Consider the following 141,445-nt stretch of genomic DNA (forward strand, 5'->3'; position numbering starts at 1 on the left):
TAGTAATAGCCTGTCTCCTGGAATCTCCAGAAATCCATGCTCTTGAGACTGTGCTGGGAGACCCAGCAAACGTTCTGGCAATGTTAAATGTTGAATTATCTGATCGTACTGCAACCTGTCCAGGTATAGCCTGTAATCTAAACTGTAATCTCTGTAGAGTATCATTTTGAAACTTCAAACATATGGGGGATGTCACAGTGACTATCATTTATACACAGTCTATGACTCAACTCCCAAACCGGACACTGCTACTTACGCTAAAGTGAAAACCATACACACAATAATTCCACTGTGCACTGTGATGGGCAAAAAGCACACTGAAGTCTGAATGACAAGAGATACCAAGGAGCTGTGGTAAAATACTTTTATTTAGCAGTAATCCATATCTGAAATATAGCATCCAAGCAAAACGGCTCTGACATATACAGAACTCAACTCACCATTCTCTCAAGTCATATATGCCTTTATTTATGTAAATATGTCGATTTATTTGCTCTTCTGTGTGTTGGCATGTGTGCATGTAGACACATGTAGTGTCTTTTTTTTATTTTCATCAATTACATTATAATAAAACTTTTAAATACAGGTCATAATAATTCTCTCGCTCTCTCTTTTTTTAAATGTCTCTGGATATAAAAGCTGGTGTTCTGACCCTCATTAGTCCAGTGATGATGATAAGTCCTATTTCTCTTTATCTCTTTGCCCATAAAACTCTGTTCATTACATCATTTATAAATATGCTCCATGGTATCTGCTATACTGCCGCTCGTGCTGTGCCCCTTAGCCGCTATATATTCTTTTTATATCTCCTAATTGCTTCCTAACCGTGAGTCATATTGTGGACTGAACTTTTACTTTTATTTGACTTCAGCACTTTTTACTTCCCTGCACCGGTGTCAGACCTGTGAGTGTTGAAGAGGCATTTTAAGAGCAGTAACAACATGTGCCTCCCAGTCAAACCATTATTTTAGACTCCAGCAGAAACAGCTTAAATTGTAACCTTTGTAGCTCTTTCTCCACCCACAGTTGTACATTTGCATTTTAATCCACCCATTCATTTAACATTTGTCCATTTAAACAAATCTCTGCAGGTAATCTTTTTTTTGTTTTTTTTTGTTTTTTTTAAGATCGTTACTCAGTGCATTATAGTATAAAAATGTCTCCATCCTCTCGGTGTTCAGAGGAACCAGAAGCACTTCTTCCGGTTCTTCTTGGTGGTGGCAGGGGGTCGCACTGGTTGTGGGGAGTCCTGTTGGTGAGGTGTTGTGGGCTGGGGTGTGGGTGTCTGTGGCGAGCCTTCTGGAGGGTCGCCCACCTTCCACGTGCGTACAACCTGCCCTTCCTGCAGGCGAAAGTCATGCTCTACACTGGAGATAGAAAGGGAAACAGAGGCAGTTCAGAAAAGTGTCCGTAATTCACATTTAGACCTACAATAACTGACTTGATGGCCATGTGGGGGCAGCAGAAACAACCAGTGAACGCAACATATGACCTCTAAAGTTGGCTGCACGACCTTGATGGCAGTTATTTGGAAACAATACATTAAGCTGAAACTCACTTGCTGAGGTTTCATAAAGCAGAGGGGAGCTTGCCCCGCCCCCCCCATGGGCTCGACCAAATGTGTTGTGCTAAATTACACAACTGGTACTTAAACCTGCTTTAAACAGCGTGATTTACCGGAAAGGACGCGTACGACAAAGCATCAAACTGAAGCAAGAAGGAGATAATGAGACCCACATCTACAACTTCCTCGCAGACAATAATGAATCTGTTGACAAAGTGAATCAAGCGCTAAAATGCTGAGGATGGCAGAAATGTCGCAGCACCAGCACTGATCCCCAGGACTGCAGTTGACACGCGCTCCAAAGGAAAAGTCAGCAAAGGTGCATTGTCAGTCACATTCAGGTCACATGACCGCGCAGCTCAGGGGCTTGACCGCGAGAATGAGACGTGAACTCTGATGCACCTCTGCAGAACTGTAAAGGTAAAGGTAAGCAATAATAAATGAATGCATGCGCAATAAAGGAATAAGGACAATATTTGCTTACTGAATTACTTTTGTCAGCAGTTACATGTTGGGTAAGCATTTCCCCAATGAACTGATTCTTTCCCCCCTCTCTCTTCTCTTCTCTTTTCTTTTTTTCCCCCCCATTTTACTTTGCTGCTATTCTTGCTTATTATGCAGTGGCCTAGTTAGATGGTGTTTCTCATCACAGCACAGATGCTGGAAATAAAGAGGACTCCCTCATACATGTGGATACGATGAGAGAAGTGCTGCAGAGGAAGTGAGGAGCACTGAGCTCAGCAGCAGCAGCAGAGGCAGGAACAGCACCAGCAAGGCCAGGAGTTTCCAGGCACGAACAAAGAGGGCTATTGCATTCATATCCATCTGGCTTTGTAACTCCCACTACCGCAGTCACTCAGCCACTCCACTCTGGATGGCCCACTGGTATTCTAATGCACAGACACAAAAAAAGAAAACAAAAAAAAGCCCCAAAATACAAATGAAACATCAAACTCCAGACAGGAGCACAGCGCAGGTAACGGGTGGGAGTGTGTAAAAAGAGCAGTGAAGAGGATTTCTTCCCTCGTCGATATTTACAGCAGGTAAAAAAAAAAAGTCACTTCAACTAAAGCCCTCTGCGACAGTTGGGACTGCTTCACAGCTGGAAACAAACCTCCAGAGCTGTGTAAAATGAGCCACTAGTCAGTAGAAAAGTACGAGATGGAGACTATGTCTCTATCTGTCTCTGCCAGTTTTTATTGCCCTAAAATGAACAGAGTAAATAAAACGTCTCCCTGTTTGTACCAACATACAGCTCGGCTCCCCTATAGAGCTCCCCAGTGGCTCTTGTCTTGCTTCTGCTGTGTTCCTTTCTTGTTTAAATGAATAGCCTCGGTCCACGGTTCTGCGTGATCAAGGCGCATCGTAGGGAACTGTCCACCCTCAACCTTAATTACTGTATCTGCACACTGAGCCCACAAACTGTGGCAGGCAGGAAGCTGTGAACCTAACAGCTCTTTCTCCGTGCTCCTCTTCTGTCCTCCGCTCACGTCTTTGCAAATTTTTAGCTGGAGGCTGCGCCCCGCCACACCTCCAGCCCGTGGGCAATTAGGTGCGTTTTACACACCGTACGATGATGGCCACGCTTTTGAAGCAGAGCGGCAGACTGTGAGCAGAGCTGAGGGTGTTCTTATAGTTGTGGAACTGTAAGCGATAATGTGCGTGCGCAGCCACACTTGAATTTAAAGTGTCAGGAATGATGGCGATGATCAGATCTGATCAGCTTTATGGTGGTAATCACCCACATCTGAGCTCGCCACAATCTCTGGACATTTACAAAAAGATGAGAGAAGAAGCAGATTTACATATGGATGCAGTGATTTTACAGGGCATATAAAATTAGTACATAGCACTGGTCGGTATAATTGTATTACATAGATACACAAAAAACGTGTTATTCAGTAATGAATAAAGGAAAGTCTTCTTTAATATACATATACGTGAGTTAAGTAAAGAACGGTTTCATGTTTTTGTTCTTTGGGCTCTGTTCTCTAGCACATTCCTTCTGAAATACAATAATACAGCATCATAAGTGCCGTGTTTCAGCTTTAATTTGTGAAGGTTCACATCAGACAGTCTTTGTTCCAGGCTCTTTCTTTCTTTTTTCCAGCCTGACCTTTTTGTTGACCAGAGGTGTCCATGTCTGTTGTGAAACCTCGTAGGCTGTCTTCTTTTGATCATTTCCAGATAATGCGTGACTCACTGTGCAGTCATAAAGGGCTTGTGCTAATGATTCTCTGTTTTTGCTTTTTGCAAATTTGTTTTTTTTATGTTTTAAAGTCTCAATTTTATTTTTATTTGCATGGCCAGTTGAGTACTTCTTATACAATAACAATCATAGTCTTGCCTCTAACTTTGTCTCCAAACAACCTGAGCTGTCCCTCTGATGTACTCATTTCTAATTTTGTCCCTCTTGGTCATTCCCAACAAAAAATCTCCAAACCATATATCATAGCAGCTCTCACTATGTGAGATCTACAGTTTTGGTTATTCTTTTATCACTTTGGCGGTGTGTTTGAAATCATTATCATACTGAAAATTGAAGATGTTGCTAATCAGACACTTGCACAATGCATCACGGATCAAAAACCATATTGCATTGATAATTCCATACATTTTGACAAGATCCCCAATGCAACTAGCTGAAGTGGAAGCCCAAACCATGACACAGCCTCCACCGTGTTTTGCAGATAGCAATAGAAACTCATTGCTATACCTTTCTCTACATGTTGACTGGATTAAAAAAAGATCAAATTCTGATTCATAACTCTGAGACCCATTGACACTTCTTTTCAGCCCAGTTCTTGTGTAATTTGGCATGCCTCAGCCTTTCCCCTTCCTTAAGAATGGCTTCCTGAAAGCCACATTACTGCTGAGACCATTTCTGCTGAGGCTTCAGCAGAAGGATCAACTGAAGGGCCCGATGCATCTCTTCAGGTCAGGTCTTTGCTGGATTTTTTTCTGATTTCTTAAAGACATGGCTTCTTTTGCCGTCCACTTGAGGGCAAAGTTTAAGGACAAACTGAACCTTATGCGACGTTTTTGGATGATAGCTATATCATATCATGTACATATATATATATACACACACACACACATATATATATATATATATATATATATATATATATATATATATATATATATATATATATATATGTGTGAGTGTGAGAGGTTATTTGTCTCTATGTCTTAGCCCTGCGACAGACTGATAACCTAGAGGTGTACCCAACCACTCAACTTTTGGCAGCTGGGATAGGCTCCTGCACTCATGGAGACCCTTAAACTGGATATGGAGTTAAGTCATTGTCTAAGGAGCATCTAAAGAAAGAAAAGCTTCTGAAGTTCTTTAAGTTTCCTTGAAGACTTTTCACCTCTCATCCAAGAAGCTTCTTCAGTTCCAAGAGCAATGAATGTAATGACATTTATTAGTGACTGAAACAACAGACATCCGAGTTTCTGTGTCAACATCAAAACCCGTCGAAAGTCTACTGAGATCACGTAAAAAATATGATATTTCACATTGTTAAAGTGTAAGTATGCCGTTCATTCCCACTGAGTGACCTTACTTTGCACATGCTGGTCCAATCCTAACAGATTTATTGTAGAAACTGCCTTTTATAATCATTCAGTTTGGGAGACAGTGACCTTGCCAAAGAGCACTACCACAGCGCATCTCTACAGGGGATTGAATCAGCATATTTGTAGTTACAGAATTCAAGGTTGTTTCCATCAACTACTTGAAAAATTAACAGCAAATTAAGTAGAATGATTGAAATGCTCTTAACAATTTTATTAACACTATCAGACTATCAGTCGGATGAAATTCCAGTTGGAAAAGAAGACGATGCTTGGCTGCGTGTTTGACACTTTCTGTAAATGAGTGTGTTACGGAGTCAGGTTGAATATGATTAAAAAAACTGACAAGGTAAAAATAATATTTTATAACCACAATTTAAAAAAAAAAAATAGGCATAGAGATTGGACACTACTTCATCTCTTTTTCATCCTTCCATCTATAAAACATTCATTCAAGTGCACCAGCAGGAGATCATCATTCCTTCTCTATCTCTCCTCTGTGGTTTTGCTGAGTAGTGGTGGAGAGACATTGGGCAGAAATATAGCAGCGTAAAGGCAATCAACTCGAAATATCTTTGCAATTTTCGCTCCTATGTCCTGAATATCCCTCAAGAAAAAAGAAAGAAAAAGCCCCGAACATTTCCTTACGACAGGGTTTGATGAACAGGCAGTCTCTGTGTGAGAGCCAAGTGTTGAGCCACCACACCCACAGATGCAAAACAAAAGATAAACGTATATGCACACACACATATACACTCTTACAAAACCTTGATACGCACAGATAATCTGTAATATTAGTACTCAGGAGAACAGGCTGCACCATGAGGTAATATTGTTCTGAGATGGCCTCATCATCTGCTTTGCTGTCACAGAGTGTCCCAAACTGTGGTCGTTTACTTTTAAAGGCGCCTCTTTTCCTTTTGGATTAACATTCAGATTGAACTGACTTGGTAATGGGATATAAACAGACAGAGTGTTAGGAGTGTCCAAGGCAGTTGTTTGAATCTAGCATTTCATTCTCCCTTAAGGTGGTAATTTATCCAGCCTGGTGTGATTTGTTGAGCACGTCTATTTTAGTAAACCATTAACTATGATGAGGGATCTTGAATTCAATCTTTCCCAGACACTGACCCATGTACTGCTGCTTGTATATGTATATACTTTTACAATATTGTGTTTGACCCATGTTTCTGGTGTAACTACACCACATGTCTGTTTTGGTTTTTCTCTTGAAGCAGAGAGTAACGTAATGCTTATAATTAATATAGGAACTAGAGGTGTATTAAATGGGAATATTCAGCACTGAGCAATACTGTACAAGTCATTCAAGATCTTCGAGTCAAATGAACGACAAGCACGAGTATCTAGGATCATCACTTAGAAATACTGCATAGAAAGTGCAACTGAATTTTTTCAAGGCTGTAATAAGTAAGTAAGCAAATAAGTAATAATAACAATATGATGATGAATGAATGAATATTCTTTATTGTCATTGTCACAGGTACAATGAAATTGAAAGATGTCTCTGGTCAGTGCAACATCACAAAAGATAAATACTTAAAAACTATAATTAAATACTTAAAAACTATAATGATAGGATATAAAAGATAGAAATACATATAAAATACAGTATTCTCATACCGTAGATACACCCAAGCAATCCAGGCCTAAGGCCCCATACAGACACTCAACATACGACCTAGTTGATATATCACTCAAACAATCAATCACTCAATCAATTTGTTAACGCATCCAACAAAACATGTCTGAAAGCCTTCCAACATCAAGGGCACAAATGACAACAGGGGCAATGTAAGTCATCTACTTTTAGTAGCATTGAGACATGATATTGCAATTGGGTAGAAACTGTGTTTGAGTCTGTTAGTCCTTGTGTATGTTGTTCTATACCGTTTACCTGAAGGCAGCAGTTCGAACATGGAGTGTCCAGGGTGTGAGGTGTCCTTTATGATGTTATGGGCTCTTTTGAGGCAGCGGGAACTGTGTAGGTCTTTCAGTTTGAGGAGAGGGCAGCCGATTGTCCTTTGGGCAGCGTTGATTACTCCCTGGAGTGCTTTCCTCTGAGCCACTGTGCAGCTAGCGTACCATATGCCTATGCAGTACGTTAGTATGCTTTCGATGGAGGCTCTGTAGAAAGACACCAGCAGTCTCTGTGTGATGTTGTTCTTCCTAAGCACTCTCAGAAAGTACAGTCTCTGTTGTGTCTTTTTCAGTAGCTCAGAGGTATTCACACTCCAGGATAGGTTTCCCTCTATGCTGACTCCCAAGAAGCGGAAGTCTGCCACCCTCTCCACACAGTCGTCGCTGATGATTAGTGGTTGGATTTCTGTCTTGTGTCTTCTGTAGTCAATTATGAGTTCTTTGGTCTTTTTCGTGTTTAGGAGAAGGTTGTTATCCTTGCACCATGAAGACAGCCGCTCCACCTCATCTCTGTAGGCAGACTCATCTCCCCCAGATATGAGCCCCACCACAGTAGTGTCATCTGCGAACTTTACAATGGCGTTGCTCTGGTGGGCGGGGGTGCAGTCGTGTATATAAAGCGAGTAGAGCAGTGGACTAAGCACGCAGCCCTGTGGCGACCCAGTGCTTAGATTTAGGGCTGGAGATGTGTAACGTCCCACTCTCACTCTCTGTCTGCGGTCGGTGAGGAAGCTATTGATCCACTTACAGGTGCTGTGAGGAAGCCCTAGGTCTTTTAGCTTGGCGTCCAGTTTGTATGGAAGAATGGTGTTAAATGCCGAGCTATAATCCACAAAGAGCATACGCACATAGCTTCCTTGCCTCTCCAGATGTGTTAATGCTACATTGAGTGCTGTTGCTATGGCGTCCTCTGTCGATCGGTTTGCTCTGTAGGCAAACTGGTGTGGGTCAAGGCTGCTGGGTAGGGCTGCTGTAATGTGGTAACGCACAAGTTTCTCAAAGCACTTCATCACCACCGGGGTTAGTGCCACTGGTCTATAGTCATTTAGGCTAGAGATATGAGATTTCTTGGGCAAGGGTATTATGGTGGAGGTCTTGAGGCAGGGTGGGACGTTTGACTGTTCAAGGGATTGGTTAAAAATCCTGGTGAAAATATAGGCAAGCTGGTCTGCGCAGTCTCTCAGCACACGTCCTGGTACGCCAGGTTTTTTAGCGGATGATCTAATGTTACTGGCGATGGGGCCGATGTCAGTGCCAAACACTAGATCCTAAGTTTTACTACAACTGAGATGGATGAAATCTGAATACAACCAATTAGCAATGGCAGAGAAGCATTAATTGAAGTAGGAAAGGCTGTTTCTGTTGTTGGGCTAAACAGAAAAAGCATAACGGTGTATCATCTGCATAGAAATAGTAGGCATAGAAAGAACAGGTGATACCTTTAAATCTATTTAATAGATGGCCCAAAGGTAACACATATAAACAAAAAAGAATTAAGCTCTGATGAGGACAGCAGATGAGGATGAAGGATGTGTCCCACAAGTATGATGAAAACTATTTGAGACCAGTCAGTAGGAAGTCAATAGTGAAGTTTACTTAAATAGTACTTTACAATATAAAATAAGATACAACAAATACAAGTGTAAAAATATGCCTAACAAGCTCTGATCAGCTGACCTTTCAGACCTCATGGTTACATACAGATGTAGCAGCTCACCAGTATAGGTGGGCATCTGACCAGTGATCACCAGCGTTCTAGGACTATAGAAGCTTCCATGCTCAAATGTCGTCTTGGTACTGGATTTCTTCCACTAACATATGACTGTAAGTTAACTGTGTGGTTTTTATCCTTTCCAGGATAAACCATGCCTCTGGCCCCTTAACAGGCAGGATGATCTACAGCCCAGTTGTGAGCAAGGCTGTGGCGATAACTCATGTTTAAAAACAAAAGCTTGATTAGTTATCATCACAGATGCTCATCACCTCCACGTATTTGGATTTTGAGTCAAATTTGCCAGAACGAAAACAGACATAAACAAATACAACATAACAGCATTATTTCTATTGTTTTCAAATTCTCTAGAGATATTACAGTGGAGTATTTTGACCATGATCATCGTGATGTGAAAATCTGATATCGCAATCTCTGCACATGCAGACAGACAAACACATAAACACCTGCCAAAATACTGCAAACCATTTCTCACCACAGCAGGTGTCTCCGTGACCACATGACCCCCTCGCCCCCTTCCCCCAACCACCACAGAGAGAGAGAGAGAGAGGGAGAGAAGCAGGTTTGTAAGCTGAAAACAATACACAACTACATGAACACAGCTGGTGATAGCACCAGGACTCTACAGTCACGCTATCCACAACGAAAGGCCGCACTATCTTTTGAACAACAGAAAATTTGAGTCAAATGCTATGAACAGCTTGCTATAATGATAACAATTTGTGGATTGTTTTTAAATGCTATTGTTTCTGTGAAGGCCCTTGTATTTTGAGTTTAGAAAGCTATTATAGAAAAAAACAAAGTAAATAAAGTTTATTAATCTGAAGTCTTATTTTTGAAATAGCTTTTTTTTTGTAGGGGGCGTTCAAGAGACATTAGGTTTACAGTGGTCCCTCGCTATAATGCGGTTCACGTTAAGCAGCCTCGCTGTTTCGCGGCTTTTTTTTGGTGCAATTTTGCATGCTTTTTTTTTTTTTTTTTAAACAGCGCATTGTGTTCTGCATTGTGATTGGCTGTAAACCATTGTCAATCACCTCGTGCCGTGTCTCCTGTACACTACAGAATGCATTCAGCTTGTCAAATTTATCTAAGTCTTCGATCGATAGCCGTGTGACTCTGAAGTGCTGTACTGTATGTTTGTAAGTTTTCTCCAACAATACCCATTTATATGGGTATACCCAACACCCATTTCCCCGACAAATGTCGATGAAACATTTTGCACGGCTGCCTTTGGTTTTATTCTATAATACTGGACTTATTTCTCTATGAAGGTTTGAACTTTTAGAGTTTAAACCATAGAGAAAAGTGTGAAAATGTCCAAGCCTGTTGGAGAAAAGTTTATAAAGTGTGTAGTGAGGGGTTTTACAGCCATAAAACATCTATAATAATTGTAAAAAAAATAAAGTTGGCCACTTAGCGGATTTCACTTATCGCGGGTTATTTTTAGAACCTAACTCCCGCAATGAACGAGGGACCACTGTACTTACATTTTTATTCATCTTGATGGGGTTTTAATTGTACTGAAATACCTTTGTTGTAAGTATTAATGAAATTATGCACCATGATGCGCATTTGTCATTTTGATTTTACACATTAATTAAGCAACAGCCAAAAGACAGACATGAGGCAGGATTCACATGGACATATTCCCAGCAAACATGGGTGAAACCCCAACATCATGTCCTTCGTCAAAACTGGACACAAAACAATAAAAAAACGGAACTATAGATGGACAAGTGTTGGGAAAATACAAGTTGTGTCAGACTGTCTCTCATAAAGTGAGAAAAATAGATCAGATTATTGCAAAATAAAGGAAGTAATGCATTAGTACTTTTTAACAACAAATCTGGTTGCTGACTGCTTGTGAAGGCGACGTCTTGGCTAGCTAGGTGTGTGTTTGTTCCTATAGAACAAGCTGATTATTCACCGCAATGATCAACTTCTTTGACATTTTGATGCTGAACTACAAAGGCAACCACATCGCTCTCTTAGGATATTTGTATAACATTGATTTGGTGGTGCTTCAGCTGAATTACTGATCTTCTCTTGACTTGTTCACAATAAAGCCTTACTTAAGGCACATGCCGCGGCTAACTCCTCTCCCATCCCAGAATTTCTGCAACTTCCATTCACCTCCCACCGCTGGCCACCCTTCAAACTGCTCAGCCATCGCTGGATCTGCCCTGTTGGACTTCAATTTTATCCGACCTCTCCGGTGTGCTCGCCGCTTCTGACCTGGATTGGGACCTCTGGGACTCGCGCTCAACGCAGGCACCTAAGTACGCTGAGACGCGCCTCTGTCGAGGACAAGGAGACTAAGAGCGGGATGGCATTGTTAAACACAAGATCATTGGTGAATAAAACCTCCCTCCTCCCTTTGCTTGCTTTCTTACAGATACTGTAAGTAATCTAGGTGTTTGCCTGGATAGTTCACTTTAGCTGCATAAACAGGTTTCCTCAGTGGTTAAATCTGGCTTCTTCCAATTGCGCCAAATTTCAAAGGTCAAACACTTAATACCGTACAACGATCTCGAAAAACTGATACACGCCTTTGTGACCTCCAGATTAGATTATTGTAACTCGCTCTACCCTGGACTCCAGCTCGCTCACCTCCACCGATTACAGCTCGTTCAGAATGCTGCGGCTCGTCTCCTAACCGGAACTAGAAAGTTTGACTCTATTACTCCAGTGCTCTCTGACTTACATTGGCTGCCTATTAAATTTCGTATTGATTTTAAAGTTCTGCTGCTTACTTTCAAATGCCTAAATAACCTTGCCCCTGACTATCTCATCGGCCTCCTCAGTCTCTATACCCCCAGCCGTTCTTTACGATCATCTGGTCAGTTACTTCTGGCCCAGCCCAGGCACCGTCGTGCCTTTGCCTCTGTAGCACCAAACCTCTGGAATAGTCTTCCTGCTACCATTCGTGCCTCTGACTCTATTCAATCCTTTAAAGCACGCTTGAAAACGTACCTATTCAACCTGGCTTTTCCGACTCGCTAATTCTCACCGCTCATTAATTGCTTTATCGCTACTCATTTCTCTGGATAATCATGATTTCTCCCTATCTCTACACTACTTATGCTTTTGTTTGTTCTCTGTTTCCTCTATTTTACCTTGTTTTAACGACTTACTGTTCAGTGTAATCATTTACCGTTATTCCTCACTGTGAAGCACTTTGGTGTACCCCCTGGTTTTAAACATGCTATATAAATAAAATTGTAATGTATTGTAGTGGTTATTAGTACTATCATTAGTATTATTGACCAGTTAGCCTACATTTGTAGACTAATTGCACTGTATTGTTCAAAACTGGCTGTGAGAAAAGCAGTACTATAGTTCCAAAAAGCTATCCTTACATTTATGCTTTATTTGTCTATAACTGGTACACACAATAATTTGAACCACGTATCTGCATTCACACCTTTCTCACAAGTGCAGCTAATTGAGTATGATGACATTAATATAAATTGAACATAGTACATATACAGACACTGGTTTGGTTTAGAGAGTGTCGCATTTCAATCCATAGCTCCTCTGAAGTCAGTCTCTGCATCTCAAGACATGTAATAGGGAAAATTTAAGAAATGTCTGGCATTTGAAAACAACATTTTCAAATAAGTATCTTGGGATGGAGCACTTTGAAACTAAATAAGAGCTTCAAATAATTAAGTAATGATCATGAGAAATTGTTTTACATCTAAAGATAATGAGACAATTAAGATGAGAGCTCAAGCATGACAAGCATGACTGCCAGGTTACAACCAAGTTTTGTTGTTGTCGTCAGATTCACTTTATTGACAGCTGGATGAAACATGTTTCCTCTGGAGGCCTGAACTGGGGTTGATCCCAGTGTAATCACAAAGCTATCCGAGGAGGTTTTGTATTGGACAGAAACACAGTGACACCAGTAAGTTACAGACCTTAATTTATCAAACTCAAAGAGGTCTGGAAGAAATCTAATTAAAAATCTGAAGATACAGCAGGCTTCACTAACAAGATAGCCGACTCGGGCAAGAACCAGCTGAGACGGATGCCTACAGCAGACTGAGACTGGCTCACTGAAAGGAGACTGTGTGACTGAACAAGAAATGAAAGACACTGGATACATGAATAATACCTCAGGGACACATCATCACAGATTTATGCTGTCCATGATAGGGTTTGACTCTATAATTATGCTAATCATAGGATGCTAAATGTCTAAACGCACGCCATCAGCACTGAGATCACTTTACAGCAAAAAACGTCTTTGCAAACGACAGAGCAATATGATGTATTGAAGCTATTTGTATTTGGATATGAATGTGACTTTTTTCAAGGTCGGCACATTTGGCTGCATAACTAAGTGCTGAAGTTCTTGGCAACAATTCAGAATAAACAAAGGCAAACCTGTTGTGGATGTTTTAACCTTGTGCAACTTTAACATAATTCTCTATCCTCTCTATAGCTTTTCTTTCACAACTCAAATAATGAATACCCAATATTTACATTTTTATAGCAATTACCCACACAGATTTGACTAATGTGACCTTATTAGAGACCGCTGGCACTTTCAAAAGTGCTTTGTTTTTCAAAAATCAACACACAGCTAATCCCAGTGAGAAAAAAGGACCCATCTCACCTTGTTTGTATTTCGCTTCATGTGCATGAATAAGTAACATAAACTGTTTTTTATTAAAAAGATGAGATAAAGTGTAAACATCTAAAATGTTTAAGTTGTTGGGTTTTTTTTAAAATCCACTGCATCTGCATGGTGTTTTAAATAAAGAGCAAGTCAGGTTAAGATTGATTGGTCAGGAAGCATAAGCTAGGGATGAAGAAATGAAAGCAGCTGCTGCCCAGGAGCTTACAGAGTTAGCCTCTATCAGCTTAAGACTTGACCCGCTACTGTAGTCTAAGTCTTAGTGCTTTGTTTACTCTGTAGAGTTCATTGTACCATGGGATGATGGTGTACAAAGTGTATAAATGAGACAAAGCTTTACATACACTAAACCATCAGCCAAGAGTGAGGCTGGCTGTCCTTTGCATTCATGGTCTGCTCTGTGGGAAAAGAGCTGCTTGCTGTGAATTCACATTCATTACTGAATTACTTTGGGAGGTCACTGTGCATGCATGCTGCTATCACCTAACTGCCTCTGTCATGAGCTGTTTTGAGCAACTCGATTATTAAATGTAGCATAACAGAGGAGGTGAACTGTAAACCAACACAGCCACCTTACAGGCAAAATGAAATGACACCAGAATTTGCTCTTTATAGAAAATGAAATTAAGTTACGCTAACTGATCCATCGTGCCTATAGATGTTATAACGTAGCCATCGCTATGTTACCCAATGGTTTGTGAAGGCCTGTTTTGAAAGTTTGAGATGAGTGTTTTCAACAACAACACTGCTGTTTTGAAACCAATTAATTATTGGCTAACAAAATTGAATTAATGTTTTATTCACTATGATGTGAAACTGATTGACCAAACTCATCAGGAAGGTCTTTACAGAGGTCAGGGCAGAAGATGTTTCCCCAGAGACAGCTGTCGTGCTCTGATAACTTTTACACATCCAGCTGATATATTCTTCAGAAACTCTTTGTTTACTCACTGAAAAACGAGTATTTGTAGCTGTGAATGCTCCTTACCATTTTCTAAAGACAAGAACAATGTCTGGTTCTGCTAAATCCACTACATATGTTGACCAGCTATAGTTGCCAAGCAAATTACATTTAAAATTACACTTTCCTATAGCTTCTATGGGCTAAGTCACTCATTTTTGGTCACACCGAGTTAGAATTAGGTCTATTTTATAAATCTTGGTCATGCCATGCTTCGTTGTATGTATCCGCACATTCATTGACTAATTACTTGTCTGTGACAATCAAACCCACCCCCATTTGTCTCATCTCAGTTCGTGAGATTACAAAGCTGCACTTCAGAAACCAATGAGTGATGTCACAGCAGCTATATCCATCTTTTATACTTTCTATTCTTCCATGGAAGTTGTGCTAGCAGCCCATTCAATTCATTTTAGTTCTGAGCAGGTATAATTATACTAAGCAATTTTCCTGAAAAGTCATGTTTACAAATGACCGTGATAACAACAGAGAGACAAAAATAATAAACGTATAAGACAGAAAACAAAAGTAATAAGTCATATAAGATGAGGGTAATTGTGGAGGGTTAGTTAAGTAATCTTATTGTTATAAGAGCAAGCAAGTCAAGCACTGCTTGCCCACTGAACTCTAAAAACACACAAAGTGAAAATAATCTCTTTCCTTTCATTTCACCCAGTGTCTTGTCCCAGTTTGCATCTGTCCTTTAAATTACTGGCATCTTATGGCTGCAGTTGGCTGTTGTCTTTAGAAGTTAGCTTGACTTTGAGTTATTGGAATCTATAGTTTCTGTCATTTTCATGGGCGTAACTCTGTCCCATTAACACAGACTTGTGTTTTGTGAGCTGAGAGACAAACGGCATTGCCTGTCATGCATATTGTGAATAAACCTCTGTTCTCTGTTCGTTTAATACACACAGACAGTTGACCAGCATATTAAACAAGCTACTTCTGGCTCTGCTTCTTTCACTGCTCTGAGATTAGTTATGATCTGTGTGTTATTATACACATGTGAAGATATGTGTGGAATGATAGTAAGCAAAAGTGAAGTAACCAAGCAAATTACTCTGTGATTGAGCATCTTAACAAGCAAGATTTGTCACGCTGATCACCTTGACCACAATGTGTGACGTAGCTGACTGTTATTAGTAGACTGTTATCATTAGATTCAAATGATGGAGAAAGGACACAGAGTTTGATAAAAAGTTGAACAGGTGCAGGGTTCATACATGTATGAGATATTACTCTATTCACCGAAAGTACCAAGTTTAACTGGCTGTTTTGCTACTGTGTCAACATACCAGTTACACTGCCACATTAAGTTTTCATTTATATTTTTAACCACGTGTAGATATTGACAGTCAGCAATGTCACATACACTATATGGACAAAAGCATTGGACCACATCTCTTAATCTTTGAACTCAGGTGTTTTCAGTCCCACTACCAAAATTATGCACCTAGCCATGCAGCTTCTTATGGCTAGGTGCTTGAGCAGTGTAAAAGTCACCATATGCCACTGAATATAAGGAAAGAAAGAATGAGTACAGCACTTTTCAAGTGTATTATACCTTAGAAGCTGGGAGAAACAAAAAAGCCATGAATTCCATCACAGACATCAGAATAAATGGATACTGGGAGTGGGGGGGCTTTAATGGTAAATCTTTCACATGTCTGCACTTTGCCTATACAGCACCATTTCTGGACAACTGAGCAGGAAAGTTGGATGGTGGATGTCATTTCAATTCAGCCGAGCTGTAATTCTGAGTATAAGCACAGCTTCAGTGTGTAATAGTGGTTAAACACAAAGCAATGTAGATTTGTGTTGATATGAGCTGAGTGCTGGTATTGAGAAAATTGGACCAAAATTTACTGCTCAGCCTCTCTGAGCTGTTGTGGGCCAAATTTAGTGCAGCATATGTGATGAGGCGTGCTTACCCAGTCTGTCCTAACACTCAAGCCAGGATTTTTCTTCAGCACCCGCCTACAATCAATACTTATCCAGAACTCAGCAAGGTTGCACATAAAAGAACTGCAAAGTTCTCTCGTTGCTCCAAAGGTTTGTCCATAATTTACTTAGACATTACCACAACCCAGCAACTGTACAGTAAGTCAGCTGAGGGGTAATTCAAAGGCATAACGTGATAGCTGGTTGCACACAGTGCCAGTTTGTCTTCAGCACCGCTGAGGTATTGAGTGATAGCTGCTGGAGCGGAAGGCTCTGATGGATGAATGGTGATTGAGGAGATCTGAAAGATAGAGGTGTGATGGCATGGTGGCAGCTTGCCACTTGTAAAAAAAAACAACCAACTAGCAGTTAAGATCAATCCATCTTTATATCTGTCATAGCCATTCATAAACATATACTATTTTAGTAGCTTGCTCTGCATAAAGGGGTGTGGTTTTGTTGCATCAACATTTCAAGGTAATGAAAGATTGCGGCTAAGATGAGCTGAAAGATTTGTGCACAGCTGCAGCTAATATGGATTATTAGCAATGATTACTTCCCTTTTAGACAAAGAGGATTTTTATTTCGGAAAAAACAGAAATCTCAGCCATGTTTGACGTGCATAATCCATTTGTTTTATGTCTTTTAAAAGATAAAAAAGTATCAGATATTAGATTTGATGAGTATTGTAAAGCATTCCTGTTGTAAATACACTGAATTAGTCCATTCATGATGAAGTCTGTGAAAAAGGTAGGATCCTTTTTTTTTTTCAGAAACAGACTAAACCCAACCAAAAACTCAGGGTGTGTGTTTTATGACCAATACGGTTATTTTAAGGTTGGATGCAATTCTGATAGATTGTGTCATTTAAGGTCAGGGTTATGATATACTGAAACAGGAAAATGAAGGGTTCATTGTTCATCAACATTGCAGCAGTGTGTTTCACAAATTAAACAACAATAGAAAGTGTGAAACCACTTAATACCACACTACTGCTGGGATGCTATTCTGCTACATGGCTGCAGACAGTGCTGTAAATATTAAAGGTGGAGCACAAGTTAATGAAAGCTAATATCCCGATATAAGACATCTATCGTCCCGATAACGATATAAATCACAAAAATTTAACATTTTCTGTAAATTCTGTGAGTCTCGGGCAGCTCGACTTGCATGAAGTGTTTCCAGCTGGGTGCCGTGTACCTGGAGTCCAGTGTTTTAACTGATGCATGAAACGATACATTTTTAGACATAAGTTTTAACGGCCACCGTTTTCTTTGTGAGTATTTATTACACAGCGTGCTGCGGGGAAAAGCCTGTTCTAACGTTTGAGTCTAAGGTTTATATTTAGGACCTGACGGCTCTTTTTTTGCTTCATCCATCCATCCATTCGCTTCCGCTTATCCTTTTCAGGGTCGCTGGAGCCTATCCCAGCTGTCATGGGGCGAGAGGCGGGGTACACCCTGGACAGGTCGCCAGTCTGTTGCAGGGCCAACACACGGGACAGACAACCATTCACACCTAGTGGCAATATGGATTATCCAATCAACCTATCCCCACAAGCTGCATGTCTTTGGACGGTGGGAGGAAGCCGGAGTACCCGGAGGGAACCCACACAAACACGGGGAGAACATGCAAACTCCACACAGAAAGACCCCGGCCTGATGGTGGAATTGAACTCAGGACCTTCTTGCTGTGCCACAGTGCTGATCCTCTTTTTTGCTTCTCATCCGTAAATACTCTGCATACTCTTTCACGTGATTCGGTTTATTTTGAAAAGTCTCAACAGGATCTTGAGCTTTATTGTGAAAGGTTTATGTGGAAAATAAACAAGCGGACACGGGATGGTTTTACCGTCCTTGTTGCTAATGACAACGCATAAAAACAGGCGCTTGTCCATCCGTAGTGTGGTTATATTAAATATAAGAGAAAGAGAGAACTTTAAGAAATTAATATAGCCACTACAGTGACCAATATTGCCGCAAACGGTTTATTTTGCGACACCACGAAACAAACGATAGCGTAAAATGAAACGATAGACATTTTTATATCGTCTTCCGATATATATCATTATATCGAACAGCCCTAACATCAATACCAACATATCTGTCCTTAACCAAGATTGGCTGTTGATATATGTATGTATAAACACCTTTACACATACATCTAAGCTGCTCTTATGATTTATACTGACCCATGACCAGAGATGGGCAGTAACGCGTTAGTAATCCGATTACTTTTTTCAAGTAACGAGTAAAGTAAGGGATTACTATTGCAGAAAAGGTAATTTGATTACTGTTACTTTCCCGTAAGCACCTGCGTTACTGCATGACTAAAACCGGGCTTTTTTTGCAAGAGTATCTCATGACAATGACATAAGTAAGTGCAACGTTTGTGGCAACAGCTGTGTGCAGATCAACAATGGATAATATATCGAATGCGGGAGAGCATATGATCGTGCAGCGTTTAAAGAGTGGAAGTACTTTGGGTTTGATTCTGTAAAAAGTGACAAAATCATTAGCGTCCGCTGCTCACTGCGTAGGAAGAAAACTTCTTTTTACAGCGAAAAAAACCCCCCTAAACTTCCAAACAAGCACCAACAATACGCTGCCACTGGAATGTGAAATTCACAGAGAAACTCCCAGATCCTTCCACTGACCGCTGCGACACACCTGCACCAGGGCAAACCTCCGCCTGCCTGCTATACAGGTGAAAATTGAGAAACAGGACTGCTGAGTCTTTGATTTTATTTATTTTCTGCTGTGTTTTACTTGCATCTATTTGGAAGAGTGAGTGTAAACACAAATACAGTGGGGCAAAAAAGTATTTAGTCAGCCACCGATTGTGCAAGTTCCCCCACTTAAAATGATGACAGAGGTCAGTAATTTGCACCAGAGGTACACTTCAACTGTGAGAGACAGAATGTGAAAAAAAAAATCCATGAATTCACATGGTAGGATTTGTAAAGAATTTATTCGTAAATCAGGGTGGAAAATAAGTATTTGGTCACCTCAATCAAGGAAAATCTCTGGCTCTCACAGACCTGTAACGTCTTCTGTAAGAAGCTTTTCTGTCCTCCACTCGTTACCTGTATGAATGGCACCTGTTTGAACTCATCATCTGTATAAAAGACACCTGTCCACAGCCTCAAACAGTCAGACTCCAAACTCCGCCATGGCCAAGACCAAAGAGCTTTCGAAGGACACCAGGAAAAGTATTGTAGACCTGCACCAGACTGGGAAGAGTGAATCTACAATAGGCAAGCAGCTTGGTGTGAAAAAAATCAACTGTGGGAGCAATCATCAGAAAATGGAAGACATACAAGACCACTGATAATCTCCCTCGATCTAGGGCTCCACGCAAGATCTCATCCCGTGGGGTCAAAATGATCATGAGAACGGTGCGCAAAGATCCCAGAACCACACGGGGGGACCTGGTGAATGACCTGCAGAGAGCTGGGACCAAAGTAACAAAGGTCACCATCAGTAACACACTACAACGGCAGGGAATCAAATCCCACAGTGCCAGACGTGTTCCGCTGCTGAAGCCAGTGCATGTCCAGGCCCGTCTGAAGTTTGCCAGAGAGCACATGGATGATACAGCAGAGGATTGGGAGAATGTCATGTGGTCAGATGAAACCAAAGTAGAACTTTTTGGTATAAACTCAACTCGTCGTGTTTGGAGGAAGAGGAATACTGAGTTGCATCCCAAGAACACCATACCTACTGTGAAGCATGGGGGTGGAAACATCATGCTATGGGGCTGTTTTTCTGCCAAGGGGACAGGACGACTGATCCGTGTTAAGGACAGAATGAATGGGGCCATGTATCGTGAGATTTGAGCCAAAACCTCCTTCCATCAGTGAGAACTTTGAAGATGAAACGAGGCTGGGTCTTCCAACATGACAATGATCCAAAACACACCGCCCGGGCAACAAAGGAGTGGCTCCGTAAGAAGCATTTGAAAGTCCTGGAGTGGCCTAGCCAGTCTCCAGACCTCAACCCCATAGAAAATCTGTTGCGGGAGTTGAAAGTCCGTGTTGCTCGGCGACAGCCCCAAAACATCACTGCTCTCGAGAAGATCTGCATGGAGGAATGGGCCAAAATACCAGCTACTGTGTGTGCAAACCTGGTAAAGACCTATAGTAAACGTTTGACCTCTGTTATTGCCAACAAAGGTTATGTTACAAAGTATTGAGTTGTATTTTTGTTATTGACCAAATACTTATTTTCCACCCTGATTTACGAATAAATTCTTTACAAATCCTACCATGTGGATTCATGGATTTTTTTTTTTTCACATTCTGTCTCTCACAGTTGAAGTGTACCTCTGGTGCAAATTACTGACCTCTGTCATCATTTTAGGTGGGGGAACTTGCACAATCGGTGGCTGACTAAATACTTTTTTGCCCCACTGTAACTATTTTATTTTATGTGCTGGAATGTGCAGAAAATAGGTTTAAATGTTAAACAAATTTCTTCCAGTCAGAGAATGGTGCATACAATTTAATGTTTGCTTGATGCTTAACGTTAAAAGATTAAAACTAATAAAACTAGTTTCAAAAAGTGACTTTTTTATTTGATTACATTTTATATGATGGATTATGCAGAAAAAATAGAATTGGCTAAAAGATCTATTGCTTTATTACCTATTCAGGTTGTAAATATTTTTTTAAAGTAACTAAGTAAGTAATTACTTTTGAAAATAAGTAATCAGTAAAGTAACAGGATTACTTTTTTGGGGAAGTAATCTGTAATTAGTTACTGATTACTTTTTTCAAGTAACTTGACCAACACTGCCCATGACTCACACTAACAAAAGTAAAGGTAACTACTGTGAGTAAAGGAAGAAGTGAGATGATTTAGGTATTGAGCCACAAAGGGCTCATGGAGACGGTTGAGGCAGATGGCTGGGTAAGCCAACACCGGATTTTATCATGGAACATAATGTTTTGTTTCCTGCTCCAAATACAAGATTTTTTTATACTGTTACTGTTATATAACTTTAGCATGTTTAACTTTGCAACCATGATGCTCAAGGTCATTTATTTATAAGAAAACCTTCACTTCTTTCTAAATCCAGTCTTCACTAGATAGTGAAGATTTGTGAAAAGCAACCTTAATGGGCATTCAGGTTGGAAGGCTTCAACCCCAACAACATGTTTAATAGACACGCTGGTCCACTGTGTCCCTTTCAGGCTTTTCCTCTCCAAAATGTGAAGTTGCAGAAGTTGCTTTAAGTTGCAGTAAGCTGCATTAATAGCAGAAGGACATTTTTTATTTCAAGTCAATCGATTCTAACGATGAAGGACCCTGGAATATACTTAATTTTTTTGCTCACTACCAACTTTGTGGCTTTAAATATATTATCTCCCTCTGCTGGTAATGCAGGGAGATTACCAGCAAGAGATTTACCCTGCTCGTATTGCACCAATTGCATGCACTAATGCAACTTCTGCATGCGTATCCATTTCATGTTTTAGAGAGGCAAAGTGTGAAATGGACCAGCGTGTCTATTACATGTTTTGCCGTGATACTGGGCTGAAGGATTGTTGCACTAACAGAATTGGCTGGTAGAATATGCCAGTTGATTTTACATGAAGTAAGGCTGATCAAAATGGTGAAGCTGTAGTGTTACTTTAATAAAAAATGGCTCTATAGCATTGTTTTTCATCTTGTCTTCCAGAGTTTAGTTTAGGAGACGTATAAACATATTTGTCTGTAATGAGAATGGAGATCACGATCTACTGATGTTTAATTTCTATCATGCCCCAGAGTTTATGTTGGAAGTGAAACACCAACCAAAGGGATATTCATACAAATTGCCAACTCAAAAACAACACTATAATGGGCCTATAAAACATTATACACTGACTTATTATCCTCAATCAAGCAGACAGTTACCACTTATATCACCCAAAATAAAGTGGTCCCCACGAATACTATTAGAGCAATGGAAAAAAGAATTCCAGAGTTGGCGTTTAGCATTTAATATCGCATCTATTGATCATCTCTGATAATGACAGAGGTACAGTGCCAAAGCAGGGAGAAGATTGAGAGTGGGTGCTAGTGGATGAGCTTTAGGGATCTAATTTAGCTGTGGGTGAGATTCTAGCCTGATTATTATTTATATGACACATCATCCACATTAGGCAGAGCTTCCCTGTTCCACATGCCACTCTTGATCTTCCTCTCTCCTCCCTGTTTCAAAGACATGGCACAATGGTGATGGGCACCATCTGGCACTCACTGTTGGCACAAGTTCGGTATGTGATTAGCAGCATGAACAAGGGTTTTCGCTCTCCTGTTTTTCTTGGTGTGTCTCTCACCCTTCTGTTTCACACCCAGGTTTATATTTGTCATTTCCACACACAAACAAACTCACGAGTGGATGGATACACATTTGTAAGGACATAAAACAATTTTATGGTTTCACATCTCCTCTGAATGGTCTGGGACAAACATGTTTTCAATGTATGCACTATGAACACGTCACATACCACGGTGCCTTTTCTGACCTAGCTGTAGTGCTGTCAGCAGTTCAAGATAAAAATTTAAAAAAAATAAGTATGTAGAGCCAATAATGCTCTTCATGTCTATTTTCTTGTTTTCTCACTGTGAAAATCTCGTGCTCCAGCTGGCTGAACATTTCGACTGTGTAGATTCATATGAATGAGATTGATGCCTACAGTGTGTTTTCTCCCTCTCCCCCGCGAGATGCCTGTTGATCCATGGCTCAGCCCTGAAGTAAAGATGGATTACTGCAGAAGAACTGCCTGCCTTGCCCTTTACACATTTCACACACACCACTTCTCCATTATCAGGCTCATCCACGGGGGGAAGACGTGCACATGTGCACACACATGCCCCAACATCAACACAGGTCTTAAAGCTCTGATGGGGTTGTTAGCAAAAGGTCACTGTCAAGACTCTGACAAATCTTTCTTTAGAGAGACAAAAACGTGTCATATCCAGTTACATTCGCAATATACCAGGTATCAGCTTTTTGTTGTCTTTCTATCACTTTCCATTTACATGTCTCTCTCTGTTTCTCTCTCTAGTTTTTTCCCTCCATTTGCTTAGGTTGTACAGTAAAGAATTCATGCTTGTATGTTTGGATCAATTTCCCATGGAGTGCTCACACTCTGGATGTAGAAGACATCCATAAAAGCAAATCCAAGCTCAGTTATGGGCAGTTTAGATCGGGATACACCTGGATACTGGATGTTGACAGCTTTAGCCTCAGGATTCAGTTAAAATTGTTTTGACTGGTAACTAAATTATTTTTGAATATATCATGTCTAAGAGCTATTCTGTTTATTTTTGCTCTTGCAACAAAATGTTTGAATGCGGCGAACCTCCTCTTCTCCATCTTACATATTAGTCAAGCTGGTTAGTGAGAGAAAATTGATCCTCCTACTTTACTTGCTATTGTTTCCATACAACACAGATATGGTAACAGACCGATGAAAGTAGAGTCAGCTACAGTTTGTCTAGCATAAAAGTCTCACATCAGTTTCTCAAGTTAACCACAATGTTCATGTGTAAATAATCAGAATAAAAAGCTGCTGGCCTTCTGGCTCGCCCAACTCCAGCCTTTTTTTAAAAGGACATGGACATTTCCATAAAACTGGCAAATACTACAGATTCCAGAGGAATTGTATTAAAGCAGAGTTAAGCATGCTTCCAGAGACAATAGCCAACTGTGGCCACAAGATGGCAGTAATTTAAAAGATGGTGAAAAACACGCAATGACAGAAACAGAAACTTTATTTAGTGTGATGGAAGTGAAACATATAGGATCAAAGGATGTCACTGACTCACATATGATGGGATATAAAATATATTCGAGGGTGAGCTGTGCAAGTGGAACTAGTGCCCAGGGGTGACAAGCAAATTGCTAGATAAGTGGATGGACCTTAATTACTTCTGCCTGCTGTTTGGTGATGAATAAGCAGGTGTTCATTGGGTCGTAGAGCTTTTTTTCTGGAAAAAAAAGGGGGGGTGCGTTGCAGTTGTTGACAATGCTTTGACATCACACCAGAATGTTAAAAAAAATTGTGGACCATAAAATAAAATAAACAGTAAAAAAGAAAAAACAAGCAGAAACCTGCCACTAGACTTTACAGTTTTTTACATTTAGGACCGTAGGCATGTTAGCATCAGCAGAGGAAGCTCAGTCTCAGTGGAGGGTTCTTTACACCGTCTTTGAGGTCACAAATCACAGCACTAGTACTACATTGCTCCCGAAACTGTCACTGCTGCTGCACAGATGATGTCACAGGACTGGAGGAACCCCTCAAAATAAGGACCATTCACTTAAATGATTGCAGACTTGGCCCTGCAATGTAGAAGCAAATCAGATTAATGGTGGAACAGATGGAGTTTGCTTGATTTGTGAGACTGACGCTGTATGTGACAGTCAAGTCTGGACGACGTCTGCTCACTCTCTTTTACACAAACACACTCAGGTCCCTCTGTCACTAAATTATACTTTGTATGGTTTATGTTTCATAAAAGTAGGTTTTGTGTTTCATCTTCCTCCCCGCTTTGCTCCATTGCTTCTTCAAGTACAGATGCACTCTTTTCCTCCTCCTCCTCCTCCTCTTTCTTCCTCTCTGTATTTTTCCCCCCTGAGAATTCATTTTCTATTCTATTCAGTCAGGTCTTCTCACTCCCTGTTATGATAATGGAAGAGAATCGTCAATGTTTAATGAAAGCCTTGAGGCTACATACAGGTTCAGACATATCCTTGTGTACGTGAACATAAGAAGTTCATCTATAATTAGTTCACACATCACTGTGTTTCAAGGGGAGCTCTGTTAAATATGTGCACATCGGGGTGCAGACTTTTTTGGGACGAGTGTCTACTGATTTGCATACTGCATGTATAGTGCAATTGTTGATTTGCCTCAGTAAACTGTGCATAGAAACATGTTGGGGTCATGGTTCATTTATCTATTGAAGGGAATCCAGTGCTGTAAGTAGCAATTGTTCCCACTAAACACCTCTCTGATGTTCCTCTCATCCTTCTTTCCTGCTGCTGCTATACCCAATCCAGAGTTGCCAGTTTGCACCACTTCACCTCATCCCCATTTAGGTGTGAAATGTATTTATATTCAAGGCGGGGAGAACGGAGAAGTGGGGGCAGAGCAGAGGAAGTGACACAAGCAATCTGTGGGAAAAGGCGCCTCTTTCTGATGCCTGTAAAATAGCATATTCGTCTGGATAAAAGCAGGACAATGAGAAGCTGTCTTGTAGCTATGGGCCACAGTTAGGAACATGTGGAGAATATTTGAATTGGACTGCTATGCCCTTCTGGGCCAGATGAGAAGGTGATTCAAAGGTGGTGGAAAGAAACGTGAGACCGAGCTGTGAAGTGGCACTCTGGCGATAGGGAAGGAGACAGAAGCATATTACAGAGGCCAAGAGTAGTATGAATGAGGGCTCTATGCAACACAGCCCACAACTCTTAACACTCACTTGAGTTCCTGAAAAGACACTATGAATTTTCTTACTAGGTTCTTCACTTTAGTGTGCTTCTCTTTATTCCCTTGTTCAGCCTTTCACAGCTTGACAGAATCACAAAAAAAGCCACATGCTGTTTAAAAAACAAACAAAACAAACAAACAATCAATTTGTTCTCTCAATCAATTAATTCTGTCTGAAACTCAGCTTGCACTGTGCTGCATGTTTAATCATGCAAGGCATGCAGAGCTGCTCCATCACAGAAATCCACTGGACAAGCGTCTCTGGCAATCATCCTCCACCCATATCGAGCCAACAAAGAGATGACTCCAAGTCTCCCCCGGCACTATTATTACTTTTTAAAATCTTTTAAAGCCGTTGTGATGAATTCTTGATGTGGATTAATATTTCACTGCACACAAGAGTTAGACATTTGCGCAGGGGAAAAAGTAAGAGAAGAAGGGATGGGACACTTGCCAAATTTTTTTTTTAAAAAAAGGAGAAATTGAGATGCATCGAGAGTCATCCGCAATTCATCTCCCACGCCCAGTCTCCAGACTCTCTTATTCTCAGCCGACTCTCTCTGGGGTCTATCACAATCGAGGGACAGCGTGCGAATATCTGTCGTGCAATGTTGTGCCAGTGGAGCTGTGCGTCAGGAAGCGCTGATTCACGGTCGGTGTGTGGTGGGATTGGGGAGCGAAGAACTCTTACTGTAGGCACTGTCACAAAATGTTCATCTCAAATCATCCCGATGGATCAGTCTACGGCCCGATTCTTACGAGACACGCAAAAGAAATCCTCTGTCACCACCGTGCCTGGGCATGCATATGCATATCACTGATGTGAACAGGCACTCATTGACAATTGTTTAAAGAGTCTGACTAAATGAGAGCAATGGAGAGAAAACAATATGAGCGTGGAACAAGGCCACACACAAGATTGGCAACAAACACGAGTGATATCTCCGTGGATAAAAGTCAGCGAAAAGGAAAACAAGAAAGGCAGAAATGCTTCCTCAGCACTCCTTTTTCCCCTCAATTATCTGCTGTTCACTGAAGGCGACGAAGGTTTTGTTTTAAAGAAAGGAAAAAAAGAGCAAACTTTAGTAGACTCATAGTTCAGATGAAAACATATCGTCCACGGAGTCATTAATCCGTCTCAGAGTCGCGGCCCATCAAGCTCCTCCAGCGAAACGCGTGATCGAGCAATAGACAGAGCAGTTGCAGAGATAAAGCAGCAGAGTACAGATCTGATTAGGCTGCTGTCTCCGTACACTCCACGGGGATTAAGCACAACAGCTCCTTGTTAGACCTCCCTACTTCATTTCATACAGCACATTCGCCATTAGCAAAAAGAATAACAGGGAGAGAAGGGGGTGGGGATCACAAACGCATTCACTAATTAACACTCCTGCATGGCCACACAATCGAATTCACATTTTAATATGCAGTTAATGTGCCAGTGGTGCTGGATAAATAACATCAGATACATCATGCATTATTCGTCCAGTAAAATGAGACCTTAAAAAAAAGGCAGAACAAATGAAGTGTTTGTTTATGAACCGTGTTTGGGTACAAAATGCTCAGAATGTTTCTCTCTGTAGCCACTAGAATCTACATTTGCATGCTTAAAGTGTCATTAGCATTTTTATATAAGCTCTGCCGATGTCCTGAGAAACTAGAGAACAAAGCCCTGTGCGCAAACACACAAAGGCATGCTTAAATACACATGTATCATAACAACTTTGTGCTTAACATATTCATGATGTTGTTAGGTGTTTATGTTTTTTTTAAAGAGATGCTTATCATATCCAGCTTGGTGCCTGCATTAAAGTGAGGGTTAGATTTTGTCCTTTTTTTCCTCCAAGGTTTACAATCCCACTCTTACACATATCATTACGTAACATAACTTTTTCCTAGACAATAAGTTGGATGTTTTTTTCTTTTCTTTGTTATTTCTGATTGATTACGCCTCAAACTTCCCTTTGGTAACCAGTAATTAAATTTAAAAATGTCATTGTCCTGGTCACAAAAGCAAAGTCTGAAAAGAATAATATGGATTTTCTCGACCTTTGAGGCAATCAGGAGAAAAAACACTTACTACACAGGATCAAAAGCGTAGTGTAATTGCTGTGTTTGAAAACTGCAGACTCTCTACTAGAATGTATCGTTGCATTAACTCTTTCCACCTGCAAGCTGTAAGCCAAACACTGATGATTATTGTTAAATCGGATTTCAGGATCACTCAGGACAAATACTGAACTGAACTGTGTCTTTCAACTCAATTTTGCTCAGCAACACCAGGTATAAGATTTAACTCAAAATCTTTCCTTAAAATTGCAATGGAAGAAAAATCAGATTAAATGTAGATGAAATCTAACACAAAAACATACTATGGTTTCAGCTTGTGTCCATACCAGAAACAGCTGTGTGGCACAGCCAAAAAAAGCACTTTGAGTGCAGTGAATCAAAAATGCAGAAAAGTCCTCTTTTCTGCCGCTGCCCTGCCAGTGCTGGCACCAGCTCTGCCTCTGTGCCTTTTAATAATCTGGTCGCATTTTAGCAGGTTTGAAACCTGAACATTACACTGCATTATGCAGTGGAGGCTGGGGGTCATTACTAGAGGAAGAAAATCATCAGGAGAAAAATCTGCATTTGTGTAGTTTCTTGCCTTAGACCCTCACAGAGCCACTGAGGTCAGTAGTTTGAACTTTGGACCCAAACGACCAAACCATCCATCCATCCATCCATCCATCCATCGCAAACAACCTCTGCTGGCTCCTTTTCGATGTGGCAAGCATGCAGCCACTTTTATCAAAGGCTAAGCACCAGCACCACATGCCTGAGGAACATGTACGAGCTGCCGGCCAACTAACCAAAACAACGGTTTGATTGTAGCGGTATTGACCTGCGAGCTTATCGCGACCCTTTTTATACAAGTACCTATCTGATCCGTGAAAATAAATACTCTTTATTTCGCTTTGAAATGAATCTCGGTCACATCACTCGGCTAAAATTTGTTGCGGCTGACTTGTCAATGACAAATAGTCTTGCACAAAAATTCTGAAATGGAATTCATTTTTCTGAATAAACTCCCATCTCAGCTTTTCAACTAGATTGGCAGAGTGCGGCGTGCTGAGCTGGGCTTTTCTTCGAAGACTAAGATTCCAAGAAGCTTCTTAATTGATGAAATCTGCCTTTTCAGATTTCAGGGCTTTTCCATCACTCACTTTTTCAGGCTACGCTTTATCTTCACCTTCTTCTGTACTGCTGCCAACTTCTCTTTTTCTAAACTCGGCTCTACTTGAATCGCAGAGAAAAGAGAATCCCCTCCCCCCCTTTCAAAGCAGGAAAATCCTCCTGTCACACATGGAAAGAAGCATGTCGACTCGGCGGCAGATTGACTGATAAGTCCTCATCTGACCATAAAACCGAGGCTTGCGATGTCATCGGCAGGTCGCAGTATTAAGTCAAATATTTCAGAACTGCTACCCGAGAGAAAAAAAACTGCGAAGAACATCCCAGAGTGATAACTTTTGAATCTCTCTTCTTTTTTTTACTTTAACATTAGGAAGTGTCGCTGCTTCAGACATTCCTGAGGAGTAATGTGGCAATATTTCAAGATGAACCCCTATTTAGCTTCCAACTCAATCACTTTTCTTATAGGCCTCTTCTCCCTCTTTTCATCTTTCATTTTAAATCTCTCTTTTCTCTTAGATCTCTCTGTTTTTTATTTTCTTTTTTGCTTTCTTGTCCTCAACTGTCGCCCCCACTGTCTTTTCCATGTGTTTTGACAGAGGGGCTCTCCACACACAGTATAATTACTGAATACAATCAGATTAGGATAATAGTTTGATTGAATCATTTATGTGGTTTACAGTAACTAAGCTTCAGTTATAATGCCATTTGCTTGATAATGGAGTTAAGGTCGAGGATACGTCGCAGCTACAGGAAACACCTTATTAATAAAATAATAAGCAAAATAATAAATAACAAACGAGCGAGTGGGCACGGAATCGAATCACTGGAAGTAATCAGTCTGAGGTGAATGTATGTCACTTTTCGCCGCTCCAGACCACAATTAAAAAGACTGATGATGAATTTTGTCTCCTTAATTGAGTTATTCGTTCGCAGATTTATGAAATAATTTCTTAGCCCCCATCCGAGGTGTTTAAATGAAAGTTTTAATAATCAGAGTACTGCTTTAATCCTGCCATAATCAAATTACATCCACGCATGCAAGCGCTCTTGTCACCCCTCCTATTCTATCATGGGTTTCATTTCTCCTCTTGTCTCCTCTCTGAAGGACCCCCTCCCCTCCCCCACAGTTTTTGACATGTACAAGCAGGAGACACGGATTTCAATTTTGTCACAATCCCCACTTTTCTGTTCTTTTTTCACCCTCTCACAAAGTGTGAAATCCTGTTTGTTAATTGACTGATTTTAATTCAAATCTCAGAGCAGAATGATTCTGGAGTCACTCTATGTGTGTGTGAGTGCCTGTGTGTGTCTAAAAGAGAGATGACGAGAGTTGAAAAATGAGAGGAGCAAAAAGGGGAGAGGGAGGGGGAAAAAGTGGTTTGAACACAGGTGCATGACTTAAGTCTGTGTTTCTTGTTTAGCCTATTAATTTAGAGGAGGAGCAGGAGAATGATTGCGATTAATGCAGCTCTTATAAATGCGTTCAGTGATCAAAACTGGCAGCGGTGTTTATGCAACGAGTGGCCATACTCAGAGTGCTTCATATCCGTCCGTGCTGTCACACAGAGCAGAATGGCAATCCTACCAAGCCATAAAACTGAACTTCTGATGTGACTCAAAGTGACAGCGTGATGCACATAACTGTGCACCGACACAAGCTCTGTGCTCTCGGTGCTCACGTGTGATGCATGCAATAAACAGTCAGATTTCCAAATACGTATACATCCACGTACCTGTAGATGATGCACGCGCAGTCCCTGCAGGTCCCACAGTTTTCGATGTCCTGTCCGGTTCTGTAGGAATGTCTTCTGTTGAGAAGCGCAGAGATGACATATCAGGGGAACAAAATAAAAGAGGAATGGTTTTGTGTTTGTGTGAGCCCACAAAGACATATTGAGGTTATCATTTTTCCCTCGCTGAGTCGAATTTTTGGCACACGAAGTCCTGAATATAAACCAATCTCCTCCCTGAAATCACCCCTGATCATTTTTTAATGAACGATACCCCTTCCAACGGGCTCGGTCGGTTACGTAAACCATGAGTCACTATATCACTCCAGGCATAAAATAATGCTTATGAGGTAGAAGTCAAGTCTGCGTGCACAAGGCCGGGGACTGAATTTAAATACTGGAACATGCAAGATGTGTCACTTTATGAGACAGTAGGCTGTTCAGTCACATGTTCAGATGTCTTCAAAGGGCTGGCATTAGTGTTAACACTGTGATTTGGATTACGCTGCTCAGACATCAGTCAAGTCTTTCCATGGATTCACAGACACGCATCCCTTCCTGTGTATCCATGATTTTTCTTTCGCGTCCCCCCCGCAAACATGTACTATTTTGGAATGATAAGGCAGAAGAAATTACTAAGCTGCTTACAATGTAGGAAGCAGATTAATTAAAGACTTGATGAGAATGGCTTTACACTAAAGAGGCATGGAGCATCTGAAACCACTTGATGACAATCTCTCCCGCCTGCTGCATACATGCATGAGGAACAAGGCTTCGCGAAATAGGTGCGCCCAAACTCCCATAAGCCTCCCCGTGGTCTGACATGAGATCAGTTCCTCAGCATATTGAGAGCTGACACTTGCCTGACTGACATGAGACGTCGTAAAAATAACTACAGATGCTCCCCTGCTTTCTGCTGCTGCTCAATCTGGTGTTGCGTTTTCCTCTTTCTGTCGCTCAACCTGCCGTTTTAGCTTTTGCCTTTTTCACTCTGACCAAATTTATATTGTGTTCTGTCCACAGAGCTTTGTATTGACACTGTGTGCAGTAGGGGGATTGGCTATAAATAGAGGAGCTTCATCACAGCAAGGCTTAGGCGCAACAACCATCTATCTGTAATATTCAGAGCACACGATGCTGGAAAGTTATTACTGCTGGGCTGTGGATATTCCCTTTTTGGTGAAGAATAATCTGTCTACAACAACCCACTTGTCTGCTCCGTTCCATGAGAGAAGAGATAGTCTATTAGTGCAAAGCGCTGTTATGTCTGGCTTTGATATCTATCCATCTTTCTAAATTTAATAAAGGCTGAGCGATTGACTGTTAAAAATTAACAGATGGCTTCTCACACTGTGCTTGGAACTGTGCTGCAAGGCTCTGGTAGCCTTGGGTTTACAGTTCCATTAGCCCAAGGGTTGCAGTCATTTCATATTTACAGCTTCAGTTGTGGGATAGCTCCTCTTTTAGCCCAGGGCTTTCACACTACTTTTAAAACCAAACAAGCCCTTTTGAGGCTCTTGATTTAACCCCAGGCAGCAGCACCTTTCACACTACTGGTAACACTACCTTTGGAAACCACCTTGGGCACGTGGTGCCAAAGAACAATGGTGTGATCCGGGGCCATCTTCACTAGTGTGTGAAATTTCTAGAATTAAATTCCAGACTGTGTGATTTTTTTAAAAAGGCCAACAGCCTTTTTTAATAGCAAGCTCAGGAAATGAGCTCTACTTGCGGAACAGTCCAGCAAACTATTAAAATGTGCTGACCCTGCTGTCATGTAAGATTTGCGCATGTATGTGTATTGCATATTTTTAGAGTTTGGGCTCAACAAGCTTCGGTTGTTCCCAGTTGCTTTGGCTCAATTCTTCAATAACAGTCCAAACTGTCACACACAATATCTGAAAACCTTCAGCTTTAAATGTATGCACATCAAAGAGAGTATTTCTCTTTGTTATCGTCTGTTATTTAGCATTTGCTAATATCTTTTAGGACATTTAAGCAAATAGCTAACAACCTTGGCATGTCTTTGTAATTAAAAGCAGACTTTTTTGTGTTTGGTGGTGGTCAGAAGGCCCGGTGGCGCCAGTGTTCGGCAGCCTCGCCTCTGTCAGTGCGCCCCAGGGTGGCTGTGGCTACAATGTAGCTTGCCATCACCAGTGTGTGAATGTGTGTGTGAATGGGTGGATGACTGAATGTGTAAAGCGCTTTGGGGTCCTTAGGGACTAGTAAAGCGCTATTATAAATACAGGCCATTTACCATTTTTTAAAAAATAGTTTTGCACTTTATTATGTATGTCATTAAATGCAGAATAGTCCACCAGAAAACCAAAATCTGGTGATCCAGGTGTATGTATATATTTTATAGAGCTTGAGAGCAACAGAGTTACAACAGTTTGTTAACACTGAAGAGCCAACTCATTTTATAGGGCAAGCAGCCTGCCATGAATGTAAGAAGATCCAGGAGAGTGCAGAGGACGGATGCGGCATTCAATGGTTCTTTCTCTTTTACACTGAAAGCGAACACATTAGGTGTGAGGTGGCTGAGAATCTGTGGCCAACAGAGTAACAGGATGTCCAGTGATTCCAGCACTGTTTATTGATGTAGAATACTAGAAAACCGTGTCTTGTTTCCACGCTATGTGCTTAAAGCGATGACAATCTATGTGGTGGTGGTGGTGGTGGTGGTGGTGGGGGGGGGGTGGGGTCTTTGCAATTATGTTTACATTTTACGGTCTGTTTACTGCAATTTACTATGTTGTATGATAATTGCAGGAAATTTTTATTCATCACATTACATTACATGTGTACTTTTGCTCTACAAAGTATGCAATAAACACTGCATAAACACTGCATGATAAATCATCTGAATTCACTTTGATACACAACAGCACTCAGTTATCATCAGGAAAATAAGCCGAATGCAATATAGTCAATAGAAACACTGTCAATAGAAACATGTAGAACAAAACTTTTTAGGGAAATTAGAAGATGAGGAAATCACTTGTAGAGTTATTTCGACCAAATACCGAAACATTCTGATGACTCTGGTTTACACAGTCTCAAATGAGCTTGTCATTTTTTGGCAGGAGTAACTTATTCATTGAGACAAAAGCCTATTCTGAAAGGTTCGGGTCACGTTACAGTCTTTTGCAGGTTAACTATGGTGTTTTTTCTATGTTTGAGAGAAACTGTAAAATGTCAATTATCAGTTGTTATTGTGGCAAAAAAATACAGCCAGTAGATCATCAACAAATAGGCTTAGTAGTACATTATTGCTTTATAAATCAGATGAACCCAGGTGCATATGAGACTTGTGCTTTCTCTTTGTTTTCTATTACTGTTGATATGAAGTTTATTGTTGACTGGTTGTTTGGTTATGTTATAGTAATCCCCAAAGTCACCAAAGTCTCAAGTGAAGCACTTAAAGATCATAGTTTTAATTTAAACAGACTTGTTCATAATAATCACAATTTAGAAGTCTCAGTTTTCTGTCTTACCAGGGTGAAACGTACACTGGAGAGTTTATGTGTTATTCATGTGGCTTACATAAAAGTCACTTTCTGTCAACCAGTGATCAGAAAGAATGATACTGCACCTCCTGGCTTACTAGTGGGTACAGCAGGGTGCGCGTGATCTGTGGGTGACAACTGATAACAGTCATTTAATTGTCTAATAACATTCAAAGCAGGTTCACTTTTTCATTATGTAAATTGTCTCACTGAAATTAAATATAGCCTCACCCATCTCTCTCAGCTTCCTTCTTCTCAAGGTCTTGAATGACATCCAGCAGGACCTTAATGGTGTTCTGGCTGGTCTCCAGGACCCCCTCCAGGCTGTGAAGTTGAGTCTGCAAGCTACGAATATCATGCAGAGGGCCATTGGGACTCAAGAGCTTTTCTGTCACCCTGGATGGGTCCAATTTACACCTGGCCCCAGACACCAACCCTCCCAGAATTTCCTGGACCTGTCTCAGAGTATCAGCCTGGGTGGCAGTCAGGGGCCCAGCTGTAGGCCGCCCCCCAGAAGCAGAGCAGCCCCTGGATCCAGAGCATCCCTGCTGATTTGGAGGGAGAGCGTGTTGGCTGTTGGGGGTGTTCGGCCTGACGTTGGCTCCTGAGCAGAGCATTTTGTGTAGCGCCCCAAGCTGAGCCTGGGCTGAGCTAAGACAGCTGGGCTTAAAACAGGCCTTGGCAGGAGAGGAGGAGGAGGAGGAGGACTGCTTCTCTCCCTTCATCACAGCAACTGGCGGAGTTTGAGCTCTGTGCTTCAGAGAGCTGGCTCTCTCACAGAGCTTTGGTGAGTCTTTTATATCCTCCTTTTTTTCCTTCTCTCTATCTTTATCTTTGTTGCTGACCTTGCTGTCTGCCCTGAGCATGGGTGTTCGGACTGCAGGACCTGGCGGATCATTTCCCTTTTTTCGTGGTGTGTATGGTGGAGGCGGTGGAGGAGGAGGTGGAAGTCGAATGCCCCTCTTATCCTGAGCATTGTACGGGGTCTGAGAAGGGGGGGTGTACGGTGGTGCAGCACGAAATGTGGAAGAGTACAGAGGAATGGCTTTAGTTGGTGTTGCACATTGTTGAACATTTGCAAGAGTGGACACATAGGTTTTCACAAGCGGAGGCGGAGAAGTGCAAGATTTCAGTTTTGGGACGGGGGAGGAATAAGGGGTTATGCCTGTGCAAGCAGAAGAGGTATTTTGCAAAGTTTGACATGGGATGTTGCAATGAGAGACAGTTTGAATAACTGTGGCATAAGAAGGTGCAGTTGGGTTCAAGTGAGGTGCATGGGGACCAACTGCATGTGTAGTTGTGTAATATGATATGGATGTGCAAGATATGGCAGTTTGAGTAACAAATGTACAGGGAGTTACATTTGATGAAGGTGTAGCATTTGATGCTGCTGATGGTGGTTGATGTATTACATTTGGGGCAGGGGTTGGCTGTTTGGTGGGATCAGCAGGAGTTACAATGGGTGTTATAGTTGGGGTAGAGGTGGAGCGGGTTAACTGAGGGTTTGACATAAGGGGGGTGCAGTTTTGGGTGGGGCATGGCGATGCAGCTGAAGAAGCACTGGAGCAGACTGCGGCTGTGCTGGGTGTTGTTGGTGGGGACACAACAGTGTAATAGGGGACTGGGAGTTGGGTAACAGTAGGTACAGAAGTGGCGCAAGGAATGGAAAGTGCTTTGGGAGGAGGTGGGGCTGTGGAAGCTAACTTGGCTGGAGAAGTACAAGGTAGCTTTGTGCAGTGCTCAGGAGTTTGTATTGGTGCACTTGTAGGTGGGGGAGATGTACAATAAGGCACAGTAGTTGTTTGGGTAGTAGGAGGGTCTGGAGTCACTGTTGGGGATATAGGCTTGCACAGAATTTGCACTGAGCTGGGTGATGGTATTAAAGGTGGGGAAGCAAACGGGCTTTTAGTTTGTGTCTGTGTAGTGGAAAGTTTACGATCAGGAGAAGAGTGACTGGGAGAGCTTGTTTGTATTTGAGCGGTACACTGTTGAGCATTCAGAGGTAGGGTTGGATTGGTACTGGTGGTCTGAATTTGGGTTGTGCATTGTTCCTCACTTGAAGGTGGAGAATGGTGATTTTCAGTTTGACTCTGGGCGGTGCTGTACCTTGAACTTAAAGGAGGGGGTGGGCTCTCAGTCTGAACTTGAGTGGTACAGAGTTTGGTATTTGAAGGGGGTGGGGATGGACGGGGACTTTCAGTCTGTGTGGGAGTGGTGCAGTAGTGCACTTCCTTTCCAGGATCACTCGTTGTCCTATTTAGACGCTTTCTCCTCCTGATCGCTGAGGGAGTAATGCTTCCCTGACGTTTGGGGCCATCTCGGCAGGATACAGAGGAACAGTGGTATGGCTCAGCATTTTGAAGGACTAAAGGGGGGCAGCTGTGCCTTGAGGGTTTTACAGCAGACTTAATTTCGGTTCTTGATACTTTAGACCTTCGTTCCACCACAGTTCGCTCCCCTGGGCCAGGAGGGCCGTTCTGATCTTTGGACGCAGGTAACAACACATGGTTGTGAGTAAGGAACTCGTCTTGAGAGTCATGTTCGTCATCCCCATCCACCCCAACTGAGTCCCCAAGGCTGTGGCTACGAGTGTGGGAGGAAGGGAGAGATTGGGGCTTTTTCAGGCATGGGGAGGTCTGAATGGCTGTGCTGGTGCTTGTACTCGGCCTGCGTGTCATTGGCAAGGTTAGGGAGTTAGCCTGCGGTGGTGCCCAGGTTCGACGTGTAGGACCAGGTGTCAATGGATGAGGAGGCGCTCGAGCTAAAAAGGCAGCCACCACCTCTATAGTGCTCGCCATGTCACCACGCACAGCCCCAACCACAGAGGTTTGGCCAGGTAGATCCTTGGTCTGTGGCCTGTCCCTGTCAGTCCATGGCAGGGGGGACCTGCTGCTGTGTTTGCGAAGAGGATGTGGACTGTCACAGTCTTTGACAGGCTTCTGATGGCTATTGTTTTCCCCTGTTCCACTATTGCCACTGCTGCTGCTACCATCCTCCAGGTCTTTGAAGCGGACCTGGTGGGTGCGGTTGCGGCGCCGCTTGAGGCGACTTTCGATATCGGGGGAGTCTCGATTGAGAAGCACAGAGCGCACGGTCATTGTCCCAGGTAACTTGTCTGCCAAGCTGCTCTTGCCATTGGTCTGGCCTGTGAGCAAGTGGTCAGGCTCTTTGCTCACCATTTCTCCAGCCTCTGTCGCTCCCACAACATCCACACACTGTGAAGGCAGGTTGCTGTTGTGGAGAATCTCTTGTGTTAGTGTGTCAACAAGGAAAGCGATCGCTCCATCACTATATATTCAGTGTAACAGTGAGAGATCTATACGATTGACTGACTACGTTTCACTTTCATCCCAGAAAATACTGTAGATGTAGCAGTCTCTATACAGTATTGCATTTAGCTGCTCAGCTCATCTGTACACCAAGGACTTCCTTTGCAAATAAGATTGTCCTCAAGAAAAGATGGATTACCATTTTCCCAATTCAAGGTATAGTATAGATATCTGTGAGAAAACTTGTCTTAAACTTCCCTTTAAAATCTTATATAAAAATAAATATATGCAGCATCAAATATTCTTTAAAATGTCCATGCTGTTTCATGTCTTCTGAAGTTGTACATGTATTTTTTTGCCTCTTATTCACATTTCTCTTTAACGTTCCAGCAAGAAGAACTCTTGCAGAGGCCAGGGAGGTTACCTGCAGATAAGTGGAGAGGAAGGGAATGCAGCCTATCCTTTGTCTGTCCATCACATTGGCTGGTCTACTTGGCAGCCTGTCCTTCTCCACCTGCTTTGTCCCCTGGGCCCTCAGGAGATTGGATGGCCAAAGTACGGGATTGGCTTGACTGCGTTCCCATAATGATCTGGTCTTTTTAAACTTTTTTTTTGGTCTCTTCTGCTTCCTTTTTTAAATTTTTTTTTATCACTTTCTTTTTCTCTCTCTGCTTCTTTCTTTTCTCAGCTCTTCTCTCCGTGACTCATTCTCTCATGGTCGAAGGCAGCATGAGTTCCTAAAGAGAGGAGAAAGATAAAGAGAGAGACGAATAAGAGACTGTAATTGTTTCCATATTATTGTGCTTCAGTTTCCATCGAAACACAATGTGCTCGTTCCTCCCGATAATGAAGAAGATGTAAGATAGGCAGCTATTTTGAAATGCATGAGAGCGGGGGTCAACACAGAATGGGAAAAGGAGACATGAATTCAGAAAAAGTGCTGAAAGGATGGAGGTTGGAAAAGAGAGAGAAAAAAAGGCTCGGTGTATCATCAGCAGTGGAGAAATGTAAACTGAAAACAAGTGAAAAGAGATTGTAATTAAGGCCTATTCACACTGGCCAAGGGGGGTGTATAATGTTTCATTCCTTTTTTACGCTCTTTCCTCTCAGTATTGTTAAAAGTAGCCGTGTTTTAGTGACAGCAATAATTTTTGCATTGAGTATCACTTCTGCTCATGGGCACACAGTACGACTGTTGTCGTATTCCTTGGATTTCTCTTTTTCCTCCATGTTTTACAGTCTGTTGCCCTGTTATCAGTTCTTGATGATCTGCCATGGTGACATCCTCTCTGATTCATCTGGTCATTTTGTGACAGTCTGTCCACCATGCTGCAGTTAGTAGTATGTTCTCGTCACCCCGATTCCGTGCTCTGTTTTTGACGATCTATGGCCTTGATACATGCAGTATATATCACTTCATTTCCTGTCTGCGAAACAGGCAGCCGGGCGTGATGCTGTCATTTGCCTTACACGATCTATGGATCTGTTCCTCGTTATCTCCCCGTGATAGCCTCTGACACTGACAGGCTCGGGCTAATTCTGTTGTGCGAGTGTGACTGGCTGTTACTCTGTTCCCCTCACCCCACCCACCCTCCCATCTTCTGTGGGAGGGGTAATTAGTGACTCCTTCACAGCTCCCAGGTTATTTAGGGAGAGAGATACCCGAGGGGCTGCCACTTTTATTTACATCCACTGTTTTCCTCGCTTTCCTCTCTTTTCTTTCCACTGAAGAGGAGGATCTTTGGCACAACTGCCCCCACCCTCCTCCCTCCCTCCCTCCCTCCCTCCCTCCCGTCAACCTCTTTAAAAACATGGTTATTTGGATTAATCATGATTAAAGTCACAGCAGATAGAGCCTTGAGGGGAAATATCAACCATGCACACTGTGATATATTAATGGATTTAGAAACAAACCGCGGGATTCCTTCTCATTTTACTTTCTTATCGCCGCCATGTATACAGATGAGCCGCTTAACTATGAATCACCCGGAAAAAACAAATGACTCTGAGTTGAGGCACACATTTTTTCAGATGCGGGCGTGGGTGACGGTGCACTACGGAGGCTCAAGAACACAAGCTACGGTTCATCTATAGCATAGAAACTTCTGTTCATTTGACCTTGATGGTGATTTCTCCTTTCCTCACTTCTCCCTGGATAAATTAGTGGTTCCACCCTTCCTGTGTTTTTCATTAATATCCAATTTCACTCCGGTCGATGGTCTACCCATTTCTTGTACGAAGCAGCCTTTCAACCTTCACCCTGACAGATTTCCCTCTACGTATCATAGGGCCATTACCCTTACTCATTCTGGACGTGTCACCCTGAGCACACCTTCCTTTCATCTTTCTCCCATCTGGCCGTTCTCCTTTTTTTACCCACTCTCAGCTCTATCTTTCTATCTTTATTTCCCAATCTACCGAATGCTTTGCAGCAATCTCTTCTGCTGCCTCTTTTTGTCTAGTGCTTTCCACAGTTCATCCCCCTCACTCTGCAAACTACCCTCGGATCAAAATTTACGCTGACAGTTTAATGAATCCCCCTCTTAATGCTGCATGGGCTTACCGCTAGGGCTGAGGGCAGCTCTTTTGCACATGTGACATTTCCATGTTGAGCTTTATTGGCAGACAAGAGATAAATCACCAGGGAAGAGGTGGAAGGTGTGCAGTGGCATAATCCTAGCAAGGGTCGTAACTCTTAGCAGTTATTGTTTAGGATGTACCATAGTCTCTTTGCAAAGGTTTTGCTCCTATTCTCTTTCCTGTGTGTGTGTGTGTGTGTGTGTGTGTGTGTGTGTGTGTGTGTGTGTGTGTGTGTGTGTGTGTGTGTGTGTGTGCATCATGAAAATGCTAAGGTCACATCTGATCATCCCGTGCTAAGCTGTTGTGACTCTTAGAAACGCATCTGAACATTCAAAATAGAAGAAGTCAAGATTGGTTCCACAGATATAATAACATTCTGATGATTTCAAGGATACCGAGAACTGTATCCATGCCAGTAGCACACTTTTGGATCCAACTATGCAGAGGGGATGGGAGGTGTCATGGATTGGATTGTTATGTAAAGACATGTCAGATCAGATTGTCTAGGCACGCTTAAAATTTGTCAGAGAGGACTGCGATGAAGAGGAGGCAGAAAGAGGAAGAGGAAGGAGAGGAGGTAGACATGCTGGGATATATTTAGAGATGCTATGAGACACATAGCAAAGCAAGAGGAGTAGGAATTGGAATAAGTAGGAGGGAGGAAGAGGCGGAGGGAGACAGACAGGCAGAGGGGGGGCAAAAGCAGGAGGAAGCAACCCCTGGCAGCAGAGGAAATGTCATGGTTAGGGTTCAGTGAAGTGGTAAATCAGGAGCATCAGCGTGTCAGGGCATTTAAGGGAGAAGTGGAGAGGAACTAAGAAAAGCTATATGATCAGCTATCGGTCCTGTAAGCACACGGAGGTTAAGAGTTATACCTGTGCTTTGTCACAGAAATTTACACCACGGTCGGCTCAGAGACGAGATGCAAAATGCATAAGCCGTTTTGGTGTTTGTGTTCTTGTCCAAAGAGATTTCCAATTCAAGAGCAGCTCCTTGGGAGTTGCCTGCAGATGACTACTTTGTTAGGTAAGCACTGAGTGTAGTACAGCTCAGCAATCTCACAAACAAAGGGATGTTCAGTTTTATCTAATACAATAAAACCAGCAAGTGCATTTAAAAATGCAAATAAAAGGCTTTTGCATGCACGCGCAAATCAACAGCCTAGAATTATATATAGGTTTAACATATTATTATTATTAGAAGCAAGGGAGTATATGAAGTAAAGCAAGTAAAAGTATTGTCCTCGGTGCTGGTACTTAAATTAGAAAACGGTACTACTGCTGTAGCTGCCTCTCACCGCTGAAAGTCTTGAGCCAGATTATGCTTAACAGCAAATTAAATTAAACAAACACAAATTAAATTATGATTCTTAATTCATTAGATACCCAACGCAACACGGCAAACACAGCCATTGTCATTCCTGTCAGACACTTGTGTAATAGCGTCTAAATGTAAATGCTGGTTTGTTTGATTATGACTATGTAGGCTACTGGCATTCCAATTTGACCAGCTTCAATCTTGGCAAGCTGTTTTTCAGCAAGCTCTAGCTGCAAAGGAAGTTTTATATAATCAAGCAGTATAAAATAAAGCTATTGCCCAAGTGGTAACCACCGTGGCTGAGAATGAAAGAAGTTTAGCCTCTGGATGTTAACCGCCATGCATTAAAAAGATGGTCTTGTGCAGTTTACTGGTGCTGATGGCTGCATGTGTCTCTTGTTCAACGAATCTCTAACGAAACTCTATCATAAAATTACATTATTTCCAATGACCTGTAGGGGGAGACTCCTCCGGCTGCAACTTGATTTATGAACTCAGCAGGCACTTTCCTAAATAGTTTACAGTTTAAATGACTAGTGGAAAAGCTTTCTTAGTATAGTAAGGTGCTCATTTGATAAACTACAGTGAAATTTAAAGTTTAATGAGAAAGCAGACCCTGTTATATCATCTATTTATATGATCACTACCATATAAGCTAATGGTGCTTTTGGCTTGCTGGTCTGATTGACCTCTTATTCACGACATCTAATCCCAAAACCTGGACGACCATGGTTAAAATGTCAAATTTAAAGTTTCAGAATGTTAGGACGAAAACCTGGTAGCTAGCATTTCAGTCCAACAAACACACCCTTCTTTTCCCTCCAGTTTATTCTAATTGTGAGCATTCGTTACTGTACTGAAGAAGGCTTAAACTAAGCAACTCCACCAATAAGGTTTTGTGCTTGGCTTGGTTTGTTTTTCAGAATGATCAGTCTACACTGAAAAAAGTGATATTGTCTCCTTTTAAATATAGCATATTATATTTTGGTATATCTTTTCAATTCAAATGAGTAATTCCTGTCTACATATATAATTCGAGTAACTCCAGAATACATTCCCTGCGTTTTAATCCAATTAATTTTAGTTAATTAAATGTAGCTCAAAATGCTTAAGTATGTTTTTCATAGCCTCCTGCTGGGCCATTTTGCGCATGCGTTAGGACAGGCCACCATTTTGCACGCGGACTGAAGAAGCGGACTCTTTGTGTGCTGCAAGCGGGCTCAAGTTAATCGCACAACTTCATATAAAGGTGGTCTAGCTTCGGTAAGTAAACCTTTTACGGTCGTTTTTGTTTTATTTTTTTACCTCAGTCAAAGCATGTTGACTCTTTAAGTAGTGATGGGCAGATGAAGCCCCATGAAGCACTGAAGCTTTTCATCCAATTGGTTCACCCCAACGCGAAGCTTCATGAAGCTTCATTTGCTCTAGCAGGACACCTACTGGACGTAAAAATAATAGCTGGCATGAATTTGAAGAGTGTGGCATTTTGCACACAGCCTGTAAATGTCAACAACAAAAGGAGTGTGTAAAACATGTATATTGTAGTGATGGCAGTATACTGTGTATATTTATAGTGGCAGTATGGGAAATGATTATTTGGAAATGCTTGAAATGGAAATGATCATTTACTGTGAGGTGAGGTGTGGACAGTGGTTGTGCTTTTGTAACATTGAGGCAAGGACAGTGATTAGTGTTTAGGGGACACATCATTGGTTTTTATTTAAAAACAACAGTTTCTCCACTGTGGCAGGTCGTAGGCGATTTCTTTTTTTTCTAAACGGTCTCCAAACTCTCTCTAACCGCAACTCTCCATCAAACACCCACATTTTGAATGAAGTCTGAGGGGTTTATATCGCTGTCATATCTCGCGGCAAAGTTCGAACCGCTTCCTGAACCAGTCACGTGGTACAGCCGGGCAGCGAGGCTTCGGACGTCATCATTTTCAGCTCCTCCCATAAATGAAGCAAGCCTCGATACGCGCTTCGCGGAAACGCCTCCTCCATTACTCGACACACGCTTCGAAGCCTCGATACAGAACGTCCCATCACTATCTTTAAGACGTGTGCACATGGAGAAAGAAGTCTAAGTAGTTGTACACCTCTGAACTTTGTCATGAATTTGACTTAAGCTAGCTATGTGCTCTATTAGCTACTGCTCTATTAAAAGAGTAATTGTATTGATGCGTTAAAATGTCATATGTTTTTAGCTTAGTTCTTGTGGCACACTTTGTACTAACAAATTATGGAACGAGGCAATTTCTCTGTAGTTAGCTGTAAAGTTCACTGTACAGTCGCCTGCAGTTTTAAGTTGAGAAATCGTCCCTCCCGCCACAACATTGGCATTAAGGAATAGTCGGGCGGGGGAGGGGGCTTCTGAACGCACCTGCACAGTCAGGGGTGCAGTAGGAAATAAATAAGTAGGATTGGCGTTGCACAACGTCTTTTGTGCAGAAAAAAATAATGGTTGTAAACTGTGGAGGAGAATAACTCAGTGGTTGCCAAAAATGTGAGATCAAAAGGCACTGAGAGTGATGTTTGTCAGAACTGAAATTAACTCAGAAAAGAAGTTGCTTCACTTGATAGAGCTGTTGAGTGCAAGACCTGTCAGCGGTCTGGTTTAGCATTTGAAGCCTCGCTACGTGCTTCCAAACCGCTGCATTTAATCTCAGAAAACTAACACAGAGAAGTAAAGCAAGTGTGTAAGTTCATCTCTTTATGTTTGCATAGTATTTCCATGCTGAGCTTAACAACCTATGTATGGAGCCACAGCTGGACTGGCTGTCGGAGTTTTGTATTGAGGGGGAAAGGAAGCGATTTGTTTTATACTTCAGCTAGAATGAAAAAAGACACAAAGCTGGAGTTATTCGGTGTCTTCATGCTGAACAGCTAAAACTTCTTCCCTCATTCTCCCCCCTCCCTCTCCTGTTGCTACTTCAATCATGAAACTGATCGATTATCAGGTGATCGGCTTGTCTGTCGCTAGTCTCTCTCATTTGTTAATCGCCCAGTTTGCGCTAGAAAGAGGAAAACGGCAGATAAACAACAGCAGCACGTTTAAGCTTGATAAGCTGTTGCTAGAATTTTTTTAATATTACTTCTAGTATCCGCTTATGTTTTCTGGAGCCACAGCCGTAATAGCTGCTGGTCATGATAGTTTGGATATGTGGTGAGAAGGAAACATGAAGGTGAAACCAGGAGAAGTTTTTACTGAATCATTAGAGCTGAACAGGTGATGAAGAAACAGGTTTACATTTTAGGTCACATGAATGAGTTGAAGGGAAGTTATGAACTGTTTATGAGAGACAAATAACACCAGGATCCTTTTCTATGTAGCTGACATCTGGTAACTGTGCAGGGGCGGATCTAGCAAAGTTTTTGCCAGGGGCCAGGTAGGGCATTAACAGGGAAAGGGAGACACAAAGACATAATTTTCTTTCTTATTCTCATTTAAAATGTCTAGCTTTTAATAAATAATTATTCTAAATCTTACTACCAAAGTGGTGATCTGGTTAAATGTATAGAGATCCATTATTGTATGTAGTAAATATTAAGTCTAATATATGCCCTAGTAATAGTAGTACATATAGCACTTTTTCCTTTGGGAAGGTACGCTGTCTGCGCTGTCTGCAACTGTATTGAAAAAAAATGTTGAATCTAATTATTATAGAAAAATAATTGATTTCTGTGCATTAAAGTAGATTACGTCAATTAAGCATTATCAGGCGAAGGGTGCGGGGTGGTTTCCTAATATTTTTGCTGGGAGTTGGCAGTCCTATTAGTTAGTTTAATATTTCTATGTACTGTTTAGAATACCTGAATAAGGAGGATGGTGTAAGTTTTTTAGGTTGATCAGTATTGCTGAAGTATAAAATATTTTGGGTGCAGTGTATTTTTTGCATACAGGTATAACAGAATAGCTTTAATGTTTTGTTTTTAAAACTGAGTATGAACTTATACAAAATGCAGCAAAATATTTATAAAAACAGTTTTATTTATTATAAAATACACTATATCGGATTCATATCGGCATCGGCAGATAATCAAATTTATGATATCGGTATCGGACATAAAAAAGTGGTATCGTGCCATCTGTAGTTTGCACAGAGGCACAAGTAAGATTTGTTTTGTTACAAGGGAGTATCATGAAGTAATGCACTAATGGCTTGGAAACGGTAATTGTTTGTCTTTCTAAAGTTTTTTTTTTTTTTTATTTGTCTTCCTTTTCTGGCAGATTTTCTTCCCCTTATGTGTTACTGTTTATTCAAGAAGATGGTGTTATTTTGGTAAGTACATGCAAATTCCTTACATATTTATCACAACAGTATTTGTCACAGTATTGCAGGGACAAGTTTATCTATCTCATCTTAAGGGTTCTTGTGATTATTAATATTGATATTAATTAATATCAATTAATATATATGATTAAATTTCTTTTATCCAGGACAAAAGAAAAAAAAACTTGCGAAAGTGAAATGAAAAACAGGAATTTAGTTCTTGTGAGTTAAGAGGATGCAGAGCATAGGGTTAGATGGAGGTGGATCATTCACTGTGGTGATCCCTGAAGGAAACAGCCAAGAGAAAAAGGATCAGATTGCAAAAAAAAATGTGGTTTGTTTGCATACATGAGTCTTTACGGTACCCACAGGACTCCTGAAGTATAAGTACTCTGAAGTTTGCAGAGCAATTTCAGAGATGTTTGGGGCTTACATGGCAAGCATGTTTTTAGTTGCACATCTAAATTTTCTCTGCTCTCTGTTGCTGATGGCAGAGTTCTGCCCCGCTGACCTCACAGGTGAGACACTCCCACCAGTGGACAAAGAGCACAGGAAAATGTGTTGCCAACCACCTGAAACAGACAAATATCTGCTTTTTAAAACCCTTTAAACCCGTTAAATGGACTGATGCCATTCATTTCTTCTTTGATTAACAGTAGTAACATCCTTCATGCACTGTATACTAACCCATATGATAATCATGCTTTATGAAGTGATGGCAATTGCATTGTAGCATTTAATGAAGAAATAACAAAATAATCATACCAATGATTAAGCACCAGTCTTCTTTTTTTCTCTCTCTGTGTGTGTGTGTGTGTGTGTGTGTGTGTGTGTGTGTGTGTGTGTGTGTGTGTGTGTGTGTGTGTGTGTGTGTGTGTGTGTGTGTGTGTGTGTGTGTGTGTGTGTGTGTGTGTGTGTGTGTGTGTGTGTGTGTGATACAGGTAAATGCTGAATTCCAGTGTATTACAACACTTCAACTGGAGATGACCTTCGCGGCACAGTTAGACAGAATTACACCTCAGTTGATGACAGTTTTCCAGAAGAAGGGCGGTGTTTCTGGGCAGAAACTTGCCCACCACTTGCAGATCATGCAAGAGGTAAATCTGAATATTGCAAATTCTATTTGGATTTCTTTTGTCTTAAGTGGCAGGTCACTGGTGAGTCCAATAAGCCGTTTTAGGTGACCAGCCAAGCAATCTAAATTTTGAAATTTCATATATAAATTTTATTTACTATGTTTGAACTGACATATGATAAAATTTACTTATTGCGAATTTCAGACATTGTTCTTTTTTCCAAATTGGTTTAATCAGCAACTCTCTTTAAACAGGCTGAAAGTGATGTTAAAGTGAAAAGGGAAGCAGTTCTCAGGGCACTTTGCCTCTACCTTGGTGAAGAGGACGGAAGCCTTATTCGGGAGTTCTTTGTAAGTCATTTAAGTCATTGTAAGCAAGTCATCTATACACACACTTTTTAGATAGATATCTGTGTGTGTGTGTGTGTGTATTATACACACACACACACACACACACACACACAAACGACTAGATTGGAATTTAATTGTAGAGTTAATTGTTTTTTCTTTTACCTTTTTATTAAATGTTTAGGACATTGAAGGAGATGATATCCAGAGAGACCTGAAGAAGCACACCATGGGCATTTATGTCATCAACAGGGAGGATGGACAAAATGGACATTATGATGACATTGGAATATTTGTTGAAGGGGAGATAGTCATGGACAACATTGGATCTCTGGCGCAAGCTTGTGCATTGATGCTTGGAGTAATCTATGCACTAAACCTAGCCTTCCCCAAGGAATTGAAGGACTATTATGAATTCATTTAGAAAGTGTTGATGGGATTCGATGGTGAAAAGCTCTCCCCCAAAGTCTTTGGGCTGAAGAACAAAATTGCTACTGGATAGGAAGATTTCTAAAATAACACATCAAGAGAATGCTGTTATGTAAATTACCAATGACTGGTGCTCTTGTGAATAGGAGTGAAACTCTTGTACAACCATCATTTGTTCTGTGTTATGTTTCGATTGAACATTTTAACTTTCAATAATGAATGTTTCACGTGTGGTACATTTGAGTAGCTTGAAGAGCAACTTTGTAATTATTCAGTTATAGCTGCTGCCCTGCGTATAATCAGTGTTAACAAAAACAAAAAAAACCATTCATGATTACCACACTGCAGCACACTGGTAACACTTTAAAGACTATTAATTGTTTTGAAGCGAGTATGTTAGGTCAGAAAATATGTAAAACATTCAGAATCTTCAAGGAAGGACTAGAATGGAAAGACAGTGGTCAATAAGCAGTAAGGAAAACACAAGTTTAATTTTAAGTCTAATTACCTTATTAAAATGCAATTTCTAAATATGGATCGCAGAACAGCAAGTCTGAAACTGGTTAGTTTGTGGATGCATCAGTTTCTAATTGTGATACATTATACTGCTGGTAGTGTTTTATTCTTTTATGTAAGGAGTTTGTTTTTTTTTTTTCTTTTTTAGAGGAAGAGAAACATTGGTTAACATTTCTCTTGTCTGTTGTTTCTGTTTTGTTTGAATACAGCTTTTTAAAGCTACTAGTTCATAGGCAAAAGTTTTGTAATTTGTATTATACAAATTGCAGCAATTTCCCTTAGAGATGTGGATTCTTATTCTGTTTGCAACAAATTTTGCATTAATAAATGATGTGAAAGAATGTTGTAGTTTTCATTATTGACGTTTTTAAAAACTACAAATCAGGGTAAGCAATATTTTTTTAAGTAAACTTAACTTAATTGAAATAGAGAGAAATTAACAATTTGATTGATTTGAATATAAGTTTGGGACATAAGTGTAAAGGAAACAAATTATTCTGGTACATTTAACACGACCTTAGTTGGACTTACTAATAATATTTGACTAAGACGTATCCACAACAGTTAAGTTAAAGTAGCTTAAAAATATATGTTGGTTTTACTCGCTTAAATTAAATTCAGTGTACTTAAAAAAATATTTCTGGATTCAAACAAATTTATTTCGTGCAACCACTTGTCATAAAAAAATTGAGTAAATTGAACAAAACATTTTTTTCAGTGTAAAGAAAGTCATGGACAGATTTGCACAAACAATTATTTATCTCTGGGCAAAAAGTTCCCACTATATCGTCACAAAAAACAGACTGATGGAAGAGAAAATGGGTAATGCTGTCTTGATCTTCGAGACAATACTTAAAACTAGCCTAGATGGAGCTAGCCTTTTGGATGCAGAGACTGGAAATTTTCCACTTCATCAGGAGTATGCAGTCTTTGATTGTTCTTGTTGCAAAGTGTTTAATGAAAGTCACAAATCAGATGATTTATAATATAGTTATTTTCATATAGGTTTCTATACAATCTCACTGCTTGTTTGTAACCAGAGGAGTCTCCCCCTGCTGGTCATAACAAATTAAAGACACTTTTTGCATTGCCTCTGCTTTTCAGACCCGAAGGCCAAGCTGTGCTTACTACATGCTTCTGCTGTTCCCAAGCGACAAGAAAACAATCATTATTCACCTCACAGTGTTTGGCATAACCATGAGATTCTGGCCTGGTAATACCGTTAGCCCCCCCATCACCACCACCACACACACATACACACACGTCTTAATTTGGAAAAGCAGGTTTGTTTTGAAGCAGTAAGTCTTTGAATTTGTGTCATAAATGGAACATTTTTGAGTTTCAGTGCAGAACACTCTTAAAATTGTATTTAATAACAGATCTGTACCACAGTGATTTAAAGTGCTTTATTGCGATGCTCTGCACACCTCAGGTGGCAAATACTTTCGCTTCTCCTGACGCCTTCATGACTTTAAAAAGTCATTCAAACATGCATAATATGTTATCTCGCAAAGTTTCTCACCAGCTTCTTACTAAAGAGGACACTCTACTTGTTCCAGCTTTCTTCAAGGATGGCTGGATTACCTCTATCTTTCCGAGCGCGAGTGCCAGAAATGATTTGTTCCATCTGTCCTCTTTTAACCAAAATCCTCTGCCTAATATGAAATCCCTATATGTAGGCCAGTGGATGGTGATAAGCATACTTAGCCAACTGTGAGCAAATTTGAGAATGTTTGGGTGTCTGTGAAAGAAAGCCAGAGTAAACATTGTTCTTCCTTGTGCTCATTCTGCAAGCCCAATTGTCTTGCTTCGCTGGCTGCTTCAGTTTGTTTCTTCTACTGTTCACGTCTCCTCGCCACTCTGTGCCACAGATTTCCAAGGTTCCCAAGGTCTCTGTGTGAATTCAGCAACACCTCGTAACTCGTGGTCAGACGGACATGTCCAGTGCACAGCAGCATGTTACACGTATGCAGCACAGTCCACTCCCCTGGGGGGGTTACTCTCTGCCAGGCTGCGACGTTGCTGTCCAAACTAATGTCCCAAGAGTACATCATAGTGTGTTACCTATGAAGCCAGCATGCTGTCAGTCCAGTGGAAACACCTGGCCCGCAGATAGGCATATTCTCCAAGTGCATAAATGAAATTAAGAATAAAAGAAAAGGACACGTTAACTTCTCCTGGGCAAAGACAGAAAATGAAGTGACGCAGATAGATGACAGATTCTTTCTTTTAAAAGCAATGTGCTAAAAGAAAAAAAAAGTGCTAGACGGAAGAGCCGAGAGACAGCAATATCTGACCTCTTTAGAGATGAGAGATGAGATGAAAGGGAGCGATACAGTGGTGCAGCGCAGAAGGAGGGAGAGAACAAGGGGGAAAGAGTTGCGCGACAACAGTCGGGATTAACAGCACAGCGTTTCTTCACACAGGAAAAAGCGGGCGCACGAATCTGCACCTGCGCACATGCACGTGGAGGTGTGTGTGTGTGTGTGCGCACCCACGCGAAAGAGTACGTGTACGGCTGGGATTGTTTCATGCGCGCCAGTGACAAGATTGCTTCAGTGACAGATGCAAACACATATGCAAACTATGAGAAACAATTACTCTCACATGTGTGAGAAGATTACTGAAGCATGTTAATATGATTGAAATTGAAATGCTCATGTTGCCAGAGCAGCACACACACGCGTGTACGCGTGCATAAATAAACACACACACACACACACACACACACACAGATCCATACAAATGGAATTCCCCCATTCAGAGCCTCCTCCTTAAACTTTCTGTGCATAGCTACAAACACTCACACACTCACACATGCACACACACACACAATCCTGCTCATGACAAATGTGCAATGAAAGCACGCTGCTGGAACCTGCAACGCCACACCACCGACAAACCAATCTGAGCTTCTCACTCTGTAAGCTTCTCATAAAGCTGCCCAGTATCAGTAAATGACTCCCACACCTGCAGTAAAGCAAAAATCCAGAAATCACTAGATTTCTCACACACACTCACACTCACAAATCAGCAGGGGCACACCCCCACTGCTGGAATATGTGCACACACACACACACACGCCTGCCGAGTATGTAAACAAAATGTATGCAGGCACGTGTGTGCACGCATGCGAGGACCATTCAGCGGGCTGATGGGAGCCAAAACAAAACAATAAGTCAAATATGTCCTCGCTGCCAACGTCCACTGCACGCAATCAACACAGACACTTGTACGCTGCTTTTTAAATCTCACCTCTTCTCTGATTTGCCTAACTCTCCATCTCTATGGTGATGCTGCAAGAAGGCTGCTGATGAGATTGCTGTACTATCTTCCATCAGGACACAGAACTGAGTCACACATACCTCATCTCTCTCTCTCTCTTCCTGTTTTCCTTCTGTGTTGTCTTCCCACAAGTGCTCGCTCCCTCTTCCCAAGCTATTCCTTCACGTCGCTTCCTCCCATTCTTCCATCCCTCTGGCATTCATGTTTGCTTTTTTTTTTTTTTAATTCCCACCTCTCTGTCACTGCTGCTCAGTGAGCTTCGCACCGTTCCCCTTCCTCTGTGCAGAGTCCATCTGCTCCTCTCTTGTCTCCCTTTCCTCTCCAGCTCACCTCTTTCTCTCTCTCTCTCTCTCTCTCTCTCTCTCTCTCCTCCTCCTCCTCTCTGGTTGTGTCTTCCTCTATTTCACCCTCCTCTTTTCTCGTAGATTCATGCCTTTCACGTGGGAACCCTTTTATCCATCCCTCACAGCTTTCAGCTCCGCTGTGCCTACCTAGTTGTCTGAGCGTTTGTTCTGTGTGTGGAAGTGAAAGGACAGGAGGGGGAGTAAGAAGGCAAGAGTGAGCAAACAGGCAGTTATCGTCTCAGATGCTCCTCTCAGTTCTCCCCGTCCTGCTCCTTTTTTGCTCTCTCGCCTTTTCTCTCTGCATCTCTTCATCATGACCTCCTCTCCATGTCGCCATGCAAGCCCCCTGTCTCCTTGTAAGCAAAAGGAGGGAGGGGAGCGAAGAGAGGCTGGGGGAGAAGGAGTGTGGGATGGAGAGTAGGAGGTAGGGGGAGGTGGAGCTAGTGAGTCGGTCTAATTAAAAAGCAGAGTATGTACGGCTGCAGAGAGCGAAGAGAGGAGACAGTGAGAGGAGGAGAGGGGAGGAGAGAGGGAAGGAAAGTGATCTAGGGGGCGGATCTAAGGGACATGGAGGAAAGAAGCAAAAGAAGCAGTCAGTGGGGGGTAGAAATGAAGAGCATGGGGTTGTTTAAGGGGGCGGTGGTACGTAGAGGCTAGTAGTGCGAGGTGGAGGAAAGGAACGATCTGACAGGACACCAAGGTCAGCTGGAGAGGAACGCAGAAAGGTCATTCATGGAGAGGGGGAGGAAGGAGGGGGAGAGAAGCAGGGAGAAGGCGATAGAAACAGACAGGTAGAATTATTCTACAGATATCTCCCATATGAGCGGGGGCAGCAGAGCAGGGGGGAACCGTGACCAGCAGGATAATAGAGACACATGGACAATGGCCCTCAAAGGCAGAGGAAGCTCCGTAGTCAATGAAGGTTAAACTGCTCCCATGGTTTCAGGCCTCTGGATTAACATGCATAAGTGCCGTGCATGCAAATTAAAAAGGAAAAAACACCGACCTGTATTACATCAATCGCAGATTTTTTCTTTTCACCTCATTTTCTTTCCTGCCTAAAGTTCCAAGCTCACTTTTTGTTTTTCGGTGGGGTGCTGACCAACTGATGTACATCGAAACTATCATCGCTATACTGGCTGTTATTACCTGAGGCTAGGCAGCAGAAACCACTGTACTCTGCAGAGATAGAGAGATAAAGTCTACACCTAAATGCCTTCAGGGCTGAGACACCTCATCCCATTTTATCAGCTCTGATCACTTATCTTGTCCCATCTCCTCCGTCTCGATCAGACTTACATTAACATCCCAGCAAATCTTGTTGGGGGTTTTTTTTCCTAATGTCTAAGATGTTCTGTTTTTTGTTTTTCTAGAACTGTATGGATTTAAAGTGCAATCACATGCATAAAGTGCATAATGACTCCCAGTGATTTTAGAGCAAGTGGAGCTGAATGGAGAGGCACTCCCCTGCAACATACATACAGAACAGGATATAATATACTATAATGCATGGGTACATGTGAATACTAAGGCTTGCAGCTACATGCACTACTACAGATACTGCATTTAACTTCCTGGCAGACAGACTCATATATAAAAAATATATATTTTTGCTTTCCCTGGAAATTGCCACTCAACATCTGCATCCCAGTACTTAAGCAGAGTGACACAGTGTTTGAAAGGATCACCCAGGGTCGCACGCTGGATTGAGAGCTTCAATTTGCACGACCGAAGCCACTTTGACGCCTTCGAGAGTTAAAAGAGCTCGTAATGTTAGAATCAATGTCTGCGGCTGTCAGCGTGGTGGAACGGCAGATGGAGCAGCGGAGGATGATGACAGGAGGACAGACTCAGTGAGGCATCTAAACAGACAGAGCAGGCTGCTGATTAAAGCGAGGACCTTGAGTTTACGGACAACAAAGAGCTTCTGCTGGCGGAGCTTCAGGTGGTGTTTAGCGTACTGTCCATTAAATTTTGATGACGTTTGAGGCTCTCTACAGTCTCATGCGCTTCACTGTGGATTATGAGTTGCGTGAGGGTCAAGCCATTTTTAGGAGATCTTAAAAGCAGCTCTTTATAGCTTCAGAGACTTTCAGATATGGAGGCCGTGCGCACACTGCTTTATGAAGAGCCACATTTTTTTGGTGCTAGTCCACAACTTCAAATTCCACTGTGGTGATCCTTTGACTTTTTCCATCTAGTGCTAATATGAAGCAGAATTTCACTTTATTCAAATACTTTGGTTTGTGACCAAGCACAGCCACACAAAGCTACAAGTTTATATTCTGCACAGAGCTGTCATTTTAAACCCTTTGCTTGGCTTTCTCTGGCTTTGTGCTGCCCACGGTTACCATGCACTTGGGTGAGACGGGGGATTGTAATTATTATTTAAACTAATCCAACGGTGGCCTGCTTGCACTCAGTCAGATCTTGTTTTCAGAGAGCACCTACAGAGCCACCAAAGGAACACCACTAGTTTCCCATGGCACTCATTAATCAGCCTTTGTGTGTCTGCAGACAAAAAAAAAAAAGACTTTTAAGCAGATCCTATAATGTACACTCAGATCAAGTCATCAATCACAGCCTAATACAAGGTTTGAGGCAAGGGGGCATGTCTAATGGTGATATCTAACTGTAGCCATTACCTGAAAAGCTTTTATTATTTTTGCTATCTTCTTTTCAAACATGATGGATGAACGAGGTGGCGAGTCATTTGCCGGACCTGAGTACAGCTGGCATCTCCCTCTTTGATCTGAGCCATGCCCAGGACAGTGTCAGATATCTTTAGTTGCTTTGATGGATGAGGAGAACTTTTCCCGCTTTGTTTCTGGGCTGAATAATGACTTTCCGTGTCTGTCCCCTCGTCTCGAAACAAGGCTGGAGGTCAGAAGGGAAAATGCTGCTTGGCAACATAATAGATGGGTGAGAAGATGGACTGTGAAAATCGAGAGGTTTCTGGCTACTGCTGTTGCCCTAACAAAACATTGCATCATCCCTAATGCCGGGGCCTCACGTCCACCCTCAAATAATAAGTCTTGGAAAGTGATTTACAAAACAGTTTAGAGGCTCTAAACCAGTTTTACTTGGATCAATGAAATGCCGCGCAGCATGTGGCGGCTCTAGCTTTAATAGAGGTAAATAAAATTGCCTCGGGACGTGGTGCTTTTTAAGGCCTCTTTCCACCAGGTGGGGATGTTGTTCATAAAGTGTTGGGCAGTGTTGCGTCACAATACACTTTTCCAAATGATTCAGGAAAAGAAAAGCAAATCTATTTCACCAAAATGCTCTTTTAACTCATTGGACACTCAAGGGCTTTATGTTTGCTAAATTAGAAACTACTAGCAACTATCAGAATAAACGTGATGATCATGGTTATTTTTTCCTTTTCTTGCACGACTGTGCGCATCCTCCTGTGATGAATGAAATCCAGCAGAGCCTCTGTACCGCCAAGCGTCTTAAAGAAATGTCGCAGAAACAGATGAATCACTGGCCATGGGGTTTATTTGATGCAGAGCAGAAAACAGTAAAATCTGACACACGTTCCTGATTTAATTCATTCAAACTTTTTCCCCCTTTCCCTCTTTCCCTTATGTTCCAGGTACATGTAGCTGATAAAGTGATGATGCAGCAACCATGAACGCCCTGATCTGCTTTGGTCCGTTTCATTTGATGTTTTTAAGGTGCACATCAAAGACGACTCTCCAGGATGTTCAGCTTGCCAAAGATTAAAAAGGGAGGACGTTAGAAGTGTTTTTTAGAGTTGAGCAATGACCTTATCTTAGAGACCTATGAAGCTGTGATTTTATCATAGAAAAAAAAATGCAATAATTATAACAGATGTGCCAGTATTTGAAAATATTTTAGTTTGGTTATAGATAATATCAAACAGCAGACATTTTGCATGAGCCTCCTTAGGCTGAAATGTGAAAGCTGTAACACAAATCAAAGATACATATTTTAAAAGTGTGTGCGTGTGCCATTACTTTCATGTACTCTATCATTAGTTAGAAACAAAGGCAGATCTTATTGTTTCCCTGCATTCTCTCTGTTGCCTTTAGCCTGCAGTATTATTTTGGGCTTGTGGAAATAACAGGTGGGCACTTTATGGGGTTGCTGTTGTTGTAGCTTGGAGATTATAAAAGTGGACTAGTTGTCTGAAAGATGCTGGTTTGATGGCAGATGCTGTCATGTCTTCCTCCTCGTGTTTTTCGCACACAATCCCTGACAAAAAAAATAAGCATAATCCATAAAACCTTAGTCCACAGACTTGCATCGTTCCAGACTCAAACCAAAACAGGTTTGTGTGTCATTTTTCACAAGCAGTGGGGGCATATTTAGACTGTTTGCACAGTCTGAGTTCATTCAGTGCAGTGGAGGGGACTGCCTGCTTCAGAGTAGTCTGATTAAATAGCCAAGATACACTTTTGGGTTGTAAAGACTATGTAGCTATGACGGCTCTGGGATTTAGAGGAGACAAAGAGTCATTTAATGCTTTATTGTATACTACAGCCCTGTAAAAAGTAAGTACACCACATGATTCAGTAGCTGTAGACAAACCTTTAGGTTCTGTTCTTTTTCAGACATTCTTTGACTCTTGAATACTTTGTAGAGAAACAATCCCCAATCATCATTTCTCCACCACTGTGCTTGACATGTATTATGACGTGTTTGTGCTAAAATGCTTTGTCTGCTTTGGTACTGTGCATTATGGCTAAACATCTCCAGTTTGGTCTCATCTGTCCAAAGGACATTTTTCCAGAAGTCTTGTGGTTTGTTCAGCTGCAGCTTTTCAAATCTGAGCTGTGCCACCATGTTTTTTTTTTTTTAAAGAGGCTTTCTCCTGATAACCCCTCCAAACAAGCCGTACTTGTTCAGTCTTCTTCTAACTGGGGCCTGTAGAGTTTGAGATGTAGCTCTTGGGTTTTTTGAGGAGTCTCTGAGCATTTCAGTCTGACCTTGGGATGAATTTGCTGCGATGTTCACTCCGGGGAAGACTGTGGCATTTTGTCAACACACACCTGAACACTACAGAGTGGCCAAAGCGTCTGTTTTGATAGAGGTCCTCACACATGATGATGATCAATTAAGCAACTGCATTTGATTTGCAGCACGCTCTTAATTCCTCTGGTAGCAGTAAAAATGTATGTAGTTTTTATTCGTAATGCGCAGAATCGCATGATTACATATGGTAATTTAACACTGTTTAGGTCTTTTGGTTGAATTATTTTAAGTTGCTAAAGATCTAAAGTATCTGTAGTAACCACAGAGGTAAACTGATCAGAAGCTGACTTTATTGGCACACACTGGGCAAATTAGAGTATAGAAAACTACAATGAAGAGTCAGAGGAGCAAATAACTACAACTCAGACACCATCACATCTATCACACATTTCAAAGCCCTGAGGTCTTCTCTACCACTAACTGTGGGTGCAAGAAAAGAACAAATGGATAAAACATATCAATAGCCTGGATTATTTTAATAGAAAGGAAGAAATGATGAAAAAAATAAAAGAGAATAAATAAGAAGGATAGTGTCCCCTTAAAATGAAATAACCTATAACCCATTGTAAACTCAAAGAGCTCTGTGAAAATTAAGAATGTCCACTCACTCTTCATGCTGTTTGTCATTCACATCTGCCAAACAGCAAGAAAGCTCCTGGTTCAAACCCTGGCTGGGGCCTTTGTACAGTTTCTACACGCAGTAATTGTTGATTCTAAATGGAGTGTGGATGCAATGTAAATAAAGTGCTTACAGCGTAAAGAAGAAAGCATTGTGACCTGTAGTCTAAACCACTTGGTCAGTAAGAATATAAAAGCACTATATAAATTCCAGTCATTTCCTACAATGCAGTACGCTCTCATTAAAAATCTGCATTATTATAATGGCTGAGTAAGCGGATTTTTTTAAACCAACAGCAGCACTTAATGCAAAATACTAAAAGATTTACAAAATGCCTACAAATGATGCATATCTGTACGCGTGGGAAGGAAGAAAGGAAATGCCTTTGCATGTCTGTGCCAATTGGCCCATTGTCCTATAATCCATCCATGAATCAAACAAATAAACTGCTCTCGTGCAGAATTAAGGTGATATAAATATAAATCTCCAGAGGAATGTAAGAGCCTGTTCCCAGAACCAAGAAAAGTATACTTAATCATCTTTTACAAAGTAAAACAATAATTAAAAGTATTTGCTTTGAGAGAGTCTCAAAGCATGACACGCTGACATGAAGAACAGGCCTACAATTCAGCTTACTGAAATGAGGTGCTGTGCAAAAGTTTAGACCTTTATCCATCACAATAGCTAAAGTGTCCCATAAATGAGTGCAAATATACAGACAGAGGCTGAATTTAAGCCACAAGAAGAGCAAGGAGTTTTGCAACAGATGGAATCACCCCCCGGAGTCCGTTTTGGGCATCGTGAAGTCACTGTGGGCTTACATGAAGAGGCAGAAGTAATCCACAGAAAAACCGTGGCATCCAAGATGCTGTCAAGTACTATCTAACTCTAAATACACTGCTAATGGAGACACTACTAGTTAACTTTGTCTAATAATAAAAAAATGAAAAATGTAATTGGAACAAATATACATAAAGAAAACATGAAGGGGGCTAACACTTTTTCACTGTATTTCTGTATCTAAGTGTTGATAAAAATCTACTACAAAGTACTTTTAGAAAATGTAATGCATTACTTTCAGTATTTAGTCCCTCTAGAAAGTCATTTGCTCCATTAATCTTTAAAATTTACAACAAAGCCAACATGGGTAGAATTTCCACCTGTAACGATACTAGACTGTTGACCTCTGCCCATTTACAATCAAGTGTTGGCTGGTTGATTGGCATCGCCATCAGTTTAAGTATTTATTCAAGCACTTTGATTCCAGAGGTCAATCACTACTTGCTTTGTGTTAACATAACAGACTGCGGTCTTGGGCTTTCAGCTCATTGTGGCCCATTGAGTTGATACAATGTTGCATCCACGTCCATCTGTCCACAGTTTACAAGACCTGCTACTCCTACAGTATCGATCAGAGTTTAGTGACTCTTGCACACAGTGATCACCCAGTGGCTCTTTACTATTACCCACACTGTGCTCAAGGCCAATATCATATTTGTTGTTTTACAGTCATTAACACATAAAATGTTTTACTTTTGTTCATTCTCCCTGTAAATAATTGCTAGTGCTGTACGATATTGCAAATGTTGGTATTGATCAGATACCAATAAATACACAACAATAGCCATGCCAATGCTAACAATAGTTCAACATATGCAGAGCAGAGTAATGGGGCACAACTTATATATTAGGATTGTGGGTCAACTTCTGTTGTTTAAATACTTGTGTTGGCAATACATAAAATAGATGTACACAAAAGTTTCAGACATTTTCTTTACAGCGCATGTTTGAGGTATATTTTTTCATTTCCAAAAAAAAAAGAATTAATTTAATCCAATTCAGTGGGTTACATACTGAACCTAGAGGATAGAAACAAAGTATCAATCTTATCTTGTAGTATCGATCCAGTACCCACACCAGCGTCGGTATAGATACTAATTACCTAGTAACTGTTCTTAACAGATCATTAATGGTGTGAATGGTGGGTGCAATTTGAATAGGTGCTCAGGACTATCTATCCATCTATGTGTGATGTTAAGCTGCACAGTCTGTTTGTTTACCTCTTCCTTCTTGACACGTGGGAAAGCGGAGAGGGAGGGGGTGCGCGCGGGGAAGGGAGGGCACGGGGAGCGGATTAGCGCTGCGTCGGTGTCATTTTTAGACTACACAACAACGCAGAGTGACTGAGGGTAACGTGTACAGGGTAGAGACCGGTTTTGCACCTGCTTGTCCTCCTGGGTCAGTGTCAGCATCTCTCCGAGCTCTTTCTCCAGCCTCTCCCCAGCGTTCAAACATGTCTCTGTCCGGCTCGCAGACGCCAGAGGACGGACTCTACGGTGAGTGATGGTGGCACATGGACCAGGCCGTTGTTTCTTTGTTACGTCATCACTGTTAACTATTTGCCTTTTAATAGCGTGTCTGTAGCCGATTGTTGCATACCTTAAACAGGCTGTAAATTAATTTTGCGTGCGCACGGGTCGATTTATACTCCAATTTCACGATGCAAATGTCAACAGTGTGTGGGCAAAACATTTCAGGCAATGAGAACATTCATTCCCTCAGTGTGTTTGAATGAAGAGCTAGCCAGCCGTGGCTGCTTATCAATGGAGACAAGATACTAACAGCCTGTCAGACTCTGAGAGCAGGTGTGAGAAGAGGCCACAGACGGAAACAAGGCACAGGCAGTTTTATAGTTGTCATTGTCGTTGCTACTGTCATTGTGTAAATGGATTCCCTGACTCACCTGTTTGTATCTCTGTAAGCCAATTAAGCTGCGGAGATTTTCTGATACTTATAGCTCCACTTAGCTGGCTGCACATTGCTTGGAACAGAGGATGCTGGGTAAAACATGTGGATCACTGTGAGCTGTATCATTGGGAGCTGTACAGTGGAAATCACTGATGTGCAGGTTGTTTACTAAATAAATAAATAAATAATAAAAGATCAGTTTGACAAATATTTGATTTCAGCCCAAAACTGAAAACCCATCGCTGATATGTCATCTGATAGTTTCTTGCTAAACAAGAAACTATCAGATGGTAATTTCAAAATCCAATAATCCAATATATCCACCAGCATTTTTTTACTTTCACACACACAAAACATAAACAGATTTCCCTCACATTTGTTGCTAACAGGGAAGGTAGAGTGGGTTGTCTACCAATTGGAAGCTTGGTGGTTCGATCCCTGACTACTTGAGTCCGCATGCTGATGAGTTGTCCACAATGAATCCATTGGACTGTGAGTGTGTGTCAATTTTAAACAAGGTGCATAGATATGTAAAAGTGCTTGTATGAATGTGTGTGTGATTGGTTGTAGTAAAAAAGCATTTTGAGTACTCGATTGGGGTAGAAAAGTGTTATATAAGTACCAGTCCGTGTCTTCACATTTCGTTAATAGTTAGCTAGCTAGGTATTGATCTTCTTTTTCCCACTTTATTTCAGGGTCTCCATGCCCGTTTCTATCACAGCCTTTTTAAATGTAAAAAGAATCACAATTATTTTCTGTATCAATACATTAAAAATATAAATGCAACCATATTTTCATATTTTATTTATCTTTTTTTTATTTTTACATCCACATGAATAGGACACAGCTGCTTTAAAGGTAACTTTATATTCAATTCTAGAAAGACAAACAAAATCTGAATCTCCCGTGCTGTCCAAAAATAATCTGATTGCCCTGCAGCCATTCTTTCAAACTGCACCTCACACCCTAATTTTTGTTTCTTTTTCTTGGCCCTAAAATGGAAACAGTCATTCTCATCCTAGCAGAGCACAAATTAATCTGTTGTGCTGCAGTTCATTGAGTCTTTTCACATCCTGGCTCCACATTACATAAAGCTGATTTGGCAGCGGCACAGATGAATGTGTACAGGACTGCGCCATAGAAACTGATTTAGTGCTGCAGAGTGGCATCACATAGATAAGGCAGCCAACAAGGCAGCTGTTACGTCACAACTCCCCTCTGTAGGAAAATAACTAGGGCAATGGCACAGTTTCCTCTGCCCTCCCTTCCCCCCATCCCTTGCTTCCACCCCCTTCAGCACTGTGCCCGCTCATGCATCCACCGCCTCTTGTTATAAAGCGTCATAAACCAGGTAAAGTGACAGTCAGAGAGGTCAGATGAGGAAGGATACTTTGGTAGGTAAATGAGGGGAGCTGTTTCGTAAGTGCTGCCTCTGTCCGAGAGATGTGGGGCAGCATGACAAGGGAGAAACAGCTAGAGGAAGGGAGAGGGTGAATGGCTAATCTCTCACAGAAATAAGTTCTTGCGTAAGCAAGCATGCTGTCAGGCTGAGTTAGCCCTGCCCCACTGTTTAGCTGTGGGAGCGCACACACCATACAACATGCGAGCATGCATATGTGTATATGCGTGCATGTGTAAATCCCTTTCTGCTCCTGTGCCCGATCACCAAACCCCGCCCCCGTGTCCATTCATTCATATGCAGTTTATCTTTTCAGCACTCATTGATGGGAAGAAGCAGGCACACTCTGCCTTGCTCTCACTGTTTATATATGATAATATGTGTGTTTTTTGGACGCGGCTCAGCGTGTCTCCATCCAGCCACGAGCTCTGTGATTCTGAGGTCATTGCGTGGCATGTCAGGACAGCCGCAGGGCAGCTTCTAAATCTCCACATGCCAGTGGACAACAACACACACCTGTCCATTCACTGCCCACTCGGCGCTAAAGAGATTAGAGTTCTAGGAAGGACCTAAAAACGTGCATCAGTAATGCAGTGTGAAATTTGCTCTGACAATGTTTCGGAACCGGGTTAGGATCAGTTACTTGGCAGTAAAAATAATCTGAATATGTCATTATGACAATAAAGCTGAAGTAATCTGCATAACATAGTTGGGTAATCAAATGACTTAAGTCACGTTAATGGCAAGTATAAATAAAAGAATCAGGAGAAAGTGTGGGCTAACTGCATCATTGCATAGAACATTAAAAATGAGTTTTTCACATGTAAAACTATGCACAACACGGTTACTTTGGACCTTTCTGGGATCACACAGACTTCAAAATGAAATATGTACAGTTGTAATTATAGTAAGATTATAAACAAGACAACAAAATGCCCATAAATGTTAAAAGCTCCATAAAATGGCTTCTGTTTGTTTACTTTCCACATCATGACTCCTTCTTGGCTTATTAGAAATCTAATATAGGTGTACTGAGAAGCATTGTTTTTTTTCCCCTTCTTACCGACACCTAAGCGTCAGCACAAACTCAGCTTGCCCTCCTTTTTTCTTGTCAGGCTCCTGGGTCGAGCTGGAGGAGCTGATTGCAGCCGTGAGCCGCAGAGAGAGCCTGACAGGGCCGCAGGACAGCGTTTCCACCGCCCTGCAGGGGGAGCTGGAGAGGATCCTCCTGGAGGCACAGCTGGAGTGTGAGCGGAGTAGAGACAGGTAATGATGCAGTTTGTTGGCACGAACTTGTTTTGTTTGGGGAGTTTGGGGCGGGCGAGCTGCACAGTGAGGTGTAGAAGTGATTTGCACAGTAATGAGGTTTGTTTTGTGCTCAGAGGAACTTTGCTTGTTTTCCACGGCGTGTTTACTTTTTCTGTTCTTGTTTGTTGGGCTGTAAAATTATCACGCTGCAGCTTGATTGTTTCTCCAGACCGCACCCACCTCGTACAAGTTCACTTGTTTGTTTGTTTTTAATCCACAGTCCTCCACAGGCCACGACTCCACAGTCCACCGGCTCACCAAGACCCACCAGTGAGCACGACAGTGACTGTGTCACTATACAGGTGCTGGTTTTCATTTGAACACAGAGACATGGTTAATATTTATCAGATAAAGACATCAAAAAAATATATAATTTTTTCAAATTATTCAACATCATCTGATTCTTGTTGCGTTCAGGAGGATGGTGAGCGACGGGTGGACACTGACTGGGTGTGGGATTGGTCCAGTAGACCTGAAAACATGCCACCGAAGTAAGCCTAGCTCCTTTGAATGTTACTGTTATTTATTCCTGCTGTGATGATTTACTCCTTCAGGCAAGTAGCTTAGTTTGGCTTAAAGACTGACAGCAGGTGACTCGAGGCCCGCGCCTCCAGAGGTACATAATTAAAAGATTCTTTCTAGTTTAAAAAAATAATACATTTTAGAAAAAATGAATTGTAACACGAACCAGCCAAGATTCATGACGTCACCCTGGCAGTATGCCCTCTAAATATACATACAAGTATAAGTAAACAAAAATAAGCTTTTTGTTTGTTTGTTTTGGTTTGTTTGTGTGTTTATAAAAAGCCTGTTTTACTCACAAAACATTCAATAGCACATTGTTTTTGTCTTTTTTTGTTTTTTTTAATTTAGTTGGATTATACCTTTGAAGCCCATGAATCGCTTTCATTTTTATTTATGCTGCCGCACTTGACATTTAATCTCCTGCAATAAAATAAGCCTGTTTGACAGGTAGCAGTTCTCAGGCTCTCGGTTTCTTTCTTGTATTCTTAGGCTTCTCTCTTGTGCTCTCATTATCTCTGTTTATTTTTATTTTTTTCCCCCCCGCCTTTCAATCTCCGTGCTTCCGCATCTCTTATCTCCGACGCCTCTCTCTTCCTTCTCTGCAGAGAGTTTGTGTTTCAGCACCCAAAGCAGCAGAGCTCCCTCAGTGTCAGAAAGACAGAGGTGATGAAGAGAGGCATCTTCTCCTCCGATGTTCTCCTCATTCTTGTTCCCTCGCTGCTGGCTTCACACCTTCTCACGCTTGGAGTCGGGTGAGATTCATTCACATAAACTTGACATTCTTGGTAATACTTGGGGAAAAAATAACTGGATGCTTTTCATCCTGGTAGAATTTGGAAAGTGTGCAAATTAAGAAAGCGATCAAAGAGTTGACCCCTGTGTGCCCTTCTAAGTGGTTTTAAAATGATGTTGCTGATGTGCAGCTGAAGCTATAGATGTAAGAAAAACAAGCTTGAGACAAGTTAACGGTAGGGAGGGTCTACCTTTTCACTGACAAGTTGCTACCTTATGATAATGCAGTGCCCTTAGTTTCTGAGTTATAGCCTTCACTTATTTGATACATCGGGTGTCAAAAAATCCATATACTACAGCCGGTTGGTTTGTGAGTTACTAGGAAAATTTAGTCACAAAGAAGATGCTGCACCAAAACCTTTCTGTGATTGCTTTGGTTGCTAGCAGATTACCATGGTCTCCTGTAGTTTGCATGGAAGATGCTGATTTGTCTGCACACACTGAAACAATGTGATGCAAACTGGAAACAAATAACTTTCAAAGAACCATTTTTCCCTTTTGCTGAAACCAAAATGTTTCAAAAGGCACATTTTTTTTGTATTTTAAAGGGTTTCTGTCCCTTTCTGTCACAGTTTTTGCAGTTCCACTGTTACTGATTGGTTAGTTAGCAAATGTTTGCAGATAAGTCGGCATCATACATGCAAAATAAAATATGTTAGCAACCAAAGCAATCACAGGGAGGTTTTCTCTTTGCAACCAAATTTACCTAGCAGTATTCTGCAACTTCCCCCAATCACTTTCCAACATGTTGGGGAATACATATTTTATCCTCATGATCAGCAGTTGCAAAGTGCTTGATTAACAGTCTCCCCGCCTGTGTGACTGGGGTCCAAGGGCTATAGCAAAGGATCAATCATTGATTCCTGTTTTTTTTTTTTGTTTTTTTTCCTTTTTAGGATCTACATAGGAAAGCGATTGGCTGCATCCACCACCAGTACGCTGTGACAGCAACTATACGCCAGTGCCCCTATTTGCTAACAGTGTGGCCAATAAGATCAAAGTCCACCCTCTGTAATGCACTCATTTGCCTCCTTTCTTTGTCATGGGGCTAAAATAGGACCTTGCCTGTCTGTACCTGTCTCTCTATCTATCCAGCAGTACTCTGTCTTTTCTGTCAGCCTCTTTGTTGTCTGTGCATTTCATAGGGCCCTGGGAGCAGATGGCTGCTGACCAGTGAGTCAGACTGAGGTCACTTTTACTCTCCCGCAAAGTAACACTGATCTCAACCAGCTAATCAGGAGTGTAATCCGAGGGGGGGTAGTTTTCCTGACACAAAAGAAGAGAGGGAAAGAGAATTCTACTCAGCTAGAATAATAAATCCCTTTGATGGGAGGAGATGAAAACTGTTTGTTGGGAACGGTGTGTTCCAACAAAATGAAAAGGATAATGTGCGATACCCATTCACCCAACCTCTGAAAAAGCAAAATGTCTGTCATTTGTCAGAAGCAATGATCCTCTGTAAGACTGAGCTGCTTAAAGCGGTTCTTAGCTCTTTCCTTTTTTCTTTTTTTGGTCGGCCTGATGGTGAATCTAATGTAGGGACTTCTAGTTGGCTGAGTGAATAGGAGAGGCTCTGGTTGTGCTTTTTGTCCCGTAAACCCATTAAATATTTGACCTCCGACAAAGGCAATCACGATCCCATTAAACTTCACTCCTCCAAACCTTAATGTGTCTCTCGGGTCTTTTATTCCTCTCCTCTGCTCTCACCCTGACAGCATGTATTGTACACATGCTCGTCTTTTCTAATACATGTGGGGAAAGTGAAGAATTTTTAGCCAGCAAAGCACAGAGATGTGCTGAAGTAAGCGTTGGCCACTGTATGTGTACGTTTCTATGCTTTGCTAGTCTGGAGATTACTTGCAGGCATGCAGAGACAACAGCAGCAGCAACAACAACAAAAAGACTTTTAAAACATACTGTGATGTTAACAACCTGCAAATGAACCGCAGCATCTGTTTAAAATTGATTCCTGTTTTCATATGAGGTAAATCACTGCTAATGACTTTGTTTGTTTGTCCTGATGAGCTCTTTGGTGTGTATGCCACCGGTGCTCCTTAAGCACATTGTTCCCCTGTGAGCACTCTTTCTCTTGTCTAACCGAAACCTTCCAGGAGCCTTATGACATCTGCCTTTGTCATTCTTACCTCACATAAGTCACCCTCTTCCCTATATTTTTTAACAAGTTGCTGCTTTGACTTGAATCTAGGATTTGACATTTTATTGCCTTCCCATATACTAAAAAGCTGTTTCCTCTTAACATGTTGTAAAAATAGCTGGCTTGGATTTTGAATGGTGGGGTGGGGCTGGGACTGAGAAGCCACCAGGGTTTTGCACGACATAAACGTGCCCCATTTGTTTTCTGTCCAGCCTGACCAAGCACAATTACTTTATCAGCCATTAGCAGAGCGTTTGATGTGAGGGGTCCTGCTGCGCTAATGAGCACAGCAAGCAACTTCTAGACACACCAAGCTGACGATGCATCAACAGGCCTGCTTTGGCAGAGCACAAGAGCACCTGGTTTCCATTCACAGACCCCAACACATAACACACCCAAGCAATCTATGGGTAGTTACTGGTGCATGTTTTGGCACCAGTTTTACTCAACAGCGCAAAAGGAAACGCTTAGTTCATGAACGAGGTGAATGCACGTGCTCCGGAAATGCCCATTCATCATCTTTGACATAAATGAATTTGTCACACAGCATAGTAATTCAAGTGTGTTGGAGCTTGTATAAATAGAAAAGCAAGTTGAAATTTTTGTTCTATCCGTCGTGGTAAATGAAATGAGCTGTACTTAATACATTAGCAGCAAGTAATAATATAACTATGAAAAGAGCTCATTTCACAACAGCAAATTATAATTCTGGGCTGAAATTATTCATGCAAAAAACCATTATAATAGAGCTTGCAAAGGCTCCCAGTGGTTGAAGGCTATTTCTTAGTGCCACGTGCATCGTGAATGTAACCAAATCACCGCTCAAGCAACAACAAAACAACAGCAGCAAAAGGTAAGTCAAATGTGCACCAAAACTGTTCAGTCTGTAGAGCTGATACTTTCCTTCATGACAACTGTAGAAGGATCGAATTGTTCCTATTACAGTTCTCTAAATTGTATTAAGGTCTAAATTTAGCATTATTAGGGGCGTGGTCACTATGCTGCCATAGCTGTGTCACTCTCTGAGGTCTAAGTGGTCACACAAACCCTAAAAGCCTTTACACACCAGACACGTAAAATCAGCTAATATTACTTGGGTCAAAAATATTTTTCACCTATTCTAATTGCAGCTTTTAACAGTGACCATGTAATTTCATCTGACGAATTTGTGACATTTTTTTTTAACCAAGCCCAAGTTTTCCTATATTTTGAATCAAAATAACCAGATCTAAGAGTCCAATCGCTGGATTTGGCAACACGTGAAATACTAGTGGAACTGGTGCAATACCTCAGACAAACTGCCTCCTCAGATTTGGTCCCAACTCTCCGAACAAGAGCTCAAACTGCCCCCACTGACATCCTGAAATATATATAAAGCTGCTGTGATACAGCTCCGACTGCTGGATCACACAATCAGATTCTCCCTGCTGAGGTCTTCTTCTGAAGATTGGATGCATCCAGAATCTGTTTCTTCCTGTTCTTCCATCACGGTGCCTTCTTTATCTCTTCTACGCATAAGATCAGTAAAATCTTAAACAGATTACACAGTTTGATGTATTTTATTGGTAGGTTTCTGTTTTGGGGGGGGTTCTTTTTTGAGTCAGGACACTGGAGAGAAGATGGAGAAAACGCATGGCAGATTCTCTCCAATAACCTCCTGGCTTTAGCTCAGCAACCAGGAGGTCTATATTTTAATCTGAAATTAAAGTAAACAAAATGCAGTAGAGTAAAAAGGTGAAATACTTTAACACAAAGTAACACAAAATACATCCATGTCTGCACAAAATCTTATTATGTGGATAATGTCTGTATGAACCTATGTGGGTGACTGACCAAGAGCATGTCCCTCAGGGTGGGAGAGATTTAGATAAGGCTTCTAAACTATTGGCTCCTTTGCAACCCACATAATTGTTTCTTGCCTTGTCAGATGACATCAAACGATACAAAACTCTGTGAAAAGAAGAAAATCAGAGGAGTGGCACACCTGAACTGTTCTTTAGACTGTTAATTTAGTCCTGTGGATTGTCCCTGGTTCAACCCCCTAAGCCGTTTATCTTGTTATTTGGACAAACAAGCAGCCACAGGTGGCACTGGCTGTTGTAAATCACCGTGTTCCCACACAGCTTCATCCTATTTTGGTGTGATCCTCCATGGCTTCTTTATAGGACAGGACTGCGTTAAGATCTGCCAGCCCTGTAATATCCTCCCTCAAGATGGTAACAATTACAACTACTTTCAAAGAAGTAAAATAAAAATCACCATTTTCCCCACATCGTTTCTTTAAAGATATTACTAGACAATGAGATTTATGCTGAATAGGGTTATAGATATGACTTTGAGCTTTTGGTGTTACGAAAGAAAATCCAAATCCTGTTCTTGAAGTGAGAGGAGACTGAGGCCCAGACAGAATATGGGAGAAATCTGTTCATTTCCTGGACCACACTTCAGAGATCAGACATCTGTCTTTCTGGGAAATCCATTATATCCTCCTCCTATACAGCTAGACAGGAAATAGAGAGTCCAGTTTCGAAGAGTTTGGACACAACAAAAGAATCCAGTTGAACTGGCACGGCGTTTGCGCCTTAACTTTAAAACAAGGTCACTAATTTGAGCCTCCATCTCAAGTAACATCGCTTTACCACATGTGGCCCACTTCCCCCTCGTGCGCCACTCATAATGAGGGACAGTAGGTTATAATTCCACAGAACACAATGACGTAGTCAAATAGCAGACACATAACCACACACAGCTTACCGGACCGTGAACACTCCCACACAGGAATGAAAAAATGAAAAACCCTTTTTTCTGTTTGCATTGTGTGGGCTTAAATAGTTACACTCATGTGGAATAAACACATTCATCTCCAATATTTGATATTTGCTACACTGAGTGTTTGTAGAAGGGAGTCGCTGCGTCTCTCTTCAGATGTAATTTGGCATTCAGTAGGCACGATGAATGCATTGACGGCAACGTTTTTGTTTTGAGTTTTATGCATTTTTCCATTCTTCCTGTCACTCTTGAGCAAATAGAAGCAATTTGTCTAATAAGCCTGAAATGTGACAAGCGTTCGATGTGGAACAGAGTGAGTGAAAGAAGCTCTTTTGTGTGCGAGCAGAATTTGTTTTCTTTCTACCTGTCATGTACCCAAACACACGTGTTCGCCTTGTGCTCGTATCTGCTGGGCCAGACTGCACACCAGGAAGAGGCAATAATTGCTTCCATGTGCTGGCTTCCCTCTCCACCTCATGTGTGCGTCCTTCTTTCCTCCATGCAGCGCTCAATCAAACCAGGTGAGCGCGGCCCGGGTGTGGACGTGAACTGAACCCAGTGTGCTCTCCACTCGAGTGCTTTTTTTCTTTCCCACAGCAAGGTGGACCTTTCTAGCCCAGACATGCTTGGTCTCCGTGCACCAGATGTGTGAAGGATTAGATGAGAGCACCCGGAATAAGACTCAGTGAAGCACAATGTGTCACTGCTCATGCTGTGTAAACAAACCAACTCAATTTTTAAGTGTACACGTGCGCTGTCCTGACATGCCAAGAGAACCGTCCCGTTCGTGTTTTGCTGAGTTGAGTAGAAGATTAGGATAGGTGGATTAAGATGTGTGCCTCCAGCATATGCTTCCTCAGAACAGCTTGCTGGATGATCAAATATCTTTAAAAAATTCCCTTTCCCATAAGTCTTGCTGACATCAAATGGGTCTGTGTTGACCGTTAGCCTTTAATTTGCTGAGATTCACCAGCTGTTCGGAGGTGAAAAAGGAAGCTTCTCCTGACAGCAATCCTCCACCAGTGATTGCCTTGTAGGCCAAACTGTTTAAAAACATGTTCTTATCTTTATATTTAAAGCATAATCCTCTGCATGAGAGCTATAAGCTTGATTCAGATTTTGGATTTAAAGAAGAAGAATTCTGTGGTTGTCTGTCCTGCTAGTGTTGTTTCTACCTCACCCTCGGCCGATGTGTTGCTGCTCTATTACTCTATTGCAGAACTCGGTTTGTCTGGACATGCAGTTCTCATATTTCAGCTAAAACAACTCATTTACTGCTATCTCAGATTTTAAGCTAAGTATGTGAAGTTACGTTGGACACTAGTGACTGGTGTCTGTTGTCCTGTTGTCTATATTGTGAACAAAGAAAATATTGTTAAAGGCAGAGTGTCTTTTTTCATGTATTTGGCAATGGTTGGCTTTGCTCTGACTTTGTATAATAGCAGACAAGACACACACACACATACTCGGTTCATTGAGTGCATCCTTACACACAAAGCTGAGGAACATTAATGACAACTTAAGCTTTGGAAAATAATACTGAATGCAAAACAAATAAGGCTTTACTTCACACAGAGTGCCCCTGTCTGAGATCACACACTCCAAAAAAAAGAAAAAGAAAAAAAATTCTGGCTCCTTTTAGATGGTAAATATTTAATCCTGCTTATTTCTTGTGTTAAGTCTACACGTATAAATCAGTGTACTGCTTCAGTCTATAACAAGTTCACTTTACTCAGTCAAATGCAGTAAGATAAAGATTTGTAAAACCAAATAGGGCTCTGTTGGTTTCATTTACGCAAATGCAGCATTTTTTCACTCTGGAGGATCTGCGAAGTGTTCTTTACTGAAAGCTTTTCAAATGTTTCTGAATTTGGTAAGTAAGCACAAGTTCATTGCCATGTCGCTTTGTGTTACAATTGCAAAACTATTCATTCTAGCAGCAAGCTACATGTTTTAAAAGTTTCTCTGTAGCTAGCTAGCTAAGGGTAGATGCAGAGTGGGCTAAAATACTGTTTCCATTACAAGCTTGAGTATTATTTGTAATTTTTTAAGGGAGTAAATTAGGCACAAAACTCTTAGCAGAACATTCCTTTTGAATATGGACACATGAAAGTGAGGGGGTACTGTGTGTAATGGCAGTGATGCTAAAATGACTGGATGCACCAGTAAGAAGAGGGTAGCTTTATATCCCATGTAGTGGAACAAATACACAATTTATACATAATTTAATCGTTGACATCCACTGATGTAAAGTGCACTCATAGGACACTAGTTACACCTTACTAATATTGGGTCCGACCCCGTTTGCCTTCAGAACTGCCTTAAATCTTCCTGGCACAGAGAAGGTGCTGGAAACAGTTGCGCACCTATTATGCGATTCACCCGTTCCACCACATCCCAAAGAAATAATTTCTACTTTACATGGCTGGTTGTCCTTCTGGAAGGAGCCATCAGAAGACGGGTGCACTGAGGACACAGTTAACAACAATATTCAGGTAGGCTGTGGTGTTTAAATAATAGGTGGTACTAACAGGCCCCCACATCATTACACCACCAACAGCAATCTGAAGTTATTGGCCAACATTCTTCTCATTCAATTTTGATGAGCCTGTGCAATTTTCAGCCTTGGTTTCCTGATTTAGCTGACAGGAATGGCACCTGGTGTAATTTTCTGCCTCTGTAGCCCATCTGCTTCAAGGTTTATTGTGTTCTGCCTTCAAAGATGCTTTTCTGTATACCTTAACAGTAAGAAGTATAAATTTGAGTTGCCTTCCTATCATCTCGTCCTCTGACCTGTCAAAGTGTGCCTTCGTCCAATCGATGTAAAGATTGGTAGCACTGGAGAAAAAGTTAGAGACTTATCAAAGTCTGTAAAATTCCTTCTCTGGCGAACATAAATGTCTGTATCAGTTTTCATGGCAGTCCATCCGGTACTCAGTGAGATGTCTGAACCAAGGCAAAGGTAATGTCTTTTAAAGTTGTGCTGCTAGCATGGCTAAAAATAAAAACAGTCAAAAACTGTCAGAAAAACAGGAAAAGGTTGCATCGGGGTGGTTTGTATGAAAAACAGAAAGAAAGGAAATGCACAGCCTAGCTGACTGGGTGTCGAGAAACTAAAGCAGTGATTTACAGCAGTCTCCATCTACAGAGTGAGGTGTGTAGGTGTAGGCGAAACATCCACTCAGTTGGAGTGAATGAGTCTGAACGCATCCAGCTGGTGCGAGTGACTGAAAGAGCAGCTGTATAGTCTGAAATGATCCGAGAATGAACTCACAGTTTACACATGGCAAAACCATCAACCATAACTTCTAACGCTGACTTTGCGGGGGCTTTCATTAATACCCTTGCATAATACTGAGTAATCTAGCGAGACACTAAGGCCGCATTGTTGTTTTAAAAACGGTATTTTCCCTTATTGCACGGAGAATATCTTTGTGCACCTTTCATCAATCTTCTAACATAATAGCTATGTTTTTCCAACAAGAGCAGGTTCACGTTACAGTGTCCATAACTGACGCCGCCTTGAGCGATTTTACAGGGATATGAAGTTGGGCAATTTGGTCAGGTAAATAAAAGTAAAGAGGAAAAAAGCAGCAACAGTTTAATCGGTATTCTGTTATTTCTAAGTTTTAGACAAGTCCAACTTCAGCTCGAATACCTCAAGGCCTGGTACTAATCGAATCTACAACAGTAATAAGTTTTGCCTCATTTCTACACATTTTTTTGTACCATATTACTTCTACAACATTTGATGTATAATTTGTATTCATGTCCTCTGCGCCGAGTTCGACGATTCCAGGAAACTCGGCGGCGTTATCCACCATGACATACCAATTTGGCTCAAGAATTTGCAGACTAAATATGCTGCAGGATGTGGGTCCATTTATTAGGCCTCTGCCTTGAGTTCAGAGCTACAGTCTGCCTAACACCAAAAATTCAGGCAATTTAATGCTGTAATTTCAGGTTTGGAGTGAGTCCTCTCCACCAGACTGGGGTGAGGTTTCGATAGAAGCGACAGATTTAATGAGGTGTTGGCTCAGACCGCTGTGACTTGCCGACTGGCTGCTGTTACATAACTTCATCAGGTAAGACAGTGCAGTGCCTGTTAAGGCTCTACATCCTACAGCGTAATGAGCCCTTAACCACTCAGCGCAGTAGCAAGGAGACTTATGGTCACCTCCAGCTGTGTCTGTAAAAGTCTGTCCGTTCTTCAGACCTCCTAATGTAAGTCGTTTTATGAAAGAGCTTCTTATGAGGAATGTAATTATTATTTTCTTTAATAGTGTAGTTTCCCTGACATAAAAAAAAACACTTTCCCCAAAGTCTGTACCTGTAAATCATTTCAGTTATGCCAGAAAATGTCACATTGACCAGATAAACTTAGTAACTGTACAGGATTTTCTTGTGTGTGCCGTGTGAATAATATGATTCAGAACTAGGGTGAAAAGTTACAAACAGACACACACACGCACAAACTTCTGCACAATCCAAACAGCTTGATCTCACACCAGAGGAAGGAAAACAGCAATTACGTCTCCTGATTGCAAAAATAATGCTATAGACACACTAGGGAAACCAGTGGTTGGATACTGCGACACGACCAGTATTATTCGGATTATTCGGATACACGATGGCTTTGAAATGGTTCCTTCTTAGACATGGACCAGGTGTGTGACATTTAGCAGTCAGCTGCAGTCTTCAACGCGACTATTGTGCGTCAGGATGTCAACAAAACAAAGTCAGCCTGCTGTCAGCCTACAAATGAATGGGGTTAAGGTGGCAATGTTTGTGATAATACAGCGATTAACTGTGAAATCAGTGAAAAATCACAAATCTGTTGCCATGTACATATGCAGAAATTCACCTTAAATAGAAATGTGAAATAATTTTTCTACATCTTCCACAAAAGGAGTGATGTAGTTAGAACTACAGGAGTGGTGTAGTCTAGAAGAACAATTCAGCTGCAGAAAAACATATAACATTATACCAGAACACAACCAGCTGGCAACCAGTTGTTCATTTCTGCTATTGCAAAGAGTTACATTGAAGGACAAGCTCCAAACTGGCTCAGATCGATTGCAATGTGTTGGCAATCTCTTCGAGAATGATTGCATTAAGTCAGTGTCAGACTGCCATTGTTTGGAGACAGGTTACCTCCCACCAGGTGATCCAGCATATGAATAAAAGTATCTGCCCGAAATTTTGAGGCTGTTGAATACCTCTCGCTGCAGATATTTGCAATCAGACATCAAGTTCGAAAAAAATCAATGTAGTTGATTCATTTCAATTTTATTTTATTTATATAGCACCAAATCACAACAACAATTACATCAAGGTGCTTTATATTGCAAGACAAAGACCCTACAATCATGCAGATGACCCCCAACGGGAAAGCACTATGCAACAGTGGGAAGGAAAAACTACCTTTTAAGAGGAAGAAACCTCTGACAGAACCAGGCTCAGGAAGGGGCAGGCATCCAGTTTTTACTCTAGTGTGACAGAACCACAAACCAGTTCATTATGAGTTAAGAAAAATGTTGAGTTTAATTAAAAAAAAACCCAAAAAAACATCTTAAATAAAAAAACATAAAAGGTGAATCTGATTAAAATTAAATGTGATCATAAAATATCTGTAGTTTCTTCATTTTTCCTACAATAAAACATCTTTTGCTTTGCTGTTAATGCCTCACCTGCCTCCTAATATGGACATTTAATCACTCTTGTTTTTTGACCTGTTTGTCTTGTCTTTGTTTTGAGTCGAAAGGTTTTAAAAAATGCGAATTGTCAGACCTCCTCTGAGCGAGGGAACAGCTCTCAGTGTTGTTTTATGTTCCGTAAAGCCGTAACTTGAAGTCGGCTACGTAGTACTTATTGGTAACACAGTACGTTTTGTTGTTTTTGGAGTTGCAGCAGTGTTGTAATCTTTAATGTCTGTTACACGTCATGTAAGTTGAGTTACGAGTGTGGGTATGAGGGTCTCGGGATTTGGTTGTATCGATGTCACAAATAAAAATAGTCAGGCGATGGTGTCAGACACATTTGGGCTTTAGTTTTATCTCTGAGCCAGCTGCAGCGCTCACTGTCTGACCTCATCAACCGCACCATGATGTGAGTCAGTCCAGGGCCTCCAGCAAACTGATGTGGTCTGTTGAGCTCCTGGCTTGGGCTGCCGACCACGCATGGAGGTCTGTGGAGCTTTCTGTCATCCAGAACCCCGACGCCTGCAAAGCATCATTCTAAAAGCCAATCAGAGGGCAGATAAAACTCTGAGCGCCCTGCTGCTGACTGAATGGAGTCTGTAACAGTTCACAAGCATGAAAAAAACCCCAAAAAACAGTGCGGCTGTATTCTGGATAACCACAAGGAGCACCTGTATTGGCGTATGGAAACTGTGACTCATTTGGTGTTGTTTGTTGCTATAGGTACTCGTGTTTATGCTTTTAAGTGGGAACATCATCTTGTAGCCACTAAGACTTGAAAGAGTACAACATAATTAATACAGGTTCTGTGGTAACATGGAATTAGGCTGGAGGAACTTACTTAAAAACATAAAATGGAACAGTGAAAGAAAGAGGGAAAAACAAGCAAAGCATAACTCTGACCTGAGCTTCCTCACCTCTACCAACTGTGGCCGGTCACGCGGTGCCAGACATGCTGACGACCCGGAGGCCATGTGAGCCAGCAGCCTGTCTGAAGCTCTACTGGCCGCTTAACGCGGCTTGTTGAGGCACGAGCAGCAGAGCGCTTGTTTCCTGACCTTGCCCAGGGATGGAAGTGGCAACCAGGGGCAGATAGGAAAGGTGTTACATCTGATCCCTGTAAGGAAAGTTAAAAAAAATCTGTCTTTTAGTTTTTTCAGGCAGAGTGTTAATAAATACTAGAAGTCTGTTTGCTGGAAGTGGGAAACACATTTTCAGAAATTCACCCCAAGCTTGAACTCAAGAGTCTAAAAATATTCTGACTCCGGTCTGGTTTGAAACGTGTTTTTGGTGGCCAAACGTGGGTTCCTAGACTCTAAAGGGAGCAAACCGTGTACAGCAGATTTGTGAAGGCGCCTGTGGGAATTGGTAGCAGCCAGCAGGAGCCAATGCAAAGAGTTTTCCCAGGTCACTCCTTCTCTGCATGGGGCCGCCTGAGGAGGGTTTTAAAAGCAGGTTCTGGCCCTGTTGCTCCTCCCTCAATAAGACTCCTACAATCCCTTCTTCACACACTCTCCCTCTCTCTCTCACACACACACACACATAAAAGCAGTCAGCACCCTCTATTAGGCTTAACATGACAGTTTTGCCTCATTTTTGATTCAGAAAGGAAGACAAGTACACAGATACGCCTCAACGGGGGGAAACTGCTGGAGTTTCAGACACATTTAAGTAGCTACAAAGAGAACTGCAGATCTGGGACCAGTTGGAAGGACAAAATGAACGTGTGGACGGCCCTCACACTGGCCTTGCAGCTGCTATTAAAAATGTGCTTACACGTGGAAGCACAGGCTTTGGGTGAGTGTCTTTTTTTCTTTTTTTGAAGTGTTTTGAGTCGCTTTTATGTCAGTTATTTAAATGTCACTGCATTTTTTTTTTATTTGGATTATATGGTTGCTGCTTGGGATGACAAAAAAATCAAGAAGTGGAAAAACATCTTTCCTTTTTTTAGGTTTACACAAACACACATAAGGAACGATGTCTTTAAGGTTTCTTTTTTCTTTTTTATTTCTGACACCCTGCCTGCAATGTAATCGTCCATTTTCATTAGCTGTCAAAAAAGATTCAATGGCTCCACCTCTCAGTATTTTAACACACTTATGTATGAGTTTTAATGCATTATGGATGAAGCAGACACTGTGAAAGAGAATATGATATGCAGGCCCAAACACAAAAAGATCAGACAATGTGTGTGATACTCGCTGAGGTGCGAATAAAATGCTAAATATCCCAGTGAGTTGTAGAAGATATGGGGCAGTCAAATGCTTTTATTTGGGCTGGGTGTGTGTGTTTCTGACAGGAAGCAGGCAAAGATAAGAAAAAAATATTAAAAGTAGACAAAAGTTTGAGTATTAAATCCCACCATCTTTCCGCTGAAGTAAAGACATCCTGATTTTGATATCCATCTAGCCAGATCTGCTTGATTACTTCGGCTCGGGAGATTCAGCTTCCTGGCTCGTTTTAATTTAAAGAAAATCCCAGCTGGGTCACACACATGGGAATAATCAGAGATGATCTGGGTGCAGTACTGAAGTTCAAGACTCTCTTCTCTCTCACACTGTCTGACACGCGCTTGCAGTCACACACGCACGCGCCCGCATTTATTCAAGGTCACACACAAACTCGGGGCTACGCGACGCATAGAAATGTTGGCGTTTAGAGTTTATCGCCCTTCTTGCAAACCCCACCAGGTGATTGATGGCATACCTTTAAAATGCCCATTAATCCCTGGAGTCTTTTGGCAAATAGGTGCCTGATGGTATGTATAAAACAAGTCCAGATTAATGGAGTTTGTCATCTATCATTTCTCAGGCTCATTGTCTGCGTGACCACAAAACAAGGAGTGAGATCCATTTAAACCAGCCAAGTCTGGTTTTAGGTGCTCAAAAATGACATTCCATAAGCGTTATCTATGTTATTGATTAATATTAATATCTCAAGGATGGCTCACTGAGAGATGATATTACTGAAGTTTAAAGCGGACTCTCTTTCCTCTGGGCCATCCTCCAGGCCGAGCTATATCAAACTTTAAAATGAGGTAAAAGGGGGGAATATCCAGCTCTGCTTATCTTTGCAGAGTTTATGGTGAGTCTTAACTCACTGTTTAGCTCAGCTGACAAGTTCAGTTCAATTCAGTTTTTACTTATATAGTAAAGGTGCATTATATTGTAAAAAAAAACAAAACCCTACATTAATAGAGCAAAAAACCAAACAATCAAATGCCCCTCTACAAGCAAGTAACTGGCGACAGTGGGAAGGAAAAACTCCCTTTTAACAGGAGGAAACCTCCGGGACAAACCAATAAGGAGTCCACCACAACTAGTTGGGGTTGAGAGGAGGGGGACAGGACGAAAGACACGCTGTAGAAGAGAGGGGGAATTAATGATAACAGGTGGCAGAAAGTCAAAGCCAGCAACTTTTTTCCATTCATTTTTCTTCCGCTTACAATTCAAATGTCAGCGTGGATCTAAGAACAAAGCTGAAAGTAAACGTAACCTAAATCAGTGATAATGACAATAACACATAGAGTTTCTGTGTTTACGTGAATATATCTTTCTGTAAATGTACACACGGCTAGCTGATTCATTGATTCACGTAGGCTGCACTCATCCAACAGAATATATTTCATCCAGTTTATTTAGTTTCACTTTTTAAGAATAGACACAGTGTCAGCGCAGAATCATGATGGTCTCCTGGAGAAATACACATTACAGAATACTGCTCTGTGTTTACAGTGGGGGGAAAAAGCTTTTGGACACTGCTCAATGTGTGCTTTGTTCTTGTTTGAAGCTGCGACATCAGTGCAGTGGGTTTCTGGGTTTATGACAACTCCCCATGTCAGCACAGACCATGTGATCTGCTTTCCAACATTATCGCACCGTAATGTTAAAGATCGAGGGTATTAACAAGTAAATCAATTAAAAACACATACAGCAATGCAAAAATAGCAAGAGAAATGCTGAAAGCACGTTTTTACTTAGTTTATACTTATTTTAGTTTAGTTTTTACTCAAGTTTATTCAAGACTTAATGGAAGCCAAAAGGAAAGCTAGTGTCAGAAGTAAAGTAGGAGTGCACGTGTAGTTACATTTGTAAACACTTACACATCTTAAAAGTGACAATATGCCATGTGATGTTTAAAAATGTCTAAAAAAAATACACATAAAAGCCTAATATTGTTTGAATATCATGGTTTTGGTCCTGGGTAGCTAGATGACTCTTGGCTAAATGTGACTTTGCTTCTTCTGTTCTATACACTACGATGTTGTTAACGTAATTACTTCACTGCTGTTATGGCTGGCCTTTAAATGTGATGCGATAAATTAAAGCTTGCCACACAGAAATGCTCGAGTGCGAAGCGTGTGCTGAAATGCTAAAACAAGGAATGCCAGCCATTTGCACTCTTTACAGTAATCGCACCGTGACAGATTTATATGCTGGTGTTAAGGAAAGGTCAAGACACTGTTTTCCTTTATGGCTTTCAGCTGAACTAGTTTTATGAAGCTTGAAATCTGAGGTTAATCGGGGGGTGAAGTGAGACACTTTCTCAGGGTCTCCTGTGTAAGACAGCCCTGACCCTGCGAAGCCCTTTGTCCAGAAGACTGTGTGTGGATGCCACTAAAGACACGATGCACACATCGAGCTTCCTTTGTTCTCTTTTCTTTTCTTTTTTTTTTATATATTAAAAAGTTCTTATCTTGATAAAAACCAAACACAAAGGATTCGAAAAGCTTTACATTTTTAGTGGAAGTAGTGTTGACAGCACAGTGCAAGCAGGCATTTCGGTGGCTTAGTCTCACTTATCTGCGCACATATTTAAAGGCTCTGTGTTGTGTCTGACAAAACACAAGGGACCCCAGGCAGACGAGAGAGATAAAAGAAAGAGCGCGAGATCTCATCTGGGGCAATCTTGGCTGACAACAGTCAGCGGAAGCATTTGGGAGCAATTTCTGCTCCCTCACGACAGAGGGCCGTGCGGACCGTTTCAGTGGTACTTGTGTATTCACGATGGTGCAGATGCGGGACTAGAGATTCAATGCGCATCCTCTTGTGGTTTGCCCAGCTCCCAAGCCACTTTATTAAAAGGAGACTCTGACCATGAGCACCAGTGTTCTGCTTCTCTCTGGCTTTTTACTTTTAAATTGCCTGTCAGTTGAGTCAGAACATCTAAATTTCACTGTGCTTTTGTCTGCAAGCGGAAGCTCCATCTCATTTTACAATTCAAACAGTTTTAAAACAAACCTAAGAGAAGATCATAAAAACAGCACACATCTAACGTCACTGTATGCTGTTTACTTACAAATCCGCCTCCTTTTGATTTGCCTGAGCCGACCCAGCCTGCCAAGTTTGCGCTGACTGATTGACACAGCGTCTTGCTAGAGCATCTAATGCTGGGTCAACATCATCATCTTCTTCTTGTCGACTCGGAATGTGTTTACTCTCGGATCAGAGCGCCGCTGCGGGTTGTAAATATTCACATCATCCATTACTCATGTGCTTTCCCGTTTCCCTGCCTTGCTATCTGTCTCAACAGTCTACGATCTGCTCACCTCACCCGACTGCCTGCCAGACCTGCTGCAGGGGGGCCTGACCGGGCAAGGGGTGAACGAGGCTTTCATCCTAACCTCCTTCAAGTTGCAGCCCAAGACCGGAACCACTGTGTTTGGCCTGCACAACCCCAGGGACAACAGCAAGTACTTTGAGTTCACAGTGATGGGGAAGCTCAACCGAGGTAGGAGGACATCAAAGAGGCGCTGGTTGTTTAAAGCTACGCCAATCAATGTCTTCATATTAAAAATGGATTAAACGTGATAATGTTTAAAGACTCTGCAGACAGACCTGAAATCCAGCAGACAGTGTTTGCCCCCACATAATGAACTGTACTGAGTTTGTGCCCCAAACTATTTTGGTTGTGGCCAAATAGCTACACAAATAATGACGTTGCTGTTGCTATGTGCTAAGACACAATCCAAGCACAGATAGAGAAACAAATAGCAAACAATATCAATGCTTAACATCACATAAACCCTTTACAGCAACACAGTCAATTTTGCTCTATTCATTACCTCTTCTTCCTTCTTCCTCTTCCATGCCGTGTCCTCTTAAAGCCGTGTTACGGTACTTGAGGAGTGACAAGAGGATGGCCTCTGTCACATTCAACAACCTGGTGCTGGCAGATGGCCAGCAACACCGACTGCTGTTCCACCTCAGGGGGCTGCAGCAGCAGCAGCAGCAGCAGGGGCCAGGCGGGGTGGAGCTGCATCTGGACTGCAGGCTGGTGGAGACAGTCAGGGATCTCCCTGCTGCCTTCCAGGGTTTGCCAGCAGGCTATGGCACAGTGGAACTAAAGACTATGCAAGCCAGAGAGCAGGTGAGCCATCGCTTACAATATTTCCACACAATAGTGAATGCCCTTCTGTCACGATAATGACTCTGTAGGTTTCCAGATGGCTTAGCTGTGCACTTTCACTCGATTGATTTTAAACAGGAAAGCTTAGATGAACTAAAGCTGGTGGTTGGGGACTCATTTGAAAATGTTGCGTCGCTACAAGACTGCCACTTCCAGCAAAGAGACTCAGTTCAGACTCTGGGTAAGGTTCTTTCTGTGGAAATGTCAGTGAAAACACTCTCAGCGATAGGAAATGTTGAGTCAAAGGGGGGCAGACTCTGAGAAGCCCTTAGCTCTGTTTCAGCTGAATAAAATAACAGTCCTTCTCCCTCAGGGGTCAACACAAAGCAGCTGTCCAATCAAATGCTGGAGTTAACGAAGGTGATAAATGAGCTGAAAGACGTCCTAATTCAGCAGGTAACCACCTCTTAGCAGTCCCTCTGAGGCCACTTAATCTCTGCTCCGTCAATCCTGACCTCCCTGACAGCTCGCCTGACTGAATATAAACTTTTGTTCATTTTTGACCCGTTCCAGGTTAAAGAAACATCCTTTCTCAGGAATACCATCTCAGAGTGTCAGGCCTGTGGTAAGATAATGTCTATAGTAGCTGTCAGTCATTGTAGAGAGGAAAATTGAGGACCAGTTTCCAATTGTTTAATTTATCACAGCTGATCACTTTCTTTTTTTTCATTATCTCATGTTGTGTCACAATGCAAATTAAAATGGCACAAATGTGCACATTTTAATTTAATGGAAGACTTTCTTTTTGCTTTGTTTCTGCACTGACCCCTCAGACTCAAAACTCTCTCAATAAATTAGTTATCCTATTAGCAGATCGCATGTGATAATGGTATCAGTACATCCTTATCAGTATCCGTGCCTACATGATATTTTGATATTACTGAATGAATAACAGATGGTTAAAAAAAAAATCTTTATTTCCTCCTATTTAAAGGTCTAGGTGGCACAGAGGTGGTGAAGCCAAGGTGTGCACCGGGTGTCTGTTTCCGTAACGACATGTGTATAGAAACAGCAGAAGGTGTTGAATGTGGACCATGTCCTGATGGGTACACTGGAGATGGTTTTAACTGTGATGATGTCGACGAGGTAAAGCTCAATATCGCTCTGTGTGTGTGTGTGTGTGTGTGTGTGTGTGTGTGTGTGTGTGTGCGTCTTGCCATGCTTCTGTCCTCATGACAATCAATATAAATTTACGACCTGTGGTGTAAGGGCAAGCTGTCGACATCCTTTCGAGTATTTTATGGCTACTACTTGGGCTGCTGGTTTATGAGATTATAGCTAGGGTAAAGACAGATAAATGTTTTGAGTGTATCTATTTGGCATAGCAGCAAGTTCATATTAGTGGTTTTGGATCCCGATGAGAAACAGTGTGAATTAACAGGCTGCGATTAAGGAGTACACTCAAATACACCTTGATGTCACTGAATAATGGTGGCTCCAGAATTGATCCATAAATGACTTTTTTGACGATCTGTTTATAGGTGAAAGTAATGCATCTCACTGTATTTTTCACCATTTTCAGCATATACAGACTGAATGGCAGTGGGTCCATCAAACTGGAACATGAGAAGCAAAGATATTTCACACAGGCTAATGTTCTATAATTTAGACTATGACCAAAAAAAGCAGGTAAAGGTAGAACTTTCTAAAACAAGATGGAGAACCTTATAAGGATGGCAATACAAGATTGTGTGTTTGCCTGTCTGTCTTTTCTGTTTGCACTGACCTCGTTTCTGAGGACTGGGCCCTTCAGCATTCTCTTTCTTGCATGAGCAATGTCATCAGACCTAAAAGCTTTTGGGGAGAAGCCCTTTGAGAACCACATACATTTTGCAGCTCAACAGAGTTCATGTCCTTTCTGCAGTGTCAGTTTAACCCCTGCTTTCCTGGAGTGCGCTGCGTCAACACTGCCCCAGGCTTCCGCTGTGACGCCTGTCCGCTGGGCTACACCGGCCTGCCAGTGGAGGGTGTGGGCATAGTGTACGCTCAGACCAATAAACAGGTAAGACAGTGGATGCATTATGAAGGAAACAGAATATTATTATCAGTGTATATCAAAAAAGACACACACACATACACAAAAATGGACTTAAATGTAGTCTGAATCCAGCAGCAGATTGCAATATGTTGTTGATCTTACCATAAAATTATTTATTTAAGCATTTAAACAATAAAGGAGGGTTCTCACTTTAAAAGAGCAAAAAAGTTCAATCAATAAATGTGCCAACACAAGTGACTTTTACTTTAGGTGTTTAAAAAAGTTTGCACAAACCTATGGGGGTTTTCACTGGAGTCCAGTCAGCCAGTAGATCACGTCTGTCAAGCTCATTAGATATCATGTGCTGCATAGAACCCACTTTGACCTCAAGAGGGCCGGGCCATTGAATCCTTGAGATATCTTAATATAAGGTAAAGGGCAATTTCAGTGGTAAATCTCAGTTTTTCTACCTGAAATGCAGCTGTAGTGAATGAAAGAAATCTATTGGCACAAGTAATTGTTTATTAATTACTTAATTACTTTAGTGTTGTGTAAATGGCCACGGGCACGGTCTTTATCAGTAGGAAAAATTGCATTACTTTTACAAATGAGTTAAAACTCCAGAGTTTTACCCAACTTCACTTTTTTCCAACACCATACAGTGGGTCGGTTTGTCTTCTCCGGGCCAATTCTGGCCCCTGTGCCTTATGTTTGACAAACTTGGTCGAGAGCAATGAAGACACCAAATTTAAAACATGAAGAAAACATAACTTTTCCACCTCGTTGGACTGCTTTCATTATCTCCATCATGTCACACAGGATTAGCCACACTAAATGTTTATCTTGATGCACCAGATCCTGATTGGCGGGAACAGATGGATATCGTTTTTTTAATTTGCTGATTTACGTTCTACTTCCATGCTTATTTATTGCTCCGAATTTGTAAATATGACCTGCAGTCTGCAGCGTGTTATTTACCCTTTTAATGCATTTTAGATTCCTACAAAATAAACACCTAAAATACCCGGTGTGCATAAATTACTCCCACTTTAATTTGTGCTCTAATACTGTAAGTATTATAAAGCACAGCTTCAGCTGTTTCGGGGCTTTAGAGGATTTATATGGCATCCTTTGTTTTGTTTTGGGGCGTATTTTTTACACTTATTTTTGGAGCAATTAAATCTGAACAAGTTGTTACAGTCTGCTCATTTTTTTACAATCCAGGTCTGCGATGACATCGATGAATGCAAAGGACCTGACAATGGAGGCTGTACTGCAAACTCGAACTGCCACAACTCTGCGGTAAGAACACCGTTGATGTATTGTATGACCATTACTACAGGTCTTTATTGCTACTCAAAGATGCTCATGTGCAGTTGTGATAATTCCCGCACAGGGCTCCTATCACTGTGGTAGCTGTAAGTCAGGATTCACAGGAGATCAGGTGAAGGGCTGTAAGCCGGAGATCAGCTGTGGCAACAGCCTGACCAACCCCTGTGATGTCAACGCTCAGTGTATTGTAGAAAGAGACGGATCCATCTCTTGTCAGGTAATATTCTTCATCACTCAAATGCTTATGTGCAGTATATGAATGAGTTTGTAAGAAGCTTCATTTGTCTTGTCAGTGTGGAATTGGCTGGGCTGGAAATGGATACCTGTGTGGAAAGGATACGGACATTGATGGATATCCAGATGAGAAACTCAAATGCAAAGATCCAAACTGCAGAAAGGTAACCATGGTGCAAGTTGTCAAGATTAGCAGCTTTGCTGTGGCAGGTATATCTTTATTTAATCATCATACTGTCACATGTCTTTGCAGGATAACTGTGTCTTTGTTCCTAACTCTGGTCAAGAGGATGCCGACAGAGATGGTTATGGAGATGCCTGTGATGAAGATGCAGATGGCGATGGTATTCCAAACGAACAGGTCGGTGGCTATCTCGCAACAAATGCCTCTAAAACATATTATACCTAAAGATTCTCATTTTTGTTTGTCTTGCTAATTTTCCTAGATTGATTAAGCTTGTAAAAGTACTAATACCTCCTATGTGTATGTGCACTAAAATGACTGCTGCTCCTGGCAGACGGTTATTTTACGACTGTAAAGTGGGCAAAGGGGCTAGCCTAGCTCTGTCCAAAGATTACAAAATCCACTTGCCGCTGTTTTCCAAATTCACCTATTAACATATCATATCCACAGACACCACATTTATGCACAGAAATGTGGATGTAGCAACTTTGAGGTCACCCACTGGCTACCTTTACAAAGCCACAAGTTTGGTGTGGATACAACCATTTGCTGACATCAGGGGAATCGCTTGCTATTTAGATTAGCAAGATGCATTGGGATGCTAATGCTGGCTTACGAAAAAGACTTAAAGCAAATTAAACTGCCTGGAGAAACTGAACATCCGATATTTAGAGTGTGTTTAATTACCATCAAACAAAGCCAAAATCCTTTATAAAGTATACCTTTAACTCTTAAAGAGGAACTGCAAATTTTTATACTTAAGGGACAAAAGTTGCTGTTTGCTATGTGCAGAAATATGAGCCAAGTGGCACTGAATTCCCCCTCACCCCAAACTACAGGGAGTGCAGAATTATTAGGCAAGTTGTATTTTTGAGGAATAATTTTATTATTGAACAACAACCATGTTCTCAATGAACCCAAAAAACTCATTAATATCAAAGCTGAATGTTTTTGGAAGTAGTTTTTAGTTTGTTTTTAGTTTTCGCTATTTTAGGGGGATATCTGTGTGTGCAGGTGACTATTACTGTGCATAATTATTAGGCAACTTAACAAAAAACAAATATATACCCATTTCAATTATTTATTTTTACCAGTGAAAACAATATAACATCTCCACATTCACAAATATACGTTTCTGACATTCAAAAACAAAACAAAAACAAATCAGCGACCAATATAGCCACCTTTCTTTGCAAGGACACTCAAAAGCCTGCCATCCATGGATTCTGTCAGTGTTTTGATCTGTTCACCATCAACATTGCGTGCAGCAGCAACCACAGCCTCCCAGACACTGTTCAGAGAGGTGTACTGTTTTCCTCCTTGTAAATCTCACATTTGATGATGGACCACAGGTTCTCAATGGGGTTCAGATCAGGTGAACAAGGAGGCCATGTCATTAGTTTTTCTTCTTTTATACCCTTTCTTGCCAGCCACGCTGTGGAGTACTTGGACGCGTGTGATGGAGCATTGTCCTGCATGGAAATCATGTTTTTCTTGAAGGATGCAGACTTCTTCCTGTACCACTGCTTGAAGAAGGTGTCTTCCAGGAACTGGCAGTAGGACTGGGAGTTGAGCTTGACTCCATCCTCAACCCGAAAAGGCCCCACAAGCTCATCTTTGATGATACCAGCCCAAACCAGTACTCCACCTCCACCTTGCTGGCGTCTGAGTCGGACTGGAGCTCTCTGCCCTTTACCAATCCAGCCACGGGCCCATCCATCTGGCCCATCAAGACTCACTCTCATTTCATCAGTCCATAAAACCTTAGAAAAACCAGTCTTGAGATATTTCTTGGCCCAGTCTTGACGTTTCAGCTTGTGTGTCTTGTTCAGTGGTGGTCGTCTTTCAGCCTTTCTTACCTTGGCCATGTCTCTGAGTATTGCACACCTTGTGCTTTTGGGCTCTCCAGTGATGTTGCAGCTCTGAAATATGGCCAAACTGGTGGCAAGTGGCATCTTGGCAGCTGCATGCTTGACTTTTCTCAGTTCATGGGCAGTTATTTTGCGCCTTGGTTTTTCCACACGCTTCTTGCGACCCTGTTGATTATTTTGAATGAAACGCTTGATTGTTCGATGATCACGCTTCAGAAGCTTTGCAATTTTGAGACTGCTGCATCCCTCTGCAAGATATCTCACTATTTTTGACTTTTCTGAGCCTGTCAAGTCCTTCTTTTGACCCATTTTGCCAAAGGAAAGGAAGTTGCCTAATAATTATGCACACCTGATATAGGGTGTTGATGTCATTAGACCACACCCCTTCTCATTACAGCGATGCACATCACCTAATATGCTTAATTGGTAGTAGGCTTTCGAGCCTATACAGCTTGGAGTAAGACAACATGCATGAAGAGGATGATGTGGACAAAATACTCATTTACCTAATAATTCTGCACTCCCTGTAGTACATGTCCATGCTAGGTTATTGTTTTTGGCTTTTTTCTGCTGTTGGCAAAATTACATGCTTAATGACACTGAGAAAAGTTAAAAGTGTGGGCAGTAGATGTCATTTATATGACCAAAAACTGTTTTGTTTTTAGTTCACTTCCAGGTTGTTGCAAAGCAACATGATGATTTTAACTGATATCCCTAACAATACGAATCGGGGGCTAAGATGTACCTATGTGCTAAGTTTGGCTACTCCTAATCATGTTGACAGTACAGGCAGCCAAAGAAACAAACAAAAGATTTCATCTTTTATAATAAGATGCACAGTGATATCAATCTCATAAAAATCGAAAAGGTTTCAGCCCTGAAGCATACAGAGGCTTACGCTTTACCCACCATATTACCCACTCACATGACTCATAAATGAATATGTGCACACGCTCCTTCTTCATCAGGACAACTGCAGGTTAAAAGCCAATGTGGACCAGAGGAACAGCGACAAGGACAGCCACGGCGACGCCTGTGATAACTGCCGCCTGGTGGAGAACCCCGACCAGAGGGACACTGACGGTGATGGCAAAGGGGACGCCTGTGATGATGACATGGATGGAGATGGTGAGGAGAGAAATGACATCACTGATGCTGACGCTCTTGTTATATAATCAACATCACTGGAGGCTTTTGCTGTTATGACTTCTTACCCTGCACTCCCTTTTATGATTCCACTGCTGTGGTCTCGTAGTGAATTACTCACAAGGATGCATGCAACTTTTATAGTTAGTTACAGATCCCTTTGTTGTTTAAATGCATCACTTTATATTAGGATAGATTTTGTATGCCAGCTCAGGCTGAATAAACAACACCGTAAAGAAAAAAATAAATGATGAAAGCCGATAGCAGGCTGACCCCAAAGCGAGTACAACCTTTGATCACTCAGCAGCGTGATTATACCTCATGAAGCCTCCACAGGACAAGAAGATAGTTCTTCCTTCCACTGCTGCTGCTTGACCTTTATGCATTAGTAGTGCTGCTACTGCCTCCCTGTGATGAAGTAAAATACCATCTGAATGCAGGTTCTCCGGAACAACATAGAAAATGCAACAGTGCACCCTAGTGGTGATATTAGAAAGATCAGCTTATAAAATCATTTCTTTAGTGAGACAGCAGCATAAATCTGTTGCTCGTGTTTCATGATAAAGATGACTCTGTCAGTAATACAGCTTGCTTTCCACAGGTATGCTGCTGTGATTATATTACAAAGAATACTGCTGATTATTTCCTGGAAAATAGTGACCCAAACTCATATCTGTCTTTTAAAGCAAGGTATTCAGTCCACTGCCGCAGAAAGCAAACAAATGCACATCTTTACAGCTGACATGCAGGATTTACAGTCTTTTTTGACTTAACTGACTGCTCATCAAATTCTTTGCACATTTATATATTTTATAAACCCACTTGGTGGCAGTTTGAGTGTTAAATGAGTGTCACCTGATCGATGTGCAGGTCTGAAGAACTTCCTGGATAATTGCCAGCGTGTCCAGAACAGAGACCAGCTGGACCGGGATGGAGACGGGGTGGGAGACGCTTGTGACAGCTGCCCCGACATCCCCAACCCAAATCAGGTCAGTCATACAGGTGGATGTATGGCGGTCATGTAAATTAACTAAATACACTGACATAAGGATAGTTTATTTGATTTTGCTCGTAGTATTTAGTGTTTGATTCACTAGATTTATCTAACCACTATAGTTATGAGTGAGATATGAGATTTCAAATTCAACATCTTATGAAATACAAAAATATACTATCAACACACTGTTGAAGTGCTTCAAACATTCTGTGCTCCGTAAAAAAACACTAACAGTTTCTTTGAAATAAAAGGAAAAATTATCTAATGATCAGAGAAAAGTCAGATAAATGCAGTTTGTTCTATAGTTTGCAGTTCTAATATGTCATTCAAAAGGTCCATATTACTGCTGAACGAAGCTGTTTGCACTGTGCATTTACCTTTACAAAAATAAGATCTTAACTGCAGGATTAAAGTTGTATTTTCACACTTGTCTCATTGCTGTCTGCTCTCTCTTCAGTCTGATGTTGATAATGACTTGGTTGGGGATTCCTGTGATACAAACCAAGACAGGTGATAACACTATCTTGATATCTACAGTACCAGTATAGCTTTTATTCATTTATTTCAATTTAACTCATGTCACTGCGTCGCTTCCTGTGTAGTGATGGCGATGGTCACCAGGATACCAAGGATAACTGCCCACTCGTGATCAATAGCTCTCAGCTGGACACTGACAAAGACGGGCTGGGTGACGAATGCGATGACGATGATGACAACGACGGGATACCGGATGTTTTACCACCGGGTCCAGACAACTGCCGGCTGGTACCAAATCCTGATCAGATTGATGATAACAGTGAGTTTCAGATTGTCCCCTGATAATTAAAAAAAATGAGTTTGTAGGGATGTTCAGTTGTTTTTGTTGAGACGTTTGGCTAAAAAGCAGATTGATGCTGAAAGATTAATGGGCATAATTTCGGGAGAACGTCTCTCTTCCCCCTGCACTGTTACTGACATTATTTATTTCACACTCACGCGGATCAAACAGTAGCAACCTTGGGCAGATTAAGTGGCAATTTTTGTGAGGAGAAAAAAAAAAGCGCAATTTTTGCGAGCCTAAACTCATTCGCCAATTTTATGACTCGCTGTGACATTACTTGTGTGAAAATGGATTCTGAAACTAATGGGAGTGGAGTGTCAATTCAAATAAAGAGGGGCAAGGCCATTTTTTCCCAGCAGTCAGAGTTCAGCGAGGCAGAGTTAACAGACCATTACTTACATTATTACAACACACAACTTTTTCTTGTGTAGCCAGTTGTGGTAGTAGCACAGTTTTAATAGCCTAACAAAACTCAAAAGTCAGATATTTGCTTTTATTTAATAATCAGTGCCCTTTTAAATGTCATGTGTCCAAAGCTGTACTGTTAGACAAATGTATTTTTGCCAGCTAATATGTAGCATCTAGACCTATGAATTAAGAAATGGTATTGCTCCCTTTGATTTAGATTCGGTTTTCTTTTGAAGTTTATCGCACAGAGGGTTTTGTTTTTTGTAACTGCCATCCAGGGCTATTGCTGTCCCCTGTTGAGCAGAGACCAGAAAGCACGTAGCCTGTGTCGTGATTAAGGTTTCTTTCGTTTGTGTGTCGTCTGGTGGTTAGTTGCTGTTTGCTCCACACAACAAAGTGATTCATTCTTTCTGCCCTCACAGATTTTGTTTCCCCCTCGCTGTCATTCAGGGGCCTTTGATATGTGGCACTCTCATAATTCCCACCAACTACATAAAAGCAAAGTGGTTCCCTTTGACATTGTAATCTTTTTTCTAGATTTCTACTCAATCGTGCACTCTGTGAGCCTGTACAAACTACTGTTACTGAAAGGTAGCAGTCCATTCGTAACATTATGTGTGGTTCAACATTACAGAATAATGTATGGTTATCACAAAATCCCAGTTGCAAACGTGGACGGCTTATGTTTGTGTCTCGGTACAGCATTTAGGAAGAATCAGACACATTCAGAGCTGATTTTGACTTATTAAAGACTCAGCGAGAAGCCATATCAGTATATGTCTGTCGTACTGGAGGGTGTGGACTGCAGTGAGCTTCACTAAAAGGTCTTAATTTTTCAGCAATTTTTTAAAAACTGTGTGACAACATTTAGTGCATCAATTCATCCATTTTCATGTGCTTATCTGGGACCGGGTTGCAGGGGCAACAGCCTATTCGGAGCAACCCAGTCCTCCCTCTCCCCAGCCACCTCCTACAGCTTATCCAGGGGCAAACTGAGGTGTCCCCAGGCCAGCCAAAAAATATAATCGCTCCAGCGTGTCCCCATGATCTTTCACGGGGCCTTCTCCCTGGTGGTGCCCAAGAGACATCCTTGTCAGATACTAAAACCTTTCAGTGTTTAGTAGTGGCTCCACTCTGAGCCCTTGCTTGAATGAATGAATGAATGAATGAATTACTAGCCCCATCTCAGGTGCCCCTCAGAGAAAGCTCATTCTTGTCAGTCATTATCCATTCAGATTCAGGAAAGGAGAGAAGTTAATGGACCAGGTCACCCTACCCGGGGCAGGGTTACCGTAGCCCCACCCTGGACCCTGGCCTGTGGAGGGAGCTTGAAGGAGAGTGGCTGGTGGCTGGCCCTTAGCTCACATGGATTAAGCATAGGCCTGCCCTCCACCACCCACAGGAGTCACTAAAGGGGTCGGGTGAAACGCATCGAGCAGAGGCCCTGGCGGTCTATCCCCGGCTATCAAGGCTGGCTATTGTGTAGTGACAAAGTACAGTACTTGAGATCATTTATCCAATGAGGTTGCACAGCTTCTGAGATATTTTGATCATACACTATTGTGTTTCCAAAGTAAATTAAAGATTTGAAACTACTCATGCACCAAATTTTTAACTGTACTTTTTAACTTTTCAGGTGACGGTGTTGGAGATATTTGTGAGTCTGACTTTGACCAGGACAAAGTGATAGACAGGATTGATAATTGTCCTGAAAATGCCGAGATTACCTTGACTGACTTCAGGGCCTATCAGACTGTTGTGCTGGACCCCGAGGGCGATGCCCAGATTGACCCCAACTGGGTTGTTTTGAACCAGGTATGAACATTATTATCACTGATCATTCAAATTTATCCATCATAGGCAGATATTTTTATATACACATGCTTGACTTTACTTGACTTTTGTGATTTCCCCAAGTGTTTTGTTGTCCAGCTTTGCTGTTTTGGTTCACTCTTACCACTCTCCTTGAATAGATTTCTGGCCCAGCAGGCAGCCTTTTATTGCCAAAAAACTAAAAACCCACGCTACACTACATGTTGAGACACACTTAGTCGGTAGCTGATGAACGTGTTGGTGCATTTAGCAGCTAATGTTCAGCAGATGTTGCCCTCGGGAGCTGGAAGAACAGAAAAATTACGCTGAAAGCAGGGTGCTGATCTGTATTCAGTTTGTGGCCAGAAACTGAAAAAAAAATCAGAGCTGCTAAATGTGTATATAGGGCACTTGCCAGATCAACTTGAAAGGTCGTGTTGTTCACAGTGTGTTAAAAAAAAAGAAAAGAAAAAAAAGAGTCACGGCAGCTTTAATTCATGGCCTAAAAAAAGTACGTGTGCAAGCACATTTTAATAAACCTGAAATGCAAATACAAGCTTTTGAAATTAAAAGTTTCACGGTGCATCATTCATCATTAAAAACATCTCTTCCTTATCAGGGAATGGAAATCGTTCAGACCATGAATAGTGATCCTGGACTTGCTGTCGGTAAGGTGTATTTAGCTTTTTTACCTGAATATCACTTTTAGTGTTGTGTGCAAGAAACTACTCGTCGTATCTAATGCGCTAATTACTCTTTCTGATGTCAGGTTACACGGCTTTCAGCGGCGTGGACTTTGAGGGGACTTTTCACGTGAATACAGTCACTGATGATGACTACGCTGGCTTCATCTTTGGTTACCAGGACTCATCCTCCTTCTACGTGGTGATGTGGAAGCAGACTGAACAGACCTACTGGCAGGCAACCCCCTTCAGAGCCGTGGCCGAGCCCGGCATACAGCTGAAGGTGAGAGGGCGAGTCATCTCACTTTAGTTTTACTCACTCGACCTGTTTTACACATTCTTGTTTTCCTTCTGCTTCTACAATCGCCTTACTTGTCTCTGCTTCTGCGTTAGGCTGTGAAGTCTAGATCAGGCCCCGGCGAGCATTTGAGAAACTCACTGTGGCACACGGGAGACACCACCGACCAAGTGCGCCTGCTGTGGAAGGACCCGAGAAATGTGGGCTGGAAGGATAAGGTGTCCTATCGCTGGTACCTGCAGCACCGCCCACAGGTTGGATACATCAGGTATTATAAAATTCTTACGGCTTCCTAAATTTTCTTGCCAAGAGCAAGATGAGACGGTCAGCATTGTGTGTAGGTGCAAACTGTATGTTCAGCCATTGGAAAGCCAGGCTGGCTGTTTCTTAGTCTTAATAGTTGTAATTTAATAACTAAGGTAAAAATCCCTTGTGCTTTGTGCAGAGCCCGCTTTTACGAAGGAACTGAGCTGGTTGCAGACTCCGGCGTGACCATCGACACAACCATGAGAGGAGGACGACTTGGCGTGTTCTGTTTCTCGCAGGAAAACATTATCTGGTCCAATCTGAAATACCGCTGCAATGGTAAGGAAATCAAACGTTGCAACATAATTTACAAATGGGATAACAATGCTAGAAAACTGTCAGTAGCTCCATCCTAATTTGGTGTTTAGTGCAGGTAATTAGCAGAAAACTATGCTAATATGCTGATCAACATTTTACTAAAGGGCTTTCTCAGCCTCACGGAATGTGCAGCATCTTGCTGCATGACCTCTGAGACTAGTTGTCTGCAACAGCTTCATATTCCATCTTGTTACATAAAGACTGCAGCTGTGAAGAGAATTAGTTTGACCTCACTGCATATGAGATTTTAAGCTTGTCTCATAACGCCTAACTTGTCACTTCCGCAGACACCATCCCGGAGGATTTCCAGGAGTTCAGCACTCAGCATGGCGTCGACTCGCTCTAAAGCCAACGCGGAAAAAAATACCACTGCAGAGCTACGAGGAATGCATCAGTGTGTACGTGCGAGTGTGTACGTGCGAGTGTGCGCACGTTTGTGTGTGCGTGTGTGGATGCCTGTGTCTGTGTTTTGATGTTTATGGCTTTTGTGCATACATGGCCACAATCTTTGTACTGTGTGTGTATTTTCTCATGCTGTCTCATTTCTCTTAAATGTCTCGAGCTGAGCTTTTAGGTTTAATGGATTTTATCAAATACATTGCAATATGCCCCCTTAGAAATCCTGCATATTTGATTTTTACCCTTTGGTATCTCTCTGTAAAACATAATCCTTTTCAAAGTTTCCTCATGCAAAAAGTTACAAACTGACATGCTGAAGAGTCTCTGGTGTAGATGTCAATGTGCATTTGATGCATTTGATCTCCTGCACAGTTATTTTAGTTATTTTACCCAAACTTCATTTTTTGCATCCATATTCAGAAAATTCAAGTGTCTTTTATTTTGTCTTCTACTCTATACTCTTCTTCTCTTCCTCTTAGTGCCTTACTCGTGGTTAAATCATCTTGTAAGCTGAATCCTTACCAAAAAATGTAGCATAAGACACCATAGCGCTGCATACAGTTTTATTAGTTTTGTTTCCCCTATACTTGGAGTTGTTCTTTTATTATGATTTTTTTCATAATAAATTCTACATTTTCCCAGGAAATAAAGTGAGATGTTATCATATAATAATTTTTACTACTACGCAGAAGTCATATTTGAACGCTTTTTGGGATATACAGTGCTTAGCAGATTTCTTAGACCACCTGTCATAAAAACCAAATAAAAAATCACGTCTTTACATTTATTGGCATGTAAGGAATTAAATTCACCTTTTTATACCCAAATTTAGCTGGTACATTTTCTTGTCAGAAATGGAAGTAAATAACTGTCAAAAGAAAAAGAAAAAAACAGGCTTTGCTGGGTTTTTTTCACCTTTTCTTGTATTTCAATCAATTTGAAAATTCATAGATAATAACAATAATTGTATTTTAGCATTTAAAATATAATTTCATCATTTGGATTAACCGGTAAAGAAATATAAAAATAATTTTGGTAATTTCCAGTACTATTAATATTGGACAGCTAGGTGGTGGGTCGTTGTGTTTGTGGGGTCAATTTTTTCTTTATGTTTTGTTTTTTATAATAGCTACCAGAAAATGGGCTGATCATGTTTCTGGATTTTTTAAAAATCATGCATGCGTGCATTCATTACTTTTCAAGGATGGGCAATTAATTATCCCAAGGGGCTACATGTCAAACTGGGACTGTTATGAAAGCCCCACATCAATAAGCTTAATTCACTTCTATGTTATCTCTTTATTAGCTTATTGACTCCATGACCTCATGTGACCCCTTAGGAAAAATGAATTGCCCAACATTTACGCTGAAAGTGCTGTTTTGTTTTGATCAAAGGGTCCTAAAATGCCACTGCAGATCCCTCTGATGGAACATTTGTTAATTAAAGAATCAGGCAGACCACACGATGCTTCTGAATCTCACCAGTGGGAACTTTGCATTCACATGGAGGTAGAGCTGTTTTATGGTGAGCTGAGACCAGAATTTGGATAAGCTTTTATAAATTGGATTTGGAAAAAAATATGCAAATTCAGATACGGTGCCACACTTTTCATCGTGACAGGAATTTAAAATGCTGCAAATGGTGTTCAAGAGCAGCAATCGGGACCACCGCTTTTAAGACGCAGCAGCAATCTGCAAAACTGTGTGTGCGTGTGTGTGTGTGTGTGTGTGTGTGTGTGTGTGTGTAAACTCAAACAGTGAAAACAACACAAAGTAATAATGAAAAATCAGCACAGTGTTTTTGAAGATAATAGCCTTGTTGTCTGAAATACCTACAGACACATTCTTTGTTTGATGGCTGTTACAGAGAAAAGTTATTGATCAGTTTCCTTCTGATCGCCTGGCTTTTTGGTTTGCAGTTTGAAAACTTACTGTGGAATCGTGTTGAGTAGTTTCCATATTTGTTGCCTGTTTGAAAATTGCTATTGTAGCAGGGAGGAAAAGACGTTACCAGCAGAGCTGAAGAGATCAAGGGGTTCAGTACAAGCTGCACAGCATAAAGACACCCGGGCTTTCATTGCTGAGAATTGTGACCGAAGATGTTGACGATAGAACAGTGGGAAGCTCTTTGGAAAATCGGCTTTGATCACTCCTTCAAAATGAATAAATAAGGCAGGTGGGGGAGAGGAAACTCCATGGCAAAGTGGCAGCCAGGTTTCGATTTCAGCTCGCACGTCTCTGCTGGAGTTGTCTCCACCTCAGGGGGCATGAGAGAATAATTCACTGATTTATATGGTGCACGGGGAGATGTTGACTTGTCTGTAATTTGTGATGAAGCAGAGAGCGGATGACAAAACCTGATAACATCAATGTCTGTGCTGTGCCACACAACAACTATTTAATGAACATACCGACAGAGGGGGGGTTCTTTGTAACTTAATTTTGTAACACAACAAACAAGAAGCTGATGCTGGTAACAAACCAAGAGTCTTTAACCGTGCTGGCAGCTCTGTGAGGCTGCACAGCGGTGCTTTGAACTAGTGTTGCTGTCACCTTGAGATGTCACCATCAGCTGAACATTAAAACTCTGGGGATCACTGAAGATGTTGGAAGACATTGGCCGCATATCGTTATCGTCCATATGAGATGTAGACGCTGTGTTTCGTTGAATATAAGAGTAATTCTCCCTGATGAGGGGATCACCGACGTCTGATCGCTTATCCTCTGTAGAGCGTAGATCTGGAGGTATTCACCAAAGGTACGAGCTCTGAATATCAATACTGAGGCAGTTGCTTATAGCAGCGGAGCTCCCCTCTCTGGAGAACTGCTGTCAGCTCACCTTAAAGTTCTTTCATGATAAAATTCTGCAAACTTGCCATTAAAACCACAGAATATGGTCTGATGTTATCATAATCTCAAAGATTGAGGTGCTGCTCAGTTAGTAACCCTGTCGAGGTTAAAGAATATATTGAGCAATGGCTATGAATGTTAAATAAAAGATTAATGTAGGCACTATGATGTTGAAGTGAAGCCCTGCTTTCAAGCTTTGAATGTTCTGCATGTATGTATGTATACTGCGTATATAACAAAGAGCATCCATACTGTATGGGTGGATCCCACAGGCAAAAATTTGTCTGATAATTGCATCACAAAATGTGTAAAAATCTTTTTAGAGCATGTTAAGGTTCAAAATATTGGGGATGGAGACAAAAGAAAAAACCACAATAACAACACTGGTCCGGCCGGGTTGAGTCAAACGATGATTTAATGATCACACACGTGGGAGATGGACACTGATGCAGACAGCCTCAAAATCTCAAAATGGTGGAGCATTGCTCAAACTTTTATAACCTCTGGTGCCTCCACCTTATCATAAAAAGCCTAAACATTCACATGCTCTCTCTCACACAGCGCCTAAGCTACGACCTTGGCTCCCTGTTTATCTGCTCCTGCTGAAATGGGGCAGAAAACTCCAGCACACTCTGTTCTCTTCTACTCAGACAAATTAGACAATAACCTTCTGCGAACAGTATTTCTTATAACTCAGCAATATAATGCATCATAAAACAATATCATTCATTCACAACAAGTCAGCAATTTAATGTAATGCAAATCAGTTTAACTAATGCAATAGTTATCAGCTTCTTCTAATTCAGGAGAATAATGCAAACTAAAACTACATAATAATTCACAATCTTTAATTAGGGGTATAACATGGCATAAAATAATATCATAATTTTACAATTCCCCCTGATGAGGTCATTAGAATAATGACCTCACAAACACCCTGTAGCCCAGTGTGGCCGGGTTCATCTCTTCTCACTCCTGAGGTCCTTTGTCCCCCTGAGGGGCAAACCATATGTAAGATGACCTCTGTGTTTGCGCAAGTCAGGTGCAAGACAAACTATTACTACAAGGATAGCAGGTCCAGATGACACTCCCCTGTTCTCCCACAGCTTTATTTGGTGTTCCCTGATACCATTCAGACGTAGACTAGAACCTCTGTCCGAAGAGCTCTTAACCTTTATTTTATTGCTGCAGCTACCAGTGTCGTCCAGTTGGGTGATCCTCTGCTCTTAATTCCTCAACCTTAGGGGTTAGACAACCTTTCAGTTGTAACACAGATCAGGGGATTATTCTGCTCCGATTTCAAACAACGATCTGTGTATTCTCCAGAAAAAGGAACAGGAAGGTGTCCCCTTTTTGCCCAAAAGCCTCTCGAACTTCGTTGGTCTGGTGTTCCCGGATTTCCGCCAACCCCTTCATGGTTATTGCTGTGTTTATGGGATCCATCCTTTTGTGGTGACTAGCTGGAGCCCAAACGCCATGACCCTTGGACCCAGTTGATGTCTCGGCAGTCACTGTGTCTGACTCTGCTACGGAGGATCCTCGCATCTCAGTGACCTCGTCTGGTGTCTGTTCCTTGCTCTGTAAGAGACAGAAAACCAAAACACCTCTCTTCCTAACCCTAATAATCTAATGTTCTTATCTACTGACCTTCTAGTGATTCAGAATTGGTCTAAAACATTCAGAATGTCCCAGGGACTTATTCTAATCATATCTTATGTGTGTGTAAGCAGTGTTTGCATTTAGCCCTCCGCACTCAAGGCATTTCTTACACTTTATCAGTCCGGACAGTCACGCCGAACGAAGCTTCTGACCTTCAAAAGGCCGAGTGCCAACTCGTTATAAGCACATTTGCAAGGTGTGTCTGAAAATTATTGAAACCCCTCTTTTTAACAAAAGACAAAAAATTAACAAATCTTCTAAACGCTATTCAGTTCATTTCAATGAGTAATGATTAAACATGAAAGTGATAGTTTATGCTTTTTCACTGATTCTCTAAAAGGTCCGTCTTCTTGGACCGCTATTAGCTTAAGCTTTACCATTCCTAAATTATTAAAGACACAAATGAAGTTATAAACTGTTCAAATAATCCTTGTTTGATGTTAAAGCTCAACCTTCCCCCCCTTTTTTGACACATTCCAATGTGTCAAATCAACGGAGCTAGAACATTCAAAAAAGTTAGGCAGCTACAAAGTTTCCCAGACTCTTAAGGTGATCCGCGTGTAACGTTCTGACTTAGGTATTTAATATTTTAATAAATCTCGTTTAATTAACTGCCACTATTTAAACTAACCTTAAAGACATAATTTAAGAAAAGATCACAAAGAATAACATGATATCAGTGTTTTGTAAGCGCGTGCGGCCTTCTATGCTCGAAGCCTTTCCCCTCAATAGATCAGTCAGACATTCGCGCTGACTGTAGCTTTTAACCCTTATTAACTTGAGCACAACTCTACAATGAGCAACAAGTTGCAATATGTATAAAAATGATCATGATTACACCTGCAATGAAAAATTATATCATTATCCTAACACCTGTAAATGGAAGATTCATCAGAGGTTATAACAATCACAGGAACACAGATGTTAGTATAAGGTCAAAAACTTCAATAAATGATCATCGATGCAATGCTTGTTGCATGATTCTCATACAATAATAATGCTGACATTGAAAATAACAGTATAACACCCCCTTTTGTCCCGTTTCACTTGACACCTAAACGTTTATAAATGCCTCTCTAATTCTTGATTTTATTTCCCCCTTTTCTCCCCTTACTGACCACAGCAGGGGGATCTTAGTTTTGAATCAGCCATGAATCCAGCTCACCTGATTCATCAGTGAGCTCCACCATCACTGGCGTCTGACAGGGTGGTGCTGCATACTCTTCCTTTAATATCACTATTTTCAACCTGTTAATGAGAGTGTTTAAACCTGAAGTCGACTACGTCCACAACAAGTCAATACAGCTGTAAATGTGGCCAATTATCAATCTATTACCAATCAATAACAACAGATAACTTCTATTTTATGCATGCTTTTAATCAACCACTCACCCAGAGGATCTCCAATCCCAGGAAATGCCTTCTCCTCCTTTAATGAGTCTGTCCTCCTTCCATGCCCTGGTAACTGGTCCATCCAGAGCCATATGATCTCAAATATACATACGACAAGCCAAACCACACCTTGGTCACACCAACCCCTTTCCACCCCCAAGATGTCCAATGCCACCCTAGTATGGACTGTCAAATGTGGCTTTAACGCTGACTGTTCTGACAATCCATTTTATAACGTTCCTGGTCAGATTTGCCAATCTCTGCACCAGAGTTTTAAACGTTTCGCCATTTTCATTAGGTTTTATCTTTTATTTAGTTTCGACTCCAGATTTTCAATTTTTTCCAGTTGTAATTAGTTTTTACCAATTCTTTGCTAGTTTAGTCTAGTTTTTATTTTCTGAAAATCCTTAGTTTCAATTTAGTTTTATTTGTGTTTTGCAAAAGTTAAGTGTAACAAAATCTCAGTTGCATCATATCAGTCATGCTCTTCTAATTATCCTTGGGTGTTGAGACTAATAACTATTAACTCTTGCCACACCGAGTGTTCCTAATTTTGGTTAAAGTTAATTGATAACCTTTTGAAGGCGATTGTTTCACACCTTTATTGAGATGTCTCAGTCCTGTTATCTCGGGATGCATCACGCTGCCTTATCTGGGGTTAGCTATTTTCTTGGGATGCGAGTTAAGTGGGTGAGCTCTTCAACGAGGGGGAGCGTGCTCCCCCTGATGAGGTCTTCTAGGTAAGCTAGGTTAACCTTCTTGTGTGAGCTTTTCAAGTGCACTTTTAAGGTTTGTGGGATTTTTTGTTTTATAAATGTCCCTCAAGACCCCCTGATGACCCAGTAATTCATTTTTGCGCACTGTAGTACACATTTAGTTTTTTGCTTGTAGCTCTCATACTCTACTTGCCACTCCTCTAAGTCCTGATGTTTCTTAGAGAGGACAACAGAACCTTTAAAATTATGTCACATGTGTGGGGGTGTGGCCTTGCCAATTGGGGAGTGTCATCTGGACCTGCTATCCTTGTAGTAATAGTTTGTCTTGCACCTGACTTGCGCAAACACAGAGGTCATCTTACAAGCATTTTTACTCATTCAAGTTTGCTGACTTGAAAGGAGGTGATGCAGTGCAGACAGCTAGTGGCCACTTATCTGTAAAAGTGGCCTTGCACTTTATGGTGAAAGCATTATTAAAGTTTAGTGGGTGAGTTTGAAGAAAATCCCCTGTGTAGTTGTCACAAAGGGCTAAAACAACTATAGAAAGAAATGTTGTTGTTTGTAAAGAGCTATTATTTCTGCTGTAATATTTCAAACTGTGGTTTTTGGCAGTTCCTGCATCTTATGTTTACTTCTAGACAGATGTTGTCATCAGGAAAAACTCATTTAAAGATGCTCAACCTCATTGTGGTCCAAGCAGCACAGCGGTATGATGGTTAGCAATGTTGATGATGGTCAAAACCACTGGCCAGCAAGGGTCTTTCTGTGTGGGGTGGTTGTATGGATTCACTCCAGGGACTCCTGGCTCACTCCCACAATCCAAAAGCATGCATTGGTTAGGTTAACTGGCACTTCTATTCAGTATTAGCCCTGCAATAGATTGGTGACCTGTCCAGGGTGCACTCTGCCTGCGCTGGATGAAGATGGATGGACAGAACGCGGTGGTCATAGAGGAAAGGTCAGGGAAACACTGTCAGAGGTCTCTTCCTGTTTAATAGGGAGTTCTTCCTTCCCACAGTCACGAAGCGGGGCATTGAGGCTTTCTCTCTAATACTGCAGGGTAATTACCTTTCAATACAAAGACAACCTTTGTCGTCAACTGGCGCTATATAACCAAAACTTGGTTGAACTCCAGGCTTTATCTTCTTTTGACAATGTCTCTACAAACTCTTATACAATTCAACCTGTAGCTGCTATAACCTGTAGTGTGTACATAATCCAGTTAATGATCTGCATGAACAAGCACGCACTACAACAAAAACAGCAAAAAACACCCCCAAAAACCTTCAAAGGAAGAAAGTCCAGCTGGTTCCTTTTGCTTCCATCCTATTGGGCTTTTTACAGGGAACATGTAATGTTATACTAATAGAAGTATGGATATGCAATAGATTTCAGCAAGGAGTTAATTTTGAGTGTGAATAATTATGACTGATGGTGACTCATAGTACTACTAATAAAACTGAAGTCAGTTTATCACAGTTTATCATCTATCACTAGATGGGCTATAATAATCCAGGTGCTAGACCGCATCATTTAAAGGGTAGCCCAAGACACATTTCTCATCAGACCTCTCAGTTGGCTCCTAACTGTGGTTAACCTCATCCTACAGAACACTGGAGCGCTCTGAATGGTCTTCTAGGTGTTCTAGTTCCCACTGGGTCTGGCTTCTTTGCTGGGACTAAAGAGACCCAATGGCTTCTACTTATCTGTAATAAACCTTCTTTGAGTTCATCGTGAAAATAGGGAGAGAAAAAACACCTTTTCCTCCAAACACAAAGTCATTATCACTGTCTTTTCCCCTTATATTCCCTGGGCCTACACTTCTGTTGACTTTTACATGTGTACTTTACACAGTTTCTCATTTAGCTGCATCTCACTAATTTGGGCTATATTTGTCACATTCAGCTCAGGGAGACCACGTCAGTGGGATTATATGCCTACAACGGAACATAGTGATGGCCATGTTCTCTGCCTAAAGACACTGGCACTGGTGGCTTTTCATGTCAAATGTTTTTATGTCCATGTTGCAGTAAGTGTTCTCCTCCAGAAATTAATTTGCTGCATCCTGTAAATGGGAAAGGCACCTTGTCAAATGTTAAAGACCAGTATAATAAGCTGCACTGTGAGCAGCTGATATACTCCGGTGCAATATGTTTGTCCTTGTTTTTTTCTGAGTGTCTAAATTACGATGGTTTAAATGCATCTACCATAAAGCACCCTCAAAAAACCCTCAAGGGAAAAAGGGGTCAATTACATGGTTGTTATTTTCAGCTAAGTACAGCAGCGTTCGGCAGTGTGCTGCATCATTTAGTTTCACTGTCAGCTGTAAATGTGGCTCTTTGGATTATACGATTGCTAGCAGAAAGAGGTGTGGAAGCCACGAACACTACCTTTAGCTTACGCTGTGACACTGAGACACATACTGATGAGCGAGTGAACATGACTTTACATTTTACCATTTAAAAAAACTTTAATTGGGGCAATAAATGACAGTATGTTGCATTGTAAAGGGAGTGTTTTCAGGACACAGCCATAACTCTACAGTGGCAGCAATAACATGATGATTAGTAAGTCTCAGTCCTTAATCTCAATTTACTGCAGACTGAAAAATATCAAAGTACTCGAGCCTTACTGTTTTTCTAAAGTCGTAATAGAGTGATTTAGAGGTTTTGGACAACATGTTTTTTAATTTTAGAGCAGCTTTGCCCATCAATTTTCCAGTGCAAATGAAAGCTCCTGCTGGCTGAATTTTTCAGCTTGTCAATTGGATGGTTAAAAATAATGGTCTCTGATGTGTTTGGTGAGCGCCTGACTTTTGCATAGAACTACCACGCTGTTGCCTTTCTGTTTGTTCTTTTCAAAAGCTGTGAAAGCGCAATATCCAGCAGGGAATCTGCTCATCTGGCTCTCTTTGATTGGACATTTGCCCCATAAATAATAACAAATATAATGTCACCCTGTAGCGATTCCAAGTTTCCTCTTAATTCATTTCCTGCCCAGTAGTTGTCAGTGCTTTGCCCTCAGTTGCTAACAAATGAGATCCTTCCATCTAATTTTGTGGATGTGGCTGCACATTGCAGCTACATGAGCTACTCACACAGATAATCTTACAGAGTGCATAAGATATGCAAAAAACCTCATGTTTCTGGTCCACTAGCTATGAATATCTAAATGGTGGTTTTTTTGTGTTTTTTTTTACATTTTTCTATCAGCGCCATTAAAAAAACAGTGCTAACTGTTTAAAATGTAAATAAACGGAGGCTGTCATTTTGCAGCTATTCTTGTCAGTGCCAGTTGGTGCTGGCCAGGTGTACGGCTGTGACAGTCCTTGGACAGGAGGTCTCATCCTTCTGTCCCTGCTGCTCTGCTTACCAGCTATTTGTTTTCATGCCACGTTTGGGCTCTGCTGCTGACATGTTTGCTGCTGAAAGTCTCAAAACAATTTGCATAGAAATATGCATAATGTCTGAGCCTCAAGAATGACCTCTGGCTTCTTTAAATGGCACAGTGGAATGTTTTCTTAAATAATGCACACGTTCAGTTTTCAGATTCATGCAGTTGCTTGTTATTTGTGTAATACTTCACACAAATGGGGGGATTAAAGTGTTTTTCACTGATGTGTGGTGGATGGCTTGCTCTGGCCTGCTCCTCAAAGGGATATTTACACAAGGCTGTGGGGATGTAATAGTGCACTATCCTCCAGTGCCATTGGGGGTGTCTTCCTCTGGTTCTGCTGTTTGGTGAAACTCATAAACTTTTCTGCACACATACACACAGATGATTGCAGCAACCTCAAATCTGATGTCTGCAGTAGCTCAGAAACTTTCCTCCCAAGTCTGCAAATACCATTTCCACGTGCTCATCATGTGTCACGCTCTCCTCTCCTATGGCATCCCCTTTCAGCTTGCATTACCGGCCTGCACGTGGCCTTTCTGCCTGTCGACTCTCATCTCTCTCCTCATTTCCTCTGAGATTCCAGCAATCTGCAGACTGCCTCTGTCTGTGGTCTCCTACCCCGAGGTAAATCTCTGCTACCAGAGACAATTAAAGAAAGCTCAGCACAGTCAGCAGAAGAGCGGCCAAGAGGAGGCCCCGCTGAAGGAGAGGGAAGGACCAAGTGTCTATCTGGCTGCAGAGAAGAAGAATTTGTCCTTAACATTTACCTTTGTGAGCATTTATATTGTAGGAATGGAACGGTGATGGAATGGCTGGCGCCCCCCCCCCCACCGCCGCCCCCCCTTTACATAACTAAATTTGTTATATAATTTGGCATTGTGCATGGTGACAAATGATGAATTTCTAAACAGCAAATATTTTCTTCTTCAGTATTTATTCTGCCCTGAAGAGGGCAGTACATTCCAATAAAAGGGTGTAACAACAGTGGATGTAAATCTAATCATACTGAGAGAACAGGCTGAGCACGTGTGTGTGTGTGTGTGTGTGTGTGTGTGTGTGTGTGTGTGTGTGTGTGTGTGTTTTAGCTGTAGCATATTTTATTAAGCTTCACTTTGCAAACCACAACATTTGTCGTGCTGATTAGTTATGACTGCAGAGCAAAAAAATTAGGGGGGGCTGGGCAGTCTTTCCTCGACAGCACAGTAGTGGCTGTTGGTAGAGGATATGTAGGGAAAATGCAGAAGTGTTTTCAGCTGTGCAAAAAATGAGCTGCAGGGGAGATTTCATAACGCCCCCCCCCCCCCCCCAGCAGAGAAACAAAATTAAAAACACCTCCCTCACTGCCAGACATAATCCATCTCCGCCTTCTGTACTCCGCAATCTGTCTTAATGTTTTCTCTTATCATTTCCTCCCCATCTCTCTGATAAATTTTATAACCCGCTTTCTTACTTCTTCCCTTTCTGCCCTTTTCTCTCTTTTTGCTCATCTCTGTTCAGACATCATCTGTCCTCATCTAGCTTTCTGTCCTCCACCAAAATGATTTTTCTATCTGGGTCACGGCCTGTATCTTTGTGTGCATTTCTGCCTGTATCTTTCTGTGTCCTTATTGCCATCTGTCTGTCTCTATCTGCTGCACTTGAAGGCGGATGGCTATAGTCTAGCCAGAACGACACATACGAGCCAGTCACACACCCAGTGTGGGAGCTGCAGTCGGGGGGTAGGTGCGAGACGGGAGAAGGCGACAGAGTCGCAAATGAGAATGTCTCATTACTTTGCCTGGTGATAAAATATGGCTTGTTATGACTGTCTTTTTTTAAACTTAATATCTGATATGCATTCCCTAATTCTGCCCTCATTTGAACACAATACTCAAAAAGATCTCTGCTTAAACTCTTGGTGCATTACGTTACATAAGGAAACTTTCCCCAGCGGCCTGTAAGTACACCAGACCTCAGACAATAGATTTTTTTCGGTGGCCTTTTCAAGCAATGTCGATTCATCCGGTGACATTTGAAGGACAGGGCGGCGGTGTCATGATGTGAGATGAGGTTGGCGTCGCTTCCTCCCGTGTGCTCTCAGCAGTATGATTCACCTTTCTGCATCCCCTGCAGGCATCACCCAATACTCCCACAAAAATGAGACAGGGCTGAAGCATTAGCAAACAGTCGCCTGTATGAGTGCTGTGAAAAAAGAAAGAAAGAAAGAAATGAGTGAAAATAAAAAGTATTTGGCCACATCTCTCTCTACCAGCTGTCTACTATGCTGTCAGATAAGAATAGCATGTCTGGTACAGAAATGTAGGCCAAAGTCTTCCATAACTGTAGTTACATTATCCACTTGTACTTGTTTGGTACAAATACTGATGGTATCAGTTAAATATGCTGCATTTTTCCTGCTCTTTTAAGGGTGTTTTATTGAGCAGTGTTGCAGTTTCTTGATCTGCACGGCCTCGTTATATAATTATTAGCCTCTCTCTAAATAAGCTTGCATTCTTTATATACAGGAAAAGCTGTACAACTTTGAAAATAAAACTGCAGAAAATGCAGTTAAAGGTAAAAAAATCTCGCACTCCATGGAGAAGATGCAACAGTATGTAAGCCACAGCTGTTAAATACATCAAGATGTACAACTAGAATATCACTCTTACGTGGGCAGGGCTCTAATAACATAGACTTTAAGTACAAGTCAATTGAATGAATAGAAAGGACACAACAGGAGGCTGAGCACACAAAACGGGGGGGGGGGGGGGGGGGCAAAGTGGAGGTGGTGTGACTGCCAATCCAAACTGCCAGGGATCTGTTTGTGAAGTCCAATATCAGTTGTTTGGTTGCCTGCCCATCAGTTTGTGGTGTGTGTGTGTGTGTGGGGGGGGGGTGTCGGCTCAGAGCTCAGTGGGTTCAGTGTCTGCTTTTGCTTCATCACCTTGTTTTGAACTGAAAGCATCATTATGAGTCGGCTGGTATTATGCTTTTGGAGGACAGAGTGTGTCTGCCATAAAGATGGTTTCTTAAGTAGTAGTGATTTACACCCACAACCCTCCTGTTCCTTTGCTCATTAGTGTCTAATCAGGCAAATCACATGGATTTGGGCTAGTCTGAACATTTTAGAAATTGCTAATCTCTTGTGATTTTTCCCTAACAAAGAATGGCCAAAAAAAAAAAGAAAACATATCATGCATCAGTTCTCTGGGTGAAGATGTCTCCTTGATGCCAGAAATCAGAGAAGGGTGGGCAAGACTGCTTCAGACTGACAGCATAATAGACAGCTGGTAGAGCGAGAAGCGGCTAGGATCGATAGGAAGGCAACAACATGTTAAATAAGCGCTTGTGGTTCAGGTGACGGCAATGTAGTTGTGTGGAGGATTGTTATGACCCAAGTCATCATTGTGCGTACTCTGTCCGCTCCTCCACACCTGGGGGTGGCGTTGTTCATTGTTTCTGTTGTGTTTTGATTATGTAAGCTCCAGGCGACAGCTGACCATTGGTTGGAGACTGAATGGTACTCGCTATAAATTGGTACCTGTCAGCACTGGCTGGGCACTGCCTACTTCCTGTTTCCAACAAGGCTGGGCTGTGTGTATAATTGCATAGTGTTGTGTGACCGAGAGTTCTGTGTCTAGAACAGCTTGATCTTTTTATGTACACTGTAAATATTGTAAATATCCTTCGTTAAAATAATGCACCTGGTAGATGCAGGGGTGGGAAGTCTTTTTCTTTTAATACATTTTCTCTTGTTTAGGTTACGTTAGTTGTGTTCCCTTTACCTAATGTTTTGTTGGTTTTTCTGGATGTGCTCACCCTGACATTTTTTACCGCTATAGAAAAAAATAAACTATTGTGTTTGGGCCTGCAGACCTTGCTGTAGTACTGATCCTTCCTTGGAAAGAGGGAGCATAACAGGGACATTTTCCTGACTCACTGTGGGCAACAGATGACAATTTTTCAAACTTCACAGCCTGCATGAGTATTGTTGCTGATCGTGTCCATCCCTTTATAACCTCAGCACAGTACACACATCTTCTGATGGATGCTTCTGGCAGAATAACACACCTAGTCATAAACTGGATTCTTGAACATAATGAGTTCACTGTATTCAAATTGCCTCCACCATCACCAGATCTCAATCTAACAGAGCACGTTTGGAGAATTTTGGAACATTTGCATCATCGACAAATCTGCAGAAAATGTGTGATGGTATAATGTTGAAGAGTGTTTCTGGCATATTGTTGAATCTGTGCCTCAAAGAATTAAAGTGGTGTACCTAATGAGGTTTGCAGTGAGCTTATGGAAGCTCATGAAGTAATAGTAATTGATAGTATGAAATAGGTAGTTTAACCACTGCTTTAGTCTACTCAGACATGTTATATATAATTTAAAGTTAACTTCATGTATTTGATTCCAAACAATAAAAAGTAGTACAGTATGTACTACTGCAGGGGGGGGAGAAAAACAGCAGCCTGGACAAAGGAAGACGAGAGTGAACACTCAGTACAGCTACTACAAAACACGCGAACAACACCACAAAGAACACCAGGCTCCGTGTAAGCTGTCCGCCTTCTCACCACCTAACAGTAACAGTGTTACTGCTGCTTGATTCTTTAATTAGCATTATTTTCTCCGAGACTGACAGGCACCTTTGAATGTGTCTCTGTGAGAGAGACACAGAGTGTGAATGTGCGACAAACAGGACCAAACACACTGACTGTTCCCGTGGGCAGGAGTTATGAATGCTGGCTGTTCTGATTCACTCTCTCCTGCTCAGTCTGTGAATAGTATGGATGAGCTGCTATCTGTTGCATGACGCTCCTGGCTCAACATGTTCGAACCAAATTTGTCTGCTGCTTCCTGTGAGACGAAGGGAGAATCCTGAGGAAATTCCATCCTCCATTGGATGCCTGAAGCATCACGGAGGAGGAAGCACTGCCATGTATGTACGCTCTCTGTGACACCGACTCCATATCCATGAGTGCAGTCTGCTGTGTGTGTCGTAATCTCATAGTATGTGTAGTACGATCCCAAAATAGAAACGCTAATTTGTTTTTTCTTCAATGGGAGTAAAAAAAAAAAAACTAAAAACAGATGACTTTCTGAATTTCATCAAAAGAGTGGCCTTTGTGTAGTAATCAGCACATGTCATCATGTGAATCATTCATCCAGGACCAGTAGAAGAGGGGCAGTCACTTCCTACCACAGATTTATGCTTAATGTAGTCATTACAACCAAAAATTTACTTCTAGGTGCTCAGTGGCACAGATACACAGAGAAAATGCCAGTGTGTCAGCCATAATGACATTTTTCAAAAGCAGCAGATTTGGCTACCTCTGATTCTGGATCATCCCAGCACCATTGTTTAGTTTAGTATCCACGTTTTGCCACGATGTAACACATATTCATCACAGCCTACTATTATTACTATTCTCTGACACTAGGAATAAGTTCAAATATGAGAACATGACCCGTTTGTCTGTTTGTTGGCAGTTACTAAATCCTCGTCTTATGCTATGTTCCATTTACATGCTTATTAGAAAGCCACATCCTTCACTCAGACTAACTCAGATAACATGCTGTAAAAATGCAAGACAAAAACTGAGGATTCGTGACTGTCAATCCAAACTGTCTCGAGTGTGTAACATGAGCCCAGACTGCCAAGTTGGACGGTTTCTCGGGGGGGGTAAGTGTTGTTTTCACTGTGTGTGTGAAGACTGAATGGGGGATGTGGAGGGGGGCTGCTGTGGAGATGGCACGCTTTGTGTTTTTATAGTTTTGGCGATTTTTTGCTTTAGTTTTTTTTGGCTGTGAATGCAAACTGGTGAGGGTCCAGGCTGGCTTGAGATGGAGTCTTTGATGTACTTGAGAACCAGCCTGTCGACACATTTCACCAGAATGGAGTGTGCGCCGCGGGCTAGCAGCCCTTTAGACTCTGCAGGCTTTCAGAGACGATTGTTGGCTTATTTGAAGCAAGTGGCAACACATTTAAGTGACAGCGATGTGTTGAAAATTTATGTAACACCAACAGCCAGCCAGGTTCAGGTAATATCTCAAATTTTCACAAGATATTTGAACACTTACAAGGGTTTTTTCTTTTTTAACACGTTCAGTTACATAACACTAAGCTGTCTTTTTCTTCTACAGCTGTTTGCTGCTAGCTGCCCAGTGCTTTACTTGCATAGGTTTGCATTTATTGACGACAGAATTATACACAACTGCACCTACTGTACGATCTTATCCGTTCAGTAAAGGCTACTAAAAACATCACAAGAGGGGGAATGGCATTGAAAGGAGGACAAATTGAAATCAATGGGAAAATCCAGCAACAGCAAACATGATGGTTAAAGTAAATTCCAAGGGGGAGAAAAGGATTTCAAAACCTTATTTTAATTTGAGTTATCTTAGATAATCACAATCACTGCTTAGATAAGTGCTTGGTGGTGTTATGAAGATGGCTATCTGCTGACAAGACTTACTTATAGAAGGATTTGGATACTATTCTGACCTTTTAATCAATCTCCATTAGCAGCTCTTTACAGTACAGAAAATCAGCTTTGGCTCTTGGTCACGTGAACATCTAAATGTGGTTTTCTTTTGAATTATGGTCAATATATAAAATATGAGGAGTTTGGGATGTGACAGAGTGCAATCCAACTCAATAACTCCAACTCACTGTGATACTGCCCCAAAAAATGATAATTTTGCATTCCGTCCTCTGCTGTTATACTACATTAGCTTGATAGCTAAGTCAGGTTTTAGACACTTAGAATTTATACTACCTTTTTCCTGCCGCCCGACTGTATTATAACAGTTTTTATTAACTGTCTGATGAAAGATTTGAATTACATAACATAACAGACGTCTGATTAAAACTACCGTGTAAAGCAGCAGTCTAGTTAGTACCCCTGTCATGTTAAACAATGGTTTTGTCACTCCTTATTTTCTTATTCATCTCACAAGCCCTCACATTTCTCTTGAAAGGATAAAAGACTAAAATACCAAACTCTGTGTGAACCATCATCTCCAACCAACTACAGTTGTTCAGATGATGCATCACTGATCCCTACATATACACACACTATACCCATCTATGTATCCCTCCTCTTCCTCTTATCTAACCCTATCCCAGCTGCCATAGGGTGGAAGGCAGGGTACACCATGGACATGTAATCAATTTCTTGCAGGGCTAACACCGAGAGACAACAAGCATTCGCACTCACATTCACTGCTATGGCCAATGTAGAAGTACCAGTTAACCTACCCCCTCAAGCTGCATGTCTTTGGACAGTGGGAGGAAGCCTGATAGTCTCAACAAAGTCCAAAGAGTAAAAGTGGAATTTATGACAGACATCATGTGTCTGAAAACTGTTCATAACAAGGCGCTCCTTGAGGTGGTGCCATATTCGTTTCCTTTCAATAGCTGGGACCACATCCTTATTATCCTCATCTAGATTTGACAGTCGTAGATAGAGAATCATGTACTATTATCTACATAACAAAATAGTCACAATACATTTTAACTGGAATACATTCCCCCTGCAACTGAATGAGCATTGCCTTACAGTATAAGGTGCACTGTGATGGCTCATAATGTGAATTTAAAAGCAATGATATATAAATATGATGTATACATATAATTATTTTGAATCGATCTGAATCAAACTAGGTGTGAAGGACACGCCCTTTTACCTGAGGGCATCTTGCCTAATATGGGTATTATGGCATTATTAATATGTACTTCAGAAATGGCTATTCCTAAATGATTCTGCATACCCACCAACATAAAGACGATTTAGTCATTTTTGTTCCTCCCATCCACTGAAAACATGTTTTTAATCTGTAAAAAGAACGACAAGGCGTGAGCTTAAATGCAAAAATGGCACTCGAGGACAGGGGCTCCATCACCCAGCAGGGTATGTTCTGTCTGGAGTTTGTCTGGGCAGACAGCACTTATGAGTTCTTTTTCATAACTGTGCCTGTTCTGTCTGTGGAAGGAGAAAAAAAGAGGACTCGGTGTACCAAGTCGTGACTGCTCAAATCTGCCTTAAAGAACTCCGGAAACAAGTCTCAAGATGGAAAAGGGAGGCTGCAACATCCGCGTGATCATCGCCCGAGCGCCAATAGCTCTTCACCGAGAGCGCTGAGGACACCGGCATCCCCTGCCGCGCGTGAGGAAATGGGCGGGTCCGGGGAAAGCTCAGTCACACCGCGTGGGCGGATGGAGCGGCTAGTGGGAAAGGAGGGGGGAGCCGCCGCTCTGGTATTTAACGGAGAGCCGAGGAGAGCTCAGACAGCACGGAAAGCGAGCGGAGCAAGCGAGCGGAGCGATTTCAGCACCAGCCCCGAGGACAGCGACACACGTAGCACCACAGCTAAGTTTCCCATCATGGTTCTCATCTGGACCCAGTTCGGTGTGAAGCACAAAAATGGCAATGTCAAGTGCAAAGTGCGAGTTATGCACAGGGGGGACAGCTCCGGCTCCTCGTCTTCAGCGGTAAGTTTCGCATTTTTCGCGGGGAAGTTTCTGGGGCTGTTTGTCTTTAGCATGTATGAAGTGTGTAAAGCTGCACGGTGCTGACAGTTCGTATGAACGACACCGTATAATTAAACAGTGTGTATAGAACTGGCACATTACTGTTGTACCGGATTCATTCATATGTAAGAATTGCCGGCTCGCTTTCAGCCAATCGCTGCAGAGTATCTCAGTCTCTTATATGACTTTCCCCCATCACGTTGTGCTGTGCATGAGCCTATGAAATTCATGGATATGTGACCGCACATGCAGCAGCACGGAGATAAGGGTGTTTTCCCACTGAGACTCTGTTAGAGGTGGGGGGATTTTCTGCATATTAATAGATATTCTGCAGCAGTTTTTTGGAAGATATCTTGAGCATCAGCTACTCTGTTTAACATTCTAGGTGATAGAGGTTTGAATTTGCATGCTTATTCGCCACTGCTTGGCAACACTTGGGATACAAGGTTGGCGCAAGCTGATGTTTAAAAGGTGAAGAAAGGTTTTTAATGTGACATTTTTGTGTGTTTTCGCAGGAAAGCACCAGGTCAGAGCAGGACGTGCCCTGTCTGCCCATCAAACCCGCAGGCAAAGACTTCTACAAAGTCCTGGGCGTCTCCCCTGAATCCAATGAAGATGAAATCAAGAAAGCCTACAGGAAAATGGCCCTCAAGTTCCACCCAGACAAGAACAGCGATGCTGACGCGGAGGACAGGTTCAAAGAGATCGCAGAGGCCTATGAGATCCTGACTGACCCCAAAAAGAGAAGCATATACGACCAGTTTGGAGAGGAAGGTGAGGAAGGGCGAGGATCTGAAATTGTGATTGCTAGCATTTTAAATAGCTTCACTAGTAACTGCCATCTGAGTGATTAGTGTAGCGTGGGCGATTAGATTAACTATTCATGTCATCATCAAATGCTAAATATTGATGTGTGATGACTCCCACTCCTATAAAACAAGCTCAACATGTGAAATGTGACAGCTGTGAGGCTGATTAGCTATTGAGGGAGAAACAGAAGAGTTTTCTTGGTCTCTACAACATTTTAGAAAAGGTGGCATGAAGAGAACTTAGGGAACATTAAATTAGGAGACGTTCTGCAGCAATTTGACTTGAACCTGTTTTCTTTCCCCTTTTCAGGCCTTAAAAACGGAGGCAACATTTTCCGCAGCAATTTCCACGGCGACCCCCACTCCACCTTCTCCTCCTTCTTCAATGGCTCTGACCACTTCGACATCTTCTTTGGCAACGAAGAGGGCGACGACGACCTCTTCAACCCCTTCAGACGGTTCACCTTCAGCCACGTGAGCGGGTCTGCAGGCCCCGACGGTGGCCTGCGGAAAGGCCCGAGGCGCTTGCAGGGCGAAGTGGTGGTGCACGACCTGCTGGTGACCCTGGAGGAGGTGATGCAGGGCTGCACCAAGCATGTGAAGATTACCCGCAGCCGCCTCAACCCAGACGGCCGCACCTTGCGAACAGAAGAGAAGGTGTTGAATGTGGTGGTAAAGAAAGGCTGGAAATCGGGAACCAAGATCACCTTCCCCAGGGAGGGGGACGAGACCCCCAACAGCGCCCCCGCAGACATCACCTTCATTCTCAGGGACCAGGAGCATCCTCAGTACAAGAGAGAGGGCTCCAACCTCGTCTACACGGCCAAGATCACCCTTAAAGAGGTGAGTTTGGTGCATCACCATCAGATACATTATGAAACATATGAGTGGCCTATACTCAGATACAACCACTTACACCTACTCAGATAAAGGCTAAGATCTATGCACCACTTCTTGTCCTTTATATAACCATTGAGTAACGTTCTTTCTTAAATGCCAGAGAAAATCGAAACCTGAAAAAAACAGCAGTAATACATAAGATTGAAGGTCCAATCTCTGCCAAATGCAGGGAGGGAGGACAATATCTTTGATTGCAGTCTGAGGAACAGAACAGAGTGTTCTGTTATGGGCATCTGAACCCCTCAGCTTACAGCGGGCTGACAGACCCCCACAAACACAGAAACAGCAGTAAGCCTGCCAACGCCTCCGTTTACCTCATCAGCCCCTGCAGAGAGAGCGAGCAAGCAGGAGCTAAATTTAGCTCCCAATACTGACTGCCCCCACGAATTGCACTTCACCCTCCCTCACAACTACTATGCTGGCTGCAGACTTCTCTGCTTGTATAAGGCAGGCGCCTTTTTTTTTTTTTTTGGCTCACTGTCTCTGGCTCTCGCTTCCACCAGCCCACACACAGATTAGCAGGGTAGCAGTCACAGAGAATGACATTTCAAAGAGCTCCTCCATCTTCCTATGGCTCACTTCAGTCACTAAAACACTTAACGCCCACACTGAGCCAGTAAATGGAGCAGCGATTATAACATCTGTAACACCGGTCTGTTGCATAACGCAGAAAATAACACAGAGAATTGTTTCAGAAGGACAGACACCCCACATTTATCTCTTATGCAACTTGACACTTTTAGAGAAACTGGATTCCACTCGTAATTAGGCCACTCAAAAAAGAATTGTGAAACAGGTTAAGAGCTTCATGGGTCTGCAGGGCTAACTGTCTCTTTCTTCTCTTGTCTTCAGGCTCTCTGCGGCTGCACAGTAAACGTTCCAACGCTTGACAACCGGATGATGCCTCTGCCTTGCAGCGATGTCATCAAACCCGGTGCCGTCCGCCGGCTGAGGGGCGAAGGCCTTCCCCTGCTCAAAAGCCCATCCCAGCGAGGCGACTTGGTGGTTGAGTTCCAGGTGGCCTTCCCAGACAGAATCCCACCACAGTCCCGAGAGATCATCAAGCACAGCCTGGCACAGTGCTAGCCGGGTGACTCTTACCAGTTCTTACCAGTTCACAAACACAGCCTTGCCCGAGGTGCTATCACAACCAAATCACAACCTCTTATTGTGTTTGGAAGCGGCAAGCGGCGCATAAGCAAGTTGTAGATCACGTGCAACTTTTTGCGAGGAGATGACTTTCTGCGGGCGCTCGGCACGATGCACACCAACTTAGCAGTGCTGTGCGAGCAGTGAGTTGACAGCTGATTAATGGGGGTCTTTGGTATCTGAGGGCATCCATTGACTCGATAGCCTTTCTCTTGAATGAGTTATCTGTACTGTTATACTTGCAAACCTTTCGCAGGATATCAGTGTGCTATTCAAGTCTGTATAGACTTCCTTAAACCTCAATGGTAGAAACATGTAAGGGAAATAACACAACTTTAGTATTCTTATTATTATTACTTCTACTACTGTCATCATTATAGTTATATGGTGTTCATATGACTGATCTTTTGCATTGATTTATTACAATAGCAAACATACTTGTCTACAAAGATCTACTTTGTGTACAAAATGCTGAAACACTGTCTCTAAAAGAGATTCATCTGTCAAATGTTCTATTGAATGATTTGAAATGTCTGTATATAATCTGCGATGAGCCACCTGCTGATGTATTATTATTATTGTTATTATTACTTGATATAGAGATGTTTGGAAGCATGAAAAATAAAGAAAAAGAACAATTTGACTTCTGTTTCCGCCTCACTATTGGATAAAAGTTTATTATTTTCAAATCCTAAACTTACATAAGTGAACTCTCAGACATTTGCAGTCCACTAAATCACACTTCAGACCAGATTTGAAGTTGCTCAGCGATATAGCAGTCATCTTCTGCCATCTAGCGGCCAGTCCTAACATCATCCTGCACACAATAAGGCACACCTGTTGGTCTGTAATTTATGTGGCGGCCAACTGAGCGCTGCACAGTCCTGTCAAATAAAGCCAGTGCTCTGATAGCAGTGAGAGCGCATGCCTACAGTGATGGAGACAAGAATGATTAAGGACAACACTCATATTTGGAGGCTGCATACATTTGAGATGCAGGATGGCATCAGATAGAAAATACTGGCAAACAAAAAAAAGACAGTCCACATTGATTTAAGAGATCGAGCCACCTGTGTAAAGACAGACGGCCTGTAATCTGAAGTTTTCCGAAATTCAGCCTCCATGTGTTTAGGAATGAAATGTCGCAAGTAAGTGAAACCACAGCATCCAGTCTGACTGAAGGGAACCCTGTGACGAGTCTGACCTTAGTCGTTCTCTTGCTCGTTCCCTGCGTGGTCGTTCTGCTTCTGCTGAACTGCCTCTTGCTGGGTTACAAGTTACTGATCCTGTCAAAGAAGAAAATCAGTCTGTGGCCAGAACGCATGGAGGAGATGCTTTTGCGGTCTCCTCAGAGAGTCAGACTGTCCGATGTGGCGTTTCCTTTGCGCCAAGACGGGCGGAGAGCGTATTTATCGCTATCAGAGCCCGTGCTCCCTCATCCCGTTACTTCTTCCAGAGCTTCTTCCAGGGAAAGGATCGGTCTGGATCACAGGATCCGGCTTCTGAGGCCAGATGGCGCTACAGGTTCAGGGTCTCAGAGAGCGCCGAGCACCATCCGGGCAACCTCTCCAGAAGCTTGTTTTACCCCGAGACTAAACCTGGCCTCCAGCTCACGGACCTACAGCCTCAGCAAAACAGGCTGGCGCAGGAGTGCACAAGTTTTACCGCACGATTCAGGGACTGAAACCAGAGTGAACCTTGTTCCTCCAAACACTCCTATGGTGAGTAATTGGGTTTTTCCCCAATTTTTTTTTTTTTTTTTTTTTGACAAAGTATTAAACGTTGAGTCGCAAATACTTCAAACTGCGCAACTGGCTTAATTAACCCAATTTAGGGCCCGTTAACCCCCTTGTTACCGCTCATTGTGTGCACAGGTTTCCTGTGTGTGGTAGCTGAATTAAGTACAAATGCAAAGAGAAGTTTAAGGCCTCACTAGAAGCAGCAAAACCCTCCCATTAGTAACTGCTTTTGTGTTGCATGCTCTGATGTTACCAAATAAACTATCTGTAAAATAAAAATATACCAAAGAAAGTTGTTACACAAGGAATCTCTGAAGGTTGTGTGGAGTCCAAAGCCCTGGGCAGCACTGGTTTGGTGGTAATCTATCTGCTATATAGTTTGCCTGCACGTTTAAGATCTTTTGGGGTTATTTTAGATGTTGCAAAATATATTTGCAAGTATTTTGGCATATAGAAGAAATAAGTCTAATTTTATCTTGAATGAAGTGTGATGTGATGCAGTTTATCACTGGAAGATGTTAATCCTTGAAGTGTGTGTGTGTGTGCAGTAGATCGTGTTCTTATGAGCAGCTTTTTGTATCCCTTTGTTTTCTGCAGGAGACCGAATTTGTGGGTCTGATTCAGAGGAGCAGTACTTATGAGATGCTGCCAGGTGTGGACCCAGGTGTTGCAGGGTGCAGGGTTGACAAGATAGACATGGAGTGCGAGTACACCAACCTGCATTCAGAGGCGTCCTGTCTGAACGCGTCTGCAGCAGGTCCTGGACTGGATAGTGATTTTGGAGCAAGTGCAGGTACTTCCCCTCACAATGATCACCACTACAACAACTTCACTGTATACAAATGTCTTCAATAACTGATGTTGATCCATACATGAAATGGGGCTTGCATTTATTTTGAAAACACATTTTATTCCTGACTGAAAGTACTCTTAAATTAAATCCACCAGTTTCTAGACAAATAAGAAAATGTTGGCATATTAAATTTTGATTGTAGCCCAGAAATGGTCAGGAAACTGACCCATGATTTTTATGCGTACACTCACTGGCAAATTTGTCAGGTACATCTGTCAGCTGCTCAGAAATACAAAGACTAGCCAATTACATAGCAGCAACTCTTGGCAAGCATGGCCAAGACAGCCTGCTGAAGTTCAAACTGAGCATTTGCTTGGGGAAGAAAGGTGATTTAATTGGCTTTGAACATTGTGTGGTTGTTAGTGCCAGGATGTTTTAGAAGTTGTTGATCTTCTGTTATTTTTCTATTTTTTATTTTTTTCCCCACACAAACATCTTGAGTGTTTACAGAGGATGATCTGAAAAAGAGAAAACATCCAGTCAGGGGCAGCTCTCTGAGTGAAACTGGCTTATTAATGCTGGAGGTCAGAGGAGAATGGGTAGAGTGCAGTAAGTCAAATAACCGCTTGATACAAATAAGAAATGCAGAAGAGCATCTCTAAGGCATAACATATCAAACCTTTAAGCAGATGGCCTACAGCAGCAGAAGACCACACTGGGTGCCACTCTTTAGGAGTGGCAACTAAGGAAAACTGAGGCCACAGTTCTCAGAGATTCTCCAAAATCGGACAAAGGAAGAGCGGAAAAATGTTGCCTGGTTGATTTCTGCTGTGACATTCAGATGGTAGCGTAAGAATGTGCTGCATAAACCATGATTTGTATCAGCATTGCAGGCTGGTGGTACAATGGTGTGAGGGATACTGGCAAACTTTTAAATGCCACAGACTGTCTGAGTGTTGTTGCTGACCGTGTCCATCCCTTTATGAACAAAGTGTGCCCATCTTCTACTGACTATTTCCAGCAGGATAACGTGCCATATCACAAAGCTCAAATCATCTGAAACTGGTTTTGTGAGCATGGCGATGAATTCACTGTAATCACCTGAAATCTACATGCACTTAATCCAAATCAGTAGCACCTTAGGCATGAAATCTGCAGCAACCGTATGACACTACTATGCCAATAATGATCAAAATCTCTGAGGAATCTTTCCAGCACTCTGTTGAATCTATGCCGTGAAGAATTAAGGCAGTCCTATCCAGAACTAGTTAGATATACCTAATGAAGTGTCTAAGTGTGAATAATTGCTTTAATAATTGCAGAAATCTGTAGACTAGTGATCACGGACAGTAATATCTACACTAAATTCTTGGAAAGATTAGAAAGTTTTCTTCTTGTTGACCTTTCACTATGAAGAATGTCCACATAGAATTTGACCGCAGACGAAGAAAAGATATCGGAGTGTAATTCATGCACATAAAAATCCAAAGTTTGTGTGATATGAATCCTCCAGTTTGCAATCACTGAAAACAGACTGTGCAGCAAAGTACAACCTTTGATCCAATAAACCTCTAAAGTGGAAATGCAATTCCTTTCAGGGGTCTCCCTGCGGATTCTGTCTGCAGACAGTGACGGCCTGTCCAACGGAGTGCTGGCTTCAGCTCTGGAGTGGGATTATTATGACCCCTGCTATGTCAAACAGAATAATATACCCAAACATAAACATCACAGACCTGCAATCCACATGAAACAGTACTGGGTGTAAATTTGTACTTTTAATGTTTAATGTGTATCATGTATTTATTCCATTAAGTTTGTTGTTTTTTTTAGAATTTCTTTGTCTCATTAACACTATTTAACACTTTATACAAACTGACATAGTTTTTGTTGTTGTAAAACTCACTCTTCCACAGAACCTGTTCAGACTATGTTCTTCTTCACTTTGACTTCAGTTACTATCAAATGTTGTCAGTGCACTGATAACACGCTTCACTGATGTTAGTTAATTCATCTCAGTTTCACATGCACTGGCCCAGTGGGCTGGTTCTAAGTATCACAAACATTTTCATAACAATCAGTTTCACAGTTGATTTGAAATTCTTTGATTCACTTTGATCTGTAGTAAAATATAATAAAGTACCTATTGATGAAATTGTTAATCTTTATAATAAAAAAAACAACTTCATGTTTACATACTTTGTTTCGGCATGTTCCAGTTGCCTCTCCTGACCAGCAGAGGGCGCGCTTGGTGATATGGTTTGTGATGGGATTGTGCTTATTTTTAAAAATGTCTAAATAAAAAGGCAGCCGAGTCTTTGCAGTAGATTAATAACACAGAATAAAAGGACACTGGCTTGAATGGTATTCATAAACAGTGCTGCAATGTGGTTCAAGTAAACTTGCAGTTTTCAGAATACAGGCTGTATGTATTAATGCATCTTGCTCAGTCACAGAAAATTTAAACAGTTCCTTTCTGTTTAAGGTTTCAAGCCTTGATCTTAAAAGAAGCTTCAACTACAGCACATGCGATGAACCTTTAGAAAACTTTACAATGAGCTCTAGATGTTTATCCTCTAATACAACTGATCTAGGCTGAGATATGGTTACAACGACAAGACGATCATCCTCATCAACCATTTACTTCCAGTTTCTAGGAAGTTTGTCTTAAACAGTGTTTGGAAACTTTAAAGAACTGAGCTCAAATAATGAGTCTGACCTGATAAAAAGCTGAATTATGCATTTCCTGGCACTGAAACAAAGTTTGAGTGTATGATCATATGAATACAAATGAGAACTATTTGCATTGCTGGTCTTTTGAAATTTGAGGGATATACAACTGCAGCAGTTCTTTTTCTGCTACAGTTTTAAATAAATGCTTTAGCTCAATGCTTACATGTAAATGATTAAAGAATAGGCAACTGGGAAAATACAAAAGCTCCACATAACAGCAGTACTGTAAAAACAAAAAAGGAAACTGAGTCAGTTAGGTGGAATACTTTATTCTCTGTTCAGAGAAATCTATACATTTAAAGATCAAGTGCCCTTTGAGTTTGTTTTTTTTAAGTTCATAGAAAGTATAACTGACACTGAACTATGCAAACATGAAAACAACCAGACCAAAAAGCACCACTTTACTCAAAGCTGGAGAGGAAATTCAACACAATTTGTTTGAGCTTGGCATCGGATGCCTCAGAGATTTTGCCATCAGCCCTGCAATGAAGAACAGATTGAGATGTATTGTAACCAATGCATTAAAAATAAAGAATCTGCTACTGCTTTAGAAATGTTAAACTCACTTAATATTTGCCAGCAGGTCCTGGTGCTGGCTCAGTATGTGCTGCAGGAACGCCTTCTCAAACTTGGTGATCTTGCTTGGCTCCATTTTGTCCAAGTGTCCCCTCACACCAGCATAAATGACTGCTACCTGTTCTTCAATAGCCATTGGAGCTGAAAGATGGAAGTTCATGGGCACAGTAAGTAAGACAACTGCAGAATGGATAAATTCTATTTTTTTTTAATATGGATGCATCATTTTCTATACAAACAGCAAATACTCACAGTACTGTCCCTGCTTAAGCAGCTCAGTCAGACGGACGCCACGGTTCAGCAGCTGCTGAGTGGCAGCATCCAGATCAGAACCAAACTGAGCAAAGGCAGCCACCTCACGGTACTGGGCAAGCTCCAGCTTCATGGTACCAGCCACCTGATGATGGACAGGAAAAATGAAGTTAATGTGAAAGACTCCCAGCACAAAAATCAGTTGAGAGACTAGAACTAGGCAAGACTGAAAGACCAACCTGTTTCATGGCCCTGGTCTGGGCAGCAGATCCGACACGTGACACAGAAAGACCGACATTGATAGCTGGACGAATACCCTTGTAAAACAGCTCAGTCTCCAAGAAGATCTGCGGGAGAAAACATATTTAATGGTGGCTGAGGATCCAAATTAAAATGAGGGAAGGCAACTCACTGACCTGTCCATCTGTGATGGAGATGACATTAGTTGGAATGTAGGCTGACACATCACCAGCCTGTGTCTCAATAACAGGAAGGGCTGTGAGGGAGCCACCGCCGAAGTTGTCGTTCATCTTAGCAGCTCTCTCCAGCAGACGGGAATGCAGGTAGAAAACGTCTCCTGGGTAAGCCTCACGCCCAGGGGGACGACGGAGCAGCAGGGACATCTGACGGTAAGCGACAGCCTGCAGGAAAGCAAGAACCAGACACAGACTTTAAACACAGTTTTTTACGCTTGTGTTAAAAAAACGCTCTGTAGCATGAGACCAAATAAACTCACCTGCTTGGAGAGATCGTCATAGATGATCAGGGCGTGCTTTCCATTGTCTCTGAAGTACTCTCCCATGGAGCAGCCAGAGTAGGGAGCCAAGTACTGCAGTGGAGCAGCATCAGAAGCTGTAGCTGACACCACTATGGTGTACTTCATGGCATCGGCATCAGTGAGCCTCTTCACCAGCTGAGCCACTGTGGACCTCTTCTGGCCAATAGCAACATAAATGCAATAGAGCTTCTTCTTCTCATCAGTCCCATCGTTGAAGCGCTTCTGGTTGATGATTGTGTCAATGGCAATGGCAGTTTTTCTGCAAGACAAATGAGGATACACAAACCACCAGTTCACATTTTTGTGCTTAGAACAGTTTTAGAAGATCTAACAGTCTAAAAAAAGTGTATTATATTATAAAGAGTGTATTTCTAATCCATTATTCATAAACACAATAGAAATCCTAGCTTCCAGCATACAAAAATGACACCTTGTTCACAGTGATGTAAGCTCATGTAGATATTAGAGCTGGGCGATATGAGATTTTTTCATATCACGATATGTTTTTTTCATTTCAGGCGATAACGATATCTATCACGATATAAGCCAAATAACTATATTTGTAAGATTTAAATGTGCCGTTGCTCACAAGTAAAATGTGAAATAATCAGCAGCTTGTTTTTATTTAAATATTTATTTCCCATAATAAGTTCAACAGGGTAGATGTACTTAAGGAACATGAGACTTTTTCAGATAAATAAAGGCAAATATTGCAAACTACACAAAAGGCAGCCGCTAAAGCGTTTAAGTTTCAAAATAGAACAAACGAAACAGACTAAATTGTCAATTCCACTTAGAAACAAAATATTAATTCTAAAAATAAATCTTAGTTTGTTTTACAGAAGAACAGACAAAACAGACTAACTTTTGTCAATATCAAATAAACTGAGAACTAAAAGGAAATTCTCAATCTCTCCTTGTTGTATAGCTGAGCTTTTCAAACAGTTTTAACAGTTACTTTAGTCTGACAAAAGCCGAATGACGAATTAGCGCTTCCAGTCAGAGACTGAGGCTACGTCCACACGTACACGGGTATTTATGAAAACGGAGATTTTCCGTTTTCGTTTTAAAAAATAATCCCGTCCACACACAAAGGGAGAAATGAAGGAAAACGCTGCTATGAACATGCCAAAGCAGCAGGTGGCGCTAGATTCCTAACCGTGCAGAAATGTTGGCCAATCAGAAGTCTAGAAGCCTCGGTGGGAAAAAGTAAACAAAGCTGGGGCATAGAAGCAGAACCGAGTCGTATGTGTGGACGGACAGTAACTGTGTGTATATGTAAGCATTTAAACACTGCAGAGAGTACAATTAACAGTAACAGTATTGTAGAAATTCATTTCACCGAAACAATAACGTGGCGCACAGTGTGACGCATGCACCGGTTTATTGTATTTCCAGACTTGCTTTCGGCACAATTTACAGTGCACGCTACTCTGTTTTTTGTCAGACTTGAAATAGCCGAAATACCTTCACACTACGGAACTTCTATGGCTCTTCCGTTCGACAATCTCTCCGGCATTGGAACCATCATCGGTTTTCTCTTCGGTCACGCTCGGTTGATTTTTCTAGTCGGCACACTCATTTCCTCCATTACGCGCTGGCTCCATTACCCGCTGGCTGCTTCCCAAACAAACACACGTGCGGCTTGGCACTTGTGCTGTACGTAACAAGTCACGCGACGTGACGCTGCGGCTGTGATTGGTTCGGCTCTGCGCTACTTAATTTGGATTGGCTGACCTTTTTTTTTTTTTTTTTTTTTTTTGAGGACAAGAGCGGCGAGGTCTATCGCGATAGCTTAATTTCTCTATCGAGTAAAAGTTATATCGCGATACATATCGTTATCGTTCTATCGCCCAGCTCTAGTAGATATATGGAATTATTTTGCACATTTGGTTTCCCATCTGACAAAAAACAATCAGATGCTTCATGAGACATCATATCTGCAACGAAACATGAAACAAAGCTGGCAGAACTTAGCTTAATATGAACTAATGAGTTTAAAATGTCATTTATGAAGTAACAAAAAAAACTTGTCTGTGAAAAAAATAATGGTCAAGTGCTAAAAAACACAACAACAACTTATTATAATAATAGGGTATCTGTGACCCCTTCTTTGGAAGCGTCACTTCCACTACTGTAGAAGCACTTAAAAGGGACTGGAAATCCCATCAAATACTCTGTCGTATTCAGCTATTCACTTTGAGCCTCTTACCCAGTCTGTCTGTCTCCAATGATGAGCTCACGCTGTCCACGACCTATGGGGACCAAACTGTCCACAGCTTTGATGCCGGTCTGCATGGGCTCCCTCACAGAGATACGGGGGATGATACCAGGAGCTTTCAGTCCCACACGCCTGCGAACCTTGGAGCCCAGAGGGCCCTGTGGAGAAAATGATGTATAAAACCATCAAGTGTACCATCAATCAACTCCACAAAGCCAAAGGCCAAGCAAAATTGGGTGAACAAAAATCTCTTTACACATATTGAACTTTAGTTGAAAGTTAATGAACCAACTCCTCAGTTTACTAATAGATTATTAAACAGCAGTTTCAATCATTTATCAAACATACCTAACACTCTACATTTAACCATGTGATCATAAACTATAATATTTGAAGTTTCAAGTGCTGTTCGGCTAGAATAAGCAATGACGCAATTAATTTAGAATCTGGAAAACAAGACTCTCTTGGTTTTCTGACAGGTACCTTTCCATCGATGGCATTTCCAAGAGCGTCCACAACGCGACCCAGGAGCTCCTCGCCTACAGGCACATCAACGATAGCGCCTGTTCTTTTGACGATGTCGCCCTCTTTGATCAGCTTGTCATTACCAAACACTACGACACCAACGTTGTCAGGCTCCAAGTTCAGAGACATACCCTGGGTAGGAGAACAAATAACCATTATTACCTTTGTTTGCATGAATTTACCATGCAAAGTACTTGAACAACCACTGTGTTTAATAATCCATTTTAAAGGACAGTATGTGGGTAAAGACTAATCAAAACCACATCTTTAACTCAATTTTCTGCCAACAGATCCACTTATTATCAGAGGTTATCATTTCAAGGAACAACACATTAACCTGGGATTTAAACTTGAGGCAGTATGCTTACCCAGTGGCTTACAGATATTCTTTGCTGCTAAAGTAAAAATCTATCATTCTCCAAACACCTTTGACTTAAAATGATCTAGAAACTGTTTAAATATTTTTATTCACTCGTGGTATTTAAACAAGGTCATTATGTAAGACTTAGATAGTCACCTTAAGACCAGAGGAGAACTCCACCATCTCCTCAGCCTGCACGTTCCTAAGACCGTACACTCTGGCAATACCATCACCAATAGACAGTACGCGACCAGTCTCCTCCAAATCAGCACTGGTATCAGCTCCCATGATTTTCTCCTCCAGAATTGATGAGACCTCAGCAGTGCCTGTAATGTATAATGAGTGTTTACATTTCAGGGTTAATAAAGTTCTATGAAACTAATTAAGACAGATATTGTGAGATCTTTACATAGTGGTTCTTCCTCAAACATTGCTGGGGAGAAATGTTCCAAAATAATTCATTTCTTAGATTCTAGGCTGAAGCAGACTTCCCAAAACACTGACCTGTTTTTTTCTGCAGCCATGGGCTAGAGGTGTGTAGATTCTTGGCTCCTACACAAGCCGCAGCAACATTCTTTGATACCTTTATCACATCAAGAAAGAGCGAAAGAATTAGTTTTATCCAGGCTGGAAATACAGCAGTTTTCAATCATTAATTATTTAAAAACAGTCTAACCAAATATAAACTGGCAGCTTATTAGGCAAACTAAAATTAAAGAGGTCATGATGTCAATCATGGAATAAATCGTTCCAAATGAACATTATAAAAAATAATAATGAAACCCCCGTCTTTCATTATTAATTACATTGTATGATAATTTTTGAGATTTGTTGTGCTGTTAATTTTGAAATGTCTAATGTTTTGTCTATAAAAAAGTAGATGATAAACTTAATAAAATCCCCAGCTGCTAGGGAACCTTTCTACCAACCGTCAACTCAACACCAATTATTGTGAAAATACAGAAAACACAGCAAAAAAAAAATAAGTGACCAAAGTAAAGATTACAGACTGGACTTGTTTTAGGTGTCACTGCCACTGGATTTAAATCACCTATAGCCCCCTGAGTCACAGAGGTGACAAGCAGAAATAAAATTTAAAAAGCTACATACAGAATACACATGAACTACTGCACCATGCATTACCGTGTCATTTAATCACAGCAGCTATATTAAAATTTTATAAAAGGTTGGGCTGGTTCTAAGTATGACAAACTGTATATAAAAGGTTTCAGGTCATAGAGTCATAGGACAATCTCAACCGATGACTGGTACAGATCGAGTCTATAATATCCATCCAGAACAGTGAAATGTCTACCATAATGTTGCTTTATGTACTGAAAGAACTGTACAAAGCTTGCTTGATAAATACATTATGACTAAAGCTGTCATACCGAAGGGGCCAAACCTGACCTTCAACACCAAGTTACAGCTTTGTCATTTCCACTGACACTCGCCTAGCAGTGCAACACGTGGACCAGCGTTTGCTTTTTTTTTTCATTTATCGACTCCTCAAGTTGGGTTTTGCTGTCTGTCAACTACAAACATGTTAGCAACAGTGACTGGCACTGTGAAGGGCCCAGTGCCCTCCGATGCAAAGACGTGCGCGCGCACAACAGCCGCCATGGTTTTGTGCGAATTCTTGTTTTTCCTTAAAGAAGTGAACAAAAACGTCACATATAGAAGTAGAGGTGCTTACCAATCCAGCCCTGCGGGGCAGGTTGCGGGCGAGAGCCGCTGCGACGCGAACTGACAGCATGTTGGTGTCCTACGAGGTCTGTCCTGCTCCTGGAGAGGAGAGAGAAGGATGGCGGACACGGCAGCAAATTGTAGAGAGGTCACCGCAACCCGGAAGTACTTCAAAATAAACCACTCTCCAGACTTTTTGTAGTTTTTTTTTTTTTTACTTTATTTTGTTGTATTTCTTCGGGTTCCCTTTAAAAAGTGTGTCGGTAGCTGCATAGATCACAGTAAAATAAAATCATTTGGATACTGACTGTACTTCAGTTTAATTTTTATGTTTTTTAAAAGATGGCTCCTGTGGCTCCTCCACAGATCTTTTTTTTTTTTTTTTCATACTTTAATTAAATTTATGCACATATTACAATCTCTCGTTGGGCGACAACATTAGTGCAACAACATCTCGAAAAGGTTGAATAAGAAACCAAACCAAAAAAAAACAAAAAACAAAACACAAAAAAAAACAAAAAAACAAAACAAAAACACATATATACATATACATAAATATATGAAGGCCATTTTTATGACATATAACAGTTTCCTTTCTGCGAACACTTTAACATACATGTGGCTTACTCCTCCACAGATCATTAACCTAAGGAATAATGCGGATATATGGAAAGAGAGAGAAAGAGGGCGAGGGGTGGGGGTGACAGAGATGGTGCTCGGAATAGTGTAAGATGGAGGCAGATGATCCGCTGTGGCGACCCCCTTTGGGGAAAGAAGCCGATAGAAGAAGAAGTGCTGATTTCCGAACAATAGGGGGCGCTCGTCTAAGTAGCGCATACCGGAAGTGGCGCACGTAGCTTTGTGAGCGATGGAGACATTTTAAAAAAAAACATACAGCTAACTGCTAAACAGGGCTCGCGGAGCTGCGAGTCTTCTGCGTCAAAACACATTCAAATTCTTCCAAGTTGTAAATAAGTCAAGTGCATTCAGCGGTGCACAGTTTACATATCACATATCAGAGAGGTTGCACGTTACTGAAGATGTCGAGTGTGACACTTGGAAAAGAAGAATATAAGTAACTGCGGTAAGTTGTAACTAGCCGAGTGCTATTTTAAAGGCTAAGTTGGTTATCGCTTTTGACTGATAGCTGCTGACATTATCCTGCTTGTTACAGCTCTGGCTGGATTCGTAGCGCTTCCATTTTTAGGCTAATGATAGGCCGCTATCTTGCAACGTGAATATTTTTTCCACGTCTGCCTGTCGCCAAGTTTGGGAATCTTAAGGTTATGACCGAGGTTAGCTTCACTGTGCAGCTAAAAGGGTGTGCTAGTTCCAGCTAGCCCTTGACACAACTAACTGAAGTAATTTATCCGGGAACAAATAAACATCCTGTAGTTTACACGGGTACTTTAATGGGTTTAAACCTTTGTTTAAAAGGGTCGTTTTCGCTGTCTGTGAAATCTAAAACTAAAGCAGATGCTTAGCACCTTCTAGTAATACCGTTAAAAACATATTCTGGCCAAATATTGTCCGACATTTAACGTGTCTGTGTGCTTTTATACTTAAAGCAGTAATTGGATTAGAAAGGAAGAAGTAGTAAACTATAATATTCCACTTTTATTTATTTTAGTATAGGGTATAGCTTTGATTTAAGAACTTTACGGTTATAGTAATAATTGTTAATTATTCAGTCTCCTAAATATTTCCAAATAAATATTGTAGTAAAGAATTTATGTGTCATGCAAGATATTTATTTTAAGTTGTGTTTTTTTTCATATAATTCTTTTGTAAAAGTAATTGTTTTGTTTAAAAGAATTAAGGTTTAAAAACAATTGTTATTGTCTTTCAAGTTTGTTTAGATTGTTTAACTAAAGTTTGTGATGCTTCGTTTCCTCCAGCAGGTGAGGTCCTGTCCAGGGACATTGGTCCATGCTTGTTGGACCTTTGGCCGCTGGGCTCAACTAGCATGAAGATGGCTGACTCAGAAAAGGCAGAAGAATTTGTAGATGCTGAGTGCCCCTCAGAGTGCCTTGATGAAGCTCAATCAGCCACAGCTTCTGTTCAAGCAGAGCAGGATGAGCATCTGAAAACAGAAACCACTACCAGTACCAGTTCGCCCCCAAGGGAAAAGGAGGCGGACAGCCCCTTGAATACAGAAGGTGAGCAGAGTCTCCTGTCCATGCCATGCTTGATGAAGGAGCTTCGCAGAGACTCACCAGAGTCTCAGCATGCCTCAACAGGAAGTGACAAACCCGTGTCTCGTCATATCTACGAGAGTGACTCCTCGAACCCCTGCATGCTCTCGCCTTCATCCAGTGGCCACCTGGCTGACTCTGATACACTCTCCTCAGGGGAAGAAGGTGCTGCTCCTCCCATAGGAGAAGAGGAAGAGGGCAGCATGGAAGCTACAGGTGATCCTGGGCAGGCAGGAGGAATGCAAGCATCTGCCACAGTTGCAGGGGGAAGGAAGTCTCGACGGTCACGTTCAGAGAGTGAGGTGCCTCCAAATACAATGGCTGCAAAGAAGAACCGCTGCCAGCCCACCATGATAGCAGCCGCAGGAGGCCAGGAAAAACAAACCAATGGCAAGTTTTCAAAAGTGAAAGGTCACCGCAGTCAGAAACACAAGGAGCGAATGCGCCTGCTGAGGCAAAAACGAGAGGCAGCAGCACGGAAGAAGTACAACCTGCTGCAGGACAGCAGTACAAGTGACAGCGAGCTCACTTGTGACTCCAGCACCAGCTCCTCCGAGGATGAGGATGATGACACCTCAGGGGGTAGCAAGACAATCAAGACAGATATTCCAGGTAATAACCGATGTTTACAACGCATGCTTAAGAGCTCAGTACTACTACCATCACTGTCCACTAGCAGCCACTTAGTATTTCATATAAAAAGTTTAAAAAATGGTCAATAAATTTGCTGAAAGTTTGAAGTGACTCACATTGCAGACTAGTACTGGTTTACAACATAAGAAAGTATTGACTACTGATCAGTTAGACATAAGAGTCTGCCTGCATGAGTTAAAAAAAAATTGTCAACCAAATCATTAAACTGATACAACAACTGTACAAATCCTTCCTAACATCAAATCAATAACAGGGCTGCTTTGTTTGTTTTGTCATTTTTTTCCTTAGTTATTTTCCCATCCATGTCTATATTCATTCAAGTTGTCTTTAGATGTATACAGTATATGTTTAGAGGACCAGCACCTAGTCATAATACAGCATTACCCCTTTCAGACATGTACCGTTTTTAGTCAGACAGACATCATCTTAGAATGCATTGGCTGGACAATCATTCTGTTCAGTTTTATCTAGAAGTCTCAACAGAGCGTCACTCTTACAGGCTGAAGCTGCTGTAGGTTCAACCTGCATTTGCATATCACTGTCAGTATGACACAAGTCTAAAATATATGCAGTTGCATTAATGAAATTGCAACTTTGCACATCTCTCTTAGCATTTGTCTTGGTAAGACATCCATGATGAAGAATTTTCACTTTTTCCAACCCAGAATAAAGCTCATTTGCTCTCACACAGTCTATATGCTGTATTTGGGAGCTGCTACAGCAAACACTCACACATACAGAACCTGGTCCTTGTGATGATGAAGGAGGAAACAAAGTCTTCAAAAAAGGAGATTACACTTCTTCAGAGTTGAAAGTATCCTTGTCACTTTGTTTGGCACTTTATAAACCAACAGTGTATATAAAATTATATTTAAAGCTTAAAGTAAATTAAAGATCATTAAAAAATGGTCTCAATATAGATTCATCACCTGATTGTTCTTCTTTGGTTCTTTGGTGGTAGGTCAAAACCTCTTTGGAAGCTTTTTTTTTTTCTTTTCTTTTTTTTTTTTTGATTGGCTGGAGAAATCCTGCAAATAAGACACACATACCATGGCTCTCCCCATCACTGTTATATCAATGAAGCTTTAAACAACTAAGCAACATTAATAATATAATTAACAATATAAAGCCCCTTTTCGATTAGTACCTACTTGGATCGACTCGGCACGTTTCGCCACAGTTTTCAGAGTTTTCTGTTAGGTCATAGTACCTGCCTGGTACCTGGTACTTTTTCGTACTTGCTCAGCCGGGGTTCCAGTGATCCGAGCAGGTACTAAAATGTGATGCCGTCAGACTGCATGCCACTGATTAGCTGGTCAGTAGCATCACAATGGCTACAAAAAACCGTGGTCCCTGAGTCTGGCGAAAAGCCACAGACAGAGTAGCAGGTATATTTTTGCCTCGGCGTCCACCTTTGTTGTAGCGTTCATGTCACATATTAATCGCGTCGTTCACACACACATTAGGAGGTACTAAATTGTAATGGAAAACCAGTCGATCCGAGTCGATCTGAGTAGGTATTGATGGAAAAGGGTCTTATGAGTGATAACCAGGACTGGAACAGAATGGTAAAGCAAGCAATCTGACATATCCCATGTCTGAAAGAGACTTAAACATTGTCATGAAACTCTTTCTTACTGATGATTTGCTATGGGAGTCTAATCAACATTGTCCAGCTCAGAGTGGTAAAAAAAAGAGTTGAGTTAATGTAACCATTACTGTGAGTTCTGCAGTTCAACAAGTCAGCCATTAATATACACAGCCTTTGCTCTAAATAGACATACTATGATCTCACTGAGTTGCAAGACTCTGCAGTCACTGCTGGTGTCAGTAAGCTGTAGAAATACTGGCTTATACATGAGTAAGGACATAAAATCCAATATCTAATGTTGTGTTTCACTAGATTGCCTAACCTCATAAGTAATTAGTCTGTTTTGTTAGAGGGAGTTTAGCAAGTATTTCATTCACATGAAAACTGCTGGGCATTTAGTATTGCATTTCCTGCATTTCTGTCCTTACTAAATATTCCTTAATGTTTCAATATTCTTTTTGTCCTGACCCATCACACACTTCACTCCTCCTACAGTGAATCATGTCAGAAATGTAGTTGGGTGCTTTCCTATACTTTAAATGATTTTGCAACACCTTAGATGAGCCCGTGAGTTCTTGTCATCCTGTTGAAAGTGTAAATGCATACAAATATATACAAATCTAATTGAGAATGGCTTTTTGCGAATCTGTGGGCCAGAGGTGTCTACCTGGAATAAACACTCATTGGCAAACGCTGATTGTAACGCTTGCATGCACGTTAGACCCCGTGAGTTTGCTTACATGTTGTAGAAATCTTTTGGGTGAGTTGAATTCTCCAGAAGTAGCTCCTATCAGGCTGGTGTTTAAAGGTCTCCCAACGGAAGAGAAGCACTCGGTTTACTGTTGGATAATCTTTTGATCATGATTGTGTTCTTTAGCGTATAGCTTGATGTATTTTATTACCGTAGCATTTTTACATTAAAATCAAATTTTAGTTTCTTGTGTTTCATAGATGATCCGTAATAAATTGTTTTTGTATTAGTAAAGGTACTTTGGTTTATATAAAGTCTATCTCTTAGTTATGTCTGTTGCTTTTGCAGCTCAGATTTGAAGTTATTTTGCTTTGGGTTGTTGCATTTACTTTAAAATCTTAAACCTTTTCCAAATCACTCGATCAGTCACCCTCAGACCACCAATTATCTTCCTTCAGGGATCTGTAGGACATGAAATGTTTTCAGCCATTTTTTACATCCCGCACACAGATTTGAGTGCTACAACTGCATGATGTAGTCCATCAGCATGAAAAGAGTCGATCTGCACGTTACCTGAAACAAACTGTCATTTTCTCTGTAATGCAAAAGTCCACCTCCGAAGCATGAAAGTGCTACTGTATTTTCTTATGGCTTGGCCTCAATGTCTTTAAAGCTGGCTTCAGACGTGCTTCGGAGAGATCCAGAGTGGGATCCCAGATTCATGGGTTACTGGACAGCGGCTCGTGGGACAGGAACGGCATCGGCAGCGTTCTGGAGGAGGCCATGACGCGCTTTGCTGTGATGCAGCGTCAGACCGAGGAGCGCTTCCGCGTCTGGATGGAAAAGCTTGCACACCTCGACTCGGACAACGATTCTTCCAAGCGCTCGAGTGACGGCCCAGAAGGGCAGCAGCAGGCCTCACAGGGGGCACGGCCTTCCCCCCCAAGCTCATTTTTGCCATCTTCAGAGTCTGCAGAGACTATGGCTGCCTACATGTTGGCACGAGAGAACAACAGTCTCACCCACACCCCTATAAACAACAACAACAACATCCACCCTGAAGTTGTCACTCAGAATGGAAATCTAGGTGTTCCAGACCCTGGTCTCTTGAATGTTTAGATTTCACTTCTGCTTCACCCCTCGCAGTTTCTTACTTTGATCTCGGCAAGTGTAGAGATAGTTAAGGCAGAAAGCAATGGGGTATACCCGTTCAAGGATGTGAGGGCACTAAACAGAAACACCACCAGCAGCAGCAGCTGGGCCTGAACTGGTCATTTGAACTTGACTCTGTGCAGACCAGGGGCCCGTGCTATGAAGCAGGTTTAACATGTCTTCTTTATATGGCTTTGTTAAGCCTAACAAACACAGTCACATGGAGTCTGGTAATCGGTTGGGTTCTTTTTTTTTGTTTGTTTGTTTGTTTGTTTGTTTTAATTAAACCCAGCTATGAGCATTTTCGCATAACATGTGTAATGGTGGCACCAGATGACCAACTGCAAAGACTATGGGACTATAGCCACTTAAAGTCAGAACAAACAGTAATCCTGATATGAAGAAAATTAAAAATGTAATCCAGGCAAAAAGCCAGGAGGAAAAATTGGCATAAAATTGCATTTTGTGTGAATGTGCAATTTACTAAAAGGCCCATTAGTGATGATGCTCCATCACTGACAAACAAGAAAATATAACTTGAATTACAATGATGTATTTCTTCAAATTCATGTGTTACCTGTGGTTGTTTATTTAGATAATTTTAGCTCTGTTGTTTCAGCTACAACCCGGGTAATGTTAAATCGAATGACATCGGGTAAAATATTTTTTTAAATTCTTGCAAATTTTATAAGGTCTAAGCACTGGAATTTAATCAGTTAAAGAGTCTTGACATATGGAAAGAAGAAATGGGCTCAAATGCTCACAGGCATAAGTGAAATAAAACCCACTCAGTACATGTGCTGTACAGCCCAAAGGATCTTCACAAAAGACAACCAATTGGTCAGTAGTTGGTGCTTTATATACGTTCATCTGTTATGTTGAACATGACCTACTCAGGAGGTCGTGTATTTTGGTGTGGTCTAATGTGGCAGTGTACCCGCAGAAGGAACTGAATTTGGAAGCGGGGGAACCCTGAAAACCTGAAACTAGCTTGGAATCCTGCTTAGTAGCACGGGCCCCTGAGGCTCAGCATGTGTGCTGGCACTGAATCACTGTGAGATTTGACACTGAGAAAAATTCAACTCACCTATTTGATTTCTGCAGCATCTGTGACACGGAAACATGGCTTCTCAATAGACTGAGTCAGGGCTCTTATTGTATTGCTTTGCTTTCTTTCTTTCGTTTTTTTCAGCACCAGCTGAATACCCTCTTTGACACATACAGAGTAACTGTTTTATTTCTTTCATTCAGCATATGAACTATAATGATGGGTAGCCATCATTGCAGTGTTAAGTGGGGTGCTGCTGTGTAATAGCATGTGCCTTGTCATTCTGAACTCATGATGGGTAAAGCATTATAGTGCTGTTTCCTTAAGAATCAGGTTTACCACTGCATACCCCCCGTTTGTCTTGAACTGTTTGCACTTTGCTTGTAAACAGTTCAGGAAAATCTTGTGACAACCTTTATTTTGGTGGCATAGCTTTACTAACAGAACATTTAAACATAGATATGCCTATAAATATAAACACAATATACTAACACACACAATTTCTTGCTTTTTTAAAAATCTATATTAAGGATTAGACGTGTTTACATTTTTAAATAAAGGCCTTTCTGTTACATTTGCTGCTGGCACTGCATTTGCGCAGTAACATGAAACGAGTGATTGAGGAATCTGGAAAAGAAAACTTGTGGTTATTTTAGTAGCTTAGGTGTAGATTTTATAACATCATATAAGGCATGGGTTCTTTTGTTGTGGCTATTGGCTGCATTGGCCTCAAATCTTCAGTCATATTATAGTAATGGGTATTTGTCTACTTCAATTTTGTTTGCACTGGTCTGCCAGTTTATCCAGTGTCCCCACCAGGCACTGCGTATTCGCATCTTGACTTTAAACTGAAAACCCAGGCATCAAACGTGCAGATATAGAGCAGTAATACAGCTGCAGTATGGTGCATGGCAATGTTTACGGATTTTTTTCTAATTAAAAAAAGAAAAGAAAAAGTGAGATCTATGTGATCAAGTGGCCTTCTGGTTCACATCCTGTGGTCTTTGAAAGGGGGGAGGAAACAATCCTCCTTGAACCCCCCTCCCCCCCCACACTGTTTTCACTGATGTAGATGACCATTTGGGTCTTATTTCTAAATACTGCTAACAACCATCACAGAGACTGATGAAGGAATCTTTGGCCTGATCATATTTAAAGTTAAGATGTTCAAAAGTGTTCTCTATATGTGTATATGTAGCCCTATGACTGTCATTTTTACAGAGCCTAAAGCTAAGCGACGTGTTTCCCCCACCTGTTTGCATGCGAGTATATTAGTATATAGAATGTGCAAGGCCAAATTAGTTTACATCAGCAGCACGTGTGCAAGCTATAGCTTTTCCTTATGCTGATAAACGGTGACTGACGGGACATTTTATCTCTATATTTTTTTTCCTTGTTTTCCCTTGACCTAACGGTTTCATGTTGTGTGAAGATTGCTTGTTTTGTAAAGCGTTCCTTTGCCATTACGGATTTAAATAGATCCAGCGTCAGCTCTCCTGTACTCCTTAAAACTAGAATGACTTTTAAATCAACAGTTTTGTCAGCACAGTAACGAGAGCCTGTGCATGAAATCAAAATGTGCATTAAAAACAACAGCAAGGACAGTCCATTGTTTACCAAAGACACTAACCTGGTCTACATTAGTGCTTTTCTATCTCTAATACATGGCCTTTATATTGGCATGTGCTTGGTTTCTTTGGTAACCCTAGTATCTACCTATATCAGCTATTCATAGGCAGTGTTCTCTCACAGTACATGCTGTCCAGACAAAACCCCTCTCACACACCCACAGATGTCTGGATAGCAGAGTGTGTGTCTGTCTGTGTCTGTGTGTCTCTCTCTCTCTTTCCCAGGGACTCCTTTTTACAGGGTAGAACAATTATGTGCTCCCGCTCTTCTAGTTACACTCCTGTTGTTTGGCTTTGTTTTGTTTAGTTTTTTTGACTATCCCCACTACATTTCATTCACTGAGTAAGATTATTTTGAAATGTGTTTTGTAACGACTGTACTCGAGTGTAGTTTTTATGTGAATGGCTGTTATTTTAAAAAGCAATAAATGGAAAGAACAAAAGGTTTGTTGATGTGCTTCAAATACAACCATCATTTATAAGAGTATAATGCATTGTTTTATTTTAGAGTTAATGTAGACCTTTACTTCAGGGGACCAATGGGGGTTTTCTTGTGTCTATTGTAGATGCTAAGACTTAGCGGGTCTGTGGAAGCAGTGTCCAGTCTCTCATTCAAACAGAAGTCGCACTATTCCCAGGCATGATTTGAATAATGAAGTGTTTTCTTTGTTCTCTGCAGACGGGCCTCCAGTAGTGGGTCACTATGATATTTCAGACACTGATTCTAACCACGAGAGTATGAATGTGGAGGCAGTCCGGCCCACGGTGATAAAGCATGAGCTAAAAACACACAGAGGCCAGGATATGGCAGCTCACTCTGGGTGTATAAGAGCTCTGAGCTCTACCTCAGGTCAGTTACAAACCCGGTATAATAAATTCCAATCCTCTCAGTGAAGGCAGGACATTTTAAAGGCATGGGTTGTCATCAGTAAGCTGAAATGTGCCGTGTGGCAGGAGGCGGTCTTATTAATCTCAGCAAGACACTTTTGAAGCACTCTTTATCCCACACACCGCCAGCTGGCATTTGATGTTACTAAAAGTCTTGACCTTTTTTGCAGCCGACAGAACATGAATATAAAGGCAGCCATCTAATGTGTCACTCCATGCTGTCCAGTCAGTTTTACAAACACCACTGTCAGCTTCATCTCTGTTTTGTGTTGGGGTTTGTGTTTTTTGTGTGTCTGTGTCAAAGCAGCTGCTGTCTTCACGTGTCAGCGAGGTCTGAAGCGCTCTACTGCTTCGGCCCTCCTCACAAAGCATGACTGTGTTCCTCTACATTTGTTTCAGGCCACATGGAGGCAGAGCTGTCGCACAAGGAGAGCTCTCAGCACAAGGGCCAGATTAACATTGTTTCCTCTGACAGTGAGGTGGAAATAGTCGGAGTGCAAGAAAAAGCACGGTAAAGACTTTCAGTGGGGAAACTGTAAAATTCTACTGTTACTGCCCACCCCTCCACTGAATTCAACTTTTTACTTTTTTTTTTTTTTTTTTACTTCTTTTTTTTCTTTCCTTTTCAAATCTAGATGCGCCCATCCTTGCGGGGGGGTCATAAAGAGTTTGTCCTCCTGGAAAGAGAACTCAGGAGAGCAGTTAAACAGCACAAATCAATCACAGCTCTGGACTACTGTTTCCCCTCAGCCCAACTGGGTGTCCCCTCCTGAAGTGGTGGACCTCACGCTGGACGAGGACGGCGGACACAAATACCTACTTTAATAAAAAAAAAAAAAAAACCCAACGTATACACTGAAGACTTTTTTTTCCCTACACACCTCTTCCTCCCAACTGCTCCTCATCCATCTTGCCTGTCCTCCACGTTAAAGCTAAACTGAATCTAGAGTTGTGGCCTCGCCTGTAACCGCTTGTGGGCTCTTCCTGCTCCAAAGCACTCTTTTGTTTTTAACTTTACTGTTGAACAATCATGTATCAAAGCCATTCAACTGGTGTGATTCCCTGAACCTTTGCTTGTCAGCTATGAATTTTAGCTGCATCTAAATGGCACAGCACCTCAAGTGAAGGTGGAAATGTACAAGAATGATTTATCTGGTAATGATAGCAATATCTTCCCTTCATTTAATACCTCAGTTACCCTTCAATACCAGATATAGGCAGTGTGTCATGTGCTTGCAAGCCGTATAGTGAACATTTCAAGTTGCTGCTTTAGAGCAGGTCAGTATCATGAGATGGCTGTGAACCTGCTTCACTACAGACTTTGAATGAAATGTTTTCAGAATTGATTTGGCTTTTTTTTTTTTTTTTAATCTGCAGCCACTTTAGGTCAGAACAGAATGGCAGCTTGTACACTTTCTGTTGTACAGTAGTAGACCATAGATAAATGACAAAGTTTACTTTGTATCTGTCAAGGGTAATTTTCTATTTTTTCCCCCCCATTTTCAAAGGTCTTGCCACTGGACTTGCATTTAGATCCGTCTGCCTTTATAGATTGTTTTACTATACGGTGTACAACCCATGCTCTGATGCTGTCAGTGAGTGCTTTGCTTCATTTGAAAAGAAGTATCGGATATTTAGGGAAACTTTCACTATTTTTAGAGAGTTAGATGAGAAGACTGGTAACAGAAATCTATTTAAAAAAAATAAAGCAGTTTAGAGCTAGGTGGATGTGGTTCTTGAGGTAGAGTGGTAAATGGACTGTATTTATCGCTCTTTTCCCTTCACCCACATTCATACAAGCACTTTTTTTCTGTCCATGCCTAAGCACTCGCACATGCATGCATTAATGGGAACTCGGGGTTCAATATCTTGCCCAAGGATCCTTCGACATGAAGAAGAGCCAGGGATTGGATCACTGATCTTCCAATCAGTAGAAGACCTTTAATCTTCAGAGCCACACAGAGAGTGAGGCATCCCATAATTGGAGAGTCGGGTTTTTTGATTTCCTAGCTCCATCTAGCCACATGTCAAAAGGGTCAAAATTTTGAACTCCAGAATCTTCCCATTAATGTGTAATCTGCATCTGACTGTTTGTGTGATAGTGCTGGATGCATGTTTGTGTGATGGGTGTTTTAGGTGGGTGACAAAACATAAAAACTAAGACTGCAGTCCATTTATATTCGCTCGACAGAAATCAGGGAAACACTCTCTCCAAGAGCCACATACTAGTTCCTTTGCATTTACTAGTTAACACATGGTATATCAGTATGAGTAGTTAAAAAATAAAAGAAATTTTTTTTTACATGCTGTAGTGTGAAACCCCGGACACTGCGTACACATTGGTCTTTGACTGACGAGTCATTAACATTTATCCTCCTTTTATACTCCTTATGTAAACCATAAATTACAAAATGAGCTTCATGTTTCATTCTGTATGACCTGAAACTAGTGATGGAGCCCATGAAGTCATCAGGGAAGTGTTCAGTGAGATTACAGAGCAAGCAGGTTAACGGCTGTTTTCCGATAGGCTCGCGCACAACCAGAAGTCTTTTTGCAGCCAGAGGAGTCACCTGCTGCCGGCTGTTAAAAAGAATACAGGTTTAAGACACTTGGGAGTTGGTTTCTCCACCTTTAGTATGGTCAGAAATAAATAGGTCAAGTAGATGGACACGAGCATGCTTGCAGTTTCCTTGGTCTCTATTCTTTCTACATAGCTAACTGGCCGCTAGCTTCACACAGTCAGGTTATCGATCTTCTCATCTAATGTTTACTCATCACCAGAATGCCAATAAACATTTCTGAAGAAGTCACTTCATTTAAAATTTCAGTTTTTGTTTGTTGCCACTATAATACAGGAACAATAAAACTTTTTATTTTTGGTTAGGGGTGTCTTGTTTTTTGGGCCCTCCACAAGAATTCAAGTTTGTCATGTGACACCTGGGGGAAATTAATTGCACACCTGTGATTTGAAGCCTGGGAAGAAAATAAGCAAAAAAAAAAAAAAAAAAGTCCAAGCTACAAAACACTACGACAGTGCTGTTTTTGTTTTCAAAGATGCATTGGAAGCCACACTTTTGTTACAGTGTCTGAGTGTCCAAGGGCGACTTTAATTATCAGTGAATGTATGTCCTTGCCGTGCTGGCTGGTTGTACTTATTGTTTGCATGCTTACCTTGAATGGATGCAAACTCCTTTAAATCTCTGGGGACCCCTTTATAATAACTGAGGAACTGTATCTTCCAATGAATACTGCAAAGCAAGATGGCCTGAATGCCTTGAAATGTGCACTATTTCCTTTTAGAAAGGTTTAAAGCTTATTCTTTTACCTTACAAAGCAGCGGATTTTGCTATCGCAACAATAAATATTTTAATAATAGATGTTAATTTCACAAACACACATATATCTATACATATATATCTATAGAAAAAGAGTAAAAGTGATGTTGAGTTTATGCCCAATGTGTGAGTTATGGGGCATTTATAGATGAGATGATTATTGTATAAACTGTTTTCTGTTTTTGTTTTTCAACCCTGATCCTCAGGGCCTGCTTGCTCTCTTTCCTGCTGTCTTCTTTTGTCTTCATGCAGTACTGCAGCCACGCTGGCTAAAAAAAATGTAATCAATAGCTTTACAGGCTATTTTAACACATTTCTTGTAATTGCATATTTAATAACATACACTTTCCTAAGTGACGCTTGATAATTATAGATTTATTTTAACTTCTGCTGGTCACAGAAAGATAAAATTTGAACGATCTAAACCAAAGTCTATATGGAGCTTATGTTCTCAGTTTATTTCCCAATTTATTCTTAGAAATTTACTATGTGAATCTGAATCTCTTCATTTGGAAGTCAGTGAATTTGCTGTGAAAAGATCGAATATAGTTACAAATTGAATATATTGTTGAATATATATTTGGTTTTACTTGGCCAGTTTTTTCTGTTATATACATCTACCACTGTAAGAACTCTGTACCACAACACTTCAGCTTGCAAAAACCATTTTGCTGTTTTTCTGTGGGACTATTATGAAATGCTAGCGAGGCATCACTTGTGTCTTTAGTGATATAAGTGTGGTAGAATCCACGGCAGTGATGCTGGTTGCACATAGCATGTTTGGTGGCATCTTTCATCCTCATCTCCGATGTTATCGTGATTGCCGGTATTTCAGCCTCACTCTTCTGTTTTTGCTCCGTTTTGCTGTCAGTATTTTAACTTAACAGAAGTGTTTATTTTGTTGCTTCTGCAAGTCCCTGACTTCCTTGAAATTATGTCTGTAGAACAAAAAGAAACTATTTTAAAACTAAATAAACGGACCGTTATTTAATGAGCTCTTGTCAAGTCATTTATTTCTGTGTTTTACAAGCATATATTTGCAGTTTTTGCTCGTGTGCTGTGACTGGTGTCAAGATTTTGACACCAGTCACAGATTTTTGCCTTTTCTGGCAGACCAAAGTGGTGTAATTAATCTGAGACGAGGATGGTGACACGTTTCAGCCTTTCAGGTATGTTTACAACTTTAGCATAAAGTGCGATTTGAATTTCACTTTTAACAGTTCACCCTAAAAATGTTAAATCATGTCATTACAAGACTGATCTGAATTCTTGCTTACTGTGAGTGTTGTTTGAGTG

General features: G+C 41.5%; 9 protein-coding genes across 15 annotated transcripts; 7 read left to right on the forward strand and 2 right to left on the reverse strand.

The window, feature by feature from the left end:
* Positions 1 to 350: 350 nt before the first annotated feature.
* LOC146571021 (uncharacterized) lies at positions 351 to 52,075 on the reverse strand. Of its 3 annotated transcripts, none has more exons than XM_085279939.1 (4): positions 51,442 to 52,075; positions 34,501 to 38,275; positions 30,764 to 30,835; positions 351 to 1,367 (listed from the first exon to the last, which is right to left on the reverse strand). In XM_085279939.1, exons 2-4 carry the CDS (start codon positions 37,446 to 37,448, stop codon positions 1,178 to 1,180), a joined length of 3,210 nt encoding a protein of 1,069 aa, XP_085136065.1. In that variant the 5' UTR covers positions 37,449 to 38,275; positions 51,442 to 52,075; the 3' UTR covers positions 351 to 1,177. The 3 variants fall into 3 exon arrangements, with proteins under 3 accessions (XP_085136065.1, XP_085136063.1, XP_085136064.1); XM_085279937.1 differs by having other exon boundaries at positions 30,764 to 30,838; XM_085279938.1 differs by having other exon boundaries at positions 30,764 to 30,838; positions 51,332 to 51,457.
* On the forward strand, positions 42,584 to 48,417 carry LOC146571022 (uncharacterized). Its single transcript, XM_085279940.1, has 5 exons — positions 42,584 to 42,698; positions 45,666 to 45,717; positions 46,650 to 46,805; positions 47,039 to 47,134; positions 47,316 to 48,417. The coding sequence occupies exons 3-5, from the start codon at positions 46,692 to 46,694 to the stop codon at positions 47,553 to 47,555; spliced, it is 450 nt and encodes a 149-aa protein (XP_085136066.1). The 5' UTR covers positions 42,584 to 42,698; positions 45,666 to 45,717; positions 46,650 to 46,691; the 3' UTR covers positions 47,556 to 48,417.
* A 7,385-nt stretch (positions 52,076 to 59,460) lies between the features above and the next one.
* Positions 59,461 to 65,764, forward strand: LOC146571023 (BCL2/adenovirus E1B 19 kDa protein-interacting protein 3). Its single transcript, XM_085279941.1, has 6 exons — positions 59,461 to 59,661; positions 62,588 to 62,738; positions 63,001 to 63,082; positions 63,198 to 63,271; positions 63,911 to 64,057; positions 64,994 to 65,764. Exons 1-6 carry the CDS (start codon positions 59,619 to 59,621, stop codon positions 65,040 to 65,042), a joined length of 546 nt encoding a protein of 181 aa, XP_085136067.1. The 5' UTR covers positions 59,461 to 59,618; the 3' UTR covers positions 65,043 to 65,764.
* Positions 65,765 to 76,211: 10,447 nt separating this feature from the next.
* On the forward strand, positions 76,212 to 94,564 carry thbs4b (thrombospondin 4b). Its single transcript, XM_085279942.1, has 22 exons — positions 76,212 to 76,517; positions 80,253 to 80,450; positions 80,827 to 81,089; positions 81,207 to 81,309; positions 81,442 to 81,524; positions 81,642 to 81,693; positions 82,063 to 82,214; positions 82,993 to 83,130; positions 84,331 to 84,408; positions 84,503 to 84,655; positions 84,732 to 84,836; positions 84,926 to 85,033; positions 87,696 to 87,855; positions 88,744 to 88,862; positions 89,328 to 89,380; positions 89,473 to 89,666; positions 91,735 to 91,913; positions 92,530 to 92,578; positions 92,680 to 92,876; positions 92,987 to 93,159; positions 93,337 to 93,476; positions 93,803 to 94,564. The coding sequence occupies exons 1-22, from the start codon at positions 76,439 to 76,441 to the stop codon at positions 93,859 to 93,861; spliced, it is 2,835 nt and encodes a 944-aa protein (XP_085136068.1). The 5' UTR covers positions 76,212 to 76,438; the 3' UTR covers positions 93,862 to 94,564.
* A 5,884-nt stretch (positions 94,565 to 100,448) lies between these two features.
* Positions 100,449 to 104,731, forward strand: LOC146571025 (urea transporter 1-like). The gene is made up of 5 exons (XM_085279545.1): positions 100,449 to 100,472; positions 103,807 to 103,941; positions 104,149 to 104,271; positions 104,309 to 104,341; positions 104,435 to 104,731. The coding sequence occupies exons 1-5, from the start codon at positions 100,449 to 100,451 to the stop codon at positions 104,729 to 104,731; spliced, it is 612 nt and encodes a 203-aa protein (XP_085135671.1).
* A 7,421-nt stretch (positions 104,732 to 112,152) lies between these two features.
* LOC146571026 (dnaJ homolog subfamily B member 5) lies at positions 112,153 to 115,949 on the forward strand. Its single transcript, XM_085279943.1, has 4 exons — positions 112,153 to 112,409; positions 112,964 to 113,222; positions 113,568 to 114,100; positions 115,010 to 115,949. The coding sequence occupies exons 1-4, from the start codon at positions 112,302 to 112,304 to the stop codon at positions 115,241 to 115,243; spliced, it is 1,134 nt and encodes a 377-aa protein (XP_085136069.1). The 5' UTR covers positions 112,153 to 112,301; the 3' UTR covers positions 115,244 to 115,949.
* A 252-nt stretch (positions 115,950 to 116,201) lies between these two features.
* hwa (huluwa) lies at positions 116,202 to 120,147 on the forward strand. Its single transcript, XM_085281258.1, has 3 exons — positions 116,202 to 117,027; positions 117,643 to 117,838; positions 119,437 to 120,147. The coding sequence occupies exons 1-3, from the start codon at positions 116,446 to 116,448 to the stop codon at positions 119,601 to 119,603; spliced, it is 945 nt and encodes a 314-aa protein (XP_085137384.1). The 5' UTR covers positions 116,202 to 116,445; the 3' UTR covers positions 119,604 to 120,147.
* A 674-nt stretch (positions 120,148 to 120,821) lies between these two features.
* On the reverse strand, positions 120,822 to 127,131 carry atp5f1a (ATP synthase F1 subunit alpha). Of its 2 annotated transcripts, none has more exons than XM_085279944.1 (11): positions 126,978 to 127,131; positions 125,786 to 125,864; positions 125,438 to 125,607; positions 124,879 to 125,052; positions 124,387 to 124,553; positions 122,133 to 122,433; positions 121,813 to 122,037; positions 121,636 to 121,743; positions 121,397 to 121,541; positions 121,135 to 121,285; positions 120,822 to 121,048 (listed from the first exon to the last, which is right to left on the reverse strand). In XM_085279944.1, exons 1-11 carry the CDS (start codon positions 127,035 to 127,037, stop codon positions 120,970 to 120,972), a joined length of 1,659 nt encoding a protein of 552 aa, XP_085136070.1. In that variant the 5' UTR covers positions 127,038 to 127,131; the 3' UTR covers positions 120,822 to 120,969. The 2 variants fall into 2 exon arrangements, with proteins under 2 accessions (XP_085136070.1, XP_085136071.1); XM_085279945.1 differs by having other exon boundaries at positions 125,438 to 125,611; positions 125,789 to 125,864; positions 126,978 to 127,032.
* Positions 127,132 to 127,827: 696 nt separating this feature from the next.
* Positions 127,828 to 141,141, forward strand: ark2n (arkadia (rnf111) N-terminal like PKA signaling regulator 2n). 4 transcript variants are annotated; one of them, XM_085279947.1, is made up of 5 exons: positions 127,832 to 128,051; positions 128,869 to 129,774; positions 136,606 to 136,776; positions 137,214 to 137,325; positions 137,450 to 141,141. In XM_085279947.1, the coding sequence occupies exons 2-5, from the start codon at positions 128,934 to 128,936 to the stop codon at positions 137,637 to 137,639; spliced, it is 1,314 nt and encodes a 437-aa protein (XP_085136073.1). In that variant the 5' UTR covers positions 127,832 to 128,051; positions 128,869 to 128,933; the 3' UTR covers positions 137,640 to 141,141. The 4 variants fall into 4 exon arrangements, with proteins under 4 accessions (XP_085136074.1, XP_085136073.1, XP_085136072.1 ...); XM_085279946.1 differs by having other exon boundaries at positions 127,833 to 128,051; positions 128,866 to 129,774; XM_085279949.1 differs by lacking the exon at positions 136,606 to 136,776 and having other exon boundaries at positions 127,833 to 128,051; positions 128,866 to 129,774.
* The last annotated feature ends 304 nt before the right edge of the window (positions 141,142 to 141,445 follow it).

The sequence above is a fragment of the Mchenga conophoros genome, linkage group LG7, assembly GCF_057382185.1.
Source record: "Mchenga conophoros isolate Kocher_MC1m ecotype Shallow Benthic linkage group LG7, M_conophoros_male_GT1.1, whole genome shotgun sequence".
NCBI lineage: Eukaryota > Metazoa > Chordata > Actinopteri > Cichliformes > Cichlidae > Mchenga > Mchenga conophoros.

What these genes read in the sequence shown, in the direction of transcription:
- LOC146571021 (XM_085279937.1), bottom strand. Translation starts at nt 37,448, where the DNA reads ATGGTGAGCAAAGAGCCTGACCACTTGCTCACAGGCCAGACCAATGGC. An exon ending in AAGGAAGCTGAGAGAGATGG is followed by an intron (nt 30,839 to 34,500) that starts GTGAGGCTATAT and finishes GCTTCTCAACAG; the next exon opens with AAGACATTCCTACAGAACCG. An exon ending in TGCGCGTGCATCATCTACAG is followed by an intron (nt 1,368 to 30,763) that starts GTACGTGGATGT and finishes TTCTATCTCCAG; the next exon opens with TGTAGAGCATGACTTTCGCC.
- LOC146571022 (XM_085279940.1), top strand. Translation starts at nt 46,692, where the DNA reads ATGACCTTCGCGGCACAGTTAGACAGAATTACACCTCAGTTGATGACA. An exon ending in ACTTGCAGATCATGCAAGAG is followed by an intron (nt 46,806 to 47,038) that starts GTAAATCTGAAT and finishes CTCTTTAAACAG; the next exon opens with GCTGAAAGTGATGTTAAAGT. An exon ending in GCCTTATTCGGGAGTTCTTT is followed by an intron (nt 47,135 to 47,315) that starts GTAAGTCATTTA and finishes TTAAATGTTTAG; the next exon opens with GACATTGAAGGAGATGATAT.
- LOC146571023 (XM_085279941.1), top strand. Translation starts at nt 59,619, where the DNA reads ATGTCTCTGTCCGGCTCGCAGACGCCAGAGGACGGACTCTACG. An exon ending in GTGACTGTGTCACTATACAG is followed by an intron (nt 63,083 to 63,197) that starts GTGCTGGTTTTC and finishes TGTTGCGTTCAG; the next exon opens with GAGGATGGTGAGCGACGGGT. An exon ending in CCTGAAAACATGCCACCGAA is followed by an intron (nt 63,272 to 63,910) that starts GTAAGCCTAGCT and finishes CCTTCTCTGCAG; the next exon opens with AGAGTTTGTGTTTCAGCACC.
- thbs4b (XM_085279942.1), top strand. Translation starts at nt 76,439, where the DNA reads ATGAACGTGTGGACGGCCCTCACACTGGCCTTGCAGCTGCTATTAAAA. An exon ending in ACGGATCCATCTCTTGTCAG is followed by an intron (nt 84,656 to 84,731) that starts GTAATATTCTTC and finishes TTGTCTTGTCAG; the next exon opens with TGTGGAATTGGCTGGGCTGG. An exon ending in TGTGATACAAACCAAGACAG is followed by an intron (nt 89,381 to 89,472) that starts GTGATAACACTA and finishes CTTCCTGTGTAG; the next exon opens with TGATGGCGATGGTCACCAGG.
- LOC146571025 (XM_085279545.1), top strand. Translation starts at nt 100,449, where the DNA reads ATGCATCACGCTGCCTTATCTGGG. An exon ending in TCCTCTGGTTCTGCTGTTTG is followed by an intron (nt 104,272 to 104,308) that starts GTGAAACTCATA and finishes ACATACACACAG; the next exon opens with ATGATTGCAGCAACCTCAAA. An exon ending in CCTCAAATCTGATGTCTGCA is followed by an intron (nt 104,342 to 104,434) that starts GTAGCTCAGAAA and finishes ATCCCCTTTCAG; the next exon opens with CTTGCATTACCGGCCTGCAC.
- LOC146571026 (XM_085279943.1), top strand. Translation starts at nt 112,302, where the DNA reads ATGGTTCTCATCTGGACCCAGTTCGGTGTGAAGCACAAAAATGGCAAT. An exon ending in CCGGCTCCTCGTCTTCAGCG is followed by an intron (nt 112,410 to 112,963) that starts GTAAGTTTCGCA and finishes GTGTTTTCGCAG; the next exon opens with GAAAGCACCAGGTCAGAGCA. An exon ending in CCAAGATCACCCTTAAAGAG is followed by an intron (nt 114,101 to 115,009) that starts GTGAGTTTGGTG and finishes TCTTGTCTTCAG; the next exon opens with GCTCTCTGCGGCTGCACAGT.
- hwa (XM_085281258.1), top strand. Translation starts at nt 116,446, where the DNA reads ATGTCGCAAGTAAGTGAAACCACAGCATCCAGTCTGACTGAAGGGAAC. An exon ending in TTCCTCCAAACACTCCTATG is followed by an intron (nt 117,028 to 117,642) that starts GTGAGTAATTGG and finishes TGTTTTCTGCAG; the next exon opens with GAGACCGAATTTGTGGGTCT. An exon ending in TGATTTTGGAGCAAGTGCAG is followed by an intron (nt 117,839 to 119,436) that starts GTACTTCCCCTC and finishes AATTCCTTTCAG; the next exon opens with GGGTCTCCCTGCGGATTCTG.
- atp5f1a (XM_085279944.1), bottom strand. Translation starts at nt 127,037, where the DNA reads ATGCTGTCAGTTCGCGTCGCAGCGGCTCTCGCCCGCAACCTGCCCCGC. An exon ending in TGCCCCGCAGGGCTGGATTG is followed by an intron (nt 125,865 to 126,977) that starts GTAAGCACCTCT and finishes GATGTGATAAAG; the next exon opens with GTATCAAAGAATGTTGCTGC. An exon ending in ATGGCTGCAGAAAAAAACAG is followed by an intron (nt 125,608 to 125,785) that starts GTCAGTGTTTTG and finishes TATACATTACAG; the next exon opens with GCACTGCTGAGGTCTCATCA.
- ark2n (XM_085279947.1), top strand. Translation starts at nt 128,934, where the DNA reads ATGAAGATGGCTGACTCAGAAAAGGCAGAAGAATTTGTAGATGCTGAG. An exon ending in AGCTCTGAGCTCTACCTCAG is followed by an intron (nt 136,777 to 137,213) that starts GTCAGTTACAAA and finishes CATTTGTTTCAG; the next exon opens with GCCACATGGAGGCAGAGCTG. An exon ending in GGAGTGCAAGAAAAAGCACG is followed by an intron (nt 137,326 to 137,449) that starts GTAAAGACTTTC and finishes TTTCAAATCTAG; the next exon opens with ATGCGCCCATCCTTGCGGGG.